Source organism: Cricetulus griseus, chromosome X (genome assembly GCF_003668045.3).
Source record: "Cricetulus griseus strain 17A/GY chromosome X, alternate assembly CriGri-PICRH-1.0, whole genome shotgun sequence".
Taxonomy (NCBI): domain Eukaryota; kingdom Metazoa; phylum Chordata; class Mammalia; order Rodentia; family Cricetidae; genus Cricetulus; species Cricetulus griseus.
In genome coordinates, this window is record NC_048604.1 from 43,095,917 (window position 1) to 43,233,660 (window position 137,744).

Sequence of the window (137,744 nt, forward strand, 5' to 3'; positions counted from 1 at the left end):
AAGAATGTGAAGCTTTCAGAAATAAAGAGCAAGACCAGAAAGCCTCACTGGGGCCAATGCTCCCTTTGTTGAAGATGATGGCACAGATGAAAAACAAACAACAAAAAACCAAAACCTGGGATGGATTCCTAAAGCCTTTGAAATCCCTGGGAAGCCAAAGCTCTTGAAATCTGTCACTGCAGCCATCAAAAGGAGATCATTTGCCAGGCTGGGCTAAGCAGGTACCTGACAAGCTGGAACGTGTTCACTTCTTTCTCAGCAAAAGCTATTAAATGCTGGGTTAATTTTTTCCTGTTTATTTTTTCAAAGGGGTTGAATAATAAAGACTAATTATGAAAAAGCTGGCACTTTGAAGGAAGAAGAAAAATACCTGCTGACAAGCATGAAAACATACAAGTTCACAGATTTTCAATCATTCTCATTGCCTCCTATAAATCACAAAGCATATTTCTTTTCTTATCTCTTGACATGAATGTCTGCCTCTGTATTTCTTTACCATGTTAGCTATCACTCTGACTTCTGTCATCCAGAAACACAAATAGAGTATTTGGTATACATGTTCACTTGCTAAGCAACACACATTACCTTCTTCTTTGCTGCTTTACTTAGCACTCTGTACCTATGAGACTTTAAGAATGTATTTTTACATCAAATGAGAGAAGTAAAAAATTCTTAGCAAGGCAGGGTGATAGTCCTGGCTAGAGCCCACATGAGCAAGTGCTTCTCAATGTTGGTTTTGATAATATCCCATAGTAGCTCCCATTATTTCAAAGTAGCCTTGTGAGATCTTGAGAAAATATATCATAAGTTTTGAAAGTCTTGTAGGAAATTAAGTACATGCTTATAACTTCAGAAAGACTAGGCTTAAGAAAACCAGCACCCATCACTACAAAAACACTTAGTCCTTTATTTAGTATACATATGTTAAGCACCTGTTCTGTAGTAAGTCCACAGGTGAGTGCAGGAAACATAAAATATAGTAGTTGCTCTCTAGAACATCAAAACCCAATAGAAGGAGCTAGGGTATGCAAACAGATGAATTCAGTGTACTGGCAGAAAGCCACACAGAGACAAACAAAAGATATGAGTTAAGAACGAACAGGTATTAGCCAACTAGGTAGTGGTGGGATGGGAATATGCTGTTCTCAGGGGTATTTTTATAGCTCTATTTACATTCATTCTTTAATAATTTCATAAAAGTATATAATGCACTCTAATTACTCCCAGCCCCCTTTCTTATCTCCCAACAGCCCCTGTCAATCACCTACTCACTCTTTCCTATATCCATATCTTTTTATTTTTCTGTGTTTAACTAGAACTATCTGTGTGGCCATGGGTTGGGAACTATCCATGAGAGACTTGTAGGCTCTCCAGAGGCTAACATTGAAGACAGTGCCTGCCTCTACCACAGAAGCCATCAATAGTCAATATTCTACATGTAGAAGAAGGAAACTAGAACCTTATCTCCCACTCTGCATAAAACAACTGCAAATAGAAAACCTGCAACACCAAACTTCTAGGAGAAAAATTAAGGAGTACACACTCAAGATATAGACATTGATAAGGACTTTCTAAATTGGACTATGGTCACTCAGGAAATAAGGCCAACAGTTGACAATTAGGACCTCCTGAAACTCAAAGTCATCTATACAGTGAAGAAATGTCGCTCAATTGAATAGGTAGCCTACAGAATTGGAGAAAATCTTTGCTAGCTATATGTAAAATAGAAGATGCGTATCTAGAGTACACAATGAACTAAAACAAAACAAAAACCTCCAGAAAAAAACCCATTCAAAGAGATGGCTATACCTCTGAACAAAGAGTTCTCAAAATAAGAAATAAAAATGACAATAAATGTTTTAAAACTAGTTCACATTAGAACTACCTTGCCCCTGAAGGAATAGCTATCATTAAGCAATAAAATGACAACAAATGCTGATGAGGATGCTGAGAAAGAGAAGCCCTTTTTACTGTTGATGGGAACACAAATTTATAAGCCTCTATGGAAATTGGGGTGGGGGGGGCAATGTAACTTCCCTGCATATGACACAACTATATCCTAAGGACTCTACATCTTACTGCAGAGATACTTGTTCATCCATGTTTATCACTGCTCTATTCACAATAGCTGTAAAATGGAATCAGCCTAGCTATCTATCAGCTGATGAATTGATAATGAAAACATGATACAGATGTACAATGGAATTCTACTTAGCTGTAAAGAAAGCTAACAGTGTATTTCAAATGGGGAGTATCACAAGTCAAAGCAAAGAAAAGTGAAACAGCCTGGCACGTCCTGGGGAAATGAGGCAATTACATATGGCTAAAGGCTTCAAAACCAAGTGAAACATGGAATAGGTAAATGTGGCAGATTTTTTGGGTAATAGTTCCAGCTTGCCCAGAGATCCTCACACATACATCTCTTTATGACTTTGCCACTCCCACATTTAAAAGAAGTATTATATTTGTATACTAAAGTCTGGGCTTGGCCATTTGATGTCTTCTAGAGAATGTGACCACAGCAATTGCAAGTCATGAATAAAATGCTCCTGCATTGAGATTTATCCTCTTCCTATAAACAAAGAAAGACATAAACATGTACAAATAGTCTTAGTTAAACCAGAACAATGAAACTCACAAAACTAATTTTGTTATTGTTATTGACAGTTGAAGACCACTCTTACTGTACATAGATACACTATATTTTATGGTAGTAGACTGCTAAGTCCTATTTGTTTCAGGAACATCACAAGCCCATGCAAAAATAGCTGAACAGTTTCCCAGTTAAAGTGGCAGGCTCTGGAATCTGATAATCTTTCATTCCAATCCTATTTTGCTTTCTACCTTTAAGCACCAGAAGCAGCATTTACTATAAGCAAAAGATTCAAACACAAGTACTACTTCTCACACTTGATATTCCTTTAAATAATATCTAGTCTAGTGCCCTACTCTATACACATTTTAAGTAGATAAAACCTAGTGCCAATAGGAAGTCACTAATAAAGCTAGGTCAAGGACCTAGGGGTGCCTGACACTGTTTCTTCTCTATCATTATGTTGTTCCCCTAAAGTGAAAGAAGAACTGCTATTCAATTGCTCCAAGACATTGAGCAGCTTAAAGGAATACATTGTTGAAGTGCATACCCTCGACTTAAATATTCCCAGCAGTATTTACTAGTGTCATATCCACCTTCCTCTGACAGAAAACTGAATCCTTAGGCTGTGCTCTGACATTAACTTCCAAAAATGCTTTTCTCTGCTCTCCATTACTAGTGTCTTGCCAAACTGGCTTTTCTACCATGCAGAGTTTCTCCCTGATCTTCCTCCCAATGTTTTCTCCTAATAAAACTCTGAAAAACTTCCTGTACCAAAGCAGTTCGCTGGAGGAATGGCTCTAAAACATCAAGCTAGTTCATCATCATTCAGCCAAAATGTTGTCATCAAACTGCCGTATAAAATTACAGAGATGCCATATCACAGTTCAGTACTTATTAATCAGTCAAAAAGACTGACAGGTCTGTTTAATCTTATAAAATGGTTAGCATATCTGTAACAGCCCTTAAAGAAATCCAAAAGTGGAGCTGGAGAAGTGGTCCAATGCTTAAGAGCACTTGATGCTCTTTCAGATCCAGAGTTCAGTTCCTGGCACCCATGTGGTGGCTCAAAATCATTTATAAATCCAGTTCCACGGAATCCAATGCACTCTTCTGGACTCTACATGGAATCAGACACATACTTGGTTCATTTCTATGCATGTAGGAAAAACATCCACAAACACAGAATATTTTTTTAGAAAGGAGCCCAAAATTCAAGCTAATTTTGTCCTTACTAAGATGAAGGGCAGCGGGACACATTTCATAAAGAATAATGTTTGTTGCTTAGAGGTCAGCCTCTTTACAGGCACCGTGGTAAGGAAGGTGAAAGGAATTAAAAAACCATTTCTGACTATCATACCTCTCACTTTCAACTGGAAAAGCTACAGGAGCCCACCTGCCTGTTTCTCTTGTCACCTGTATCAGAATCATTTGTAGGCAAATTTCTGAGCTACTCCTGTCACTGGTGGTAACAGTCCATCCACCAGTTATATTTTTTCCAATACTGAAGCTTAATTGGTTTCAATATTCCTTCTCACTTTTACCAAACCTCAGAGGAGCCATCGTGAAGAACTTCATTAAGTTAATTGGCAAAAAGGAAAGAGCTATATTGGCTGCAGACAACTTCTCAAGGACAAGTGTTCAACAGTGCCCCAGTTCCTACTCACCACCAGGCTGAAGCTGACCGAGCAAGCAATTCTCATTGGAAAGCCAAGTGGACAGAGCAGGTAGTTCCAAGAATGGGAAAGATAGCCTATCTTTTGTTGCTAGAAGAAGCATAGGTATGATTACTATATGAAAGCTTAGTCCCCACATAGACACTCATTGGAAAATATAGTCAGTCCTAAAGCCAAACTCTCAGTTCAGAGGTTGTAACACAAACACACACACACACACACACACACACACACACACACACACACACACACACACACACACAAATTATACAACCCTAACAGCAATATAAAACAGGAGCATATAAAGGAATCGACTCTAGAGTTTGATGAGTACCAACCCTTTCCTTACTTCTGTTACTCTGCTCCCTCTCTGACTTCTCGGGATCTACATCCTGATTGCCTACTTGGCTCCACTGTACCTGCTATTACTTCATAATATCATGTTCAGTAACTCAAATAGAGCAGTAACTCGGGTATTTCAGAGGTTGAAGACAAATTCTCATCTTTATGTAAATACAGTGGAACTCACTGTGATCACTACATCATCCATTGATCCAGACTATTACTATAGAACTCAACAATGAGCTTAATCATGTTTCCCAAAACACACTCAAATCCATTTATTCAGTGAAATTCTATTCTTTGAAGTAACCATCAATATTGCCTTATCATTTTGTTTATTTACTTCAGACTAGATTTTCGAACTCCCAGATTTGCTCTCCCTAGACTTCATATTTCCCCAATTAAGGAAAATCTTAGTATCTCCAATTTTTTAATGGAATGAAATGATATAATACTGAAAGCTATTTTTTTCCTTCTGAACACTGAAATTCTTCCAACTCTAACTACTCAAATAGCTAAGTGCATATGTGTGCCTGAATATGTGTGTGCTTGACACTGTGTAGGTGTGTCTGGGAATGATAACAACCAAATTAGGGCATCTCATCACTTGGAGTTTTCCTAGCAACATTTTGTGTTTTAAAATTAGGTCTCCATTTAAAACCCCAGCACATCTCTGGTTCTTTTGAGTTGTGAAGTCTCTTCTCATTAGTCAAGTGTTGACTGTTTCTATTTTCTCAGAAAACTCCAGGTTCTTCTGTAACAGTAATAAAACTTGAAATAGGTATCTTTGTCAAGATAAAAGTCCAAAGCGACCTGGGACAGCGTGTGTAATTGTAAACACCTGAGACACATAATGCGATAAATGTCAGAAAGGCCTTAGCAGTCATTTTGAGCTATTTTCTTTCCAGTGTTTGCAGTTGTCAATTGCTTACTCGGGCCAGATGGTAAACCAATTGTCCTCAGTATGAAGACACAGGATCCACACACAATCTGTTAATACAAGTTCACAAAAAAAGAATAGGAGACTTTCAAAGTTGTTTCTGAATGCATATTTATTAATCAAGTGTTTGTTAATAATCAAATCAAATATTATTTTTAAAATAAAGTCACTTTTACTGTAATTTACTCATAAAACACCATATATCTTCAATAATGCAGCCACTCAAACAAATATTTATCCAGTCCCAAACTCTCCATTCCCAGTCCCAGAATCTCCATTCTGAAGCAGTGGGGCTTCTCTTAAATTTTTACAATTTCACTACTAGTTACATATTTTATCCACTTATCCACCACAGAAATTTTTTAAAAATCTATGGTGGAATTGAAACTAGAAAAACAAATTAACTTTATATCCACTTTCATGACTCCTTTGTACTTGTGTCTACATTCCATCCTTACTTATCTCCTAATATTACCCTATCTTGGTTTCCTTCCTAAATGTCATAACTACACTTACACTTGTGTGTGTGTGAGTGTGTGTGTGTGTGTGTGTGTGTGTGTGTGTGTGTGTGTGTACATTACAAGTTAGGATCCCTTAACAGGAACATACCTGAACATAATAAAAGCAATATACAGTAAACCAACAGCCAACATCAAACTAAATGGAGAGAAACTCAACATGATTCCTCTAAAATCAGGAACAAGACAAGGATGGGCATTCTCTCCCTATCTCCTCAATATAGTACTTGAAGTGTTAGCCAGAGCAATAAGACAACAAAAGAGATCAAGGGAATACAAATTGGAAAGGAAGAAGTTAAACTTTCACTGTTTGTAGATGATATGATAGTTTACATAAGTGACCCAGAAAAACTCTACCAGGGAACTCCTACAACTGGCAAACACATTCAGCAAAGTGGCAGGATACATGAAAAACTCAAAAAAATCAGTAGCGCTATTATATACAGACAACAAGAGGGCTGAGAAAGAAATCAGAGAAACATCACCATTTACAATAGCCATAAGAAACATAAAATATGTTGGAGTAACACTAACCAAAAAAATGAAAGACGTATATAGCAAGAACTTTGACTCTCTAAAGAAAGAAATTAAAGAAGATACCAGAAAATGGAAAGAACTCCCATGCTCTTGGATAGATAGGATCAACATAGTAAAAATGGCAATCTTGCCAAAATCAATTTACAGATTCAATGCAATCCCAATCAAAATACAGGCACAATTCTTCACAGACCTTGAAAGGACAATTCTCAACTTTATATGGAAAAACAAACGACCCAGGATAGCCAAAACAACCCTGTACAGTAAAAGAACTGCCGGAGGCAGTTCTTGACTTCAAGCTCTACTATAGAGCTATAGACCTGAAAACAGCTTGGTACTGGAACAAAAATAGACAGGTAGACCAATGGAATCGAATTGAAAACCCTAATACTAACCCACAGACTTATGAACACCTGATTTTTGACAAAGAAGCTAAAGCCATACAATGGAAAAAAGAAAGCATCTTCAACAAAAGGTGCTGACATAACTGGATGCTGGAATGTAGAAGACTGCAGATAGATTCATGTCTATTGCCATGCACAAAACTTAAGTCCAAATGCATCAAAGACATCAACATATATCCAGCCACATTGAACCTTTTAGAAGAAAAAGTGGGAAGTACGCTTGAATAAATTGGGACAGGAGACACCTTCCTGAAGATTACACCTGTAGCACAGACACTGAGATCAACAATTAACAAATGGGACCTCCTGAAACTGAGAAGCTTCTGTAAGGCAAAGGACACAGCGAACAAGACAAAAATGGCAGCCCACAGATTGGGAAAAGATGTTCACCAACCCCACATCTGACAGAGGATTGATCTCCAAAATATACAAAGAACTCAAGAAGCTATTCTCCAAAACACCAAACAATCCAATTAAAAAGTGGGGTGCAGAACTAAATAGAGAATTTTCAACAGAGGAATCTAAAATGGCTGAAAGACACATAAGTGTTCAACATCCTTAGCCATCAGGGAAATGCAAATCAAAACAACTGAGATATCATCTTACTCCAGTCAGAATGGCTAAAATCAAAAACACCAATGATAACTTATGCTGGAGAGTATGCGGAGAAAGGGGAACACTCCTCCACTCCTGGTGGGAATGCCAACTTGTATACCCACTTTAGAAATCAGTATGGCGATTCCTTAGGAAAATGGGAATCAGTCTACCACAAAATCCAACAATTCCACACTTAGGAATATACCCTAAAGAAGCACATTCATACAACAAGGACATTTGTGCTTGTTGTTCATAGCAGCATTATTTGTAATAGCTAGAACCTGGAAACATACTAGATGCCCCTCAACTGAAGAATGGATACAGAAAATGTGATACATTTACACAATGGAGTACTACTCAGCAGAAAAAAAAAAACAACAGAATCTTGAAATTCGCAGGCAAATGGATGGAACTAGAAGAAACCATTCTGAACAAGGTAACCCAGTCACAAAAAGACAAACATGGTATGTACTCACTCATATGTGGATTTTACACATGGAGCGAAGGATTACCATCTTATAATCCACACCACCAGAGAAGCTAGGCAACAAGGAGGACTCTAAAAGAGACATACATGGTTCCCCAGAGAAGGGGAAAGGGACAAGATCTGAGCAAATTGGGAGCATGGGGGGGAGGGAAGAGGGAACTAGGAGAATGAGAAAGGGAGAAGAGGAGGGGTGAGGAGGACATAAGGAAGCAGGAAGGTTGTGTAGGGGGAAGAATAGAGGAGAGCAAAATAAGAGATACTATCAAAGAGGGAGCCAATATAGGTTTAAAGAGAAATCAGGCACTAGGGAAATGTCCAGAGATCTACAAGGATGATACCAACTAACCATTTAAGCAATAGTGGAGATGCTGTCTTAAATTCCCTCCCCTGATAATGAGATTGATGACTAACTTGTATGCCATCCTAGAGTCTTCATCCAGCAGCTGATGGAAGTAGAAGCAGATACCCAGAGCTAAAAACTGAACTGAATTGGAATCCAGTTATAGAGAAGGAGGAGTGATGAGCAAAAGGGTCAAGACCATGCTAGTGAAACCCACAGAAACAGCTGACCTGAACAAGAGGGAGCTCTTGGTCCCCAGACTGATCACTGGAAAACCAGCATGGAAATGATGCAGACCCCATAAATGTGGGTGTCAGTAAGGAGGCCTCGGAAACCTATGGGGCCTCTTATAGTAGATCAGTACTTATCCCTAGCGTAGGAATGGACTTTGGGATTCCATATCACATAGAAAGATACTCCCTGAGCCTAGACACACCGGGGAGGACCTAGGCCCTATCCCAAAGGATATGACAGACTCTGAAGAACCCCCATAGAAGGCCTCACTCTCCCTAGGGAGCAGAAATAGTATTGGATAGGTAGGGTGTTATTGGGGGGAAGGGGAGGAGGGGAGGAATAGGGAATGGGGATTGATTGTAAAACAATATTGTTTATAATTTAAATAAAAAAGTTAGGATCCCCATAACATGTGAGGTTCTTTTTTTAATTTCGCTTTTTTAAAAATTAAAGTTGAATTACATTACATTCCTCTCCCTTTACTCCCTCTAGCCACTCCCACCTACCCTCCCTCAAATCACTTTCATGTTTCCCCTCTCAAGTTTATAGCCTCTTTTTCTTCCTTATTGTTAAATACATGCATGTGCATGTGTATGTATGTAAGTATGTGTATACACAAATATACATAAATACAACCTGATGAGTTCATTTTGTTTTTCTTTTTGAGTTTGGGTCTCTTCAAGTAATATACTTTCCAAGCCCATCCATTTTCCTGCAAATTCTATGAGATCATTTTTCTTTACAGCTGAATAATATTCCATTATATATATGTGGCACATTTTCATTATTCATCCATCTGTTGATGGACATCAATATTAGTTCCACTTCCTCAATACCATAAATATAGCATCAATAAACACAAGTGTGCAGATGTGTCTGGTAGGATATGGAATTCAGTGGTTGGTTTTTGTCAATTTGACACAAACCTAGGTATTTCTGGAAAGAAGGGATCTTAATCGAGAAAACGTCTCTGTAAATTTGTCCAACTTATGTCACCAAAGATGGAGAAATCCAGCTGTGCCCAGCTAGCTCTACTGGTTAGTGTTCATAGTGTAGGAAGGAGAAAAATTATCATCAGTATCAGCCATCTGTAAACCCTGCAACCTAAAGCAGCAAACTTCCTGAAGAATAAATATACTGGTGCAATAGGAGCACAAACATTATGAGAGTGACCAACAATTTTTTATTAGATTTAAGAGCCACTACATGAGATGGAACCCATGCCTGACACTGCAAAGTGGCCAGAGCCTGAGGTCATGGGCCCTCAGGTAAAACTTACTACTATTAGTCTGCTAAAGGAACACAGCAATAAAGTGACTCCTAGTGACATATTGCTATACCCATAGATCAATGGTTCCCTCAACCCTCATCAAAGAAGCTTCTTCTTTTACTATATGGTAATTAACACAGAGGCCTACAAATAGACAATGTGCCAAGAATGAAAGACTACGGAGCACTCAGTCCTAAATGAGATGTCCTTATCAAACCCCTCCTCTCAAAGCTCAGGAACCTATATGGAAGAGGAGGTAGAAGGATTTGAGAGGCAAAAGTGGTAGATGATTCCAAGAAAATAATGTCTCCCAGACACAACAGGACTAATATAATATGAACTCACAGGGCCTGTGATACCTTGCATAAGACCTGCACAGGTTCAAACCAAACAAAATCTCAACATGGAGCAGGGGAAGTGGACACAAAGACCAATCCTTAAACAAAAATCTATTTGCAATTTATGCCTGAAGGAAAAGGGAAAATCAGTTTTCTCCAGCACAGTGATCCTGGGTACATTAACCAGACTCCAGGCCATACCCAGCAATACTTGGCCCACACAAAAGGACTCCATAGTTTTGGGGAGTTTTTTTGTACATTTTTGTTTGGTTTGATATTTTTTTCTCTTTTCTTTTGTTTGGATTTTTGTTTTTTGATTTGTTTTCTTTGAGAGGTATTTTGGTAGATAGGAAGTGGGAAGAAACCTGGGAGGAATTGGGAGAGAGGAAAGAATATGATAAAAACATTGTATCAAAAATTATTTTTAAAAGAGCTTTCTATACTAAAGTCTGTAGGGCATTTTCTTGATTTTTGATTGATATAGGAGGGCCAAAACCACTGTGGGTGGTGCCATCCCTGGTCCTGCCCACCTGATTTGTATAAGAAAGCAGGTTGAGCAAGCCATGGGGAGTAAGCCAGAAAGAAGCACCCCCTACATGACCTCTGCATCAGACCCTGCCTTGTTTTGAGTTCCTATCCTGACTTCCCTGGATGATGGCATGTGACCTGAAAGTTGTAAGATAAAATGGACCTGTTCCTCCCCAAGTTGCTCTTGGTCATGTTTTATCACAGCATTGCAAACTCTAACTGAGATATGGAGTTCTTTGGTTATTTGCCCAGGAATACAATAAATGAGTCATATGGAAGTTATGGTTTTACCATATTTAGGAACCTCCAAGCCAATGTCCATAATGGCTGTATTAATTTGCACTGTTCCCAACATTTATCATCAGATTTCTTGGTGATAACCATTATGAATGAGGTGAGGTGGTATCTCAAAACAGTTTTGATTTTCATTTCCCTAATGACTAGAGATGTTGAACACCTTTACAAATAGTTATTAGCCATTTGTTTTTTTCTTTTGAAAAGTATCTTAACCAAAAAAAAAACAAGAAAAAAAGAATGAGAGAGAGAGAGAGAAAGAAAGAAAGAAAAAAGACAGAAAGAAAAGTGTCTTCATTAGTCTATTTGGTGAGTGGCAGTTTTGTTACCTTGGTGTTTAAGTTTTGTAATTCTTTGTAAATTCTGGACATCTGCTCCATGTGTGAAATATAGCTGGTGAATTATTTTTCCACTGTGTGTGCTGTCTCTATGTTCTGCTGATAGTGTCTTTTGCTGCATGTTGCAGGTTGTTTTAAATTTTATGTAGTCCCATATCTTGATACTTGCATCTAGTTCCTGTGCTATTGAATTCTGTTCAGAAAGTTCTTGCCTACTCTTGAGTCTTGGAGAGTATTCTCCTGTTTTTCTTTAGCAGTTTTAGCATTTCAGGTTTTAAATTGCGGTATTTGATCCATTTCAAATTGATTTTTGTATGAAGTGAAAGATATGAATCTAATTTCATTTTTTTTCTGCACATGGTTATCCAGTTTTCCTAGCACCACTTGTTAAATACTCTATCTTCTTTTTACTGCATGCTTTTACCATCTTTGTCAAAATGAGAGGGCAATAGCTTTGCTGTTGTGTTTCTGGACCCTCTATTCTATCCCACTGGCCTGTGTGAAACCTCTATCTGTGAAAAACATATATAAAGGTCAACTCCTTTCTCTAGAATTGTATCATAATTCCAATAAAAACTATAGTTGGGGCTGAAAAGATGATTCAGTGGTTAAGAATATTTATTGCTCTTGCAGAGGGCCTGGGCTCAATTTCCAAACCCTACATGGTAGTCCACAGCCATCTGTAATTCCACTTTCAGGGTATCTGATATCCTCTTCTGACCTCCTCAGACACCAGACACATGGTACATATACAATACATGTAAGCAAAACATTTGTACACATAAAGTAAAATAAATAAATCTAAAGGAAAAATGCATTGTAGTTTGTTTATTACTACAGAAAGTATACAAAATAAATCAAAAGGTTAAACGAAATTAAAAACAGGAAAGACTACCAAAAATGTCAAATAAGATTATTAAAGAAGTGTACATTCAGGTATTACATATCTAATAATCCAATAATCATTATAAATGATATCTGTTTCAGTAACAGCTCAGAACAAGAGGAGTCCAGAAAGAGACATGGATTTATATGAGCATTTGATATATAGTAAACCTGTTGTTTGAATACTGAAGGAAGTTAGATAAATTATTCAATAAACACTGAAGTAATGGACACACTATTTGAATTTTCAGTCTTTTTCTCACAGTATATGTCAGATAAATTCTACATAGAGTAAAAAGCTAAATAACTTTCAATAAAAAGATTTTATAAAAGAAAAACAAGAGTGTCTAATAATAGAGAACCTTCATCCAAAGAAAACTTTAAAAAAAAGAAACTCTAATGACAAAGTCTTATAAAATGTTCTCCTCAAAGCACAACAGCCATTATTAGAATTTTCATCAGAGCAGCTGTGACTACTTGCAAAGAACTATCAAGATAAGGCCTGTTGTTGTTCTCTCATATAAAAAGAGAGTAGGGATGGTCACTAGAACCTTGCCTGAGATTCCAGTCACTCCTTCAGATACCTCCCTTTCCAGCTGTATGCAACTCTTTCTAGCTATACACAAGAAACTCACAAAACAGACACAAATGAAGGGTAGAATGTTGAAAAGGTGGCAAAATTCATCATTGAGCTAATAAAGTAAGCAAACAACATACCAGATTTACCTATGAAATGTGCAGAACTGTAGAAAATGAGCAGCATTCTTTTGACATCTATAATAAGTAAATGTAAACGTGGAATATTTCTAGCAGACCATTTATCCAAGTCCATTAAAATTCTGAGAAAATATGCACTCACAAGAATTCATACAAGGCAAGATAATCAGTATGGTATACAAATATTTATGTAGATGGATGAGTTTTATAGCATTATGTATAATAACAAGACAAGTGAGGAAAATAACTGTCTAGTAATAGAAAAGAAACAACTAATGTGCATAGTGTGGTGGTTTGAATGAGAATGGCCTCCATAGGGTCATACATTTGCATGTTTAGCCCAGTTGGCAAAGTGGAAAGATTAGGAGTTATATCCTTTTTGGAGGAGGTATGTCATTAGGGGTGGGCTTTGTGGTTTCAAAACCCATACCATCTCCAATTAGATCTCTCTCTCTCTCTCTCTCTCTCTCTCTCTCTCTCCTCTTCTCTCTCTCTCTCTCTCTGTGTGTGTGTGTGTGTGTGTGTGTGTGTGTGTGTGTGTGTGTGTGTGTGTGTGTGTGTGTGAGCATGCATGTAGATCAGGATGCAGTTCTCAGCTACTGCTCCAGTGCCATGCCTGCTGCCATATTCCCCACCGTGATGATAATGGACTACTACCCCTCTGAAACTATAAGCAAGTCCCAAAGGTAAATAATTATTTTTGTAAGAGTATGCCTTGGTCATAGTGTCTCTTCACAGCAATAGAAAAATAACTAAGATGCAGAGCTTTAAAAGAATGTTTGATACACATTCATACAACAAGGACATCTGTTCAATGACATTCATAGCATCATTATTTGTAATAGTCAGAACCTGGAAGGATCCTAGATGCCCCTCAACTGAAGAATGGATAGAGAAAATGTGGTACATTTACACAATAGAATATTACTCGGGGGGGGGGGGCGCGGGGGGAGGGCAATGAAATCTTGAAATTCACAGCCAAATGGATGGAACTAGAAGAAACCATTCTGAGTGAGGTAACTCAGTCACAAAAAGACAAACATGGTATGTACTCACTCATATATGGATTTTACACATAGAACGAAGGATTACCAGCCTACAATCCACACCACCAGAGAAGCTAGGAAACAAGGAGGACTCTAAGAGAGACATGCATAGTTCCCTCAGAGAAGGGGGAAGGGTCAAGATCTCCTGAGTAAATTTGGAGCATGGGGAGAGGGGAGAGGGAGCTAGGAGAATAAGAAAGGGAGAAGTGGATGGGAGAGGAGGACATGAGGGAGCAGGAAAGTTGAGTCAGGGGAAGAATAAAAGAGAGCAAGATAAGATATACCATAATAGAGGGAGCCATTATAGTTTTAAAGAGAAACCAGGCACTAGGGAAATGTCTGGAGATCTACAAAGATAACACCAACTAACAAACTAAGCAACAGAGGAGAGGCTAATGCAAATGCCCTCCCCTGATAATGAGATCGATGACTAACTTATATGCCATCCTATAGCCTTCATCCAGAAGCTGGTGGAAGTATAAACAGACACCCACAGCTAAACACTGAACTGAACTGGAATCCAGTTGCAGAGGAGGAGGAGTAATGAGCAAAGGGGTCCTGACCCACAGAAACACTGACCTGAACGACAGGGAGCTCTTGGTCTCCAGACTCATAGCTGAGAGACCAGCATGGTACTGATGCAGACCCCATGAATGTGGGTGTCAGTGAGGAGACCTCGGAAATCCATGGGGCCTCCTGTAGTAGATCAGTACTATCCCTAGCATAGGTATGGACTTTGGGAGCCCATCCCACATAGAGGGATACTCCCTGAGCCAAGACACATGGGTTTGGGCCTAGGCACTATCCCAAAGGACATGACAGACTCTGAAGACCCCCTATGGAAGGTCTCACCCTCCCTGGGGAGCAAAAAGGGTATGGGATAGGTAGGGTGTTAGTTGGGGAGTGGCAGAAGAGGAGGGGAGGGAAAGGGAAGTGGGATTGACATGTAAAACAATCTTGTTTCCAATTCAAATAAAAAGTGAAAAAAAAACCAAAGCTGAATCAAATTTTAAAAAAGAATGCTTGATAATGTGGAAATCTTCTAAATATACAATTTTAAGTGAAAAGGTAGATTATGAAGTAATATATTTAATATTATCCCAATTAGTATACATGTATGAGTCAGAATATATGTTTGTGCATATGTGCATGTTATGTGTGTGGACAAAAAGGACCGGAAGGAAAGTCCTAAAACACCAAAAACAATTATCTCTGAATATAAGGATCATTAGTGATTCTGATTTTCTCTTTTGTGATTTTCTGTACTTTCCACAGTTTAAAAATGAACATGTGTTCATTTGTATCAGAAAAGTGCAACAAATGTTATTTTAAAAGTTGAGTTCTTTGTATTTGGATTTTTTCTGTCATGATTTTAAAAAGTCTTCACACACCCATACTCAGAGAGAGAAGCCTAAGGGTATGTAAGTCAGCTTTCAAAATAAAGTATTGTTCATCTCATATTTCATTTCTGGCCATAGAGAAAACATATATTCTTCCCTAAATCCTACTACTCCACCTCAGTCTATCTGACGATACCTCTACGCCAAGAAACAACAACTCCCCACAGCATTGTTGGCTGGCCTTCCACTGTCCAACTGCACCTCTTTCTCAGTCTCTCCCATAACATCTTGTCCCAACCATAACACCATAGCAGCACTGATCTTCTGAGTTATACAGTGTTTCCTCTTATTGCGTTAACTTTGTGCTCTCACCCAGGAACATACTTCCAGTACTTTTCCAAGACTTCAAATATCATCTCCTTTAGGTGCTGTGCCCCAAATACTAAGGCTGTGTTGCTTGTTTCTACAGAGCACCAAATTAATCTATAGATACCATTAATAATTCTTTCTTGTTACATTTTATATTTTTGTAATTCATAAAGACATAATAAACATGGCAGTTTTCTTCCAACCCTCCCAAATCCATTCCCACTTCCCTACTCCTCTACCTTTATGTCCATTAATGCTAACCATACTCTTGGATGAGTGGGTAAGAGCCACACCCTTAAAGAAAACTGACTGTCCTTTTCCTAGCAGCTATCAACTGCCATTAACTCCTTAGTTAGGTAAAAGGACCCAAATTCCTTCTCCAAGCAGAATGTTGTTTGGTTTGAGCCTGTGCAGATCTTACATGTTCTATCCCAACTGCTGGGAATTCAAATGTGCAACTTCCCTGTTATGTCCAGCAAACACTATTTCCTATTAGTCATCAACCTTTGGTTCTTCCAGTCTTTCTGCCCCCTTTTCTGAAGTGATCTCTAAGCCTTAGGAGAAGGGGGATGTGATATGATCCTTAGGAAGAAGACAATATGATATAGATGACCTGCTTAGGGCAGAACATTCCACAGTTCCTTACTTTCTGCAGTTTGACCAGTTGTGGGCATCAAACTGTATGTGCAAGTCTTGTGAGACTATACATTTCACAAAGTCTGTTGTTTTACATGCTTTTGTATTATTAGAACATAGAGGAGTATTCGGCATTTCATGGATTCTAAAAGCCTGTTAGCAGGAAAGTTGTGAAATGTGTGCCTGCATCACTCAGAAAGGGAATGTACAAGCCCCATGGCATCCATCTCAGGTAATTAGGTAGCTATTTGCTTCTCTGTTAGTATTTTCTAAAATATCATCCTTATAAATGTAATATTAGGACCAATTAGAGCATTCTGACCAGAGAACTTCTGATACTTCCAAGTGGCCCCTGAAATGAACAAAATGTCTTTTTTTATATGCCCCAATGAAAATTAGAAAATAATAAAGAATTTGGATTGCTTTTTTTAAAAGTATGCAATCTATTGGTCACTCTCTGTTCTTTCTAGGAAAATGAAACAGCAGTGAGGGATGGGTATAGTATTCCCCTTGTGCAAACATGAAGCTTTGCCATTGGAAGATCTCCTGGATGGAGTTTGCCATTATTAAGTGCCTCTGCAACTTCAGTCCATCATGTCTGTATGTAGTCCTTCAGCATCCAAAAACAAATGTTCAATGGGAAAGGACAGAAGTTCAGAAATGAGCTGAAATTAAAAGAAGAAGCTGGTAAACAATTTGATGAGCAAAGCACTTCCTTATAATTATTATAATAAACACTTGTAAAATATACTTAAAGACTTTCCTCATTGCAAAGAAAACAGCATGAAGTTAACACCTGGGTCTCATTAATATGCATGACAACCTGTTTCCAAGATAAACAACAGCATTCATGTAAACCATTTAATATAAAAGCCATCACACAGAGACATAAGCCATCTGATTCCTGCCGAGTTTTTAATTTAAATTTTGTCCATAATTGGGTTGTTTAAGCTGAACATCAAAAAAATTAAACATTCCAGCTTACATTAATTTTAGATGGAACTGTAAGTAACATTCACTTGTTAAGATGTAGAAGCAGCCTACAATTCTGATTAGAGAAAAGCTTATGTCTATAGCTGACATTTAATAAACTTCTTTGGAAGCACAATGTGCTGAACCACAGGGGTTAAAATAGCCAGCCAATCCTTTGCAAGTCAGTCAAACTATGATTAATCAAAGTGTAGTTAAAAATGACAAAATTTGTCTCCAATTCACCACTTAATACATTTTTTTCTTATGTAACAGGCTGCCTCTATCCATCTAGCTCAGCATTGTGTTAGTGAGGCTAATCATAGCAATAATAGATGTTGATTAAACAGCATGCAATTTCTCATCCTTCTCCAGCTCTGTTCCATATCAAACAGAGAAGGGCTTTACCTCTGCAAACTGTCTTTCCAAAGTCCCCAAGTGAGCTGGATTCCAGCCAGGTTCAAGGAATGCTAGACAGTAGAAGAAGAGATGGAAAGTTCCAAAAAGAGAGAAACGAGGACATTGCTACTTCAAGTGGTGTCTCCATTAGGAGCTAAATATTCCTTGTCAGTTCAGTTCCTTATAGACAGGTCTACAAAGGTGCCAGTTTCCCATGTATGTTTTAAGACCTTTTCTGGACTCTGGTAATGAGTCCTTGCCATCCTTGCCACTATTCCTCCAATTCCTGCATATCTGAAGTTGGTAATCTACGCATTGTCTTCCCTTTCCCTGTTAGATTTCTTGATTCCATTATCACCTTTTTTACTAAATATTTTGCATTAAATTCTCACTATTTTTGAGTTAGAAATCCTGACACACAACTGTAATCCCAAGACTCAGAAAGCTGAGGCAGGAGGATTGTGAATTTAAGGCCAACTTGTGCTGCAGAATGAAACTGTCTCAAAAGACAAAAACATCCTTCCGGGCTGGGAATGGGAATGTAACTCAGTGATAGAATACTTACCTAGGATGCAAGGGGGCCTGAATTCAATCCCCAATACCACAAAAATCTCTCGGTGTCCAACCTTTGAAGTGATTTATATTTGTAAACTTTGACTAATACAAATTTTCTGTGTATCATCTCATCAAATCCCCACCTTATAGTTCACTATTATGATCCCCATTTCATAGAGGAGAAAATAAGCATGGAAAAGTTAAGTAATTAGCCCAAATTCGCATGGCAAGTACAGAGTGATGAATGTGATCCCAGTTCTTTTTTTTTTAATAAGGAAAGAACTTTTACTAAAGATTTATTTATTTATCATGTATACAGTGCATACCAGAAGAGGGCACCAGATCTCATAACGGATGGTTGTGAGTCACCATGTGGTTGCTAGGAATTGAACTCAGATCTCTGGAAGTCAGCACTCTTAACCCCTGAGCCATCTCTCCAGCCCATGACCCCAGTTCTTTGTGACTATAGTTGCATGTTGAACCAATAAGCCCAATGAACTAAATCATCTCAAAGGCTTCTTACAGCTTAGATGATTTTTTAAATCATTCATTTGTACACTTACTTATTCAGTAAACACCTACTGAGCACCTACTCTATACTACTCCCTGGATCTTGACTCTGGTGACAAATAAGCAAAGAAACCCCCAAACTTCTCCCCTAATTGATCTCTGATTTGATTGTATAGAGACAAATGGCAGTAAGCCACTAAATAAGTAAGGTATTTAGTATGTTAGATGGTGTAAAGTGCTACAGAGAAAACAAAAGTGCCATGGAAGGATGAGAAGTGTCTATGAGCACATACTTTATATTATAATTTCAATTTTAATAAAACTGGACATCCTATCTGAATTTCACCTTTCATAGACACCGTAGATAAAATTCTAATACAATTGGATGTTTAAAAGTAATTCTATAGACTCAATGAAATTTCTTAAATATTGGGCTGGAGAGATGACTCAGTACTTTAAAAACACTGCTGCTCTTTCAGAGGTCCTGAGTTCAATTCCCAGCACCACATGGTGGCTCACAACCATCTGTAAGGAGATCTGGTGCCCTCTTCTGGCCTGCAGGGATACATGTAGACAGAACACTGTATACATAATAAATATTTTTTTTAAAATTCTTAAATGTTGACTAGAACCTTCTGTAGTAAATATTCTCTTAGCCAGTTCTCCATAAACAACTCATCAGATTAACAAAGTTTTTCCACTCTATGTAGAAAGCCTAATGACTAATTCATGAGGCTCAATGAGCCATTTTTTAATGTGCTGATCCATTTCTCCCAAATTTTATAACTCCCATCCATAGTACTTTCAGCTTGCCAAAGATCAGTTGGATATGCTCAAAAACCTCTTTTGATAAAACAAAACAAAAACAAATAGGAGCTGGAGAGACAAATTGGTGGTTAAAAGTACTTGTGCTTGCAGAAGACCTATGTGCAGTTCTCATCACCCACAACTATTTGTAACTACAGTTCAATGAGATCTGACACCCTCATCTGGCTTCTACAGGCACAAGGAACACATGTGGTACACATACATAAACAGAGACAAAATATCCATACACATAAATAAGAATAAATAACTTTAAAAATACAAAGTAAGTCAAAAGTAAAACCCATTTCAGCCTATTCCAATTGCTATTTCACTGTGTAGTTTAATAAAATCTTATGCAAATAGACTATGTATGTGAAAAGAGTTACTTCTAAAATTTTGTAAGTCTAGTGAAAGTGGAATCATTTTTTAAAATGATGTCCAATTAATTGGAGATAAGACAACTGTAAAAATTAAGAAGAAAATTATTACTTGTTACCTTGCAATTATCTTTAGGATGTCACTGGATTTTAAAGATAGTGCTGTGGAAATCAGAGACAATGCATTACAGATGTGACTTCTACAAAAAAGAAAAGAGGCTATGGAACACTAGTCAAGGGACATCCTCAAAAGAAAAGGTCATGGTAAGTCTTAAATCACAGGATTAATGAATAATTGAACATTTATATATTTATAAAAATATGTTTTAAGTAATACTTTTATATTTCTTTCATTTATGATTCTATGCATGTGTATGTATGTGCCTTTGTAGATGTGGAGACCAGAAGAGAATATTGAATCCAACCACATGAAAAGAATTACAGGTATTCATACATGGTGCCTTAGTCACTATTCTATTGTTGTGAAGAGACATCATGACCAAGACAACTCTTATAAAGAAAAAAAAATTTAAGTGGGGTGGCTTATAGTTCTAGGGGGTTAGTCCCTTATCATCATGGGAGGATGGTCACAGGCATGGCAGGCAGGGGACTGAGAGATTTACAAGATGATTAGCAGGCATCAGACAGGGAGAGACAGGCATGGGCTTTTAAAACTTCAAAGCCCACCCACATTGACATACTTCCTCCAATAAGAACCTATTACAGAATACACCACAAACTTATACAATTCAACGTAAGAAACCTGAGCAGTTACTCAATTAAAAGTTTCACCACCTACTGACTAGCATTCATAGCACTGGAAGGTACTATACATGCTACTGAAGGAGAAATGCAATCATTAGTCTCATCCATCTACAAACCCTGTGAACCACAATAGTGACCTGCGTGCAAGATACACAGTGCTACACTGGCACAAATGTTATAGGAGTAACCAATCACCTTTGTATTAGAGTTGAGGCCTCACTCCATGAGATAAAACCCATACCAGGGGCTGTTAATGACATCAAGAACCTGAGACTGACAGGTCATAGGCACTATGAGAAAACCCTGTCATTCTCACAAGTGTTCCTGCTTGAATGATAAATGACATAGCATCCATCCACAACAAAACTTAAAACGTGTTTAGCAGACAAAGTCCCAGCACTAAGAAGGGGAAGTAGACACAAGATCCTACTCTTAACCAAGAAGCTTGTGTGCAATTGATACCTGCAGAGAAAGGGAAAGTCAGTTTTCTCCAATGGATTACTACTGGTGTATCAACCATACTCCAGAGCAGGCCCCATGACCCAGGAGTAGTTAGCCAGCACAAGACAAACTCCTTGAGTTTTTGTGACCTGTTTGCTTTATTTTGGCTTGGTATGGTATTTTTGCCTTGTTGAGTTTTTGTTTGTTTGTTTTGATTTTCTTTTTGTAATAGAGAAAGAAAAAACATGAAGTTGGGTTATGCAGAGGATCTGGGAGGAATTGGGGAAAGGAAATGAATGTGATCAGAATAGAATGAATGAGAACTTTTTTTTAATTTAAAAAAACAGGTATTTAGCAGATTCTAGGAAGAGTCAAGTCATAGCCATTTCATGCTCCAGGTTAATCTGATAAGACTGTGAGAAGTAGTGTCTAATGAATGAAACCTTTTTAAATTAAAAAAAAACAGTTGTTTAGCAGGTTCTAGGAAGAGTGAAGTCATAGCCATTTCATGGTCCAGGTTAATCTTAAAAGTCTGTGTGAAGTAGTGTCTGAGAAAAACACTGAAAGAGAACTATGATTTCACAGATGGGATTGTTGTGAGCAGCTAGTCAAGAGAAGCAGATGGGGAAACACTTCCAAAGATCAGTGTGGAATGAGGACAACTAAGCAAAAGCTTAAAGACTGAAAGTAATTGTTCAGAGAGTATGAATGCAGTTCATCCAGGGTACAGCTGAACAACTTAGGCACAAACTTCCAGTCTTGATAGTGGTCATAACATGAAAAGTCACCCAAGACACAGAGTCAGTACTTAGTTCTTCAGGCAGGAAGTAAACAGGAAAGCTTCGCAGTTGGGATTTTAATGTCCTTTTAGTATAGTTTCAAAGTAAATAGATGTCATGTCCTTCACTCCTATCTTGTGACAACCAAAGATGGTACTGACATTACACAGGTTATATCTGACCACGAAAGTAGATTTTACCATTTCACTGTTTTATATACTCCTTCATTACTATATCTTTTACATGAATGTCCCTCTTTTTTAAGTTGGTACTTACTTCTGATAATCTGGCACTTTTGAAACAGTAGTAATCAGATGTTCAGTTCCTATCAGATGACTGCCAGAACTCAAGTCTTTATCTCTACCAATTCCTATATCATCTTGGACTAGATACTTAACAGTACATATACATATACATGTAACTTTGAAATGGCACAATACAGTAATGGGGGTGTGCTGTGTAGTCAAATAAATTCACCAGTCTCGGGCCAGTGATATGGCTTAGTGAGTAAAGGTGCTTGGAAACCAGTGATTTACTGATAACCTGAGTTCTGTCCCCAGAATCCACACAATGATAGGAGAGAACTAATGCCTCAAAGCTGTCCTCTGACCTCCACATATGATCCATGACATATATGCACAAATACACACCATACACACTAATAATAATAATAATAATAATAATAATAATAAAATGGTTTCTTCACTTCAGTTTGTAATTGGGGCCAAGAGGTGTTAAAAACCATTTTTGAAGGATTCATAGATGATTCTTGAACTCAGTAGAAGCAGCTACCACAGCCTCAGCAAAGAAACAACCGCTCTGAGCCTACTTATTCATCCGTAAAGTGATACCAACAAAAACACCCAAAACATATGGTGTTCTGGGTACCACACGACAATGTTCTTAGAGCACAGTAAGTTCTTAATAAAAAGTTGTTCATGATATATGTGTACTTATAGATAGTGGTGTCTTTTTTGAGACTAACAAAAATAACCCAATTCTAACACTGTTTCTATGAGTAAATGTTTTTCAGAATTTGTAGAACAGAGAACACTTTTTAAAACAATTTCTGAGACACCTGTCATTCATTTATTCATTCAAGGTTGAAGCTTGAACAAAAAATTCCTTCTATCCTACATGTTTCAGGCACCACAAAGAATATATTTTGCTTGTGTATCTTTGGCAAGCTCACTGTGTCTGTGATTCATTAGTGTCACAGGAGTGACTGAAATATTTTGGTTTCTATCTTAGTTGAAAGAAATATTGTCATCTTTCCAGTGCAAAACATTAAATGCATTCTGATATTTCTTTTCAAAAACTCTGTTCTGACTAGAATTAGCATTTCCATTAGTAACTATCAGAGGTACTCTACTTGGCTGAAACAAATGTATTTATAAACTACATAATTTTATGCTGGGGCTTTAATGCAACTTCATCTTCAAAATCTATTCCAGGACTGCAGCGTACACATGTCTGGGCTGCTGAGGACTCAGCAGGACTATTTTCTCACTCCTACAGATCTTTCCTTCCCACCCATTTCTCTATAATATGGCCAGAGGCATATAAAAATGGAGGTGGAGTAAGACACCCCAATGATAATCTCTACATAAATGCTACATCCAACAATGTCCTCAGAACCACTAATGAATATAGAGGAGAGTATAGTTTCTAGTTTTAGTAAAATAATGAGGAAAGATACATTGAAGAAGAAAGGAAGAACAAGTTACCCATGTCCCTTGTACCTAGAAGTAGAGACAATGAAAAGTAGAACTCAGCACCAGGCCCACCATGATGAAATGCAAACATTGGGAAGAGTCCTTCTGGCTCTGGTATCAGGCCAATGCCCAGAGATAGAGCTTCTGGGCTCATCCAAGAACCAGAAAAGACAGGAAACCTCAGCAAACAGACTTGCGTTTTGGCTACAACAGCCCCTGTGTCATATCTGCTACAACCTACAATCTAAGCTACAAGTTGAGACTCAGTCTTGGCTCCAAGGAATTAGCTTCACCAACTCTCCCTACAACTTGAACAGTACAGTGCAGAGAAAACCTCCATCCATAATAGGGAAAAAGGCTAGAGTGGAGAATTAGCCATAAGAGTTTACATTAGAACTCAGCCCAGGTCTGTAATACTGAGATTATATACAAAGGAGAACCTAATAGTCCCTGCCATCCAGTCACTTCCTGCAGATAGACCCAGTACCAGACAGAGACCCACATATGAACAAAGGACTATAGTACTCCAAGCTTAGGTCATCATCTAGTGGCAAATAGTAGCATTGACAATACTCTTAGACAATAAACAACCAGGTTAGAATGTCTGGAATGACAGGCACAAAATATAGCTCACAAAGACTGGAATAAATGGCTAGTTAGTTCTTCAGTTTTCAAGTGTCATCATATACCAACAAACATCAGAAACATTCAGAAAACCATGGCCTCATGTAAAGAACAAAATAAGGTACCCAGAGACTGGAGATCTTGTGTTGATCATTGTGTTGGACTGACCCCTGATAAAATATGTCAACTAGAATTTGGGGGGGGGGTGTTCAAGACAGGGTTTCTCTGTGTAGTCCTGAGTGTTCCAGAATTCACTCTGTAGACCAGACTGGCCTCAAACTCAGAGTTCACCTGTCTCTGCCTCTCAAGTTCTGGGGTCAAAAGTATGTACCATCACCACTAGAAACATTTTTAGCTGGCTTTTGGAAACCTGTTGCCATGCTGGATTACCTTGCCCAGACTTGATACAGGGTGGAAGAGCTCAGTCCTTCCTCAACTTGATGTGCCATGCTTTGTCCAAGCCCATGGGAGGCCTGCCCCTTTCTGAATGGAGACAGAGGAAGAATGGAAAGGGAGGGGAGTAGATGGGAAAGAGGAGTGAACAGGGGGATAGGAGGGAGAGGAAACAGTGGTCAGTATGTAGAATAAGTAAAAAATGTTAATTAAAATTAAATTTAAAAATTAAAAATAAAGAACTAGAATGATATCTTAGTCAATTAAGTGACTGTCCCACAAGCATGAAGGCCCTAGTTCAGTCCACAGGAAAGTGTAAAAAATGTTGACTCAGATGGTATATACCTCTAATTACAGGGCTTGGGGGATCTAGAAAGGCTGATCTCTAAAGCTCACTGGTTAGCCAATCTAGCTACTCAGCAAGCTCCAGGCCAAAGAGAAACCCTGTCTTAAAAAAGAAAGAAAGAAAGAAAGAAAGAAAGAAAGAAAGAAAGAAAGAAAGAAAGAAAGAAAGAACAAGTTTAGGGGCTGGAAAAATGGCTTAGCAGTTAGGTTAGTTCTTCTCTCAAATCTCATCAGAGAAGCTTCCTTTTGCAATAGATAGTGATTAGCATAGGTACCCATAACTGTTCAAGGTGCAGAGGATAGGAGCCCACAGAATGTCCACCTCTAAATTGAACATATTTACTGAACCTCCTCCACCAAAGGCTCAGAGATCATTTCAGAAGAGAGGGATAGAAATATGGCAAGAGACAGAAGCAGTAAATGTCTATAAGGAAACATTGCCCTCTGGACACAGCAGGGCAGTTGCACATAGGAATTTACAGTGGTTTTGACAGCATGCACAAGAACTGCATAAGCTCAAGCCAGACCATATTCCAACATGAAGAGGGAAAATGGGCATGAAGCCTCAACCCCAGCTGAAAAGCTATGGGTAATTGGTAGCTGCCAGAAGAAGTATCAGTTTTCTTTAAGGGTTCAGTTTCTAGCAGCTCTGACATGCTCCAACGGATGTGCACACACCTAAGAATATACAGACATAACTAATGGAATTCAATGGGGATTTTTAAAAACTAAGACCCACAGTTGGCTGAGTATGGAATGGGGGAATGGATATTGGAGAAGATGGGGGAGGGGTTAAATGTTCAAAATACCATATATGAAATTCTCAAAAAATTAATAAAAATATTTTTAAATTAAATTGTACTATTCTTGCAGCAGAAAGGAATTCAGATGCCAGAACCCATGCAGGGTAACTCGCAGATGACTGTAAGTCCAGTTCCATGGGATCTGATGCCCTCTTCTGGACTCTATGGGTAACTGCAATCACATATAAACATTGCCACACAGAGACACACTGTGAAATAATTAAAAATGAATTTTCAGGGCCTGAAAAGATAGCTCCCCTTTTAAAAGTAATGAACTCTCTTCCATGGGGCCCAGAGTTGAATCCCAGTACCCACATGGCAGCTCCTAACTGTCTGTAACCCCAATTCCAAGCGATCCAACACTATCTTCTATCCTCCATAGGCACCAGGCATGCATGTGGTATGCAGATATGCATGCAGGTAAAACACCCATACACTATTTGGGCATCTCTGTTTCTCTCTGTTTCTCTCTGTGTGTGTTTCTCTCTCTTTGTTTCTCTCTCTCTCTCTCTCTCTCTCTCTCTCTCTCTCTCTCTCTCTCTCTGTCTGTGTGTGTGTGTGTGTGTGTTGTATGTGTATGTGTGTGTGTGTTCCTAAATATATAGATAGAACTTTCTTAGTCCATATAATGTTCCTGCATGTATGTGATAAAGCTAACTTTAAGGCAAAAATAATATGGCACCATTAAGCCCACATATCATACTAGTGAGAGTCATCCATGCCTCTCAGACTATAAATTCTTGCTATTTATCACTTTTCATACATTCCTGGCACTTTTGTGGGTACAGAATTTTGACCAGATGTTCCCATATCTATATCTTGCCTTTCATAATTCCAGCAAGACAGGTTCATTTCTCTCTATCAAGAATATGGGTATAAATATGTAAGGTAAAGGAAAATGTCATTCAGTCAATGGAAAATGCATGTCCTTATGAGTTTCAGATGCCTGTTTCTGAATGACAACTCCATCATTTACTTGCCATATGTTGTACAAAAACACCACCTCTGGAGGGCTTAAATTTTTTCACCTGAGAAATAGGATAATAGCAGTGCCTACCTCAAGGGCTTGTTATAAAGATTAACCTTTAAAAAGGAATGAAAGGAGTGTGAGTGCATAACACATGATACAAAGAAGGTATTGCATAAATATTAGTGTTTAATTTAATTAGTCATAATTTAAGTCATTACCCATGACTTAAAACTTCCTATGTGAAACAAAAATATTTATCAAACCACTCCTTCTGTGTAGTCACTGTAGTATTAGGGACTATACAAGGGATTGTTTTGTTATTTGCATAAGAAATATCTATGAAAAAAGAAAAGCAAAAAACTCCAGGCGTTGGTGGCCCATGCCTTTAATCTCAGCACTCAGCAGGTAGAGGCAGGTGGATCTCTGTGAGTTCAAGACCAGCCTGGTCTACAAGAGCTAGTACCAGGATAGCCTCCAAAGCCACAGAGAAACCCTATCTTGAAAAAAACAACAAAAAAGCAATATCTATGTATTCCTATGGTTTTTTTGTTCTTTGAAACTACACATTGACATTAAAAAGATGAGGATGGGGCTGGAAAGATGACCTAGCAGTTAAGAGCACATACTGCTATTGTAGAGGAACCAAATTCAGTTCCAAGCACCCATATGGTACAGCTCACAACTACCTGTAACCCCCACTGCAGTGGATTCAAAGCCTCTTTTTTTAATTCTCCAGCATTTATGTGCATGTGCACTCACACAAACACACAGAGATACACAATTAAAAAGTACAGTATTTTTTAAGATGGAGATGAATTACAGCTTACCCGTAAAATTTTTCTTTCAACACTTCTCCATTCCTATATAACCTGTCACTCTCTTAGGCCATTTTGAAATCAAAACAACAGGAATCCCATACTGATTGCCCATTTTGTGATTTTAGGACTTTCTCCTACCTAAATAAGATCCTTTCCTTCTCAGAGAATAAAAACTAAATGTATATGGCATGTACAGAACTGATTTGTGGCTGGACTTTGTTCCTTTTTATTAGCTTTCAGTATTCCATCTTCTCCCAATCTATGCTCAATCATCTCAACTTCACACAAAAGATCATCCTTTAAAGATAGACAGTGAGTGAACTGTATCCAAGCATTCATTGTGGTTCTGTTGCCTACAGTAATAGCCACAAATCGCAAATAAACAAATATTTAGGCAGATGTTGACCACTTAATATAGACTCAAAGTTGCCCAAAAATTTACTGCCTGCTTTTGTATATTTAAACAATGTTTAACTAGACAACTGGAGAAGAATGTTTCAGGGAAATCATTAGGGATGACAAAATAAGCCCAAAGGGTCCAGTGATGCCAGGCAAAGAAGAAGGCCTATGCACAATTCATCTATTCCATGCTACTTTTTAGCAAAGCACAGATAATTCATTTAATTATACAAGTTGTGGATGCTTCAAAGACAGAGCTATTTAAAGAAACCACTTAATTGTTGGGCTGGAGAAAGAATTCAGTAGTTTAGAGCATTACTGTTCTTACAGAAGACCTGAGATAAGTTTCTAGAACCCACATCAGACAGCTTACAACTGCCTGTAACTATGACTGAGGAGATCTGACTCTCTTCTTGCTTCTGTAGGTACCAGCACTCACATGCCCATACCTGCACACAGATATGCATATAGACATATAATTAAACAATGAATAATAAGTCTTTAAAAAGAAATATTTTCTCTAATTTTCTACCATATAAGGCCTTGAGGGGATCATTTCATAGGGTAAACCTGATATCTTCTTTCTAAAAAATAATTAAATGATGTTTTAGACTCAATTCATGTTTTTCCATATCTAAATATAAAACTGAAAATCAGATTTGAGGGAAATAAGTAAATTCAAGAACTTGCTATTATCAGGCTATTATTAACCCCAGCACTCAGGATGCAGAGGCAGACAGATTTCTGTGGATGTGAGGTCAGCTTTATTTGCATAGTGTATAATCAGTTGCCACCAACCAGATTTGGTATGGGTTCTAGGAAAATTATAATTCATAGTCTTTATTATATAGTCCATACTCCCACACTTCCTAAGCAAAACCTAGTAAATATGACTTAGTCTTTTCTGTATTCTATAGTGTCTTTACGATTAGTAGAACAGTTTCTATTATGCTGCATCATACATTTTACAAAATTATGATACAGTGTAGTGATGCCAATTATTCTTATTTGAAGTTTCCCAGTGCTTTAGTACTTTTGGAAACATTCTGGATTATTTTGTTGTTTTCTTCCTCGATTACAGAAGTATGAAGTTCCCTTTTCAGTTATCAGCTTGTCTTTTGACAAGTACTTCTAATTTGCTCTTAGCCTTCATTAATTCACAAACATTCACTGAATGGCAATCATGTTTGAGACACCATGTTTGGGAGTAGAGATGAGTTGCAATGAGTTGCAATCTCTGACATCTTGAGGTTCAAAAGGAACTTGCAAAGACAGAGCAAAGAAGCAATTATAACATAGTATGGTGGGCACTGTAATAAAAGTGAATAAAGGAAATAGTAAATGCATATAAGAATCCATATATGCAAATAGTTAATCCATATAAGTAACAGGCAAGTAGAAGACTTTGGGGAAATATCCCTGGGTGATATTATTAACGAGCTAAATTTTGAAGGATGTGATGGAATTACCCAAAATTTAAAGTTAAGGAAGATTTCATAAGCTCTATAGTAGCATACACATATATGGTAAACAATAAAACCATGAGGTAATGTGGTCTTGAATGGTAATGGCAGCTCATATGGAGAAGAATAGAGTAGTTAAAGAGGATATGGGGGGATTATTTAACACAGTGACTCTTTGAATGGTGGGCCACAGAAGGTAGAAATACTAGAAATCAGCTTGTGACACAGAGTGAACAAAGAAATCACTGAACAAGAAACAATGTAAAGAAGGAACAAGTATAAAGGACAAGATGACAATTTTGCCTCTGAAAATGCTAGGTTTAGAGTGAATATTTTCAGCAGGCAATTGATAAAAGGAATCCGGTGCACAAATAAGAGAAAAGTCACACTTGTGATCTGTTTTGGTCTGAAAATCAGGGAAACACATTTATTTAATGTATGCATAAAATAATGAAGATTAGTTCTGACATAGGCTACAATGAGATTCAATGTGAATATGAGCTTTGGTGTCTAATCAGCATCTCAAGCATAACAATTAAATGTGCCTATCAATTTCCATTCATACACCAATACAATTGTCTTCCAGTCTCCTACCTTGGTTAATATGGCAAATGTTACCTGTTTGTTTGTTCAACCAAAAACTCAGAAATTACTTTAAATCCCTCTTTCCCCTCATTTCGCTATCTAACATACTTCGAAATCTTGTCAGTGCTGCCACCAAAATACCCTATACTGATTTACTTCTATCTATTTCTCCCTCCTTAGTCTGAAAACATCACCACAAACCTACAGCACTACAAGAACATCTGCTTGGCCTCACTACTTCTACTCTCAACCAAAAAAGCCAAACTTCATCCCCTCTAAGAAGTCTCACACTTAGTAGTCCCTCTGATTGGAAGCTGATTTCCCCTGAATAATAAATACTCTATGTCACACTGTTGTTTAAGACTCAACTCATATGTCAAATTCTGGGAAAGGCCTTCTCTGATTACCTAAGTAATTTTGGCCCGGCTCATCACACACACTCACTACTCAGTCTGCCACAAAATCCTACCTTCTTTTACTTATTTCATTTGAAACTTCATGAAAATCATCCAACCTTTATTTTTATGAAATCATCCTGCAGGTTGTGTAATTTATTATGAGCTACATATTTCACACACATCCTTACCACATACACTAGAACTAAGCCAGAGATTTTTATCTATTTTGCTTCTCTTTATATTCATATCTTTAGCATCTAATATCTACTCAATAAATATGTGCTCAATATGGAATTGTTCACTCATAGGTCTAAATCTTGATTCTCAATTGCCAACATTTTTATTGTATTGAATCATTTTCTGTGCACATATCATGAAATTACAAAACCATAAAATTGACTTTTTATATAGATCATACATTACTCTAGCTGACATATGTATGGTGAATATACATATACTCATAAGAGTCACTGTAAAATAGATTTTTCAGGAATTAATAATATGCTCTTTGATGTACTAAAAATGTTAATCTATCTGAATAATGATGTAAAAGGAAACTTTGTACTTTCTTATATTTTTCACAATAAATGCCATAATGATCCAGACATGTCACTTAGATTTTCAATAATTTTCCTTTGAAAATTTTACTCCTGTCTAAAGGGATCATCAAAATAGAATTGTCCCTAACTTTGGGGCATCCTGGGACATAACTATTTTAATGATAGACATCCTCTTATTTACAAATTTTAGCCTTTGGCTACTACTATGCAGGTAGGCACAGGGACAGAATTCACAAGGACTCTGCTGTCTCTTGCCTCATATAAATGATCAACAGATCAAATTGCATCCCTGCAAAAAAAATTCTGATCAAACTTCCCTAAATTACCTGCATCGCTTTGTTGTTCCTGGAGATCTCTCCAGGCACACAGGACTCCAGAAACTACTCTCAGATGCTGCCAGGGACTTAGAACACTGATGGATTATGTTTCCCAATCGCTATTGTATTCAGTCAGGAGACAACACATCTGAGGAATTCAAGTCTTCTTGCTGCTGTTTGTATCCATAGTTTTGTCAGTGTGGGCAGGAGATTGGGTTCTGATCTGAGAGGCATTAATGAAGTGAGAACTTTCATTCTCACTTGAGTGACATACTAATACTTTTTTCAGAGGCTTTCCTACTGATAAGTCTATTCTCAGAGCAGTTGTTACCCAATCCTACAAATCCTACAAAATCAACCCTACAAAATTCATCAGAGGTTTAACAATGAAAATCTTACCCAGGGAAGAGAATATCAATTGTTAGACTAAACAAGACAGTCTTTTTATATCAGGGCCAAAGAACTGCCTTTAAAATAAATGAGGCAGAGTGTGTGCATAGGTGAAAGGGGTATGGTTCTTGAGTCCCTATCTGAGTAAATTGATTTCATAGCATATTTACCTCATTGGTTGAAAATTTTCCCTGCCAGAATTACATCCGAATGAACTCTATTCCCTACGTAAGGAAAAATCATCTCTGTGCTTAGAAATGCTCTAGAGTGAGATAAAATTATACACATTGTTTGCTACAGATTCAATGGTCAGAAAAGAGGGAATGGGAATGCTACTCTGCTGACAGTCCTTGTGGAAACAGATGGAAAACACAGCCTTGAATGCTTCATGGAGACAAAACGGAGCCCATCATTAGCCCCACATCCAGAAAGCTCAGTCCTACAAGGAAGTAAGTTCTTCTTAAACCTCTAACATAACCATCTATTTTATAATTCATAGGCATTGCAAACTGTTTCATTAGTTCAGTTTAATTTAGTTTAGTTTAGCTAGACATAAATGAAAGAGATCTAGTGTTATCCATCATGAAATCCTGACAGCGCTGCCTTTAACACAAGTGCTAAATCAGACAATTCCTCACCTCCTCTACTGGATCTAGCCTAAGGAACTCCCATCTTTGGCTTGTATTGCTACTGAAATAGCCTCTTTACTATTGTCTCTGCTGTCACCCTTGCGCTCCCATCTCATTCTTTTCCCAGTACCAAAACCAGCGTGGTCCTATAAAAATAAAAGTTACATCAAGTCATTCTTTTACTTAAACACCCCCCATAAGTTGCTCTCTACCTCACTTTTAGTAAAATTCAAATTCCAATAGGAAGTAGCCAGCCTGAGATTCTAACTTGTTCTGTTTCTAGGACCTAATCACAGATTCCCAAAAGCTTTAGACTTTGAGACCAGTATTCAACTAAAACCTATCTTTAGTTGTGCACTATTCCCACAAAAATCTGTAGCTTCGCTGTTCTCCAGAAATACATAATCCTGTTGTATTCTTCTACCCAGGCTTGACCTTTCCTACAATTGCCACCTGTAAGTAATCATTTTCTACTTTACATTCTCCACCCTGTGTCCTCAAGCATCATGTCCTGTCATAAATGTATTTATCCATTCAAGAAGTATCCATAGATGACCTAATATGTCCCAGGCTTTGGCAATATCGTTAAACTATGCTCATTCTAAGACCTCACAGGTCAGTGAAATAGAAATGAGTGTCTTCAGAGTGGCAGGAGGTGACAGGAGAGAGAGATCTCAAAGATCACAACCATGATCTCTGTGAGGTGACAGCTAGCTAATGTGTTAAAAGGCTTCCCTCACAAGTTAAAACTGTGTATTTTAACAGCAACATTCTAGAAAAAAATGACTGAGTCTTGGCTGGCAGGAGTGATGCTGGTGGCAGCAATTCCGTGTTCTGTATCAAGCTGATTTAATATATTGAAATATAGATTATATAAAACACTTTCAATTTACATCAGAAATGTCACTGTTAATTCTAAGTATACAAATGTTGCCTCCTTCAAGGATGATCTTTATAAAGCAATTTATTTTATGGGCTAGTAAAACAGGGTCAGTACCTGGCTTCAAGGTTATTTATGCTGTCCTCATGCACACTTATTTAAGGAGAAGCAAGTGTGATCCAGGGCTTATCCTAGTCTACATAATGAGCAGCTAGAATATAACATTTTAGATCACTACTGAGATTACTAGAAATTCTGGGAGAAAATAAACATATTCATCTTGCTCAAAGTTGGAAGCTTTGAGTAAATAGTGATGGTTATTCAAAGTTGGGAGTCGATTCTTACATTCCGCCGCCGAAGACTGACCAGGAACTAGGTGAGTGAGCTCCTGCCCGCTCCCGACCCCAGGCCAGAACACCCCACCACCCCCATCCCACCACCCCCTCCTGAGCCTGCCGGCTTGGGCCAGACACGCCCAGAGAGGGAGGAGCCCTCTGCCCCACCAATCTGCTAGCACTCCATTCTTACATTCCGCCGCCGAAGACTGACCTGGAACTAGGTGAGTGAGCTCCTGCCCGCTCCCGACCCCAGACCAGAACACCCCACCACCCCCATCCCACCACCCCCGCCTGAGCCTGCCGGCTTGGGCCAGACACGCCCAGAGAGGGAGGAGCCCCCTGCCCCACCAATCTGCTAGCACCCCATTCTTACATTCCGCCGCCGCAGACTGACCTGGAACTAGGTGAGTGAGCTCCTGCCCGCTCCCGACTCCAGGCCAGAACACCCCACCACCCCCATCCCACCACCCCCTCCTGAGCCTGCCGGCTTGGGCCAGACACGCCCAGAGAGGGAGGAGCCCTCTGCCCCACCAATCTGCTAGCACTCCATTCTTACATTCCGCCGCCGCAGACTGACCTGGAACTAGGTGAGTGAGCTCCTGCCCGCTCCCGACCCCAGACCAGAACACCCCACCACCCCCATCCCACCACCCCCTCCTGAGCCTGCCGGCTTGGGCCAGACACGCCCAGAGAGGGAGGAGCCCTCTGCCCCACCAATCTGCTAGCACTCCATTCTTACATTCCGCCGCCGAAGACTGACCTGGAACTAGGTGAGTGAGCTCCTGCCCGCTCCCGACCCCAGACCAGAACACCCCACCACCCCCATCCCACCACCCCCTCCTGAGCCTGCCGGCTTGGGCCAGACACGCCCAGAGAGGGAGGAGCCCCCTGCCCCACCAATCTGCTAGCACCCCATTCTTACATTCCGCCGCCGCAGACTGACCTGGAACTAGGTGAGTGAGCTCCTGCCCGCTCCCGACCCCAGACCAGAACACCCCACCACCCCCATCCCACCACCCCCTCCTGAGCCTGCCGGCTTGGGCCAGACACGCCCAGAGAGGGAGGAGCCCTCTGCCCCACCAATCTGCTAGCACTCCATTCTTACATTCCGCCGCCGAAGACTGACCTGGAACTAGGTGAGTGAGCTCCTGCCCGCTCCCGACCCCAGACCAGAACACCCCACCACCCCCATCCCACCACCCCCTGCCTGAGCCTGCCGGCTTGGGCCAGACACGCCCAGAGAGGGAGGAGCCCCCTGCCCCACCAATCTGCTAGCACCCCATTCTTACATTCCGCCGCCGCAGACTGACCTGGAACTAGGTGAGTGAGCTCCTGCCCGCTCCCGACTCCAGGCCAGAACACCACACCACCCCCATCCCACCACCCCCTCCTGAGCCTGCCGGCTTGGGCCAGACAAGCCCAGGCAGGGAGGAGCTCCCTGTGCCCCAAATCTGGTAGCACCCCACTCTTCCATTCCGCCGAACGACCAAGAAACTAGGAACTAGCGAGGAGACCACCAGGAGCGTTGAGATCATCTAGAGTTGTGGACATCGAATTCCTAGCCCCCACACACCACTGGGCCACAAGAGGAGATAGAGAGAACCCACCCGCACCCACTAAAAGGATATGGGGAGAAGACAGAATAAGATTTCACTCAACAACACAAAGACCAACATGACACCACCAGAACCTAGGGACTCCACTCCGGCAAGAGCTGAAAAGCCCAACACAGAGCATGAAGATGAGATGGACCTCAAAAATTATCTCAGCAAGTTGATAGAGACCTTTAAAGAGGAAACAAGAAAATCCCTTAAAGAAATAGAAGAGAAAACAAACAAAAAATTAAATGAATTGGAGGAAAAGACAAACCAAAAAATTCAAGAAATAAATAAATCTCTTAAAGAATCCAAAGAAAGCCAAGAAAAAACATCCAAGCAAGTGAACGAAGCTCTTGAAATAGTTCAAAACATGAAAGCTGAAATACACACAATAAAGAAAACACAGAATGAGACCATGTTGGAAATGGAAAGGTTGGATAAACGATCAGGAACTAAAGATGTAAGTGTATCCAACAGGATTCAAGAGATGGAAGAGAGAATCTCAGCCACTGAAGACTCGCTAGAGGATATACATTCATCCACCAAAGAGAACCTCAAGTCCAACAAAACCCTAACACAAAATATCCAGGAAATATGGGACACCGTAAAAAGGCCAAACCTAAGAATAATAGGTGTAGAAGAAGGTGAAGAAATACTGCTCAAAGGTACAGAAAACATATTCAACAAAATCATAGAAGAAAACTTCCCCAACCTACAGAAGGATATGCCTATGAAAGTACAAGAAGCTTACAGGACACCAAACAGACTGGACCACAAAAAGAAGTCGCCCCGACACATAATAATCAAAACACCAAATCTACAGAATAAAGAGAAAATATTAAGAGCAGCAAAGGAAAAAGGCCAAGTAACATATAAAGGCAAACCAATCAGAATCACACCCGACTTCTCAATGGAAACTCTGAAAGCCAGAAGGTCTTGGATAGATACCCTACAAGCACTAAGGGAGCATGGATGTCAACCCAGACTACTGTACCCAGCAAAACTTTCAATCACTATAGATGGAGAAAACAAGATATTCCACGACAAAAACAGATTTAAACAATACATATCAACAAATCCAGCACTACAGAAGGCTCTGGAAGGAAAACTCCAACCCAACGAACATAACTACACTCACAAAAACACTGTCAGTAGTTAATCGAATTTCACCAAACACAAAAAGAAACAGAAGGGCAAAATCCACACGCAATGATACCACCAACAATAAATCCAAAACTAAGAAGAACCAATGAACAATGGACGTTAATATCCCTGAATGTCAATGGTCTTAACTTACCCATAAAAAGATACAGGCTAACAGAATGGATACGAAGACAGAATCCATCCTTCTGCTGTTTACAAGAAACACACCTCAAATTCAAAGACAGGCGATACCTCAGAGTAAAAGGATGGGAAAAGATTTTCCAATCAAATGGGCTCAAGAAACAAGCTGGGGTAGCAATACTAATATCTAACAAATTAGACTTTAAACTGAAAGCAATCAAAAGAGATAAAGAAGGGCATTTCATACTCATCACAGGAAAAGTCCATCAAGACGAAGTCTCAATCCTGAACATCTATGCCCCTAATACAAAAGCATCCACTTTTGTAAAAGAAACATTACTAAAGCTCAAACCACACATAAAACCACACACACTTATAGTAGGAGACTTCAACACCCCCCTTATACCACTGGACAGAACTACTAGACAGAAACTTAACAAAGAAACAAAGGATCTGAAAGAAGTTATGACACAACTGGGTTTAACAGATATCTATAGAACATTCCATCCAAACACAAAAGAATATACCTTCTTCTCAGCGCCACATGGAACCTTCTCAAAAATTGACCACATAGTTGGCAGCAAAGCAAACCTCCACAGGTACAAAAGTATTGAAATAACCCCCTGTATCTTATCAGACCACCATGCATTAAAGCTAGAATTCAACAGCAATACGAATTGCAGAAAACCTACATTTACGTGGAAAATGAATAACTCCCAATTGCACCATTCCTTGGTTGAGGAAGAAATAAAAAAAGAAATCAAAGACTTTCTAGAATTTAATGAGAATGTAGACACAACATACCCGAACTTATGGGACACCCTGAAAGCAGTGCTAAGAGGGAAGTTCATAGCACTAAGTGCTCACATGAAGAAACTGGAGGAAAGTCACATTAGAGAATTGACAGAACAACTGAAAGCTTTAGAGCAAGAGGAAGCAAACTCACCAAGGAGGAGTAGACGCCAGGAAATAATCAACCTGAGAGCCGAAATCAACAAAGTAGAAACTAGGAAAACAGTACAAAGAATCAATGAAACAAAGAGTTGGTTCTTTGAGAAGATCAACAAGATAGACAAGCCTCTAGCCAAACTAACCAAAAGGCAGAGAGAGAGCATGCTAATTAACAAAATCAGAAATGAAAAGGGAGACATAACAACGGACACTGAGGAAATCCAGAGAATCTTTAGGTCATACTTTGAAAACCTGTATTCCACAAAATTGGAAAACCTAAAGGAAATGGACAACTTTCTGGATAAATATCACTTACCAAAATTAAATCAAGATCAGATAGACAGTTTAAATCGAACTATAACCCCTAATGAGATAGAAGCAGTAATCAAAAGCCTCCCAACCAAAAAAAGCCCAGGGCCAGATGGCTTCACTGCAGAATTCTACCAGAAATTCAAACAAGAGCTAATTCCAGTACTCCTCAAACTGTTCCACACAATAGAAGCAGATGGGATATTGCCAAACTCTTTCTATGAGGCTACAATCACTTTGATACCCAAGCCTCACAAAGATATGACTAAGAAAGAGAACTACAGACCGATATCCCTCATGAACATCGATGCTAAAATACTCAACAAAATATTGGCCAACCGAATACAAGAACATATCAGAAAAATCATCCACCATGATCAAGTAGGCTTTATCCCAGGGATGCAAGGATGGTTCAACATACGAAAATCCATCAATGTAATCCACTATATAAACAAACTGAAAAAGAAAAACCACATGATCATCTCACTAGATGCTGAAAAAGCCTTTGACAAAATCCAACATCCCTTCATGATAAAGATCTTGGAGAGAACAGGAATAACAGGAACATATCTAAACATGATCAAGGCAATATATACCAAACCAATAGCCAACATCAAAGTAAATGGAGAGAAACTCAAAGCGTTTCCTCTAAAATCAGGAACAAGACAAGGCTGTCCACTCTCTCCATATCTCTTCAATATTGTACTTGAAGTTCTGGCTATAGCAATAAGACAAGAAAAGGGGATCAAAGGGATACAAATTGGAAAGGATGAAGTAAAACTTTCACTATTTGCAGACGACATGATAGTCTACATTAGTGACCCGAAAAACTCTACCAGGGAACTCCTACGGCTGATAAACACCTTCAGCAAGGTAGCAGGATACAAAATTAACTCAAAAAAATCAGTAGCCCTACTATACACAGATGATAAATCCAATGAGAAAGAAATCAGGGAAACATCACCTTTCACAATATCCACAAGCAACATAAAATACCTGGGGGTAACACTAACCAAAAAAGTGAAAGACCTGTACAATAAGAACTTTGAGACTTTAAAGAAAGAAATTAAAGAAGATACCAGAAAATGGAAAGATCTCCCATGCTCATGGATAGGTAGAATTAACATAGTAAAAATGGCAATCCTGCCAAAAGCAATCTACAGATTCAATGCAATCCCCATCAAAATCCCAACACAGTTTTTCACAGACATTGAAAGAACAATACTCAACTTTATATGGAAAAATAAAAAGCCCAGGATAGCCAAAACAACTCTTTACAATAAAGGATCTTCTGGAGGCATCACCATCCCCGACTTCAAGCTCTACTATAGAGCCATAGTTCTGAAAACAGCTTGGTATTGGCACAAAAATAGACTGATAGACCAATGGAATCGAATTGAAAACCCTGATATCGACCCACGCACCTATGGATACCTTATTTTTGACAAAGGTGCTAAATCTATACAATGGAAAAAAGACAGCATCTTCAACAAATGGTGCTGGTACAATTGGATTCGGACATGCAGAAAATTACAGATAGATCCATACCTGTCACCATGCACAAAACTTAAGTGCAAATGGATCAAAGATCTCAGCATAAATCCAACCACACTGAATCTTCTAGAAGAGAAAGTGGGAACAACCCTTGAACAAATTGGCACAGGAGACCACTTCCTGAACATTACGCCAGAAGCACAGACATTGAGGTCTGCAATTAATAAATGGGACCTACTGAAACTGAGAAGCTTCTGCAAGGCAAAGGAAACAGTCAGTAGGATAAAACGACCACCCACAGAATGGGAAAAGATCTTCACCGATCCCACATCTGACAGAGGACTGATTTCCAAAATATATAAGGAGCTCAAGAAGCTAGCCACCAAAACACCAAACAATGAAATTAAAAAGTGGGGTGCAGAACTAAATAGGGAATTCTCAACAGAGGAATCTGAAATGGCTGAAAGACACTTAAAAAAGTGCTCAAAATCATTGGCCATCAGAGAAATGCAACTCAAAACAACTCTGAGATACCATCTCACGCCTGTCAGAATGGCTAAAATAAAAAACACCAATGACAATCTATGCTGGAGAGGATGTGGAGAAAAAGGAACACTCCTCCATTGCTGGTGGGAGTGCGATCTTGTAAGACCACTCTGGAAATCAGTATGGCGGTTGCTCAGAAAAATGGGAATCAGTGTACCTCAAGATCCAGCCATTCCTCTCTTGGGTATATACCCAAATAGGGCATGTACTTACAACAAGGACATATGTTCAACCATGTTCATAGCAGCATTGTTTGTAATAGCCAGAACCTGGAAACAACCTAGATGCCCCTCTATTGAAGAATGGATTGAGAAAATGTGGTACATTTATACAATGGAGTACTACTCAGCAGAAAAAAGCAATGGAATCTTGAAATTCGCAGGCAAATGGATGGAACTAGAGGAAACCATCCTGAGTGAGGTAACCCAGTCACAAAAAGACAAGCAAGGTATGTACTCACTGATATATGAATTTTAGACATAGAACAAAAGACTACCAGTATATAATGCTCTTCACCAAAGAAACTAGGAAACATGAAGGACTCTAAGGGTTAAATGGTCCCCAGGAATGGAAATGGCATGAACTCCCGAACTAATTGGGGGCATGAGGGGGGGGGGGAAGGAGCTGCTACAATAAGAGCAAGAGAAGAGGAGAAGAGGAGAGGAAATGGAGGGGCAGAAACATTGAGTTGGGGGAAGAATAGAGGAAAGAGAGCAAGATGAGAGAAACGATATCAGAGGGAGCCACTGTAGGCCCGAGAAGGGATCAGGAACCAGGGAGATCTCCAGAGACCTACAAGGATGACACGATCTGACAATCCAGGCAATGGTGGAGAGGATAACCTAAAAACCCTCCCCCTAAAATGAGATTGATGACTTCTCTTTATGCCATCCTAGAGCCCTCACCCAGTGGCTGATGGAAACAGAGACAGACATCCACAGATATACAATGAGCCGAAATCGGGAATTTAGTTGAAGAGAGGGAGGAATGAAGAACGAAGGGGTCTGTACTAGGATGGAGAAACCCACAGGAACTGTTGGCCTGAACAAGGGAGAGCACATCGACCCCAGATGCTGTCCAGGAGGCCTGTACAAGACTGATCCAGACCCCAGAACATAGATGTCAATAAGGAGGCCTCTGCACTCCAGGGAGCCTCTGGTAGTGGATTAGTATTTTTCCCTGGTGCAAAAAGGGACTTTGAGAGCCCATCCCATATGAAGGGTTACACTCTGGCCCTGGACACATGGGGAAGGGCCCAGGATCAGCATAGGAAGACTTGGTGGACTTTGCTGAGCTCCCGTTGAGGGCCCTACCCTGCCTGGGGAGTAGTGGGTGGATGGGGTTGGGGGGATGGGCTGGGGGTGGGGGAGAAAGTTTGGGGGTGAGGGGAGGGAGAGGGAGAAGGGACTTGAAATAAGCTTGTTCCCTAACTAGAACTAATAAAATAAAATAAAATTAAAAAAAAAAAAAAAAAAAAGTTGGGAGTCATTAAACTATACCAAAATATATAGCTATGAAACAATACTTTTAATATTCTTAGGTGTTTGCTCCTCTCCATTCTTCCTGTTACAGAGCCACTAGTCTAGGGGAACATTTGAAATAAACATACTTGGCTCTGAGACAAGAGGACCCATGTTTTGTTTGTAGAATTGTCTCTCAACAAGCACAAACAGCAGATGACCATTTGTCAACATACTTACATTGCAAGCGCAAATTAAGGATTGTAAAACTACTTGATTTGTATACTAAGATTGAAATTTGAGTAAAATCTATTTATGGGTAACAAGAGCCAGAATTTTTAGTATCCAAGAAGAAACCTATAATTAGGAAATAAAAAAGACTAAAAGAAACATTGTGGTGATGGTTTAGAGTCTTTTTGTATAGCAGTTTCTTTCCATCTTGGAGCAAAGCTTGTTAACACAGGATATTTTAAAGGGAAGTGAAACATACCTCCCTGCAGGGAAGATCCTCATTCTCAGGGTGCAAACAACTCAAAGGCTTCAGGAACTCTCTTTTTTGCACATTCTTTTGTTAATTTAAATTAGAAACAATCTTATTTTACATATCAATCCCAGTTCCCTCTCCTTCCCATCCTCCCATGCCCTCCACTGATCCCCCGATTACACCTCATATCCACTCCCCATCCATGACTCAGGTAGGATGAGGCCTTTCATGGGGAATCATCAATGTCTGTCACATCATTTGGGGCAATGCCTACCAGGAGGTCTCTTAAAATGATCAAATGCACCAGAGCCTCCCCTTCCTAGGCATATATAAGCAGTGAGGACTGCTGAAAGATACTCTCAGACCAACAGCACTGTCTAGAAGAGGCAGAGACCCATCTAGTTACCTGGGGGAGGAAAAAAACATCTGTGCTGCTTACAAGAAGCTAAGAGCAACTGAGCTACCTGGAAATGACACCCTCCAACCTGTTGAGCTTCCTGAAAGTTATACAGTGAGCACCAGGAATCCAGCTCTTATTGAGTAATCATGCATGCTGAGGTGGGTTTTTAGTGATGTATCTGTCTTTGAGTCATTTGGGCTCCTGTAAGTAACCACCATTTACACTCCTATAAGTTACCCCAATAACACACATTTGGTTCACAAAGCTGAATTTAGTGGCATCCTTAATTTGGTTGGTTATCAGCTTCCCTGTCTGGGGTGAGTAGACTCTGTTTACATCTCCCTGGGAATAGTGTCACAAAACAGTCTTAGTACTATAATATAGACTTGTGAGATTTTATGCTTCATGTAAACTTGATAGATTTAAAGTTCTGAATGTATCTCAGTCCACATATATATTTTATAGAAATATCCACCAAGTTGAGCAAAGGTTCTGATATAATAATAAGCACATTCAATAGGTGGTTCAGTAAATGAAGGACTGGTTGGTTCTAGTGATATAACAAATAAAATAAACAATGATCTAAGACATGCTAAAGAAAACATCTTTTTTAAAAAGACAATATTGAGGGCCAGAGAGATGGTTCAGAGGTTAAGAGCACTGGCTATTCTTCTAAAGGACTAGTGTTTGGTTCCTAGCACTCACATGGCATCGCAAAACTGGAACTCCTATTTGCAGAGATCCAGTGCCCTCTTCTGGCCTCCACCAGTAATGCATGCATATGGTACACAGACATAGATGGCAAGCAAAACACTAATATATGTGAAATAAAAATAAATACATCTTGAAAAAAAGAAAGGAAATATTGGAGCACATGTTGAAAGGGTACAGGAGATAGCCTAAAAGAAGTTCCAATGGCAACAGCTGGGAGTGAAAAGAAAGACATAAAAATCACCTAAGTGTATAGTCGATATATTTAATAATTACAAGGGGAAATAGATTTACAGTAGCAACAGCACACTGACAAAGTTATCAAAGTTGGCATCACCTATAGCAATATGCAACATCATGAATTCCCTGATCAAATATACCAGGACATATCATGCCTGTATTATATTTTCCAAATAATTCCTAACTTTAACCTACACATGAGAAATTATTAAAACTTCACAGTGAAGAAATATTGTACAGAATCTAACTAGAACTAGAAAAAAGTGTCAAGGTAACAAATTCAGTGAAAGACTGAAGAACAGTCACATATTAGAGAAGTCTAAGAGGACATGACACTTCATGCAACTTGAGACCCTGAATTAGATTTAGATGTGGACTAAAACACACACCTTCTTATCATTTTAATCCCCTCTCTTATGAGTAGACAAATAAGGTGACTAGCTTCTTGAATCATTGCTTAAATTAACCTTGTTACTCCTTGTAACAGCATATCTCTACTAAGGTTAAACAAATAGTCTAAGTCACACAATCAATAAATACTATACATAGGCCTTAGATCTAGACACTCGAGTTCTAATATCTATGATCTCAATTTCTATGCTATGGGGCCTCCTCTTAAGGCTAATGTCAGAGATCTTTCACTCTGGAATACCTAAAACTTGAGAATTATATTGAATATAGGGTTCTGTAATACTGATTTGCTATTTTGAACTTTGTATATATTGCCAAGATTATGCCTTCTGCTGAATCATATTATATACCCAGTTTGGAAATTTGCAAAAATATCACTTGTCTAACAGTTGACATGCTCCTCGTGTGGTCCCATTTTCTAAATATAAGCAGAGCCAGGGGCGTCCATTTAGCTTCCTTGCTACACCACCATTCTTGGGTTTAAATCTTTTTCCTCTGTAATTGTGAGATCAATCAACCAAGTGAACCCACAGGGTTCTCAGAAAGCCAACCCCACCCCTAGATTTAACTATGTGGAACAATGTGGGTGTATCCAAAGCTGTAGGAAGAAACCATTTGGTAACTGATTATATTCAAAAGTCACTGTGGAATGATTTAGAAGGTGTCAGGAAACTGTACTCAGATACCATCAAGAGGGATGGATTTCAGTCATTTATCAGAAACACTCAAATCATTTCTCCTATAAAAAGTTCACTCTTAATGCCTGATCTGATCTTATTGCAGTCTCTATAATTTTGAAGCAGCATAAGCTTCAATTTTAGAAAGTAGCTGCTGTATACTTGCATGAATATATAAAAGGTTTACTTATCAACTTTGGTGATGAACCAAAGCAAAAAGGGATTAACTAATTCACTGGAGGGCAGAATACCAATTCAAAATATTTTCAATAGGCTAAAACCAACAAAAATTCAATTACACAAATACAAGATGAGGGAAGCTTGACTTGACAGTGGCAGTTCATGTGCAAAGAACTCAGGGACTTTAGCTGACCACAAATACACTTGAGTCAATAATGTGCCAAGTCTCTAAAATAAATAATTTTAGAGACTGTAATCTGTATTAACCAAAATAAGCTCTAGACATTCTTTCTGTACACTTGGCCAGTCAATATGCCTCTGGAATACTCTTGTTTAGCTCTTGGCATCACATTTTGAAAAACAATGTCATTCTCAGAATTTCTATGTAGAAGAACTAGCATACTGAGCTATTTGGGATAAGGTTTCCATAATGCCTGTAATTTCCTTGAAGATATTTCAGAAAGAGAAAGTGAATGATAAAGTTAATAATTATTCAATCTAAGTAGTAAAGTATATGAGAATTCATTATTTGAAATCTATTTTCTGGGTGGCCTTGAATATTTCCATAATAAATGGATAACAAATAAAAGGGGGATCCTCATGGAGCCATCTAGTTAGGTGATTTATGTGTTCATGGGACTTGTCCAAAAACTGTGTTTAGATAGCAAACACACATCTTTCACCTACACCATTCACTTGTTAGAATTGGCTTTATTGAGGATTCACAGGGATCTGGAGAACCTAAGTTAAGTTTTTCATGAAGTATTGTCATGATTGAAATGACCAAAGAAATTCCTTACCTCATATTTCAAAATACTCACCAAAAACATACAAAGATGCCGGTGGATATCCAGACCGCCTCATGTAAAGCTATCTCCTGCAGATTATTATGCTGACTAGTTTTGTGTCAACTTGACAGCAGCTAGAAACATTTCAGAAGAGGGAAACTCAATTGAGAAAATGCCACCCACAAGATTGCCCTGTGAAAAAACCTGTGGTGTGTTTTCTTGATTGATAATTGATATGTGGGGGGGTCACTATGGGTGGTGCCACCCTAGACTAGTGGTCCTGTGTGCTACAAGAAAGCAAGCCATGATGAGCAAGCAAGTAAACATCATTCCTCCACAGCCTATGCTTCAGTTCCTGCTTCCAGATTCCTGCTCTGAGTCCTGGCTATGGCTTCCCTCAGTGATGGATTTATAAGCTATAAGGTGAAATAAAACCTTTCCTCCCAAAGTTGCTTATGGTTATAGTGTTTTATCACAACAATGGAAACTCTAAGACAGTTAAACTCTGATCAGTTTTGCCAATACAAACAGGACAAGAAATCAATCCAGAAAGGGTTTCTAACTAACTCTGATCATTCTACCTCGTCCTAAAAGCCAAAAGAATGAGTTTCTGTGATAATTTGCTTCCCTGTTTAACACAGTTGACCCAAATTTCCAGTTTTCCAGCCTGTATCAGTACCTTGAATTCCTTAAATCTCCATATGTTTTATAATCTGATCCAACGAGCTATCAGTGAACCCCTCATTCTCTTCTGCTGTGTCCTCCGATATCCAAGAGTCTATCATCATATTCCTCTGTAACCTCAATATTTTGTTTGGACTCTTTCTTTCCTTTATTTTGCTGCATTGTCAGAGGTTGAGCCCTGGACCTTCTACATGCTAAGCATTTGCTCTTCCACTGGACACCACCACAGTTCTTGTCCAGTTTCTTGTTCTAAAGGAATCCTACATGTTTTCCCTGAAGTTGCTTCTCTGCAGCTTCCTCGTATCCTAACTGTTTCTTTCCCACACAAAATTCACATCATCCCCTCTCCTTTGTTGACTTAAGACCGTTCTTCTTCCTCTTCCATCATAAATCACAGCCCACATAAAGTTCACAACATCAGATTATACCAATTGCCAACCTTTTATATGGCTGTTCTCCACCCCAACTCAAGCTCCAAGTCCCAATTTTTCTACTGCACTGCATAAATCTGTATGTAGAATAAATGCCTTTATACCTTCCTCCTTCGTTACAATTAACTCAAATTATGAATAATTCAATATAAACAGCATAATGGTCCTACTGTAAATATTTCAGCACAAATCTCAAGATAGCTAGGCTGGCTATTTTTCTGACAACTTAATGCAAGCTAGAGTTATCTGAGAAGATGGAACCACAATTTAGAAAATGTCTCTAAAAACTGACCTATAGGCAAACTTTTGAGGCATTTTCTTAATTTGTGATTTGTACAAGAGGGCACAGATCAATGTGGGCAGTGCCACCACTGGGCAGGTGGTCCTGGATGAATAGTCATGGGGTGCAAACAGCTTCTTCACAAAATTTCTCCTTTTCACAACAAAACTTCCCCAAACACCCTCTACAATGGCCTCTCAATTGCTTCACCTCAGTATTTCTCCAACCTACCCAAAACAAGTTCTCTCTCTCTCTCTCTCTCTCTCTCTCTCTCTCTCTCTCTCTCTGTCTGTCTGTGTGTGTGTGTGTGTGTGTGTGTGCGCGCGCGCACACGCGCGCGCAATGTGTCTTTCTCATGGGGGGGGGGGCTCAGAGTATGCAGGCAAAGCACTATAACAACTAATCTATATCCCCACCACCAAAACAAGCTTTTAGCTTCACATTATTGACAACATTCTTAACAAGATTGCCAATGATCTCATTCAAGCCAAATCCAAAGGCTAACTCTTACTTCCCATCTTACTAATCTTCTCAGCAATATTTCAATTCGTGGATTACTCCTTGATTTTGAAACATATCTTCACTTCTTGTTGCATAGTGTCCGGGAGTTTATTCTCCCACCTTCCAATCACCTTTTCTCAGTGTCCCCTACTAGTTTTTGTTGTATTTTTAGAGCTCACGGTGAAGTGCTCCATGACTCAGTTTTGCATGTCTACTGAGAACAATAGAAATAGAAATTTCCAAATAGAAATTTATGATCCTCTCTTGAACTCCATCCTTCATTCCATCTGTCTATATGGGTCTAATAAGCACCCTAAATTTAACATATACCCCCAAACAGAACTCTTGATTTTCTCTTCCACTCTGATCATTGCCCAGTCTTCCCCATTTCAGTAAACTACACAACCTCCAATCTAAATATTCAGGCCAGAACTTCAGGGTACCATCCTGAATTCCTCATTAGTCTTGACACGATGCTTTGATCCATCTGTAAATTCTGTCGACTCTGCCTTCTCTCTCAATCTAACTTCTCACCACCTCCAAAGCACCATCACTTCGTGCCTGAATTATTTCAAGAGTTGCTTAACTGTTCTCCCCACTTCTATTCTTGTCCTCTATTCTCCACAAAACAGTAAGTGGTATTTTCAAAACATAATTCACAGCATTTCATCTTCCAATGGATTCTGATCACAATTGGAAAGAATTCAAAACTTGCACTTACTTTTCCCTTAGTCTGACTGGCACCTTACTTATTGAGGTCTCACTTCCATTTACATGATTATCCTCTTTTGACAGCATCTCTGTTTTCTTACATTGCTTTATCATTCTCTGTTTTCTTTTATTGCTTCAATTACCATGGTAGATCTATCACATCTGTTCATATTCTTTCTTAGTACTTGTTTTTTTCTTTCTGCATCTACATCTAGAATACAAACCCAGAAATACTACTTTACATTGATGATACATAGCATGTAGGTACTCAATAAATACCTACCAAAGACCAGCTATATCCAGGAAAAACTATCAATGGTTGGTATTGATAATTAAAAAGATCATGAAGAGAAGATCCACAATTGCTTTTATCTAAAATTCAAAGATTGAAGCTTTATTCTATGTGGGAGAGTAAGTGCTAATGGAAAGGAAAGGAGAAAACCAAGAAGAGAAAACTTTGAAAAACCCAGAGCCTAAATAAGCTGCCTCATGAGGCAGGGTGTTATTGGGTCTTTTTTCAAAAATGAGACAATGGTTATTGAAATCCTGATATATGCCAAGTTTTGTGCACGTCTGTCACCATAGGTGAGATATACTGCCTAATTTTGTTTAATCTTCACAACTATATGAGCTAGATTTGATTATCAACCCATAGTGTAGATTAGAAAATTCATCTTAGACGTCTAAGTTTGTGCCTTTCACTAGATCATATATATGGTCTGCAAATGCTTCATCAGAGCAATTCCTTTCTAAGGACTGCACAACAACCATTTCCAAAGTGTGGGTCATAGACCCTTGCAATTCTCTACAACTTGTTGAGGACAGTAAGGCATTATTTACCATTTTTTTACTTCTCTTCCCATGAACATACAAGGGGTTTTCCAAAAGACACATAATACATGATAAGCTAGTGCTCCGAAAAATCACAAATATGTAAGCCTACATATTCTTCTGTTATGATTTTCATTTGGAAACTATGAACAGATTTAAATTACAGAAACAAAATCATTTGGGAGGTTCTCAGTAACTTTTAAGAGTATTAAGTACTCCTGAGATAATTTTTTAAAAGTGTCAACCATTCCCAAAAACTATTAGAGCATCTGAAATTCAAAAGCTTCTAAGGTTTCTTCCCATTTAAAATCTGAATGATTTCACATTAGTTAAGTCTTGGAATGAGCCTAGGTGTTGATCAATGGATTAGTAAAGAATATATGAAATAGATTCACACTGAAATATTCAGCCATGGAGAAGAAAGAGGTAAGTTACATTATTTGCAGGAAAGTTGATGTAACTGGAGATCACCAGGTTAAACTAAACAAGTTATACTCAAAAAGCCAAACATTACATGTTTTTTCTTTTTTTAGTTAAATTAGAAACAATCTTATTTTATATATCAATCCCAGTTCCCTCTCCCTCCCATCCTCCCATGTCCCCCATCAACCCCCATCCCATTCCTCTCCTGCTCCATAGAAAGTGTCAGGTCTTCCATGGGGATCAACAAAGTCTGTCACATCATTTGGGTCAGGGTCTAGGCTCTCCCCCCTGTATCTAGTCTGAGAGAGTATCCCTCTATGGAAAATGGGCTCCTAATGTCCATTCATACACTAGGGATAAATACTTTTCCACTGCCAGAGACCCCATGTTCAGGGGGTCCAGTTCTGTCCTATGCTGGTTTCTGAGCTGTCAGTCTGGGGTTCATGAGCTCCCACCTTGTTCAGGTCAGTTTCTGTGGGTTTCCCCAGCATGGTCTTGACCCCTTTACTCATCAATCCTCCCTCTCTACAGCTGGATTCCAGAAATTCGACTCAGTGCTTAGCTGTGGTTCTCTGCTTCTGCTTCCATCAGCTACCTCATGAAGGCTCTAGGATGACATATAAGGGAGTCATCAATCTCATTATAGGGGAAAGGCATTTAGGATAGCCTCTTCACTATTGCATAGAATCTTAGCTGGAGTCATCCTTGTAGATCTCTGGCAATTTCCCTAGTGCCAGATTTCTCTTTAAACCTATAATGGCTCCCTCTATTATGGTATCTCTTATCTCAGTCTCCTCTATTCCTCCCCTGACTCAACCTTCCTGCTCCCTTATATCCTCCTCTCCCCTCCTCTCCTTCCCTCCTCTTTCTCGTAGCCCCCTCTCCCCTATCCCATGCTCCCAATTATCTCAAGATCTTGACCCTTTCCCCTTCTCCAGGGGACCGTGTATGTCTCCCTTAGAGTCTTCCTTGTTTCATAGCTTCTCTGGAGGTGTGGTTTGTAGGCTGGTAATCCTTTGCTCTAGTCTAATATTCATATATCAGTGAGTATATACCATGTTTGTATTTTTTGTGACTGGGTTACCTCACTCAGGATGGTTTCTTCTAGTCCTATCCATTTGCCTGCGAATTTCAAGATACCATTGTTTCTTTCTGCTGAGTAATACTCCATTGTGTAAATGTACTACATTTTCTTTATCCATTCTTTGGTTGAGGGGCATCTAGGTTGTTTCCAGGTTCTGGCTATTACAAATAATGCTGCTACGAACATAGTTGAACATATGTCCTTGTTGTATGAATGTGCATCCTTTTGGTTATATGACTAAGAGTGGAATTGCTGGATCTTGTGGTAGACTGGTTCCCATTTTCCTGAGGAACCGCCATACTGATTTCCAAAGTGGCTATATGATTTTACATGCCACCAGCAGTGGAGGAGTGTTCCCCTTTCTCCACATCCTCTCCAGCATAAACTGTCATTGGTGTTTTTTATTTTAGCCATTCTGACAGGTGCAAGATGGTATCTCAGAGTTGTTTTGATTTGCATTTCTCTGATAGCTAAGGATACGTTACATGTTTTCTATCATGTGTAGAACATAAAAAGGAAAAAGTGGTCTTATGCCACTTCCGCCATGTCCATAGCAGCTAACATGAATCTGTCCCAGCTCCTGCAACTAAAGTTTGTGGACAAGTGTATAAGATCAAGAATTCATATATGATGAAGAGTGATAAAGAAATTGTTGGTACACTTCTAAGATTTGATGTATTTGTCAATATGTATAGGAAGATGTCACAGAGTTTAAAAATTATACCAGAAAGAAGAAGGATTACAAAATTAGATCGGATTTTACTAGATATAACAGTGTTGGTTCCTGGAGGACAAGGGCCTGAAGTATGAATGGATTTCCTTGACTTATGCTGCATTCTGGCTTTTTAAAAACATTTAATATTTAGATTTTATAAAGTGAAGTTTCTGTTAAAGGGAAATACTTTGAAGATATACCCATTTTTCTAAACTAATGGTTATATTAGGGAAAGAAAAGTTTTATTTTTAAAAGACTAAAGAAATAGAGATTTTTGTTAGCTGTGGTTTTATGTATTATGCAAAAATATCTAGTGGAACAAATATAGTTATTTTGATACTTGGTTTCCAAAAGAAAAAGGAAAAAAAAACAAATGAAGAAAGGGGTCTTAACACAGAACAAGAAAGGGATCAGAGAAAGTTGATGAGAACAAGAATAAATGATGGGTGATAAAATATGATCTAAGTGCCTTATATAATATAGGAATTGTCATAATAAAACACATTATTTTATAAAGTTAATCCACACTAATATGAAGAATGAAGAACCCAGAGATTTAATGGGAACTCTTTTGAAAACAGCGTTAATTCAAAACTCTGGTTTATTCAAAGTAGTTGAAGCAATTATTTGCCAAATATCTGTGTGCTCATTTTCAGTGCTTTAATTGCTATAACACTTTTGTCCTTGAATACCCACCATCCTGTATGACCTCAGGTTCATCAGAGCCCACAACTAGGAATGGCGAAGGTGTGTTCATTCTCAGCATGCTCTGTTACTCTACATCTGGGGATTATTTCCTTCAGTGTTCTGTTCTAGATATTCTTTGCTTTGTAAACTCATTACTTAAATCAGAGCTATGGGTTTGTTTTCTTGCTTTTAATTTTTCTTTCTTAGTTAATTAAAGTTAATTAAATAATATATATAATATTCACTGGTCACATTTGTTCCCCTTCTTTCCCCTCCCACTTTTGCATAGCCCTCCCATCCTGTCAACAATTCCTATCATAGTTCAGGATGGTTTGTGTTTTTTTATTTGTCTGTTGTATTATTAACTATGTTTAACCAGAGCCACCTGATCAAGAATGAGTATAGAGTTACCCAATGGAGCACAGGCTACACCACTAAAAGTAATGACTTCTTGTCCACCACCAACCCTCTATTTCCATTATGTCCCATGAACATGACAGAACCCCTTTCCAACCCATGATCGAACATCTACAGGCTTACTCTTGTGCAGCCTCTATTCAGACAACCACAGCCGTTTTAAGTCCATGAACATCATGTCATTCCCTTAAGACAGCATTTCAGGAGCGAGAGAGATTGCTCAGTGGTTAAGAGTACTGGCTGCCCCAGAGGATATCCACACAGAGGGATCAGTCACCCTCTTCTGGATTCCTGTGGTACTGCAAACACATGGTGCTTGGGCACCATGCTGGCAAAACACTCATACATTTTAAAAAGAAAAACAGGGCTAGGCATTGGTGGTGCACTCCTTTAATCCCAGCACTCGGGAGGCAGAAGCAGGCGGATCTCTGTGAGTTTGAGGCCAGCCTGGTCTCCAGAGCGAGTGCCAGGATAGGCTCCAAAGCTACACAGAGAAACCCTGTCTCAAAAAACCAAAAAAAAAAAAAAAAGAAAAGAAAAGAAAAACAGTAAAAGGGGGTGTTTCACAGTTTTCCTAACAATTACCAGTTTATTTCATCACCACACCTTCTGCAATACTCCCTTAATCTTGGAGGGGGGGTGATAGTGGTAGTTTTAACTAAGGTTTGTTTGGCTTTTGTATGGTTTTTTGGGTTTTTTTGATTGATTAATTGGTTGGTTGGTTGGTTGATTGATTGATTGTTGAATCACTGTTTTTTGTGGTAATAATGAAAAATGAATATTGGCAGAAAGTATGTTTAGAGGAGAAAAGTTCTATTAACTGACTATGTATTGCATACTAGGAACAGTAAGTAGTTCAGCCATTGTTTCCTTAGTATCTATTCTTTCATTCACTTCATACAGTGCTTCATATGCATTATCTCCAATTTTCTCAATGATCCTATAATAGATAATATTAAGTCTGTGATATACTGGCTAAAAATGACTGTAATAATTACTTTTATCAATGGCAGTTGAGTGTCCCTTCTTGTGGCCTACATCTTCTCTGGGTTTAATCAAATGACTTGCTTTTGACAAAACAGAAAAATATCAAATATAAGCAAACAGAAATAGATAAGTGCTCATATATTCACCACCAGAGGAATAGGCCTAAATGTTCCACTGGATGATGAATCAAACATACACAGTTATCATCATCATCCCTGCCAATAGCCAGGCATCCACTGGATATATGACTGAGGTTATAGATATCCTCTTGACAAAAGTATATAAGTAAACACAGCCTGCATACATGAACCAGACAATTCCAATCAAGTCAACCCAAATCACCAATCTATAGAATCATAAGCAAATAAATGTGTGTCAGGCATTAAGCTTTGAAGGTCGTATGTTATGCAGCAAACACTTACTAATAGCAGTGCCTATTTCATAAACATTGAGACTGGGTCCAAAAGTAGTTGAGTAAATATTGAAATAATTCTATAACCAATGGATACTAGGAAGAGAACTTTTTAAAAGCTTGATATACATGTTACTTCACTTAATCTTCACATTTTCTCTCTGAAATAAAAACACTACTACCATTCCCATTTCAAATATTAAGAAACTGGTTAACCGATTCACCTATGGTCACAGCATCAATTAGTAGCAAAGCGAGCATTTATAAACAACTGTGACTCATTTCAGAGATTGTGCAATTTTTATCCTTCAAACTCAGGGTTTTGGTTTCTTGGGGGTTCCAGTTAGCTGATTCTTCTCCTCTATAAGGTGAACTTATTGCTCTAACACCATATTAGCAAGCAACATGATTGCATTTTAAAATGCACTTTATAATATACAAACATAAAAATACAAAGAAGACAGAACAGAGAAATGGAACAAGACTTAGAAATGAGAGTTATTTTTTAAAGCCACACTACACTAGAAACTATATAACAAACCACTAGAAAAAGTAGGTCTGGTTTTATAAATAGGAGATAAGGAAATCTCAATAAAGTAACCAAAGTACTAACAGAATCTTAAGACAAGATCTTATGAAAAGGGGTATTTTAAACTGAAAGTAAAGTAGCTCTCAGGTACCTATATGAAGCAAGAATGAAAGTGTTCATTAATGCTAAAAGCACAGCATTGCATGCCCATCACAATCACAGTATGTCTTTCTACTGACTTTACATCATCTTTCTGCTACACAGCATTGGGGTTATTTGGGTTGGAAAAGAGAATGGGGAGGAAGAGAACATTAACACCTATTGAAGATGGCATGGGAAGAGCACTGGACTGCAACTAACTAGTGAAGTGACCTTGGTCATGCTATTTAACCTCTACAGATCTGAATTTCATATCTCTAAGGTCCTTTTGCAGCTCTAAAATTGCAGAATTCTCAGATGATATTAATGCAAAGGTGGTGAATAGCAACGATGTATTTCTGTTGAAGACCAAAATTAAAGCAAATGATAACAATGCCCTTTCATTCATGCAACATGCATTTATTGAACACCTACTATTCATCCCAGGCTTTATTAATGTTCTAGAAATAATAATTCCATGAGGAAACACATTCACAAAAAGAAAATCACAATTCATTATGATAGCCTTACCACATGTAGACGAAGCATAGAATACGTGTAATTAGAGACAAGAATGCTAAATGCATGAGCTCTTAGAATTTGATGCCTTTTGATTCAGTAAGTTTATCTTTATACTAGCTGCATTCCTTAGGAAAACCACTTGGGCTCTCTGAGTTTCAATTTCCTTGTATGTTTTCATAGAGTGAGCTAAGAAAGTTCAATGTGGGCTACCTGTATGTTTGATTCTCAAACCTTCAGGGGCAACATAAAGTCAGGCTTGAACAAATTGGAGAATGTTCAATGGGAATATAGTTGAGGAAGAAAAGCTCAGGAAGAAAAAAATTCAGGACAGTTGGCTCTGCAGATGAATATAGAAATGCAGCAGTAGTTAGGAAAATGAATTATTGAGGTAAATGGGAAAAATATCAGTGAAACAAGTCAGGAAAGTGTAAAGTTATAATGAAGAAGGGTCAACCTTGTCAATGGTGAAGTCACCAAGGATGATGACCACAGTCTAAATGGAAATCACATCAAAGCCTGGAGGGAAAACTCTCCCAAGAGAGTTCCTTGAGCTGCTGATAGATATGGGAGTCAGAGCACAGACCACAGACACTCTGTAAAGTGTTCTATGTTCTACAACCAGCTACAGAGGGCTCTCCTGTCTGCTTCCCGTCTGTAGTTGGAACTTTCTTTGGGCCACCAATCAGCTCCCAAATAAATGACATAGAGATTTTCTAGAAGGTACAGTAAGAAATTAAAAGAATGTTGCTTATGTCTAATTGGAGTGTGACTAGAATGGTGTGAACTGTGAGCAATGGCCAAGGAAGCTGAGGAGGTGAAGCACAATGGAATTTGTTTGTTTGTGTGGTTGGTTTTGTTTTGTTTTGTTTTGTTTTGTTTTGTTTTAGATAGGATTTGACTGGGGAGTCCAAACTGCCTGCAACTTTCTATCTACTTTTATTTTAGGTTTTCCACTTGATCTTTATTTACATATCTAAACCACTATACCCTACTCCAGACTGCCAAAGTCAAGAACTACTGTTTCAAAATCAGCTCTTTCTAAATATTTTTCATTTCTTGAAAATAGATATTTTTCTCATCTAATATATCTTGATTAAGGTTTTCCCTCCCTCTAGTCTTCCCAGAACCTGGTTATTATCTTCTAGAAGTCTGTTCTTTTCTAATGAGAGACAGAAAAGGAGTGGCTCCCAAGGGGAGGGGAAATGGGGAAGGACTTGTAATCTTCTTGCCTCGGCTTCCCGAAGTTGGGATTCACGGGCATGTGTTCTGGTGCCCTGAAAGATTAGTCCTGAATGTCTCTTAGAGGAGGTTCTTCAGTTAACTTTAGAATTGAGATTTAAATTTTTCATTCAGTGATGGTCTTCCTTTCTAAAATAACCACATTTTGGCCTACATAAGACAATATGAAGTTCACTGATTTAGGAATCCTGTAGCAAGAGAGTCATAGTACACAGAGCAACAGTTCCTTTAAGGTGTCACAGTGGGATGGTGTCACTGACCTGCCAAAGACAGCTTCTCAGTCTTCACTTGATGAATCATCTGGTGGTAGCAGCAGCTATGCCTTTGTTTTCACACTCAGTATGATTTGAACAAGATTTGTTTTCTGTCATAGCAAAGCCACTGAAAATACTGGTATGCATTCTCTCTAAATTGTAGAACCCCCTCCTTCACTGGGGCAGTTTTATATGGGCAGGGGCCAATGGTAATTATGTACAGTGTGAAAACAAAACAATTTGCTCTGCATAATCTTCAGGATCTTCTGTAGTGGGAAATTGTCCGAACATATGAAGGCCCATACTGTACTTCCTACCTTGATTAGTTTGTCATTGTTAGAACTATCTATTCATACCATGCTGGTTTAGAGCAGCCCAGTGCCCTAGATAGTGATGCATGGTTCTTCTAGTTTTATTATATTTCTCTCATATATTACATCCCAAGCACAGTTCCCCCCCCCTCCTTTCCTCCCAGTTCCCCTCATCCACTCCTCCTCCTTTTCTGGAGACCAGGCTGGCTTTGAACTCACAGAGATCCACCTGCCTTTGCCTCCCAAGTGCTGGGATTAAAGGTGTGCATTGCCAATGCCCATCCTCATCCTTTTCTATTAAGAAAATGGCAAGCATCCAAGTGATATCAACTTGACACAGCATATCAAGATGCAGTAAGACTAAGTACAAACCCTCATATTAAGGTTGGATAAGGTGACCTAGTGAGAGGAAAAGGGTCCCAAAAGCAGGCAAAATTGTCAGAGACAGCTCTGCTCCAACTGTTAAGAATCCCACAAGAAGACCAAGCTACACAACTGGTAACATATGTGCAGAGGGCCTAGGTCAGTCCCATGGAGGCTCCCTGGCTGGCAGTACAGTCTCTGTGAGCCCCTATGAGTCCAGGTTAGTTGATTCTGTGTTTTTCTTGTGGTGTCCTTGAACCCTCTGGAACCTTCCTCCTCCTCTTCTACAGGGTTGCCTAAGCTCAGTCTAATGTTTGGCTGTGGGTCTGATCTGTTTCCATCACCTTCTCGATGAAGCCTCTCTGACAACGATTAGGCTATGTCCCTGCCTACTAGTACAGCAGAATATCATTAGGAATAATTTTATTGACTTTTTTGCTGGTCATGTTTGGTTCTATCTTAGGTGTCTGGGTTACCCAGCCTCTGGCTCCTGGCTCTCTAGGCAGTGTCCCATCTTGTGGCTTAAGCTGAAACACTCGTTAGTTGCCTAGTTCCGCAATTTCTGTGCCACCTTTACCACAGCACATCTTGTAGGCAGTACCAATTGTAGGCTGAAGGTTTTGAGGCTGGGTTGGTGTCCCAGTCTCTCCACTGGAAGTCCTTCCCAGTTACTGGAGCTGGCCAGTTCAAGCTCCATATCTGCTCTTATTAGCGGTCTTAGCTAGGATCATCCTCATGGATTCCTGAAAGTTTCCATTGCAGTAGGTTTCTTCCTTGCCGCTGAAATACCTCCCAGTTCCCAATGTCGCTCCCAATACTCTCCCTCCATTCCCCGAAACCTAATTCTCCTGTTCCCATCCCCACCCACTTCCAGCCTACCTGAGATATCCATTCTACTTTCCTATCCCAGGGAACGCACGGTTCTTAAGTCCCTAAAGTTCAATGCAAAGCCACAGCATTGTTTCAACTTAGGACTGGACACACACAGAGAAGAGCACAGCAATATGTAGGTCTATCTTTCATCAATGACAGTTAACATTCACTCAACAAAAGAGTCACTTCTTTCTCAATCTGTGTTACCTTCTTTCTGTTTTCTGGACTGTTATACCCCAAGGCATCTAGTCATATATTAGTAAAAGTAAATACAAGCATACCATAAACCTTAGCACAATTAGCACAGCTAACAAATTCTCAGATGATAATTATGCTACTGGTCTGGAAACACACTTTGAGGTCCAATGTTCTGAACTGGTATTTTATATTTATTTGCACCACTGGCTAAATAACTCATCTCCCCAGAAGATATTCAGATCTTATTCTCAGATTGTATTCATTGAAATTAGGTGGGCAGTAAATTGTCCTAGGAGAGATAACATTCCTTAAACCTACTCTCTTCTCAATCAGTCCATCTGCCAACTGAGGCTTGGAGTCGCTCTCCTCTTCAGTTCTTGCCTAAATAGTCATCTAATCATTTCTGACACATACTTCATGCCTTTCCTTCCTTTCCTTGATTTCAACACTCTGGTTCAGAACCATGACTTCAATATCTCTCCCTCTAACCAATACAGTATACAACCACTGGGGTGATATGACTTCCATAGCTTTTCATAATTCAACATTCTGTGCGTCTTTAACATGCTAAATAACCCATAAGCCTTCCCAAAATCATGCTCCAATGGGCCTACATATGGTAATAATCACTGGTCTTCAAACATGTTTGCTCCTTCTCCGATAGCTAACTCCACCTGCTTGCTAATGGCTCTGGAGATGTGACCTCACAAACATCTACACTGGGTAATAGATGAGCTACATGACAAAAATCTATTCCAGAACCCCTCAGACATCCTCAATCAAAACATCCAAGAGCAAAACCGAAGAATCTGTACTGTTATCCAGCTGGGCAAGGTAAATCAGTGCACACCAAAGCTGGAGAACCGCATCCACAGTTTAGTGCTTCAACAGGATCTATTATCACCACATTATATGTAATCTATCACTGTGTTGCAAATCATTTCCAAACTTAGAAGCTTAAATCGACCTACCTTTTACAACACTGTCACCATGGGTCAGAAAGACAAGCTTAGAGGATGTGTGTGTCCTTTGACTCAGGATCCCCTGAATTACTTGAGTTGTTAGTCTAGCCAATAGTCCTCTCAAGATACAACAAGTGCAAGATCTACTACTAACTGAATTCACATGGCCATTAGGAGGATTCAGTTCCTCATAGGCTGTTGAATTAAGGGCTTCAGGTCACCACCCTCATTTCCACACCATGTGGGTCTCTTGCACAGGTCTGTTCACAATATAGTAGCCTACTTCATGCTTCATTAGCACAAACAAGCAAATAGAGTGAGTGTGAAAAGAAGCAGTAAGACAAATCAGTCCCATTATTTTTCACTGTGGTGCCTTTGTTTGACAGCAGAAACTAGGTCCAGCACACATGTAATGGCAGGAATGAGATTTCACAAAGAAGTGACTACCAGAATGTAGGTATCATTAGACTGTGCTTCAGAAGTGGTCTGCCCTACCCATCTATACATCAAATATACACATTAGCCGATATTCTTATTTATCCAGCTACTACAGAATTATCAACGACAGTAATATGGCTGGCAACAAAACAATACATAATTGTACAATTACCCTATCCTGCCTCTCTACTTTACAAAAGTTTCTGATTTCAGTAAAGGAGAAAGTAATTGATCTAGACCCAAAGTGGATATTTGGGACCTTCTGACAAACACGTATTTATCAATTTAGCCAGTTTTCAACTCTGCTGCAGATTAGAATATCTAGGGAGCATTTTCTGAAAAATACTAGTGCCCAGAGTCCCACTATAAACAATATAAATCAGAATTTCTGATGCCAGGGCTATAGAATCAGCATGTTTCTAAAGATCTCTGGGTGATTCAAGCATACAGTTAGGATTGGAAACTCCTGGGCTGGCCCTTTCTTCCACCCCCAGTTAATGCCGAATGCAATGGAGTCAGAACTAGATTGACAACAGGTAGTTTATTAAAGGGATAGTACTCACGCAAGGGCCAGTGACCAGGTTTACACCGGAGCTGGAGTGAGCAGCAGATGTTTGCCCAGCCAGGCGGGAGAGAGAAAAGAGGGCCGCATGTGTTCCTCTCTGCTACTTAAACCCTTGCTACCTCATTCTGAATGGGCATGGTCAGCAGCACCTGTGGCCAGCCCCAAGCAGGCGTGGTCAGCAGTACCTCTAAACAGGATTACTCCCTACACTCAGTTGCGTTTTTTGAAAGCATTTTCATGGAAACGGCTTCTGCATAAGATAGTCTGGAAGCTCTTTGTTCACCTGATTTGGAAATTCCCTGTAAATAAGTAAAAAAATGATAGCAATTCGGAAAATCAACAAGAGAACAAAGTGTCCTGAGAGACAGCACCATGTATGAAACATGTGTAGGCCAGTACAAGAACACAGGAAGTCGCTATGTATTTGGTTATTGCCTATTATAAGACTGGAAATAGAACTTCAGGTAGAAGAAAGAAATAAATGATATGTTTCCTAAGACAGACGTTGAAAGCTGGCAGACCAGATACATTTCAAAAATAAGTGTCCTGTACATATATGTGTGTGATGTGAGTGTAGGCTGTGTATATTGCTCATTACAATCAAAGTTTACCAAAACCTTATTCATAGATACAAATTATTTACACCTGGAAAAAGATGGGAGAATTTAATATGCAACTTTGCTACACTAAACTCTGAATGTCTGCATTTTGTGTCAGTAGTTGTATAACATTACTAAGAACTTAAACTATAAAATGTACTTAAATCATCTTCAAGCCTATTTGTTGCCAATGAAATTAGGGGCAGAGTAAGTTTCTTAATAACACTATGATGCTTATAACAGATAAGATATGGAATTCTTACAACTTTCATAAAAAGCACCCAGGGAATGTTCAATAAGTATATATAATTAACCATTCCTACTAGTAAGTCAGTGTTTCCTATCAGTAAATATTTTAAATCTGGCATAGTGCTTTTTAAAAATTATAATTTGTTGCCAATATTTAAAATAGGAAATTAATATTTAAATGTCCATATATGAGGTTTGACTTTTAAAAACCAGTTTGTCTCTTAAAAACCTCATGGTCACAACTAATTAAAAGTGAATAGTGGCTATCTATCCTTTCTCAGTGTCTCTCCAAAATGAAATAGTTCATTATTTGACACCCATTGGCTTGATTCCCGCTCCCCCTACCAGACACTTGGAAGTGAACTACTAGAAGTGTAAAAAATGTAGACTTTGGGAGGAGGCTGCTTTGTGTCTGAAGGTTGCTTTTGCCTGTCAGCACTTAACAGTGTGAGTAAGGGATATTATTTAATATCTATGTATAACAGTCTCTTTTTCTGAAATTTAGGAGTAGTAATAAAATATATGTTATAGAAACATTAAGAGAATTAAGTGAGTAAGTTAATATATATGAAGGACTTAGCACAGTACTTGGAGAAAGGTAGGCACTCAGTAAATATTAGTTTTTAGTATCTGAGTTGAGAGCAGTATAATATGGCAATTGAAAGCACAAATACAGTAGAAAAACCAAAACCACTTTTTCTCACTTATATGTGGAATCTAAAACAATCAAACTCATAGAAGCAGACTAGAACAGTGGTTGTTGGTCAAGTGGTGCAAAGGTTCAATAGGATAGGAGAAATAAATACTTGTTTGTACTAAAATGTTTTTAGTACAAAAAATGTATTTAAGGGCTGGGTAGAATACTCAGTCAGTAAAGTGCTTGCCACTCCAGCAAGAGGACCTGAGGTCATCTTTCCAGCATCCACATAAAAGGCAGTTCATGGTGAGAGACTTCTCAAGAAATAAGGTGAGGAGCAATTAAGGAAGATAAACAACATTGACACCTGGTCTCCATAGATGCATGTGCAAGCATGGGCACACACACACACACACACACACACACACACACACACACACACACCTACACCTTAAACCAACATGGCTTCCTAAACATGACCTGAAATTGAGCAAGGAAAACACCAATAAACATTCTAATGTGGACAAAAGGCCTCAATCCTAGACAAAGAACTACTGGCAACTAAAGAATGCTAAGAGCAGAAGAAATTGTCTTCCCCAGGGAAGAGAATATCACTTGATTATCCAATACCACATAGTCAGCATGAGCAACGTTAGATTTAGCAGGTTATTTAGAAATTTATATTTAGAAATTTATATGTGCATGTGTGTGTGCATATAATAACAATGAAAAATAGGCCAGAAATCTTGAAAAGAGCAAGGATATGTCAAGTTGACACAAGCTGTCATCATCTAAGAAGAAACCTCAATTGATCAGGATGAAGGCAAAACTGTAGGGCAATTTCTTAATTAGAGATTGATGTGGGAGGGCTCAGCCCAATATAGGTAGTACCACCTTGGCTAGTAGTCCTGGGGTCAATAAGAAATCAGGGTGAGCAGCCCTGAGGAACAAGCCAGTAAGTAGCACTCTTCCATGGCCTCCGCTTCAGTTCCTGTCTCCAGGCTCCTACCCTGCTTGAGTTTCTGCCCTCATTTCCCTCAGTGATATGCTGTTACCTGGAATTGTAAGCAAAATAAACTCTTTCCTCCCCAAGATGCTTTTGGATATGGTAACATCAATAGCAATGCTAAGACATAGGAGTTTGGGGGAGAAAAGGAAGGGGGATATGATGTAATTATATTGTAATCTCAAAAATAAAAGAAACAATTTTTAAAATTAAAGTAATTAGGCTGTTGGATATGTTAATTAGATGTACACAGTCATCTGTACTATGTACATATAGCATAACATCACTGAGTATGTTTGGAATTATATACAATTATGATTCATCAAACCCACCCCAAATAAAAACTAAGTACAGTGGACATACCCTGAAATTGAGGTAAAAAAATCCCAGATTTCAGACAAACTGTCTGTAAAATGAGGATGGCAATGACATTGTAGAAGCTTTGTGAGAGGACTAAATTCGAGAGTGTTTATAATGTGCCTGGCACAGAGTAAACACTTGGTAAAAGTTGTGTCTCACTGCTCCTCCTTTGGACAAGAAGTTGAGGTCAGCACAGCAGCCCCTAGCAAGGACAATGACATCAAGTCAGAGTTTGTGCTAAAGTGTCTAAAAAGAAAATGAACAATAGGAGATTATGAAAAAGTTTCAAAATACGGTTTTGTTTGTTTGAGACAAGATCTAGCTGTGCAGCCCTGGCTGGCCTGGACCTTGCTATGTGGACCAGGCTGGCCTCAAACTTGTAATAATCCTCTGCCCACTTAAATGCTGCGCTCTCAGGCATACACCAAAATACCTGGCTTGGGTGTGATTTCTTTGTTCACTTTTTTGTTTTTTGATACAGGGTTTCTACATGTATCCAAAGCTGGTCTGGAATTCACTATGTAAGTCAGGCTGGCTCCACACTCACAGCAATGCCAGGCCCCAGCTCCTCCTTGGTGCTGGGATTACAGGCATGTACCATAGCATCTGATTCTTTAAAGTGCCTTTGAAAGCTAAAATGAACATTGCAAATTTTCTCTGGAGAGTGGCTTAAGAGCCCACAGAATTTACGAATTCTATCTGCCACATGCAAGTGCTCTGGAAACCCACCCTATAAACCCGAATCTCTTGTAGCCCATCATTATGACCAACATGATATGTTAATTGTGTCCTTCGACATTCAAAATAATTAGAGTACTAAAAATAATGGTTCCATGGATATGATTGCCCCTGAAATTGACAGATGTGACAAGTAATGGATGCAGAAATAACAATGCAGGAGTAGCACTGCTGTTCCACCTCCTCTTGCTTGGCCTCTGACAAGGTAATCAAAACACACAGAGAAGAGTTGCATTTTCAGCAGGGTGGCGACATTCATGCATTAATGGAAATCAAACTTCAACGACCATAGGACTTGGAAAGAACTGAAAAGCTGGAGTCTGTCTTCAGCTTCCCCAATATTGGGATCCTACAAGCCCAAGCAAGAATCACTGATAATTAGTGATAAGAAAGTTGGTCTTGAATTTACCAAGAAAACCTAGGACACAGCAAGATAGTAAAGAGCACAAGGAAGCCAAATTCTTATTTTAATTATCTATGTGCTCTCCCTTCAGGAGGCGCTACCACAGCGTCTCACAAATTATGTAAAAGGAAATTTTTAATCTCAAGAAAACTTGACCATACCTCTGCCCATGCCTGTGAATTCCCTGTTTGTGGATGGGTATTCATAGAATATAAGCCCATTTTACTTTTAGCTTAGGAAAAAACACAATAAGAAAGAACTTTTTGAAATAAGCATGCTATCTAAAACTATATGTAGTTTCAAAGAATTTGTCTGACGGTTTTACTGAAATTTTCCATAGCCATGATCATTCACAACATTGCTATATTTGCAGATGTTGTGGAAAATAGAGACAGCATTGTTGTTGTTGTTGTTGTTGTTGTTTTTCTAGACAGAGTTTCTCTGTGTGACAGCCCTAGCTGTCCAGGAACTCACTGTGTAGACCAGGCTGGCCTTGAACTCACAAAGATCCACCTGCCTCTGCCTCCTGAGTAGTGGCATTAAAGGCATGGGACACCACCACCCGGCCACAGGAAACCTTTTAAGTTACTTATTTACTTAGTTTTATCTTACATGTGTAGGTGTTTGGGTACATGTATTTTTGTACGGCACAAGTGTGCATGGTGCTCACAGAGACCAGAAATGGGCATTGGATCCTCTGGAACTACAATTACAGATATTTGTGAGTCACCATGTAGGTGCTAGGAATCAAATCCAGGTCTTCTAGAAGAACAGATAGGGCTCTTTACTGCTGAACTATCTCCCCAGGCCCCATTGCAAAATGTGAAATCCAAGCTGTTTTGATCTTGTTTCCAAGAATGCCCCCAAAGCCAACTCTTTCTTAATATTCTTTTGGTGCTCATCTCAGCCAATAGAAACTTCCTCATTAAAAGAAGTAAACTAGAACTAAGAGAGTAGACACACCAAAAATGTCAAATGATTCATTCTGAGGTCAAGAGCTAAAGATCTGTGCATCAGCATGACTGCTGTAACTCTAGCTATGATTCACATTTACTAAGGTCTACTCAAATCAGAAAAGGACAAGAGATAAAAAGCAGATCACACAGCCCAGAATTGGGATGGCAATGGGTGTAATTGAGGAGAGAATGCTGATAAACAATGTTAGTGTCTGGTTTCCCCTTCCTAGGGTCCACAAAAGGGAAGGTAGCACTAGATTTCTAAGTCACTGTGTTTCCAACTTGAACATGCATACAGATTGCCGAGGGTCTTATTAAAGTTCAAATTCCTATTAGAGAAATGTTCTGTTAGACCCAAGGTTCTGCATTTCTAAGAAGCTTCCAGATCCTGTGTGAACTGCTTGTCCATACACCTACAGCTCATGCAATAACTGTATAAACTGCAGGTTCAGCAACGTAAGGCCCAAAGCACAAATCTGTCCTACTCCCTGTTATGCAGTCCGTGAACTAAGAGAAACATGTCAGTGCCAAAGATGGGCCACAAGAACCTGCTATGAGCCCCAAGGGCAAGAGGACAGATGAAATCATTAAGAGCAAAAGACTCAACCGTCTCCCAATTTCCTGACAACAGAAAAGCCCTGAATTCCTCAAAGACCTTGTGGAAATAGAGAGAAGGAGATGTGGAAAAGAAAAAGAGCTGTAGGGGGGAAATGCTGACCATGCCCACTTGGGGGCAGACACATGTGACACTGTGACTTTAAATATGCATGTGGCCCTCTCCCACCTGGCTGAACAGGACTAGCTCCTTTGCGTGAGTACTTTCTTAATAAACTATCTGTGGTCAATCTAGTTCTGATTCCATTGCATTCCACTTTAGGGAGCAGGAAGGAGAAATGGGGATAGAGGCCAGCCTCTCTACGGTCTCTTATAAATATACTAATCCTATCAGTTCAGGGTAACACTAATGACCTCATTTTACCTTAATTACTTTCTTAAAAGCCTTATCTCCAAATATAGTCACAATTTAGTTCACAGCATCACCCTTAGTGATGTGGATGAAAACTCATACTTGCTGTTTTCATTATATCCCTGATCCTTTTGAGTATCCAAAGAAAGTGACTAACCTTCAGTCTGATTAGAAAAGAGGGCACAAAGAGATACCTCATCCACTGACATGCCACTGGCCCCCAAACAGAATATCAGAATTATTCTTTTAACTTAAGGCTATCTCATTCCAAGGGCCAAATAATAAATCAATTAAGTTGTAAAGCTACATTTTTGGTTGCTGCAAATATTTTAATAGCATGTATTAATTATAAAATTATAATTTTATAAAATAATGAAGCAATAGACTTTATTATTACATTTTTGTTTATATTAGAGCTCTAGAGAAACAGAACTGATAGAATGAGTATATATTCTAAGGCTGTTTGTTAGATTGTCTTATACCATGAGTCAAGCAGTTCAATAGTGATTGTCTACACGCTGTCCAGAGGCTAAGAAGCAGCAGCTGCCCAGCCCACCAGGCTAGATGATGAAGATCCGAGCCTTGTGGACAAGTCTTCAGTTCACACTGGAATACCAGAATAAGGATTCTGGCAGCTACAGGGTGGATGCATGTGCTCCAGCAAGGATGAGGGTAGGTGAATGAAGTTGCACTGCTTTCTCTTCAGACAGATTTCTATTTGGGGGAGGATCTGCACACACACACACACACACACACACACACACACACACACACACACACACACCAGTTAATCTTACCTAGAAACACCCTCACAGATATGCCCAGAGGCACATTGAGCCCAGATTAAATCAATTTGACAATCAACATTAATCACAGCAGATGGTGATCAGCATTAACCATTGCAACCAGGCAGTGGTGGCCCATGCCTTTAATCCCAGCACTCTGCAGGCAGAAGCAGGTGGATCTCTGTGAGTTAGAGAAGCCAGTCTGGTCTACATAGTGAGTCCCAGGATAGGGCTGTGTGGAGACCCTGAAGACAGGAATACTTGGTATCTTCTATTCCTCCTCCCTCCCTCCTGTTGCTCCTTGTCTTCCCTAACAGTTTCTCCTCATATGCTTTCATGTGTGTTTTACTTTAAGAATAGTATTCCACTGTGTGAGTATGTTTATACATACGCATGCCATCACCATGATCATAGGAACGCAGACATCTGATTTCAATCACCTTGGGAACATACCCAAGAACAGGATTGCTGGATCACGTATGGTGGTTTTACTTTTAGTTTTATGAGGAAGATCCACACTATTGCTAACTCATTAGTGCCAACAGCATATCAATGCTCCTAGTTAAAGATTCTAGGGGGGATTGGGGTGGGGGGAATTGATGTAAAATAAGATGGTTTCTAATTTAAATTTTAAAAATCTAAGAAAGAGGGGCAGTGGTGGCACATGCCTTTAATCCTACAGAGAAACCCTGTCTTGAAAAACAAAAACAAAACAAAACAACAAAAAGGTTCTAAGAGTCCAGCAACAAAAGAATATACCTTCTTCTCAGCGCCACATGGAACCCTCTCCAAAATGGACCACATACTTGGCAGCCTAGCAAACCTCCACAGATACAAAAAAATTGAAATAACTCCCTGTATCTTATCAGACCACCGTGCTTTAAAGTTAGAATTCAATAACAACACAATTGCAGAAATCCTACAACCACATGGAAGCTGAATAATGCACAATTGCACCATTCCTGGGTCAAGAAATTAAAGCCTTCCTAGAATTTAATGAGAATGAAGACAGAACATACCCAAACTTATGGGACACTTTGAAAGCAATGCTAAGAGGAAAGCTCATAGCACTAAGTACCCACATGAAGAAACTGGAGCATAATCACACCAGAGAATTGACAGCACAACTGAAAGATCCAGAACAAAAAGAAGCAAACTCACACAGGAGTAGAAGCCAGGAAACAATCAAACTGAGGGATGGAACCAATAAAACAAAGAGTTGGTTCTTTGAGAAAATCAACAAGATAGACAAACCTCTATCCAAACTAACCGAAAGGCAGAGAGACAGCATGCTAATTAACAAAATCAGAAATGAAAAGGGAGATATAACAACAGACACTGAGGAAATCCAGAGAATCTTCAGGTCATACTTTGAAAACCTGCACCCCACAAAATTCAAAAATCTAAAGGAAATGGACAATTTTCTGGACAGATATCACTTAACAAAACTAAATCAAGAACAGACAAGCAGTTCAAATCGACCTATAAGCCCTAATGAAATAGAAGCAGCCATCAAAACTCTCCCAACCAAAAAAAAAAAAAAAAAAAAAAAAAAAAAAAAAAAAAAAAAAAAAAAGCCCAAGGCCAGATGGCTTCAGTGCAGAATTCTACCAAAAATTTAAACAAGAGCTAATACCAGTACTCCTCAAATTGTTCCACACAATAGAAGCAGAAGGGACATTGCCAAACTCTTTTTCACAAGGCTACAATTACCTTGATAGCCAAGCCAAGCCACACAAAGACAAAACTAAAAAAGAGAACTACAGACTAATATCCCTCATGAACATAGATGCAAAAATACTCAACAAAATACTGGCCAAAAAACATCAAAGCTGGGCGGTGGTGGCTCACACCTTTAATCCCAGCACTCTGCAGGCAGAGGAAGGTGGATCTATGTGAGTTTACGACCAACCTGGCCTATGAGAGCTAGTTCCAGGACAGCCTCCAAAGCCCCAGAGAATCCCTGTCTCAAAAAAAGAAAGGAAGGAAGGAAGGAAGGAAGGAAGAAAGAAAGAAAGAAAGAAAGAAAGAAAGAAAGAAAGAAAGAAAGAAAGACCACCCACCATGAAGTAGGCTTCATCCCAGGGTTGCAAGGATGGTTCAACATATGAAAATCCATCAATGTAACCCACCATATAATCAAACTTTTCCTCCTTTTGGCTGGAAGAGGGAGACTTGTCCCAGCTGGTTTGCATTTATGCTCTGCAGAGGTTCCTGGAGACTTTCTTCCAAATACAAGTCCACAGAACCATTACTTCTCCAGGTATAGGTGGGTTCTTCTGAGTGTAGAATTCCGCAATAGCTGGAACTGCCTATGCTGTGAGGGTAATAATGAGCCATGTGATTTTTATTTTCTGTCCAACACAGCATTGGAAATCGTGCAAATGGGAACAAACTCGTCCTCCCAAGGTTTGCTTTGGCAGTCCATAAAGCTACATTTTAATAGTAGAAGGAGTTCCCTAGGTCTGGAGGGTAAAGCCCATTGTGTCCTGGACCAGGAAGAAAGTACGGTAGCCAACAGCACAGATTACTATATAATCAGGTCTTTCACCACAAAGAAATCATTTCCCATTTATAAAATATGGAAGGAAACAGTAACCCTCCTCTTAGAAACCTTTTTGCAGGTTAAACTAGCTACTGTGCAACAAGAACTTAGCAGATAGTACATAGTAAGTGTTTAATGGGTAGGAGCTATAATACTATCTTTAAAATTGGAAGGATATTTTGAAGTCTACTCTGGATTCAAGTTAGTTGCCATCAATAAAAATGAGAGTTCAGCAAATATGGCATACTTTCACTTTTAGTTCCTATTTTGCTATAGCTACATAGAATCATGGATGTATTATGACATAAAAATAGATGTGAAAGTGTCTAGGGAGACAACGGTGGTTAAGGCGGTATGTAAGCATCAAAACAGAAAGGGAATATACTCAACAAAGACAATGTGTTTGTGTGTACAAAAATAATTTTAAAGAATGCAATGAATGTTAAAGGAAGTTGAAAGAATGGTACCATAACTCATAGGGCCAATATCCTTTAAAGAAGAGAAAGAAGGTACAGGGAGCATTCTCTCCACATGTGCAAACTGTCTAAGAAGCAAGCACTTCTGGTCATGTCAAGCATACCAAGAACATATGCGTTCATAAGGCCAGGAGGAAAACATACTGGAAACCAATGTTAATATTCACTAGAGTCTCCATAATGTTCTCTTGTGAAAAAAAGTGAGAGTCTAGAAAGATACCATACCATGGACAGTGAGGATTTACAACATTCACTTTGAAAAGCATTAACTGAAAGGCAAACTTTGGAAAGTGGGGACAAGACACTAAGGAACAACCAACAAGCAGTGAAAGAAGATCTGAGGAAAAATGGAAGCATTTTCCAGGAAGTCCAATCTAGTGAAATGAGAGGTCAAGATGAGGCTAGTGTGAAGGCCTGGGGTCGCTGGCATGGCAGGGGTAACATGAGGTCACTGAAGATCTTTTTGTGTGAATCCCAATTTCTAAGTATTCTTCGTCAGGACTACATTTCAGCAGTCTCAACCCAGACCTGTTGCTCTGTCTCAAACAGAAGCAGGAACTTTGCCACAAATTATCTACATCCGGGGAAGTAGACAACAAAAAGACCTTTTGTTGCTGATAGTATCCCCCCCTCTACCACTGTTGTCTCCCTAGACAGCTTACCTTCATGCTATGCATCCATCCATGATTCTATGAATCTGTATAAAACATAGGAACTGAAAATGAAAGAAAGCATGTGATATTTGCTGGACTTTTTCTTGGTGGCAACTAACTTGAATCCAGAGTACACTGAAAAATATGTTTCAAATTTTAAAGATAGAATTATAGGTCCTGCCCATTAAGTGCTTACTATGTACAAAGCTATGCAATGCAGGAATAGCTGCTGAGACACTCTCATCCTTCATTCAGAAGCGACAAGGAGAATTATCTTTGGAGACACAAACTGGTGCACAATAAACTAATGGGCAAAATATTTACCAGCCTGTAGGCCCTTTACTCAATATGCAAATGACTTGAATGGGAGAGAGAAAGGAATCAGAAATAGCTGTTCTGTTTATTTATTCCTTGTATTAACCAAGAAGAAAAGATTTTTCAATTGACTAAAAAATAAATTACTTGATAGCTATATTTCTTCTGCTGCAAATACGACCTCCACACTTACATTTCTTATTGTTCTGCCAGTATGAACATGTGTAATTATTCTAGGTCTGGTATTAACTGTTTTATTACTGGACTCATACAGTATTACAAGGACCTATCAAAAATAAAATTCACAGAATAGCAAGAAGTGAAAGAATGTCTCCATGTCCGAGTGAAATTTTGGGAGAAGCAGGCTCTGCCCCTGCTGTGAACATGTGTGTTCACATACTCATATGCCTCAAGAGCTGTACACATCCCTTAGGACTTGAGAAAGGAGAGTAATCATCTCAAACCCCTTCCACTCTGACATGCGTAGGCTGTACTACAGGGATGTAGTCATCACCTTCACACAGTCTGGCAAACTGGCTAGCCTCAGAACTGCCTCACGAGCCACATATGCATCCGTTCCAATGCCAACTATGATTTCCTCCTGAGCACATGGTTCAATACATGCTTCAGCACAGGCAGACATGGACATGAAAGTCATTTTTCAAGAACTACATCTTCAGACATACATATTAATACACACAGCCATGCTATGGAGCTTTCTATTGAGAGGGGGACATCTTGTGGATTATCTCAGAATTGAACATTTTGGAAAAGAATGCCAGTAATAGAAAAAGCTCCAGGAAAGATAGGAGAAACCAGTCTTTATGAAGGACTTCTCATATGCCAGGTACAAGGCTATGAACTTTACATTAATATTTCAACACTATGGGATTAGATAGTAGGAAATGGCAGGGTTCTTCTCCTTGTGTAGCTTAAGTCATTTCACCAAAATTTCACATCTGTTAAGTAGATAGCTGGGATTCAACTTCAGGTTCTATTGAATTAAAGTCAAACTGCACCAAGCATGGAGGTACATACCTATAATACCAGATACTAAGGATGTACGGTTGGGAAGCTTGAAGCTTGAATCCCTTGTCTCAAAAAATAAAAATTTAGATTAGGATGTTGTTCAGTAGTATAGTGTTTGCCTATCAAATCTGAGGACCTGGGATCCATACAGGAAAGAAAAATAATAAAAGCTATCTTGCTTCCCTTATATTATAGTAAGAGCACCAAATGATCTTAGCAGTGGCATGAGAATTTGCACTTCCTAGGTCTTTGGTTAAGAGGCTATGCTCTGGCTTGAGTTTTGTCTTAGTTGAGGTTACTATTGCTATGATGAGATACCATGACCAAAAGCAAGTTTGGGAGGAAAGGATTCGTCTGGCTTACACCTCCACCTGGTAGTCCATCGTCGAAGGAAGTTGGGATAGGGATTCAAACAGGGCAGGGAGCCAGAGGCAGGAGATGATGCAGAGACAATGGAGAAGTGCTGCTTACTGACCACAGCCTACCTTCTTATAAAACCCAGAAGGACCTGCCCAGGGATAACACCACCAACCATGGTTTGAGCCCTCCTGCATTGATTGCTAATTAAGAAAATGCCCTACAGCTTGTCAACAGCCTGATCTTATGGAGGAATTTTCTCAGTTAAGGTTCCCTCCTCTTTGATGACTCTAGTTTGTGTCAAGTTGAAATAAAACTAGCCAGCACAGTTTGATTCCAGATCTTTTCTGAATCCTTGACAGGAAGCGAGTGACCCTGTTGATTCATTTCCCTCTGGTTTTAGGTAGTTTAGTAGGATGGGGACTCAACTGACTGAGCCTGTCTTCAAAAAGTAAAGGCCTTTGATTGCTGTCACTATTCCCAGTAGGTAAGGGCATTCCTGTGACATTTGATATGCAGATCCTCGCATTTTGTATCTCTGGGAAGGGATACCCTCTTAATAGGGATGTTTCTCAGCCCCTCGGGTTATTTACACTTGTGTGCACATGTTTGTGTCAGGGTTCACTCTACTTAGAGTACTTCCTGTCCCAAATCTAATGTGTTAACTTGGGCATAGCCCACCCATGCTGGTAATTAGACTATACACAGTGCTTAACAGAACATCTCAGCATGGCTTGAGAAGAGACATAATGAGATTTCTGGGGACTGCATGCATTCTGCCATGACTTTGCTTATGAACACCCCCCAAACACACCCTTGTGCTATATCTCCTCCATGTGGTCCCACAAGTATGTGTCTAAGATTTATTAGCCTTGAATACATTACAGTGTCCTTATCTATTAAAGGTTGAGACAAGCATCTCCTGTGTCATTTTATAATTACATTGTTCACATTGACACACAGTAAACATTCAATAATTATTACCTTCTCTGATGGCCATATTGAGAGCAGAAAAGGATCTTAACATTCTTGAGTTCTGGTCTCTCAGATGATGAAACAGATTCCTAGAGAATAGAAGGAAATTAAAACAAAGAAACACACAGGTCTGGAGAGCCAGCCCAGCAGTTAAGAATGCTTGTTGCTCTTGCAGAAGACCTGAGTTCATTCCAAGCACCTATATGGAGGCTCACAGCCATCTGTATCTCTAGTTCCAAGGGAGTCTACAGCCTCTTCTTACTTATATAGGCACCACACACATACACACACACACACACACAGAGAGAGAGAGAGAGAGAGAGAGAGAGAGAGAGAGAGAGAGAGTACATATACACACGCAGACAAAACACTCTTGCACATAAAACCAAATTTAAATTCTAAAATAGTAAAACAGTGAGATACAACTGCTTAGTAGTAGAAAGGGAAGAGACACAAATTTTTCCTTCCTACTCTAATATAATTCAAAATACTGGTGTTGGACATGGGGTGTATCCCAGTTGGAAGAATGCTTGCCTGTCACACAAAGAGCCTTTGTATTTGATCTCCAGAGCTGTGCAATGTGGCATATGCCAGTGATTCTAGCACTGGTAGAAAGTGGCAGCAGGATCAGAAGTTAAGTCATCCTCAGGTACATTGTGAGGTCCAGGTCTGCCTGGACTACACAAGACCCTGTCTCAAAAGAATAAAAAATAAAAACCTAAAATGTTGTATAAACAGAACTGTGTAAGCTGAATCCAATATTATATGCTCTAAAAGGGTTAAGCACTGAAGATTATTCTCAGAGTCCTTTGGAAATGTGCTAAGAACATCTCAGCTCCCCTATCTCTGCCCATCCAGACCCCCCCCCCATTCTTGATACTTTAAAGCCCAGCTCAAAACATCACTGATGGGGGATGTCCTTCTGTGTGCTGTGAATATGTTTCTCTTACCACTTGATGAAAAATACTGATTGGCCAATATCCAGGCAGGAAATATAGGTGGAGCTACTAGACTAGAATTCTGGGAAGAGAAAAGGCAAGGAAGCAGTCGCCAGAGAGAGTGATGCCATGTAGCTACTAGGAAGGTAGAATGACTGGGCATTCTACAGTGAGATAAGGCCATATGGAAATACATAGATTAATAGTTATGGGCTAATAATTAAGAGAGAACTAGCCAAATAAGAAGACTGAGCCATCGGCCAAAGCTTTTATAATTAATATAAGTCTCTGTGTGTTTATTTGTGACTAAGGGGCTGCAGGACCAGATGGGACAGAAACCTCTGTCTTCATATCACCCTTAAGAGGTGTCCTCCCCTTTCTCTGAATTTTTGCAGCACTTGTCATCTCCACCATTTCATTTAGCAATCAATTCACCCTTTTATTCTTGCACAATGTTTCATGCTGTGACACTCATCCGCCCAACCAGACTGGATGTTCTTCTCCAAATGCAGAGAGAATTTTCTTTTACCTGTATTACCATGGACTTGAGAATTAGGCTGTCTCTTGGCAAATGGGTATTGTTTCCTAATACATATATATATATATATATATATATATATATATATATATATATATTAAAAAGTGTTCTCTTTGGTCATAATACAAAGGAAGGCATATGTACACAATGCCAAAATATGCACATGACTCATCCAGGATCGCATTCAGAATGGTCCTTCGGTACCAGCACTGAGTTGTAAGTACTATTATAGAAGCACACCCCACACACAAACCCTTACCATCTATCTCCCTTCTGTAAACTCTGCTCATTCAATAATTTTCAACAGAATCAAAATCAAAAGTATCAGGCACTGTTCTGAGTATTTTATACATATGAAGTCATTGGATCCTTACATTAGACAGTGCTATTGTGTCCATTTTACAAATAGGAAAACAAGTTCAGAGTGGTAACTTCTCAAGCAGGAAGTAACAATCAGGACTTAAATCCATGCAATTTAGCCCTAGAACCCACATTGAACCATCCTTCTGCACCATCGCTCCACATTCACCAGGCTCTTCAGAGGTGTGTGTGCCCTTAGTTTCCTTCAATGGAGAAGGGAAATATTCCAGTTATAAAACAAGGTCCAGCAAGATGATGCAGCAGGACTTGCTTCAGGAGCCTGACAACCTGAGTTTGCCTCCTAGGACCTATGCAAAGACTAAAAGCAAACGCTAACTCCACAAAGTTGTTCTCTGCCTGTATATGCCTCTTCCCACCACATACATCATACATACAAAGGAATGGAGGTTTTACAATTTTTTAAAGTTTTTGTTATTTTGTGTGTATGAGTGTTTTGCCTACATGTGGGTATGTGTACCACATGTGTGACTGATGCCTGTGCAGGTCAATAGAGAGCATTTTGTACACTGGAACTGAAGGTACAAATGATTGTGAGCACCTTGTTGTCGGTAGGAACCATATCTGGGTCCTATGCTGAGTAATCTCCCAGCATAGAATAGAATTTAAAATAGAATTTAAAAACCAAAACAAACAAGAAAAGCTACCCAAAAAATATAGTACCACAAATATGCATGTTAGGACAACTGAAAAGAGGGAGGAAGAAGTTCAGTAACAACAGCTGCCACTATGGAGCACTTATTCTATGCTAGTTACAATGTACCTTCTGTGCATTATCTCTTTCAGTCTTTACAACAACCCTTTGGTGTTGATAGTACCATCCCTACTTTCAGCAAATGGAGAACCTGAATGAGTATTAACTGAATTATGCCATTCCCCAAGCTAAGGCTTGAGAACCCTGTGCTGGTCCTGATCCAGTTTTCCATAGGCTTAGAAGATTTGATCTCAGGTTTTCACTTTAAACTGGTCATTGTATTATCAGGCAAATATGTCAAAGAATGATTGACACTCCAGAGAGTCACAAAGATAGGGTGACCAGGCCAAGAACCAGAGACCAGCTAATGGGGAGGGTAGTCACTAAAAATCAGAGATTACAATACATAAGAATTCTTGGACAGATGTAATGATTGTAGTGTGAATGCAAGGCCTCGCCATCAAAGTACTATAAAGAAGTGGTTCTCAAACTCAAGAAAGTTTCAGAACTGCCTGGTGGACATGTCCCAGGTCAGGTTGCTATGTCCCCATGACAGTTTCTGGTGGAGCAAAATAATTTGCTTTTCTAATGAGTCCTCAGGTACTGATGATACTGAAGGTCTTGAGATCACACTTTGAGAATCACTAGTATAGGTGATTCCAGATATGGTGTTAAGCCAGTTACAAGTTTCTTTAGCATTGTGTACTACACCATACCTACTTCAGAGTCTCTACTTTGTACCTACCAGCTCAGTTCTATTCAAGGATGAATCCAAGGGGAAAAGAGGGGGGAGAGAAGGACATGAGATAGCAGGAAGATTTAGTCAGGGGAAGAACTGAGGAGAGCAAGAAAAGAGGTTCTATAATACAGGGAACCATTATAGGTTTAAAGAGAATTCTGGCACTAGGGAAATGTCCAGGGATCCACAAGGATGACCCCAACTAAGAATCTAAGCAATAGTGGAGAGGCTACCATAAATGCCCTTCTCCGATAATGAGATTGATAACTACCTTGTATGTTATCCTAGACCCTTCATCCAGTAGCTGATGGAAACAGAAGCAGACACCCACGGCTAAACAATGAGCTGAACTCTGGAATCCAATTGCAGAGAGGGAGGATTGATGAGAAAAGGGGTCAAGACCAGGCTGGAGAAACCCACAGAAACAGCTGACCTGAACAGACGGATAGCTTGGAAACCAGCATAGGACTGTTCCAGAACCCCCGAACAAGGAGGTCAGTTTGGAGGTCTGGGCAATCTATGGGGCCACTGGTAGTGGATCATTATTTATCCCTAGCACAAAAATGGACTTTGGGAGCCCACTCCACATAGAAGGATACTGTCTCAGCCTAGACACATGGGGGAGGGTCTAGGCCCTGCTCCAAATGATATGACAGAATTTGAAGATTCTCCCATGGAAGGCCTCACCCTCCCTTGGGAGCAGATAGGGGTTGGGATAGGGGATGGGGGCAGGGGAGCGGGGGAGGGAGAGGGAACTGAGATTGGCATGTAAAAGAAGCTTGTTTTAATAAAAAAATTAAAAAAATAAATGATGGAAGAGCTTCCCTCACAAACATGGGAAACTGTAGTAAATTACACTGAAAAGTCAGTTTTCTGTTATAACCTTCTTGTCACATGGAATCTAATCTCCCAACAATTTTATAAGAAGTCTTTCTTAGCTAACATCAGACTCATCCAAGATCTAGGTTAATAACTCTGATTTGCAGTTTGGTAGCCGATATGATGCTACCTGCTCTCTGGCATTCCCACTGCTAATTTCAGTGACATACTCTAACTTCTAGGGAAGTTAAAGCCATTTTAGGCACAAGTATTAATCATTCTACGCTAAATCTTCAAAGCTCTCTCTCTCTCTCTCTCTCTCTCTCTCTCTCTCTCTCTCTCTCTCTCTCTCTCTCTCTCCCTATGACATTGTCTGAGGTATAAACTTGAGGCAAAATGAATGGAACAAGGAGAACATTGGAAAGAGAGAATCTCAGAGTAGCTTGCCTCATAAGGGGAATACAAACTAAAGCAGGGGAATACATACTAAAGCAAGAGAAGGATTCTCAAGACACATGAACAATTAAGGTCAGGTTTCCCAAAGCCATATAAAAGAGGTGTTTGAGCTCCAAAATTAATGATGAATATACATTTTGGCTATGACGTCCCTTCTGTGCTTTAGATCATATATGCCCTGAGCAGAACAAAAGCGAGAAACTGAAAAATGAGTGGCAAACTAGATGGACTCAAATATATTGTGGGGGCTTGAGATGAAACTCGGTGGTAGAGTGATTGTCTAATATGTACAATACTCTAAGCTCAATCCTCAAACTACAATGTTGTGGAAGTAGCATTGACTACCTGAGTGATATCTCAAAGCTTCCATTGCTTCATTCTTAAAATACAGTAGGACAGAGTTATTGTAATCAATAAGTAAGAGGGTACATACATACTCAGATAAACTCAGTGTCAGGCATAGTAAAGATGACTTCATTATTGGTATCTACTACTCCTAATCTTATATCTATGTTTAATTCTCATGCTTTGCAAGTGACATGGACCTTGGCTATGTGATGCTCACCTTATGATTCTTGGTCTCAGTTGTTCAATCTGTAAGCATGGAAGAAAATTATAAATTCCTCTTGTACCTATGGAGGAATGGTTCCAAGATTCCCCTGTAGATGCAAAAATTCAAGGATTCACAAGTTTCTTATATATAATAGCATAATATTTATATCACCTTATCCTTTAAATCACTGCTTATCTATTAAAAATACATAATGTAAGTTTAATGCTACATAAAATATCTTAACTGTATGTTTGTGGAATAATAACAAGAAGGAAAATCTGTTCAGAATCACCACAGACATCTCTTTTTCAGATTTTTTAATTTGAATTATAAACAAGATTGATTTACATGACAATCTCAGTTCCCTTCTCCCTCCCGTCCTCCCCTACCACCCCAACTAAAACCCTACCTATCACCTATCCTTTTTGCTCCCCCTGGATGGTGAGGCCTTCCATAGGGTGTCATCAGAGTCTATTGTATCCCTTGGGATAGGGCCTAGGCCTACCCCCATGTGTCTTGGCTCAGGAAGTATTCCTCTATGTGGAATGGGCTCTCAAAGCCCACACCTATGTTAGGGATAAACACTGAACTACTACAGCAGGTCCCATAGATTTCTGAGGTTTCCTCACTGAAACCCATGTTCCTGGGGTCTGCATCAGTCCCATGCTGGTATCCCAGCTATCAGTCTGGGGAGCAAGAGTTCCCCAATGTTCAGGTCAGCTGTTTCTGCGGGTTTCACCAGCCTGGTCTGGACCCCTGTGCTCTTCACTCGTCCTTCTCTGCATCTGGATTCCAGTTCAGTTCAGTGATTAGTTGTGGGTGTCTGCTTCTACTTCCACCAGCTGCTGGATGAGGGCTATCAGGTAGCATATAAGTCAGTCATCAATCTCATTATCAGGGGAGGGCATTTAAGGTAGCCTGTCCTCTGTTGCTTAGATTATTAGCTGGTGTCATCTTTGTAGATCTCCAGACATTTCCCTAGTGCCTTATTTCTCTGTAAACCCAAAACATCTCCCTCTATTATGGTATCTCCATTCTTGTTATCTTCTATTCTTTGCCTGACTCAACCTTTCTGCTCCCTCATGTCCTCTGCATCCTCCTCTTCTCCCCTTCTCATTCTCCTAGCTCCCTCCCTGCTCTTCCTGTGCTCCCAATTTGCTCAGGGGATCTTGACCCTTTCCCCTTCTCCAGGGGACCCTGTATGTCTCTCTTAGGGTCTTCCTTGTTTACTAGCTTCTCTGGCAATGTAGATTGTAGGCTGGTAATCCTTTACTCTAATTCTAAAATCCACATATGAGTGAGTACATATCATGTTTGTCTTTCTGTGACTGTGTTACCTCACTCAGAATGGTTTCTTCTAGTTCCATCTATTTTCCTGCAAATTTCAAGATTCCATTTTTTCCCCGCTGAGTAGTACTCCATTGTGTAAATGTACCACATTTTCTCTATCCATTCTTCGGTTGAGGGGAATCTAGGTGGCTTCCAGTTTCTGGCTATTACAAATAGTGCTGCTATGAACATCGTTGAACAGATGTCCTTGTTGTATGGATGTGCTTCTTTGGGGTATATGCCTAAGAGTGGAATTGCTGGATCTTGTGGTAGACTGATTCCAATTTTCTTGAGGAGTCACCATACTGATTTCCAAAGTAGCTGTACAAGTTGGCACTCCCACCAGCAGTGGAGAGGTGTTACCCTTTCTCCACATCCTCTCCAGCATGAACTGTCATTGGTGTTTTTGATTTTGGCCACTCTGACAGGAGTAAGATGGTATCTCAGTGTTGTTTTGATTTGCATTTTCCTGATGGCTAAGGATGTTGAACACTTTATGTGTCTTTCAGCCATTTTAGATTCCTCTATTGAGAATTGTCTATTTAGTTCTGTACCCCACTTTTTAATTGAATTGTTTGGTGTTTGGGAGATTAGCTTCTTGAGTTCTTTGTATATATTGGAGATCAGCCCTCTGTCAGATGCACCACAGACATTTTTCCATAAAATATTTTTGACCTACAGTTGGTTGAATCTGCAGATCCACGGCACACAGTTAGTTATAGATGGGTAACTATATGTTTCACCTGCATGTGGTGAGAACAAACCATAGCACTAAATAGTGTTGCTAATTGATTTCTGGTAATCATTATTCCATGACAAACAATTTAATAAATTTGGCAACCCAGCATTAGTCAGTACCATACCTCATTATTTTCATCAATCATCTCAAGATGAAAGATTTCTTGGTTGATTTGAAAGTCATCTTGTGCTCTGTTTCACAGAATTCTTAATTAAAATTTAATTAATCTAGATATGTAGCTTCATTTACTAAAACCTGGGCAACACATGTCATACACTAGCACTGAGTAGAGGAAAAACAGCTATGCAGCAATGCTAAAATGTTGGCATGTGTTGAGGCAGACCACCTAGGCCCTTTTTGAACATGGGTGCAATTGTCGTTAAAAGACAATGGAAGCTACTGCAGGGTTTTCATGTGAGGGAAAGATGGATGCTGTAAAGTGATAGTTGGAGGCATTCTGGTTTCCATAAGGAAGATAGGAGGCAAACATGGAGATAGAGAAATCATTTAGGTGGTTATCATGGATGCCCAGGGTACAAACATTGGTGTTTGAATGTAGACTGACATCATTAATGATAGAAAAAAAGTGAAATATTTGGAAAGTCATCTAAAAGGTAAAATAAACAGTACATGGGGATGGATTTAATATCCATGGAAGAGACTGCAACCAACTAGCACCAATCCAACTAGAGCTACCACTTTTCTTGTTGTAGCAACTGGATAGATTATGAATGAAGTCTTCCCCTAATATAGATGACACTCAAAGGGAAGCACTTTTGGTAGATGTGTTTCACAAGAAAAATGGGAATATGTTGACTTTGAACTGACTGTAGGATTCCAAATAGCAAAATGAATACATACATGGGGATTAAGATCAGAACAAATAAGTCTTAACTGAAGGTACATATTAGAGATTTATTATCTCTCCCAATAATAATTCACTTTGATGATGATCTTGGCCTACCTGTTTCCCTCTTTCAAATGAATCTATTGTATAGTGACAAGCTCTTGCTTGTTCCATCCAGTATTTCTATCTATTTCCAAGTCTTGGCTCTTGCCAAGCTGACGCTGCCCAGTTAACTGAGCCGTGGCTTATTGTATTCTTAGTTGTAATGGTGTGCTCATTATGTGTTTCCAGATCACAGATGTCTCATCACACAGCAAGACAAATTAAGGCACATAGGTCATGTTATTAATGTGTTATATAGAAAATGAGATTCTAAACAGAATTCAAGTAGCAGTGTTGAGTGGGAGGTATTTGCCACATATCTTGAATTTTGGGAGCAGAACTGATCGCTAGCAACCCAAAACCAAGAGAAGAGTACAAGTAGAATCCTAATGACAGTATATCTTGCTGCTAGCATTTGGGCTTCTTCAATAAGGACATGCAGGGAATGAATTGAGATCAGAGATTAGTCATGGAAGCATACTTTGGGCATCAATGAGTCCTAGTCTCAAGAACCTTCTGCTAATCATTCACACTACTGAAATTGTTTTATACTACATTATCATGCGTGCATTTGCATGAATAATCTTGAGACCTGGAATAGTTAGCTTGAACCATAATGTGGGCCTGCTGTAAACACTTGTTTCTTTTTTTCTCAGCTACATCTATTGATCTCATCATACTCTACAATTATTTCCTTTGTATCACATGATATTTAAAAATTTGGTATACATGGGACTTGAAAGATATTTTGATAGTTAAAATCAATTTCTACTCTTATAGAGAACCAGAGTTCTATTACCTACATGGGACTCACAACCATCTGTATCTCCAACTCCAGGGTTTCCAATGCCCTCTCTGGTTTCCTTGGATAACAGGTATGCACAAGTGCACAGACATACATACAGACAAAACACCCATGCACAAAAATTAAATTCAATTAAAACTTAAAAAAATAAAAGTGGTTGTCGGGCATTGGTAGTGCATGTCTTTAATCCCAGCACTCAGGAGGCAGAAGCAGGTGGATCTCAGTGAGTTAAAGGCCAGCCTGGTCTACACAGCGAGTTCCAGGACAGGCTCCAAAACAATACAGAGAAACCCTGTCTAGAAAAACAAAAGAATAAAAAGATAAAAGTGAAAAAATAAAAAGCTACAGGTCCTGCAGCAGACACCCCAGCCTCAGGTGAGTCTGGGCGCTGCTCTGCCCTTCCCAACCTCCCCCATCAACCCCTGCTCGCTTCTGCCTGACCCCCACCCTCCGGACAAGTGTGTGTGGACCTGCCCAGACCGGAAGGCCCACCTTGAGTATGGACACACCTCACCCCTGTCCACTATTCACCCTCTGTCCTACTGAGGGCGCCCAAGACTCAGATGAGTCTGGAGGTTTCTCTGCTCCCCAACATCCCCCACCAACCCCTGCTTGCTTCTGCCTGAGCCCACCTGGGCAAGAGCAGACCTGCCCAGACTGGAAAGGCCCACCCTGAGTCCAGACACACCCCACCCTTGTCCAAGCACCACGCTCTGCCATCCCGCTGCTGTCAAAGGCTGAGCCCTCCACCAGCCACCTGAGAGAGGGAGAGACCCCACCTGCACTCACTGGAAGAAGGGATGGGAAGAAGACTGAGTAAGAACACACTCAACAACAGAAAAATAATATGACACCACCAGAATCTAGGGACTCCACACCAGCAAGATCTGAAAAGCCCAACACAGAGAAAAAAGAAGAGATGGACCTCAAAAAATATCTTAGGAAGATAAGAGAGTCCTTTAAAGAGGAAACAAGAAAATCCCTTAAAGAAATAGAAGCAAAAAATTACATGAGATGGAGGAAAAGACAAACCAAAAAATTCAAGAAGTAAACAAAACTCTTAAAGAATCTAAAGAAAGCCAAGAAAAAACAACCAAACAAGTGAAGGAAGCACTCAAAACAGTTCAAGTCATGAAAGCTGAAATAGAAACAATAAAGAAAACACAGAATGAGACGATGCTGGAAATAGAAAGGCTGGATAAACGATCAGGAACTAAAGATTTGAGTATAACTAACCAATAAAATTCAAGAGATGGAAGAGAGAATCTCAGTTGTTGAAAACTCTCTAGAGGATATATAGTCATCAACCAAAGTAAATCTCAAGCCCAACAAATCCTTAACACAAAATATCCAGGAAATATGGGACACCGTGAAAAGACCAAACCTAAGAATAATAGGTATAGAAGAAGGTGAAGAAACACTGCTCAAAGGTACAGAAAACATATTCAACAAAATCATAGAAGAAAACTTCCCCAACCTACAGAAGGATATGCCTATGAAAGTACAAGAAGCTAACAGGACACCAAACAGACTGGACCACAAAAAGAAGTCCCCCCGACACATAATAATCAAAACACCAAACCTACAGAATAAAGAAAAAATATTAAGAGCAGCAAAGTAAAAAGACCAAGTAGCATATAAAGGCAGACCTGTCAGAATCACACCCAACTTCTCAATGGAAACTTTGAAAGCCAGAATGTCCTGGATAGATATCCTACAAACACTAAGGGAGCATGGATGCCAACCCACACTACTGTACCCAGGAAAACTTTCAATCATTATAGATTGAGAAAACAAGATATCCCATGACAAAACCAGACTTAAACAATACATATTCACAAATCCAGCACTACAGAAAGTTCTAGAAGGAAAACTCCAACACAACGAAGATAACTATGCTCACAAAAATATAGCCAATAGATAATCCAATTTTACCAAACATGAAAAGAAACAGGAGGGCAAAATACACACACAATGACAACATGAACAATAAATCCAAAAAAAACAAGAACCAAAAAGCAGTGGACATTAATATCCCTCAATGTCAATGGTTCTTAACCTGCCCATAAAAAGATACAGGTTAACAAAATGGATACGAAGACAGAATCCATCCTTCTGCTGTATACAAAAAACACACCTCAACTTCAAAGACAGGCGTTACCTCAGAGTAAAAGGGTTGGGAAAAGATGTTCCAATCAAATGGGCCCAAGAAACAAGCTGGTGTAACAATCCTAATATCTAACAAATTAGACTTTAAACTAAAATCAATCAAAAGAGATGAAGAAAAGCATTTCATACTCATCACAGGAAAAGTCCGTCATGATGAAGTCTCAATCCTGAACATCTATGCCCCAAATACAAAGATACCCACATTCGTAAAAGAAACATTACTAAAGCTCAAACCACACATAAAACCACACACACTTATAGTAGGAGACTTCAACACACCATTTTCACCACTAGACAGGACCACCAGACAGAAACTTAACAAAGAAACAAAGGATCTAACAGAAGTTATGACCCAACTGGGTTAAACAGATATCTATAGAACATTCCATCAAAACACAAAAGAATATACCTTCTTCTCAGTGTCACATGGCACCTTCTCTAAAATTTTCCACATATTTGGCAACAAAGCAAACCTCCACAGATACAAAAGAATTGAAATAACACCCTGTACCTTATCATATCACCAAGTTTTCAAGCTAGAATTCAACAGCAACACAAATTGCAGAAAACCTACAAACTCGTGGAAATTGAATAACACACAATTGCACCATTCCTGGGTCGAGGAAGAAATAAAAAAGGAAATTAAAGACGTCTAGAATTTAATTAGAATATAGACACAACATACCCAAACTTATGGGAAACTTTGAAAGCAGTGCTAAGAGGAAAGTTCATAGCACTAAGTGCCCACATGAAGAAACTGGAGAAAAGTCACACTAGAGAATTGACAGAACAACTGAAAGCTTTAGAGCAAAAAGGAGAAAACTCACCACAGAGGAGTAGATGCCAGGAAATAATCAAACTGAAGGCTGAAATCAATAAGGTAGAAACTAGGAAAACATTACAAAGAATCAATGAAGCATAGAGTTGGTTCTTTGAGAAGATTAACAAGATAGACAAACTTCTATCCAAATTAACCAAAAGGCAGAGAGAGAGCATGCTAATTAACAAAATCAGAAACAAAGAGGGGAATATAACAATGGACACTGAGGAAATCCAGAGAATCATCAGGTCATACTTTGAGAATCTGTACTCCACAAAATTCGAAAATCTAAGGAAATGGACAGTTTCCTGGATAGGTATCACTTACCAAAATTAAAACAAGAACAGATAAACAGTTTAAATCAACCTATAACCCCTAATGAAATAGAAACAGTCATCAAAAGCCTTCCAAGCAAAAAAAAAAGCCCGGGGCCAGATGGCTTCACTGTAGGATTCTACCAGAAATTCAAACAAGAGTTAACACCAGTACTCCTCAAATTGTTCTACACAATAGAAGCAGAAAGAACATTGCCAAACTCTTTTTACGGGGCTACAATCATTTTGATACCGAAGCCACACAAAGATACAACTAGAAAAGAGAACTACAGACCAGTATCCCTCATGAACATCAATGCAAAAATACTCAACAAAATATTGGCGAATCGAATCCAAGAACGCATCAGCGAAATCATCCACTATGATCAAGTAGGCTTCATCCCAGCGATGCAAGGATGGTTCAACATATGAAAATCCATCAATGTAATCCACCATATAAACAAACTGAAAAAGAAAAACCACATGATCATCTCACTAGATGCTGAAAAATCCTTTGACAAAATCCAACATCCTTTCAAGATAAAGATCTTGGAGAGAACAGGAATAACAGGAACATAACAAAACATGATAAAAAGCAATATATAACAAGCCAACAGCCAACTTCAAAATAAATAGAGAGAAACTCAAAACAATTCCTCTAAAAACAGGAACAAAACAAGGATGTCCACTCTCTCCATATCTCTTCAATATTGTACTTGAAGTTCTAGCTAGAGCAATAAGACAAGAAAAGGAGATCAAAAGTATACAAATTGGAAAGGAAGAAGTCACACTTTCATTATTTGCAGGTGATATGATAGTCTACATAAGTGACCAGAAAAAAATTCTACCAGGGAACTCCTATAGCTGATAAACACCTTCATCAAAGTATCAGGATATAAAATTAACTCAAAAAAATCAGTAGCCGTACTATATATAGTTGATAAATCCAATGAGAAAGAAATCAGAGAAACATCACCCTTCACAATATCCACAAGCAACATAAAATATCTTGGAGTAACACTAACCAAAAAAGTGAAAGACCTGTACAGTAAGAACATTGAGTCTTTAAAAATAGAAATTAAAGAAGATACTAGAAAATGGAAAGATCTCCCATGCTCTTGGATAGGTAGAATCAACATAGTAAAAACGGCAATCTTGCCAAAAGTAATCTACAGATTCAACACAATCCCCATCAAAATCCCAACACAGTTCTTCACAGACATTGAAAGAACAATACTCAACTTCATATGGAAAAACAAAAAACCCAGGATAGCCAAAACAACGCTATCCTGGATAACGTACAATAAAGGATCTTCTGGAGGCATCACCATCCCTGACTTCAAGCTCTATTATAGAGCCATAGTTCTGAAAACACCTTGGTATTGGCACAAAAATACACAGATAGACCAATGGAATCGAATTGAAAACCCTGATATTAACCCACACACCTATGAACACCTTATTTTTGACAAAGATGCTAAATCTATACAATGGAAGAAAGATAGCATCTTCAACAAATGGTGCTGGCACAACTGGATTCCGACATGGAGAAGATTGCAGATAGATCCATATCTATCACCATGCACAAAACTTAATTCCTAATGAATCAAAGACCTCAACATAAATTCAGCCACACTGAACTTCCTAGAAGAGAAGGTCGGAGGTACCCTCAAACAAATTGGTACAGGAGACTGCTTTTTTAATCTAACACCAATAATACAAACATTGAGATTGACAATTAATAAATGGTACCTCCTGAAACTGAGAAACTTCTGTTAGGCAAAGAGCACAGTCAGTAAGACAAAGCGATTGCCCACAGAATGGGAAAAGATCTTCACCAACTCCACACCTGACAGAGGGCTGATCTCCAAAATATACAATGAACTCAAAAAGCTAGCCACCAAAACACCAAACAATGAAACTGAAAATTGGGGTGCAGAACTAAATAGAGAATTCTGAACAGAGGAATCTGAAATGGCTGAAAGACACTTAAGAAAGGGCTCAAAATCCTTGCCCATCAGAGAAATGCAACTCAAAACAACTCGGAGATACCAGATCACACCTGTCAGAATGGCTAAAATCAAAAACACCAATGACAGTCTATACTGGAGAGGATGTGGAGAAGAAGGAACACACCTCCATTGCGGGTGGGAGTGTGAACTTGTAAGACCACTTTGGAAATCAGTATGGTGGTTGCTCAGGAAAATGTGAATCAGTCTACCTCAAGATCCACCAATTCCTCTCTTGGGCATATACCCAAATAATGCACCTTCATACAGCAAGGACATATGTTCAACCATGTTCATAGCAGCATTGTTTGTCATAGCCAGAACCTGGAAACAACCTAGATGCCCCTCAACTGAAGAACAGATAGAGAAAATGTGGTACATTTATACAATGGAGTACAACTCAGAAGAAAAAAGCAATGGAATCTTGAAATTTGCAGGCAAATGGATGGAACTAGAAGAAACCATCCTGAGTGAGGTAACCTATAGTGGGAAATTACCAATATGGAGCCAAGTAGAAATATAAGGGTATTTAATAGGGAAAAACCTAACTTACAGATCTACCTAGCCAGCCGGTGTGGCAGCAAGCCGAAATGCAGAAGCAAAACCCAGTCACCTGAACTCTCACTCTACATCACCCTGACCACGCCCTAAGCAGGCGTGGCTACAGGTTCCCCTACAGGAACCCAGTCACAAAAAGACAAACATGGTCTGTACTCACTCATATATGAATTTTAGACATAGAGCAAAGGATTACCAGTCTACAATCCTCTTCACCAAAGAAACTAGGAAACATGAAGGACTCTAAGGGAAAAATGCATGGACCCTAGGAATCTGAAGGGGCAGGAACTCCTGAGATAATTGGGAGCATGAGGGTAGGGGAGCAGGAGCTGCCAAAATGAGAGGAGGAGAGGAGGAAATGGAGGAGCAGAAATATTGAGTTGGGGGAAGAATAGAGGAGAGTAGGATGAGAGATACCATATTAGAGGGAGCCATTATAGGTCCGAGGAGAGATCTGGCACTAGGGAGATTTCCAAAGATCTACAAGGATGACATGAACTGACAATCTAGGCAATGGTGTAGAGGATAACCTAAACGTCCTTCCCCTAAAATGGAATTGATGCCTAATTTTTATGCCATGCTAGAGACCTCATCCAGTGGCTGATGGAAGCAGAGGCAGACATCCACAGATATACACTGAACTTAACTCTGGAACTTAGTTGCAGAGAGGGAGGAATGAAGATCAAAGGGGGTGGGTATCAGGCTGGTGAAACCCACAAAAATAGCTGGCCTGTACAAGGGGGAGCACATCGACCCCAGATGCTGTCTGGGAGGCGAGTTCAGGACTGATCCAGACCCCTGAACATGGATGTCAATGAGGAGGCCTCTGCACTCTAGGGGGCCCCTGGTGTTGGATTAGTAATTTTCCCTGGTATAAGAAGGGACTTTGAGAGCCCATCCCATGTGAAGGGATGCACTCTTGGCCTGGACACATGGGGGAGGGCCTAGGCCCATCTCAGGATGATGTGGTGTACTTTGGGGAGCCCGGTTGAGAGCCTTACCCCGGGAGTGGAGGGTGAATGGGGTGGGGGGATCGGTCGGGGGTCGGGGAGGAGAGGTGGGGATGAGGGGAGGGAGAGGGAGAAAGGATTGACATGTGAAACAAGCTTGTTCCTAATTTGAACTAATAAAAAAAATCAAAAAAATTTTGGCTACAGCCCAAATGTGATAGCACAGGCTTGTAATGTTAGAACCCAGGCCCCATTGGGTCTCTAAGAGTTGTTTTCCAAGCCCGGAGTTGGTGGCGCACACCTTTAATCCCAGCACTCGGGAGGCAGAGGCAGGCAGATCTCTGTGAGTTCAAGGCCAGCCTGGTCTCTAGAGCGAGTGCCAGGATAGACTCCAAAGCTACACAGAGAAGCCCTGTCTCAAAAAACCAAAAAAAAGAGTTGTTTTCCAGCATAACCACAGGTACCTCCTGTTTTCCTGACCTCACCCCACTGGGATCAATATCCTGTTGTGAACCCTTTGACCAGGGGTTTTTGTAAGTTTGTATATAAGGCTGCTCCACAATAAAGGTGAGGGACAATCTCTCAGAAAAGGACCAGGAGTCTTGTGGTTCATACAAATCTCCAGGCTTTCGACCAATACTCGGACTTAGTGGCCAAGAGCAGCCACACTGTAATCCCAGCACTTGGGAGGTGAGTTAAAGGTCATCCTCCATTAGGATTTTGTGGCCAGCCTAGGCTATATGAGAACCTGTCTCAATACAAATGATAAATATTTATTTATTTTCTCATTTTTCACAAATTACATGTTGTCATCACCAGTCTGGTGGTTTTGTAGACATATATATCTGATATTTTTGTATTTATTGATTTTTAAATCATTTTTAATTTGATGTTTTGTAAAGGCTAATAATGCCACAGTTTAATTCTAGTGCTTATCTGCCTTCCCTTTGCTGTACCACCAATGGAAATTGTAGTATTTCCAAAGAATGTCATATAAATTTCATTGAAGTGGTACCCATATTAATAACTTTCTCTGTGTCTCTGCCTCTCTCACTCTCTCTCTCTCTCTCTCTCTCTCTCTCTCTCTCTCTCTCTCTCTCACACACACACACACACACACACACACACACACACATTATTCAAGGTATCTTTTCAAGATGGCAAAAACTGGAAAAATAGGTAATATAGTTGAGGTAGAGAGTACATTTCAAATGACTGAATTTGGAGGCCCAATTCTGACATATAATACACACAGGCTATTTGCAAGCTGTGTGGCCTTGCACGTGTTTGTTTACCTCTATGAGTACATTTTGTCATCAAAACTGAGGTAGACATAGCAACAAAACTGTTATGGGTGTTAAAAAATAATAATTTGCAACATATTACCTAACATAAAATAAGGCTTCAGAAAAATGTAGCTCCCATCTCCCTAAGCCTAACAGTGCCATTTTAAAAAGATAATTGTTGTAGCTCAAATTCTGTCTGCATGCTTTCCAGTGGACAGTGTCAATGTTTAAAGTGCTAGGTATGGCAAATTTAGATCAGTTCCAATAATTATACCCAGGCATTGATATCTGGGGTATATTTTAGCTGAATGTGAAGCCAAATAAGAAATTTTCAAATCTGAACATGGACCGGGGAATGCATCAAATTGTCATTGTCTTTGTAGATTTCTCAACTTGTTTCACCAGATCAGATTTTTCCATAGGTTTTTTTAGTTCAGTGACATGAAGTTGAAACTATTGTTTTGGGGATTTTTTTTGCATAAATAACAGAACGGCATGACAATCTGAAATGATAGAAATCTGATCATTTTTGTTTTTGTAAATCTTCAGCATCATTTGAGAACCTTGAATTGCATATGAAAAGGTCAAAATAGTAGTTTTTCCATGGATCGCTCTATGCAATTCCATCTCCCCTATGGGATTCCAGAAAATCTTCTTGAGGTAAACATCAAAAGATTTTACACTCAAAGGAAAATCAAGACCTAGGAGTTAGATTCGATGCTATGTCTAGTAAGTTAAAAAACATCCAGAAGAGATAATTAAAATGTATGAGGATGAATACTTATATTTTTAAAGGGGAATCACTGCCAGAGTTGGAAGGCCAGTCATAATGAAAGTGTGGTAGTACAGACAAGAATTAGGAGGAAAAACTGACCTTGAACAAATGAATAGAAAAAGTGCCACTTTCCTGGCTCAGAATAAAGAGCCAGCGTACATTTTTTATTGACTACTCCTCATTTCACATTCACACCTTGACACCCCAAAATGATGTGTATAGAGATATGGAATAGCAGAACACTACCCCTAACTCCTTGAGATTACCTTACTTCATTTGAGTATGAGTCTCTTGAACTTACCTTATCTTGCACCTAACAGCCACACCTAATTCTGCTGGCCTCCTGTCCTTGCAATAATTTCACTCTCTACTTTTGTCACATAACCAAATATGTAGTAAGTCCCTTGTCTCATCTGTGGCTTCTTCTTCTATATATTCAACCACTTAAACATTGAAAGTGTTAAAAAATATATATTACTGAACATATGCAGACATGTTTTTCTTCTCATTTTCTGAGTAAGTTATAACAACTACTGTACAGCATTTGCATTGTACTTAACAATATATGTGATCTGGAAAAGATTTAAAACAGTGGTTCTTAATATTCCTAATGACGCAACTCTTTATTATATTTTCCTCATGTTGTTGCAATCTCCAACCATAAAATTATTTTTGTTGCTACTTCATAACTGTAATTTTTCTACTGTTATAAGTCATAATGTCCCCCCACCCCCAAAGAGGTTGTGACCCACCAGTTGAGAACCACTAATTTAAACTTTTTAAGATAAAATGCATGGGTTATATGCAAATGTCATATCATTTTACATAAAGGACATGAGTATCACTAGACCTTGATAATCTCAGATCTCCCAGAATGAAACCCCTGTAGATACTGAGGGACAACTGCAGTATATCTCTACTGGGTAGTTCATGGTCAGATCAAATTCATTAAATCCAAACATGAACTTTGAGAGAGGTAGGCTTTTCTCCCTGTGTTGCTTATTTCAAGTACATACCACCCTGCCAGACTAAAAGTTTACTCTGGAAATTCCCACAGTGTCTTCAAATACTATGTATTTCCTCTCTTTCGCCTATAACTTGCAAATGGTCGTTATTAAAGGCTTCTCATCTTTATCTTCCGAGTCTAAATCTCACTCATTTCCTCCCCAACCCTTGCCAAAAAGAATTGTACACTAGAGTTCACTGGGAGGATGTTATTTTAAATGAAGTTGTGAGGCCTCTACCCTAGCCCTCCCTATTCATGCCTACTTGGGACAAGACCAGAAATGAATATTTTTACAAACTTCCCAGGTGCTTGGAAGACTTATTGTCCAAGGACTAACTTTAAGTGATCACTATTTTAATCCATCCTCTCCTCTATAGTCTCTTTACTTAGCAAATTCTATGACCTGAGTTCAGGAACTCATTAACTTCCCCCTACAGGTTTAAAAACCATATCCAGTTTGCCCACTATTGTGTTACCAGTGCTTACCATGTTACTTGATACAATATAAGCTCTCAACATGATTTTGTAGAATGGACAAATTTAACCAGGGCAAGAAGGTAGCAGTAAAGTATTCAGAATGGAATTTTACATGTCATATTGCCATTCAGTTAGTAAGTTTAGCCAAAAATTTGGCCTATCCAATCATAATCTTAGCACATTTTATTCAAGAATCTTAAAATTTCATGTATGTTTGTTAGGGTAATGATAACTGCTTTAACAAAGAAGCCTACTACTTATTGCTCATCTAACAGTCCTGTCTGGGTATTCCTGGTCAACAGGTGACTTTTTATATGGTAATGAAGGGAACCCAGGTTCTTTACATTTTTTGATCTTGTATCTTTGACTCAATTCCAATATGACTATGTAGGTATGAGCAACAGCTTATAAAAATGATATAAATCAGCTGGGCAGTGGTGGCACACGCCTTTAATCCCAACACTTGGGAGGCAGAGGCAGGTGGATCTATGTGAGTTCCAGGACAGCCTGGTCTACAGAGCGAGCTCCAGAACAGGCAGGTCTACACAGAGAAGCCCTGTCTCAAAAAATTAAAAAGATATAAATCACTTAATTTGATATTCCATTGGCAAGTATTAGTTACATTAAATATAAATAGAGCTCAGAATTTACTCCCAGTGACAACTCCCTAGAGATGGGGCATGTTGACTTCCTGGTGATTAATTAAGCCATCTTTGCCATGCCACATAAGCTGGTAAACTGACTCTGCAAACCCATTTAGCTAGCATAATTACCTGAACTTTAGCCTTAGAGACAACTTACACAAGCATTTTTATTTCAGAGATTGGCCACACCATTCATCTGTACCAGAAGGAAAAGAGGGCTGTTTTCTGGCAATATCCCTGAGGAGCTTAGCTAGGAATGGAGCCGAGCACTCAGTGAGCTAGAGATGCCAACTGCCTCTCCCCCTCCTGCTTTGCTCTGTATCAACTTGCTAACAGAATAGGCAAAAACACAATGTATGGTTATTTTTGAATACAGGCTTTTGACCTCAGAGCACCAAATCCCTCCTCTGGTGTATCTAATGTCCAAATAGCAGCTCAGCTAAAACAAAGATATTACATCTGAATGATAGGCCAAGAAAGTTGCAATGGCCTATATCCATCTCCATCAGGACTTTGCCGCCTGAACACACATGCAAAAATTAGTTTGGGTATATTCATGCCAATCTTCCAAACTATCACAGGAAACCTCTGGGAGCACAGACATTTAATCATTTTGGAATGGAATGCCTTTGGGGGACAGCATGTCTTTTGGTCTATTTCTATTCAAAGTCTTAAAGTGCTTCAAGTGCCTGGATAGCCTGATGGATTAGGTACTGAACACTGAGGCTCTTGAGGTCAGTGATTTATAGCAGCTGAAAGCTGTGAAATGTCATTCTGCTGAGAGGGCCATGCAACATTCAGTCGATAGAATTATCAGACACTTGAACACGTATTTCAGCACCAGCTGCTCAGCTCTCTAGAGATGTTCACCATATCCAGCTGTAAGCTCCCAGGAAGGGCTGGCTGTCCTAACCTCAACAGCTGTCAGAGCCAAGGCTAGTCTAGCTATGCTTCTAAGATTACAGGAACTAATACAACCAATGGAGGCCCTACCATGGATCCTATCTCCTCATAATTATGTCCCTTGGGTGAACAATGTTTGAGGAGGGGAGTATAAATAGTTTAGCAACTCAGACTTAAATACTCTGAGACAAATTCTGGACATCAAAGCAAGAAAATCTGTGGCTGGAGAGATGGGGAGTGGTTAAGTGCACTAGCTGTTTTCTCAAAGGACCCAGGTTCAAGTCCCAGTGTCTACATGGCTCACAAGCATATGTAATTCTGGTCCCAGGGGATCCAATGCCCTCTTCTGTCATCCATGGGCACTGTGTATATGTGTATACCCAAAAATATACCCAAACACATAAAATAAAAACGTAGTGAAACTTTGTTTAGGATCTAACTAATAAAGCTTGCCTAAAGATCAGAGTGCAAAGCGAGCCAGACAAGTTAGCCATAGAGGACAGGCAGTTGTGGCACACACTTTTAATCCCAGAACTCAGGAGACAGAAGGAGACAGATCTCTGTTAATTCAAGGCTACTCTGGGCTACACAAAATTGATCCTGTCTAAAAGAGAAACAGCTCACATAAAGGCGATCTCAGCATTTGGGATCTCACACCTTTAATCCCAGCACGAGAGAGAAATATAAGGCAGGAGGAGTCAGGAGCTCAGTGCAGTCTGAGGTTTGGTGGAGACAGATGCAGTTAGAGATGCAATCTAAAGACAGGATCTCCCCTTCAGTCTGAGCATTGGTAGGGGTGAGAACTCTCTAGTGGCTGGCCACTTTGCTTTTCTCATCTTCAGCTTTAACCCCAATATCTGTCTCTGAGATTTTATTATTAAGAACAAGTAGAATTCATGCTACATAAAAACAAATAAACCTTTCTTTAAGAAAAAATGCTAAGTTATATTCTTCCACCTGTCATGACTCAAGTGGATCTAGCAGATTCACAAAAGCTTGACTTCCCAAGGATGGACTGTAACCTGGCATTATGAGCTAAATTAACACTTTATGCCCTAAGTTGCTTTGGTAAGAGTCTGTTAACAGAGTAGTGGGGGAGGAAACTGCGACAGCAGCAGTGGCAATTATCATTCCCTGTGGTCCAGATAATCTGTGGGCTTCAGATACCTACCAAACTTGCTGTCAGCACCACTTCCTGTAATCCAGACCTGATTCTACTTCTATCTGCTGAATCTTCGAAAGCTCACTGGATTGACCTCAAATCTACTTGTGGTTTTGCTGCTTTTCTTTATAGTATAGGAAGATGATGCTCCCAGAACATAGTCCACATATCTGTCAGTGCTAACTGTGATTTTTCCATGCCTTGGTTTAGACTTCATTTTTAACCACCCAGCTCTCTTTGGTGCCACTTGTGATGCCCTTGCTTAGTCCCTAGGATTCTTGGCAAGATTTCCATTATGTGATTGTATTCATTTTCAGCTGATGGGGACAAAAAAGCTGAACCGAACTTACTGAGAGCCCAATGTGTACATCCAAGCCTGCTTGGATAAATAGGAGAGAAAATGAACTCTCCATATCTAGAAATACCCTCTCGACCTTTTCCAAAGCCCAGAGTACCATAGTGAATATCAGGAAAACAACTCCACTAGAACTGACTTGTTTTCTAAATATGTTATTTTAATTACCATTTGAAATTCTCTATACCAGAAGCTCTAGTAACAGTTTTGAATACAGTCTTATTAGTATCGTATGTATTCACATATTTTACATATTGCCTATTATTTTTCTGTATTTTTTCCATTTAGTATTACCTCAAATAAAATTTTCACATGTGACAAGGCAGGGCACATCCTAAACTCAGGATGCTCACATAGGACCACCCAGGCTACTTAGTAAGACTTTGTCTCCAGAAACTCAAATGGGGCTGGCAATATGGCTCAGTGGTTAAAAGCACTTGCTACTCTTCCAAGGAACCAGACCCATTTAGGGCAGCTCACAACCATCTATAACTCCAGCTCCATGGGATCCAACACCCTCTTCTGGACTCCACAAATGGGTGCACATACATACACACACACACACACACACACACACACACACACACACACACACAAAATAAATCTTCAAAAATCTTTAAATATTCACATATTATAAACTTATTTGTGAATTTGAGTGCCCATGGGTTACTTCATGTCATTGATATGCCACACTTTTGTTTATTCACTTCTGTCTCACTGATATTTAGCTATTTCTTGCTTTAAAGAGTTAAGATAGAATTTTTAGCTTTTATACAAATCACTTTGTTTTTAAGTTTATAAATTAATTTGTTCCATTTCATATTATTTCAGAATCTGAGAAATATTCCAGGCTGTGTAGTATAATTTATACCTGCTTATATCTAAGGATATTCTAGGTGGCTTCTGCACTTATACACCAACACAGCCACAAAACCTTTGATCTACAATACAGTCTGCCTACAAAACATGCTACAGCAATGATGGCACAAAGCTTGTGGGAGTAACCACCCAATGTCTGACTTGACTTAAGGCCCATTCCATGAGATGAAGCCCATACAGAACACTGCTTGTGTGGCCAAGAACCAGAGACCCAGGGTAAAACCAAATACCACTGTTCTGAAAAAGCATCAATAAAATAACTCCTAATAATATTCTGTTATACACATTGATCAGTGAATTATTCTGTCTTCCTCAGTTAGGAACAGATGCAGAGACCCACGGGCAGACATACAGACAAAGAGCCCTTGGAACACAGAGGTCTAAATGGGATGTCTCCATCAATCCCTGTCTTCAGAGCTCTGGGAACCCCGCAAAAGAGGACATCGAAAGAGTGTAAGAGTCAGAGAGGGTGGAAGACATGAAGGGAACAAGACCCTCTGAATCAACAAGGCAAGACTCATATGAATTCACAGAAACTGAAGCAGCATTCATAGGGCCTACGGTCAGCACCATATCCTCTGCATGCATATTGTGGCTTTTTATTCTGCTATGTTTTATGGTTATCTCTTAGAAGCCTGTTTGTTTCTAATGAGCGACAGAAAGGGGGTGGATCTTGATGGGAGAAGAGGAACCGGGAGGAGTAGAGGGAGGGGAAACTATATTCATGATATATTGTATGAGAAGCAATTCTATTTTCAACAAAATATACTCTAGACGATTTAAAATACACACATATAACATGGAAGCAATATTGTGCATGGATAGTGGACACAGAAATTAGAGATAAAATATGTTTTAAATGGCATATGTGAAACAATAGCTTTTAAACCATGCGATTTATATTTTGACAAAAAGTAATAATGGCAAGTTCAGATTTCGTCTTTTGGTGGTTTCTGTTACTCCCTCACCAAGGAGATGTCCCACACAACCAAACATACCCCATCATATTCTGTCATTTAAGGCAACAGAATATGGCTATGAGTCTTAACCTGTATTAGTTGCTTTTCCTGTTGATGTGATCCTGACAAAACAACTTAAGAAAGGAACGATTTGTTTGGCTCATAGTTCAAGTCCATTGTGTTTTAGCTGTAGGAGCTTTGAGATTGGTCACATATCATCCACAGTCACAAAACAGAGAGCAATGGTTGCTGGATTACAGCTCACTTTCTCCTTCTTAGTCAATTCAGGACCTCAACCTAGGAAATGGTGCTGCAGACTTTTAGGTAGCCCCTCACAGGTGTGCCCAGAGACGTGTCTCCTAGGTGACTCTCAATATTATCAAGGTGACAAGATTAACCATCACACTAGCTGAGAGACCTTAAACAGGTCACTGAATTTTAGTGTGCCTTGAATTCCTTGTCAATAAAGTACCGTATACATGCTATGGGAAATAAGTTAATACCTTAAAGGACTTATAAAATCCTCCTATATAATAAGTAGCATGGATGTGTCTATTTAAAAAAAAAACTGAGTCTTGAATGAAAGATTTAAAAAAGGAGCAGCTTGGTGGTTTGAATGAGAACGGCCAACTTAGCCTCATATGTTTGAACGCTTAGTCACCAGTTAGTGCAGCTATCTGGGAATGATTAGGAGGTGTGGCCTTGTTGAAGTAAGTGTGGCATTGTTGGAGGACACGTGTCACCTGGAGTGGACTTTAAGAATTCAAAAGCCCATGCCAGGCCCAGTCCTGCCGTGCATTCCTCCCTCCTCCCTCCCACCTGTGGCCAGCAGTTCAGGATGTAAAGCTCCAGTACTATTCTTGCCTATTTGTAGCACCTGGGCTACAACACTTCCACAGAATCGGACAAGGGGCTTGAGGATTTAAATAAAGACAAGACAGCAGGTCTTTCTTGCAGGGAGAATGCCCTTTATTCCAACAAGAGTGGGGGCTTATATACTGGTCAGCAGGCACAGTGGAAAACTACCCAGGTCATAAGTTTAGTTTTCCAGGCCCATCAGGCAATCCTGAATGGGCTAAAACAGGATAACAGGAACTTGCACTCAGGCATTCAAGGAAGGAAGAAAACAGGATGTACTTGCTAGGTAAGCTACTAATTACAAGCTGGTCAGCAGACCCCTATGGGGGAAGGGCCCAACACCTATTGCCACACTTCCCACCATGATAATAATGTGCTAACCCTATGAAATTGCAGGCAAGCCCCAGTGCTTTAAATGCTTTCTTTTATACGAACTCCTTGTCCAGGGTGTCCCTTCACAGCAAGAGAACAATAAATCAGCCAAAAAGAAAACTTATTTAAGTCACAAGTTCATATAAAAAATTAACATATGTGCCAAGCACTTTACACACACACACACACACACACACACACACACACACACACACACACACACCATGTCCTTTTTTATGTATGGGGTGGGTGTTTTGCCTGCATGTACATCTGTGTGCCACATGTATGCAATACCTGTAGAAGCCAGAAGAGGGCAACAGAACCCCAGGAACTAAAGTCACAAAAGCTTGAGAGCCTTCATGTGGGTGCCAGGAATCAAATCTAGAGCCCACGGCAAAAGTTCTTCCTGCTCTTAACTGCTGAACCATCTCTCCAGCCACGCATATCCTTTCTGATACATTGATTAGGCTTAAGACATTTAGATGGTAGGCATATTGACGTATAATTAGTTTGGGGACATCAACTTCAGGATGGAAGACTAATTGTTAGCACACACACACACACACACACACACACACACACACACACACACACACACATATTCTAGAATAAGTTAACTTGTTAGATTTGAAAAAGTCTCCAGCCAGGAGGTCGTGATGTATGGTTTTAATCCCAGCACTTAGAAGGCAGAAGCACGCAAATCTCTGTGAGTCCCAGGCCAGCCTGCTCTACAAAGCAAGTTCCAGGACAACCAGGGCTGTTACACAGAGAAATCCTGTCTGGAAAAATGGGAGAGAGATTTAGTGAGTACAGCTCACTGTCTCACTGTTGTATACAGAAGACATTACTTGGCAGCAGACCAAAAAAAGAAGGAAAGAAAAGAAAGAGAAAGGAAGGAAGGGAGGGAGGGAGGAGGGAGGGAGAGAGAGAGAGAGAGAGAGAGAGAGAGAGAGAGAGAGAGAGAGAGGAAGGAAAGAAAAAAGAAAGAAAGAAAGAAAAGAAAGAAAGAAAGAAAGAAAGAAAGAAAGAAAGAGTCTCAAATGCCTGTACCTCACCCAAAGAATCGTTTTCTCACATAAAGTACTTGGAGTTTCAAACCAAAAGTTCCCTACTTTGCTGAGAGGTTTTTCTTCTTTGCCTCAAAGATTTTTCCCTTCTGAAAATTAGGTCATGTAATTTCTATCTAGGGCTACACCAAAATAAATACCAGATGAATTAAAGATTAAAATATAATGGAATATAATTTTGAGTGTATGAAATATACCACTTATTGTTATATAATCTTGGTGCTGTTAGTCTTATCAAGCATAGCCCAAGCTCAGAAAACTGAGTTGTTAATTATACATTTATAAATTCTGTCAAAAATACCACAAATAAAACTTAAAACTAAAATACAAGCTTGTAAAAAGTATTCACAATGTGATTATAAATGAATAATCTCCTCAATAGATAATCAACTCATAAAAAACAATAAGAAAAGATGAATAGCCCAATAGAAAAATAAGCAAAGGCTATGGATTAGCAGTTACAAAAGAAGAAATGCATATAAGATAGAAAAGCCATGCTTTCCCACAATCATAAGTGAAACTTAAAGCAACAATAAAGCATTGCTTTTCCATATAAAATTACCAAGTATATTTAAATGTCTCATGAGAATATCGAATCAGGTACTCTCAGACCTTACTAGTGGCAATTAATGCTGTTTTTGGAAGACAGTAGTTATAAGAAAAGTAAAATCCTCTGGAGTGTATATGCTCAACCAACCATTAGCATGATATCATGGGGGATTAGTAACAATATGCACAAGGATGTTCTCTTCTGAGCATACATATTTTCAAAAATATGTAAAATTCTCAGTTGCAGTAAATCAATATACATATTGTTGGAAAACATATGCTCAAATGATAGGAAGTTATGTAAGATGAACTGTCAAATAAAAGTCAAGACTAAGAGCTGAAGATATAGTTCATTTAGCAGGGTGCTTACATGCCTATCATGCAAGAGGTACCGAGCCATGAATTCCATCCCCAGCACTTCATAAAACTTAACGTAATGTGGAGGATCAAAAGTTCAAGGTCATCCTCACCTAGCTAGAAATGTCAAGGTGCATCTGGACTACAGGAGCCTGTCTCAGAACCAAGCAAACAAAAAACATTAACAATCAGTTTCTGAGCAGCTCTTTCCAGACTTTTGTTTAAAACTATTCAGTTCTTTTGCATTACTGTTAATTACATATTATAACTAAAAATCTGTATCATCTGTCTGGGTCTGGCCTAACACCCAGCCTCACCATTTCCCACAATTCCTCTTTTCTTGTCACCTTCGCTTTCTTTGAGGTCTCAGAAAAAGTGTCAGCAAACACTTTCTGTAAAAGAACAGAGAAGAAATATTTTAGGTCTTCCAATGGGGCCATATGGTCTTTGTGGGAAGAGCTCCTTACTGCAGCTTCTCAGCTCTGCAGTTCTAGCACCAAAGCAACCAGAGATCATCAGCAACTGAATCAGCGCAGTACCATCAGATAGAATTTCATTTACAAAAACTAGAAATGTTCCAGTCATAGTCTGTCACCCCCATCGTCAATCATCTCTTATCCCCTTCAGTAATATTCTGTCACTTCTGCTTAGAAAAACCTTTCCTCCTCACCCTCTTTTTCCCAATAGCTCCTTCCCTAAGTTGATTTCTTCATCATCTTTAGTATTGCAGGCCAGACAGCTGAGACAGTTAAAGAGATCCCACATCTCCCTGGGCAGAAGGCAGGTGATGTGCACTGTTAGCACTGTTAAAATCACTAGTCGCCTTTCGGGTAAGTTCTTTACGTTTATACTGCAAGCACACTTTTGAAAACCGACTTTCCTGTACATGAGCAAAGACACTGGGGAAAGGGAAATTTAACTGCCTAATGAGCAGCTATTGGACTCTCCCTTTGCTTGCCTGGCAGTCTTAGCCAGCTGGGCCGCCATTATGCCAGCACCAGACCTCTGGAGCACTCCAGGGATGCTCTGGGAAACTATCAGATGATCACAGCTGATTTCCCCAGCTCCTGAACACAATCTCAGCCAAGGCTATTTGAACTATTTGAAGCATTTTTTTTCTACTGCAAGGCTAAGTAAACTTTAGATGACTGCAACATTTTCCATCTCCGCCAGAGTGGAAGCACTGTCCCTGGTGATCTGAAAGAGGGACTATTGTGACTAGTATTAGGAGACAAGGATGTGATTGGTCCAAAACAGGTCTCCAGGGCTGTGATTGATGCTAAATAGCAAGATTGGGATTGGCCTGAATAAATGCCCAATTGGTCCAAACACCCTTCTAGGGCTATGCAGGCATGCTGCTTAGGTTTATACAATAAGTCAATGGGTTAGATGGCTGGGAAACACTCTCTTATGCTGCCATTCCAGGTGTTGCAACATCAGGCCCCACAGTGGCTCCTCTGGAGCAGTTGTTTCTTTTTACTTTTAGTAGTGCAAGCTGAGCTGGCAACATGGTGGAAGCAGCCACAGGGAATAGCAGAGGCAGCAGGGCAGCATAGGCATGAGAACAGAGGTGGTCATAGCTGAGCAGTTATTGGGCCACACTGTAAAAGTAACAAGGCAACCAACTGATTAACAGCTAAAGACAGTACACATACAGTTCCAAAGTATCCAAGGCAGAGAAAGGACAGAGAGCTGAGGCTAAAGACGTAAAGGCTGTGTGAAGAGAAACTAAAGGTTCGGGTTACCAGAAGAGTTTAGAAACATTGAGTCTTCAGACCCAAAGTTCTCAGGTCCCAGCTCTAATGCCAGCTTCTTAGGGGAACCAAAGGTCACCACACCCAGGGTCTGCATGCACTTTGAAGTCTAATTTCCAGTATCCAAGGCCTGCTGTAACACTCGCAGGTTCCACTTGTTATCTCTTCTGTTCACCTACTGCCACTACTTGCTGCTGCCAAATACTAAAGGAAAGGAAAGCTGCCTGTGCCCAGCACTTGAAGTGCTTCTCCTTGCCTATCTGGGATTTCTAAGGAGAGTAATAGAATCTTTCGCCAGATGCATAGTGAAAGTGCTTTGTCAGAAATGTCTTCATTGCATCTAGTTCTAGATTGGTTCACTTTCTTAAACATCCTTGTGGCAAAGTGTGTCTTTGCTTCATAGCATTTAAAAACAATTTGGCACTGCATGTTTAATTTTGTGATAATGGAAAAATCCTCATTCGATTATAAGCTCCATGGAGACTGTTTTGTTTACTATTACACTCCCAAAGCTTACCCAGGGGACAAGAAATCATTGCTCAATATATAGTTGATAAATGAATGAATAAATGATATGCACCAAAGGGCTATCTTTACGCAGTAAGGTTATGAGTGATATGTTGCTGCTTTTCCTCCCTTTGGCTTAAATGTGTTTGTGTGTTATATTCATATTTTTGTAGTGGGAGGAGAAACACACTTTCAAAGCAGCATAAAATCAGTGCATTAGTTGTAGGGAACCTCAAAGTCAGCTCAAGACACCCCGAGACCAAGTTCTCAGCACAAAAGAGATTTCTTTGTCCCAGAGAGACAGAGGGCAGGGATAAGGGACAAAGACAGGAGACAGATGAAGAGGGAGAAAGAAAGGGGAACAGGAGAGAGGGGAGAAAATGGGCAAGGGAGAGGGGGCAGGGATATTTGTCCTGGAGGACAAAGGACTGGCTCTGGATAGAGAGGAGACAAATGTGGCATAGAGGCAAATGTACAAGGGTTTGAACCCCATGTTAGGATGAGGTGTTTAATTGAGCATGTTAATTAGGTGACCCAAAGGGGGCTTTTGATTGCTGGACTTCAATAGCTGGATCTTAGTAGTTAGCCTCAGAAGGAGGAAGTGGCCAAATAAGGGAATAGACTTTGGTGGCTAGCTTTAGGAATGCAATGTAACAGTTTTTAGCAAGACTGAGGGAATTCGGGAGAAGGACACGGCCTGCCAGAGTCATGTTTGCCACGCTGGAGTTCCCTAGAGTCCCTTCACTAGGAAATGTGGATGATGACAGAGTGATAGAAACACTTTGAATAAATGCATAATCAGAAAGGGTGGGGTTACTATTAACAGGTTCCTTGCAAATGGTTCCCAAGCGAAATTTTCAAATTGATCACTGTGTGCAAACAGGTAAAGAGGGAAAGAAGAACACAGCAGGCAAAGTGAGTAAGTTCCATAAACTCGGGGTGGTCTGGTGGGAAGCTACAAGTTTACTATTAAATAAAACACAAATGGAAACAGTGGCCTGGAAGGATCATCTGCTTTGCCCAGGATAGCTATTTCTATCTTCAGAGTCATCCATGTGCCATCCTTCACAATGAAGGCTGAGACAGTGGCTGTAATTCATTTGAGAGAGAAAAATCATTTCCTTAGTAGTATGAGACCCTTCTGTGAGGTAGCTATCCAATATTCTCACATTTTGGATCCCTTTGGTGTGTGTGTGTGTGTGTGTGTGTGTGTGTGTGTGTGTGTGTGTGTGTGTGTGTGTGTGTGTGTTTTCATTGAAGTAAGGAGAAATTATTTTACTTACCCTCATGAAAGAGAAACCAAGTCCCTGGAGCTGAAAGAAGCTGTGCATCTCTCTGGCTCAGCATCTCTGAACTAGGTTTAGCTATAATGTAAATTGCATTGTAGAATTATTGCTATTCCGCTTCCACACACTTCCTCCTGCCCATTCTCTTAACCTTCTCTTCTGAAGATGCTACCAATCAAGCATATCCTTTCCTCAGTGATAAATCAACTCTCCACCTCCTCAATTCAGAGTCCTAGTCAGGCATTACCTACTGATCAGAGTTGTAATAAAAAGATAAAAGCATCTTTCTCTTGCTGATCTCAAGTCTGATGAGTTGAGATGCGTGCATGTCACAGACACACTGACAGTAGGATGGGCACTAAGAAGGAAGGAGCCTGCATGGTATCACCTTATATACTGTTGCAGAACTGTAAGGATGGAGAATGAGCCTCCCTTGTAAAGCAGGTCATCTTAGCTTTGTGCTAGTCTTAGGTTGAGTTTGCCCTTGTCCTCTCTGGTGGTTTTGTGGCTTGTGTTTCCACGTCCAGTCTGTTATAGCTGGGCCATAGAATAGCAGCAGAGTGTATAGTTGGGTCAGCTACCTGGAGAGCTGGGTTACTATGAAAATAAAACACACCTGAGGCTGCTAATTAGCAGGTCTAGGTCCCACAGTTCAGTAACTTTCTCTCATTCTCTGAGAGCCTTTCTCCTACTTACAAGTTAGTCACCTTGGGCGTTCTTTTATTCAAGATGGTGACTTTCCTTTTATATGCCTAGCTGAGACTGTCAAGAACTCATAATTAGACAGCAAGAAACTACTTTCTTTACAGAATTGCCCTGCTGGCTCTCTTCCTCTCACTTCCTTTTTTCTTTTCTTTCAACAAAGTCATGCATTTTCTATAGCAAGTTCTTCTAGTCTTATATATTACTAAAGCTAGATGATTGGGAGGCAGATACCAAGGTCTTCCCATGATGAAGACCCCCACACCCCACGTCTCAATTGTCTCAGTGTAAGTTTCTAAAAATCCATGGAGATCTTCCTTCTATTTCTGTCTTTATCTAGAAGCATAACTTTAAAGAAATGTTTTAATATAGGATCCTTCATGATAGACCAAGCTGGACTTGAACTCATGATTCTCCTGCCTAAACCATACAAGTGCTGGTTTGTTTACAGTCGTGTACCATCTTGCCTAGCTAGAAGTTCTTTTCGGGTGGTTCTCTGGGTCTGAGTGAGATAGTTTATTTCTGTACACCACACTTGGAAACCTGAACTAGGATGATTTCATGAGTTTGAGGTGAGTTCCAGACTAGCTTGGGTTACAGAAAAGAGAAAGGAAGAAAGGAAGGAAAGAAGGAAGGAAGGAAGGAAGGAAGGAAGGAAGGAAGGAAGAAAAGAAGGGTTCTCTGGATCTTTAATCTGTGGAAAGGAACCTTACATGAACCTTGCATAGCATTGTCAGTATTTTCAAAGTCACCCCCATGGGCAGGGATACGATCTGTAAAGTAAGTATTGCTTTGATTGCTTTGGTTTTCAACTCACAAAGGAATTTGTAAGTAACCCTAGGTAGCTGCTTTGGGATAATGTATTATAATTTGGAATATAATCTAGTTCAGCCCAAAGATTTCAGAACACAATCATTGCTAAACAGACTACCACTCTCCTCTGGGTCTCTCTTGCCATGCACAGATCATTTATTTGCCAGGTTCTTTGTAACTCCATGAATTGAGGTCCTGAGTCAGCATTCCATGAAATTTAACAGTCCAAACTTCATCATAACCAAAGGCACTAAGGTCCACTAAGATTTATGTTTAACTAGAAATCTAACTATCAGAAATTCCACTGTGGGTATATAACTAAAGAAAACCAATTCCATGTGTTAAAGAGTGATGTGCATTCAAATGTCTATTGCAGCACTACCTATGGTTACCAAGATATGGAAGCAACCTAGGTGTCCATCAAAGATGGATCATAAGGAAGACACATTATATGTTGTAATGGTTTAGAACCGAAGTGTGTCCCCCTGCCAAAGATCACATGTTAAAGATGTGGTACTCAGACAATGGTGTCTTGGAGAGGCAGTGGGTGGGGCCAGGTTGAAGGAAGGGCATGCTCTTGAAGGTGATGTTAGGATCCCAGCTCCTTCCTTGCTTTTTCTTCCCTTTCTTTGCTTCCTGGGCAACATGTAGTGAGCCTTCATCCCCCAACCCCACTGCCCCCATATGCTTCTGCTGCGCTGTGCTGTCTTCCCACAGACTTAAAGCCCAAGTGACCATGGAATGAAACCATGAGCCAAAATAACTATTTACTACCTTTAAGCATATTTTCTAAGGTATTTTACCATGATGTCATCAAAGATGCTGATACTGGGTGATAAGAAGAATCCTGGAACAAAATTCCATTCATTTTCAATTTTTAAATGATGATATTCCAGGTGTTTCTTTTGTTAACAGTTCCAAGTCCTCAGGATATTCTTTTATTTTTCTGGATGTGACAATATTGTAAATAGGGGTTTAGATCTCCAGTTTATCACATAAGCTCAGGCCAGCTGAAATATACTCAAAGCTCTCAGTACTATAATAAATACTCATAGAAGGATTAATACTGTGACAATATTACTAGCTAAACAAAATGCAATCTTGAAATCGTGTCTTCATTCTGTCCATCAGATGATCCTTAGAACTCATACAACTACTAAGCTATGAGAGAGTGGGCTGTGTTCTCCTGCTGTCCTCCATCTACAGTCTTTCCTCCCCCTCTTCTGACATGTGCTCATAGAGACTAACAGGGCAAGCGTGGGGCTTGCATGGGTCTGCACCAGGTCCTCTTTGCATATATGTTACAGCTATTAGCTTGGTGTTTTGTGGGACTCCTAACAGTGGCTTTTTTGCCTGCTCTTGAGATTCCTTTCCTTCTATTGTGTTGCTTGCCCAGCCTCGATAGAAGGGCTTTTGCCTTATCCTATTGTATCTTGTTTTTCATGTTTGCCTGCTATCTCTTGGAGCCTGGAGGAAATGGAAGGGGAGAGGGGAGGTGGGATTGCTGGGAGGAGTGGAGGGAGGTGAAACTGTGGTTGGGATGTATTATATGAGAAAAGAATCTATTTTCAATAAAAATTATAAAAGAGAAAAAAACACAAATGGAAATCATAAAGCCAAAAGACAATCTTGGCCAACCCCAAAACCAAGCACATAAACTAGGGATTCCAGTGTGTTTCCCTTGACCTCTTCCCCTTTCTCATCATGCTTTTTCAAAGCATGAAAAATGGAAAATACCCAAAAGTGCTCCTCATTTGCTTTCTACGGAATCTCTGATTGTTCACATTTCCAATCAAAACTTGAGTATTCTTGTTTAGCAGGGCTCCATGGAGGCATGTGCTCCCAGCTGAGTGACAGTGACAAACCAAATGAAGTTCCTTGCTAGAGAGAACCAGCAGTAATTAATTTGTTCCTATTTTATAAAGAAGAAATTGCTAAGATGCTTTTCTTAGGAATCATCTGTAGGTTCTCCTCAGTCCCTTCAATGTCAGTTCTTGCTCCTTACCTATCAAAAAAGTGACTCCCCAGCTATGAATGTGCCAAACATTTTGACCAAGTACTTATCTGCACAGCCACAAAACCAATATCATCAGTTAGGGAAAAACAATTTCCTCTGGCAAGTAGAGACAGCCTAATTGCTTAATCTGACATATTATTAATGGTTCAAGCCAACCAAAAGCATAATGGATATTGATAACCAGTGGCAGGTTGGACATTTGATGCATACAGTATTGCTGAAAATTACTTACATCAAGGGTTGCAACTGACCGTTAGACTAAATTGCTCAATCTCCATGGGTTTCATTAAACAGTTCCATCAACTTGATAAAGTGACAAGACAGAAAGTTAGCCCATTAACTATAGCTCTAAAAAAAGGCTAACAGAGTGGAGGACATTTACAGTATTTATATTCTGCATCAATGTGAAAATATAAATCTCCTTAGTAAAATTGTACTTCGGGTGTTGGGGACAGTTTTACCCCTTCTCCACTTAAATGGTCTGGGGAACTGGACCTAAAACTGAGCTGTTACCTGGAAATAAGTATGACTTGGAGAGAGCAGATAGTAACATAAAGCTTGGTGCTTCTGGATGTTCAATGTACAATTCATCACTCACTGGCCTTTTCCTGAGAAAAATCTGAGAGCCTCATCCAAGGCAAGTCTCTTTTCTTCATTCCTTTCCCATTTGCAGAGCTATTGGTAGGAGCTAACATGCAGACAGAAACTGCAATTTTCCCAGATTCCTTTGCTTGGGTGAAGTCCTCAGTCTCATTTGGGCTTTAAAGGGGCATGGGGAAAGCCAGGCAGTGGTGATGCAGACCTTTAATACCAGCGCTTGGGAGAAACAGGCAGGAAGATCTCAGTGAGTTTGGGGCCAGGCTGGTCTACAAAGCAAGTTCCAGGACAGCAAGGACTATTACACAAAGGAACCCTGTTTGACAAACAAAAACAAAAAAGGGGGTGCATGGGACATGGAGAATCCAGGAATCACTTCTAAGTAACCAAAGGGAAATTATTTATAGCACACTGAGAGTTCCAGTCTACACCCTCCTCTCCCAGATCTTACTCCTTCCATATGATTAGTAACAGAAGAGAGCCCAATCTTGAAGATTAATTTAGACTCAAGACTTAAAGTGAAAAAATGACTCTATGGAACATAGAGAATAATAAGGACTAAGAACCAAAGCAGAAAGACTACTAGCAACAAAAGGAAGCCTTTGGATCTGGGAGTATCAGTGCATTCCTATAATGCCAATTTGGAGGCTGAGGCAGGAAGATCAGTAAGTCAAGGACAGCCTGATTTACACAATAAGTTCCAGGCCATCCTCTATAGGATAACATTGTCAATAAATAAATACATAAAGTAAGCATGTTCTTTTCTGGTATTGGGGAGGTCAAGGAATTATTTCTCAGTATTGTTCTCAAAGCCAGGAATGACTGCTGCTACAATAGTACAAGAGAGAACTGTTATAAACTTGAACCAAAACAGTTGTGAAAGCAGTGCAGATTGACAATTGGCTATGAAGAATATTAATGAAGCAGAATCAATAGGACTTAACCAATGATGAGAAAAGGAGCACCAGGTGAGAAATCTAGGATAGGGATGCCAACACACAATTCTTCAAATAAAAGTAAATGAGTTAATAAGTGTAAAGCAGTGTGAATAGTGCATAGCATGGCTGCTTGCTATGAACATTATTGCCTTCCTAATGAAAGTAGAGGAAGAAAATCCCAGGATGGGACAGGAAAATTCTGCATTTGACCAAAAACATGCTTTAAACATTTATTTATATTTTATGTGTATGAACATTTGCCTGTATGTATGTATGTATGTATGTATGTATGTATGTATGTATGTATGTGACCAGCACATGCATCCCCAGTGCCTGGGGAGGCCAGAAGAAAGTGCCAGATGAGCTGGAAGTGACATTATTGGTGGTTGTGAGTCACCATGTGGGTACTAGCAAATGAACCTGCATCCTCCACAAGAGCAGCAAGAGCTGTTAACTGCTGAGCCAACTCTTCAGCCCAGATTTTGTGAGTTTTAAATCTCCATTATGTGCCCTTCCAGACACACAGGTAGCTAGCTCTAGACAAGGATGTTGCTGGCATAATCTCAGTAACTAACATTCATATATCACTGTACTTTGAACAAAGATCTGTCTCATGTCTTTCCCTTTTCCTTTTTCTTTTCCTCAAGAGCCCCAAAAGGAAGGCAGGGGTGGGGTGCAGGCTCATTACAGTGTGCTCAGTGCTTTCTCCATTTCCAGCTCCCATTCTTTGGGAGCAAGAATCATGTCCTTTTTTTACCCCTAGCCTGCCCCCAAAGAACCTACCTCTCAGCAGGAACTTATAGGTAGTCACTTGCATACAACAGCAAAACTCATGGGGTATAATTTGGCTCAGTGGATAAAGGGCTTGATAGGCAAGTATGAGGACTTTAGATCAGAGCCCCAGTACCGATGGAAAAAGCAGAACTTTGTGGCATGTGCCTTTATCTCCAACACTGGGGGACACAGAGGAGGATCCCAGGGACTTGTTGAGCAGTTGGTCAAGCTAATACTGTAAGCTCCAGGTTGAGTCAAATAAATAATAAATAAATAAATAAATAAATAAATAAATAAATAGATGCAATTGAGGAAGGTTTCCTGATGTCAACCTCTGGCCTCTACAAACACATGCTCAGATGTCCACACATGAATATATACAAGTACACACACACACACACACACACAAGCACACATGTGTACTACTGACTCAAAACCAAACCACCAGGAACTGAAGGCCAATTTACCACTTTGTTATCTTGAGAAGCCAGTTCACCTGTAAGTCTTAAAATATCCCATCTGTAAAGCAGAAGCAATATCAGTACTTTCCTGAGAGAGTGTCCAGAGAATCAAAAGAGGTAATACATGGAATGAGTTTGGCACAGGATCTGTCCAGTGTCCAAGAAAGAAGAGTTACGCCTAGTATTATTTGAATGTTTGAAGCACAATTAACAGAAAGAAACTTATAGTAAGGAAAGCAAGAATTAATGTACAAAAAGATGATTAGAACAGTACCTGCACAAAATGAGAACTGTGCAGCATAGACCCAGTTCCAGGAAAGGAACAAAGCACTCTGAAGGTGAAGAGGAAAAGGTATGAGGGAAGAATGTCCCAAAATAGATTCAAAAACCCATCACTTGGCCTGGAAACCTGAAAACTCCGAAGTCAACTCCTCTGAATATTGTTTTCCAATTTGAAAATGTGAGCTCTGTTACATTAGGATCAAAATACCCTGGCATGAGCTGTGAACATCTGGGTTCTTGCTATAAATTCCTGCCTGTGACTGAAGCATAATGAAGTTGGGACTTTCTGTGTGCATTTTTTTAACCTGTGTAATAAAACTAGAGCTCTAGAAAAAAGAAGTGCAACTGTCCCTATTAGAGTCTATTTAAGTCTATTTGAAGCCAGAAACAGTAAGCACTTGCCAGTCAAAGCTAAATGGCTTCCAAGGCATCCAGCTGAGCATGGAGGAGAAGGCATACAGATTCAGTAAAAATGAGAACAAATATGTAATGGCCAATTGTCTCCTCCAAACCCTGGGATACATACAACCACTTTCTGTGGTACTCTGAAGAGACCCCACAACCCACCTTCGGGAGTGGCAGCTACGTTTGGCACATGAAGGACAGAAGCAAGGTAAACGTTCGTTCCCCTGGCTCAGTGGCTGCTCTTGGTGCCTGCCAGATGGAGCTGCTGATCACCTGGTGTCCTCCTGGCTCATAAAGGAACTTGTAGAAAAACATCAGAGATCTGAATATGATCACAAACCTATTTCTGACCATAAAGGACTGGTATGTGGCTCTTCTTCTCAGGACATTTCAGGCACAAATGTGGTTAGATGTTGAAATTTAAAAGCAGAACGTGCTGAGACATGGCCTGGCCCCGGGAGGGGGGCATAGAAAACGGTGAACACTTCAATTTGAAATATCACTGACTCTGCACACACACTACCAACTTGCATTTGGGGAGGGGTTTGAGTATGTGGGCCACCCAAGACCAGTAGTCCAATGTGAAGGACTGTTGTACCAACTCACAAAATAGTTTGTTCAACAAGATGCTGTCCAGGTTTTTCCATCATCTTACTGGGATTTATAAACATTGAAAGTGGCCTTTTCCAAAAATTTTGTGGTGTCAAAACTTTCCTCAGACCAGCATTACTAATTGGCTACTCTCATGCATGAATTATATATGATTCCATACTAGTACTTATCTTTTTATTATTCTCTAAGTCTGATAAGATATTATCCTATGCTCCTTATAGAAAACTCCAGAACTTGCAGGGCTATTAGGTATTAGAAATAATCCTTGGGAAACCTAAGTTCAAATCTTGTCCTTACACATATGCGTTCTGTGGTGATAACTCAGTTATATGACACCTCTGGATCCCAGGAGGCCCTTGGATAGGAGAGACGATTTTATGAGGACTATAACATGCTGCTAGAACTGAGCAGTGTGAACTTGAGGTGTTAAGAAGCTACAAGAGCTTTCCGCGCTGCCCCGGGACGGGTCCATGCAGCATTGTTCTTGATTCCCATCGTAACTAAAAGGCAAACTTACACAATGTCCGGAGCCCCTGATGTCCTGCAGATGAAGGAGGAGAATGTCCTCAAATTCCTTGCTGCAGGAACCAACTTAGGTGGCACCAACCTTGACTTTCAGATGGAGCAGTAACCAACCTTGACTTTCAGATGGAGCAGTACATCTACAAAAGGCAAAGTGATGGTATCTACATCATATATCTGAAGAGGACGTGGGAGAAGCTGTTACTGGCAGCCCAGGCCATCGTTGCCATTGAAAACCCCGCTGATGTTAGTGTCATCTCTTCCAGGAACACTGTGCAGCGAGCTGGGCTGAAGTTTGCTGCTGCCACCGGAGCCACTCCAATTGCTGGCCCTTTCACTCCTGGCACCTTCACCAACCAAATCCAAGCAGCCTTCCAGGAGCCACGGCTTCTAGTGGTCACTGAGCCCAGGGCTGACCACCAGCCCCTCACAGAGGCATCTTACGTCAACCTGCCCACCACTGCTCCGTGTAACACAGACTCTCCTCTGTGCTACGTGGACATTGCCACCCCATGCAACAACAAGGGAGCTCACTCGGTGGGTCTGATGTGGTGGATGCTGGCCCGGGAAGTACTCCGCATGCGTGGCACTATCTTCCGTGAGCACCGATGGGAGGTAAGGCCTGACCTTTACTTCTATAGAGACCCAGAGGAGACTGAGAAGGAGGAGCAGGCTGCTGCCGAGAAGGCTGTAACCAAGAAGGAATTTCAGGGTGAATAACCGGTGCCAGCGCTCGCGTTCACTGCTGCTCAGCCAGAGGTGGCTGACTGGTCTGAGGGTGTGCAGGTGCCCTCCGTACCCATCCAGCAGTTTCCTACTGAAGACTGGAGTGGCCAGCCAGCCATTGAGGCCAGATCCCACAGCGCAGGCCACTGAGTGGGTTGGAGCCACCACTGAGTGGTCCTGAGCTGCCTCTGCAGACACCCGAGTAAAGGGGAAAATGGTGGAAGGAAAATAAAGTTCCTACAAGCTGTAAAGGACAAAATTATTTGTATATCAAAACAATCTCATAAATAGTATAAAGGGGAAATTTATCATACTTTCTTAAAGATAAGGCATAGAATTTCACTACAAAACTGTGCTGATTTAAAGTTGCACACTGGGAAAGCACCAATTCCTACCAAGTGTTCATTAACCTGTACTATGGTTCCCATCTGCCTTCTGTTCAAATAAAAACAATAAAAGCATACTGTTACTCAAACCTTATAATTGAAAGACTCCTGTTTGACAAATCATGGATAAACTGCCAGCAGTTGGGTATCACATCTACCTGACTTTGAGCATGACCTTCATACTTTTGATAATATGGGTAAATATGTTTTCCCTTCATGGCCTGGTCCCTGCTCACCTCACCAGCATCATCTCTGCTGCTTTGTCAAACCCTAAGGCTCAGTACTGACTGTGTGTGCCTGCTGGGTGTAGTAGAGCACACCTCTAATCTGAACATCTCACAAGATAAGGTGTGTTCAGGGTACTATGGGTATAAACTAATGTCAACGATTGGGAATTCAATGCCAGCCTAGGCTGCATACTGAGTCTGTCTCAAAGAAACAAAACAAAAATCAGAAAAGAAAATAGTGTGCAGCCATCTTTTGTGCCACTGAGTGACTGCAGAACTCTAGATAAGAAATACTCTGTTTCTGGCTCCAGTTTTCTTTGATTATTGGAACATGTCCTGAGAACAAGAGAGGACAATGGATGAAGGTGAGGAGAGGGGAAGAGGTGAGGGGAAGAGAGAGGGGACCAGAGAGGAGCAAAAATGGAATGCACTGAGTATCAGCTCCTCCAAAAAAATAAAACAGTATGTCTACTTCAAGCCTTACCATTGCATGGCTTTATTTGAAATAGGATGATTTTAGAGATAATGGATGACCTTGCTGCCCAGTCTAATGACCTAAGGTTGATCCCTGAGAATGACATTGTGGGAAATGAGAGCTGTCTTATTCTCAAAAGTTGTCCTCTGACCTCCACCTGCACACCATAGCTTACATAAGACACACACACACACACACACACACACACACACAGCCTTCCTGGATTAGAATGGGCATTAAACCCAATGACAAGCATCCTTATAAGAGAATGAAAAGAAGACAGTATGTGCCGGGCATTGGTGGCACACACCTTTAATCCCAGCACTCAGGAGACAGAGGCAGGCAGATCTCTGTGAGTTCAAGGCCAGCCTGGTCTCCAGAGCGAGTGACAGGATAGGCTCCAAAGCTACACAGAGAAACCCTGTATTGAAAAAAAAAAAAAAGAAGAAGACAGTATTACAGAAGAGACACAGAGGGCAGCCTAATAACAATGGAGGCAAACTAGAATGGACCTGTCACAGCCATGGAACACCTGGGCCACCAAATGCTAGAAGGAACAAGAACATATTCTCCAGATACTCCTGAGAAACACTACTAACACATATAGTGGGAAATTACCAATATGGAGTCAGGTAGAAATATAAGGGTATTTAATAGGGAAAAGCCTTACTTACAGAACGACCTAGCCAGCCGGCGTGGCAGCAGTTTGTACAGCTAGAAGCAAAGTGAAACCGAAAGCACAAACAAAGTCACACTACGTCACTCTGACCACGCCCTCACAAGCGTGGTCAGGCACACCTGTAGCCAGCCCCTAAGTAGGCGTGGCTACAGCTTCCCCTACACTTATATTTCAGACTTTGGCTCTCCAAATGTGTTATAATTTCCTGTGTCTCGGGACACTCATACTGATATTTTATTCTAGCAGTCTGTAGAAGTAAACATATCCAGAGAAGGTCTCACTGAGTAGTTTCATTTTAAACTGAAGCTTGAATCATGCGAAGTTTTCAGCCATGGGAAGACCAGATTGGAGGGAATACTCAAGGACCAGCTTGTTTAAATTTCCTGGGGCAGAGATAGCTTGATAGTTCACAGAACAGGAATAGATGCAGGATACCTTGGGGGGATAAGGGGACAAAGAAAGGTTTATGAGAAGGAAGATTGTACAGGGCTGATTGGTCACAGTAAAGAATGTAAGGAATCCAGCATTTGTTTTACATATGATGGAATGGTTTAAGGTTTTACACTACATTTATTGTAAAATCCTAACTTCTGACTATGCAAAAAAAATACCAACAAAGATTTGTATAACTCTACCCCTATCCTTTTCACTAACATTAATGTACCCTCACTACTATTTTCATTAAGTGAGGCTGCTCCCTTCTTCAGAGTTTGTATCCTCTGTGTCCTCTACCCTGGAATGATCTTCCATATCTTTGACTTTGTGACTCTTTCAAACCATTTTTGAGTGTCAGCTCACACATCTCCTTTACTTGCCTGACTTTAACATCCTATCTTTTATTGTTAGCATATATTCATTGTACAAAATAATGGGTTTCATTATGACATTTCATGTATGCATTCATTTGCTTTGATCATAGTCCCATCTTGGCCCTTCCTTTCACTGCTGTGCCTCATGACTAGTCTCATTCATCTTCAAAATTGCTGGGGTATATAATAAAAGAGTAAAGGCTGGGAAGATGGCTCACTGTGGTCAGTTCTTAGTACCCATGTTAGGTGGCGGACAACCAACTATAACTCCAGCTACAGAGGGTCAAATGGTTTCTTATAGATTCTGCAGACATGCATATTCCCATACAAAACACACATATAAAATCATAATTTAGGGCTGGAGAGATGGCTCAGCGGTTAAAAGCACTGACTGTTCTTCCAGAGGTCCTGAGTTCAATTCCCGGCAACCACATGGTGGCTCACAACAGTCTTGAATGAGATCGGGTGCCCTCTGCTGGCCTGCAGGCAGAAGACTGTATACATAATAAATAAAATATTTTTTAAAAAGCATAATTTAAATAAATGAATAAGTAAGATGAGGGGGATGGGAAGTGATGGGAAATTCAGCAGTTATGTTTGGAGAGTGGTATTGTGACATGCATGTGCTACATGCACATATGAGCGTATGTGTGCACACATACAGAGACCAAAGGTCTTCCTCATTCACTCTGTGCATTATTGTCTTGAGACAGGGACTCCCACTCTTTTGGCTAGAGTGACAGAGCAGATCCACTACACCTAATACTGGTCTTATAAGGACATGCATCGCTACCCAGCATTTTATGTGGGTGCTGGGGATTCAATCTCTGGTATTCATTGAGCCATCTCTCTACCTGCCCCCTAGAAGTTATTATCTTTTTAAAATATTATTTTCACTACTAAGTTACTGTGTCCCAACAATGTAAGATAAAAAATGATTCACTCGTCAATGTATATTAATTAATTACCTATTAGCAGACAGGCACTGATGGGATCTCTCGGGAAACAAAATAGACAAAGTTCTTGTCCTCTTGGAGGCTGCAGTCTATCTAATGAAGTTCAGTTGTGGCACTGAGAAGGTAATGAAGGATGCATGAGGCAGTGCAGGGAAACAAATCTAGCTGCATTTGTGGCGGGCTTTGAAAAGAAAAGAAGTCAATAAAACACAGAATAGTATGCACTAGAAATACTTTTTTCCAGGACCTAGGATGTAGATCTGCAGTAAAGGGCCTGGAATGCCCTGCATGTCCAAGGCTCTGGGTTCAGTCTGCAGCACTGTGGAAAGCAGGTGTGGTGGCGTGTGCATGCAATGCCTTGGGAAGTGGAGGCAGTAGGCGAAGCACTTCAAAGTTGTCCTTAGCTCCATAAGTGACTTTAGGGACAGCCTTGGATACAGGAAATTCCATCTCAAAAAGAAGCCCTGGAGCTGGAGAGATGGCTCCACAGTTAAGAGTACTTGCTACATTTGCAGACGACTTTGGGGCAGCTCATAACTCCACTTCTAAAGGATCTGGTGCCCTCCAGTGCTTTCCTCTGGTCCCTGCTGGTGTCAGCCATGCACACAATGCACTTATATACATGGGGGAAAAATTCATACACACAATAAAAGTAAATAAATCTTTCACTCCCCTCACAAAAGTAAACATCTTAATGAAAACCATTACTATATATAACTAATATATGCTGAAAATAAATAAAATTAAAAAGAAGAAAAATAAATCACTTCTTCCATTAAGCATTCTGGGTTTTCCACAATCTTGGATTAGCTCCTCATGAAGATTTCCCTAATCTTTATCACAGCACCTCATGTTGGTCCTATTGGAATACACCCTGTACTGTATTCGTTCATCTTTTTCCCACCTTTTAAATACACCATACCGAAGTCCATGGTATGATGCATAGCAGAAAACAGGTACTGTATACATTTAGTAAATAAACTTATTTAATGTAGTCACCTCTAAATTTTCATTGAGTATTGATTCCAGGGCTTCTTGCGAATACCAAAATATTTTAATTCTAAAGCTCTCTATACAGAATGGCATAGTATTCATTTGTAACCTTTGTGTCTTTTTTCACAGACTTAAAATCATCACTATATTAACTAGAATACCTAATTAATTATTAAAACTATGTAAATAATTGTTATACTGCATTGTATAGAAGATTATGACAACAAAATATCTATACAGGTTCAGTATACATACAATTGTTTTCCAAATATTATGATCCCAAGTTTGCTGGAATTTTTAATTTAGGATGTACAAATAAGGAGGTGCACTGGGCAGTGGTGGCACAAGCCTTTAATCTCATCACTCGGGAGGCAGAGGCTGACAGATCTCTGAGTTTGAGGCCAGCCTGGTCTACAGAACAAGTTCCAGGACAGCCAGAACTACTCAGAGAAACCCTGTCTTGAAAAAACAAGGAGGATGGACTATATTGTTGATAGTTGTCATATTTATAATTGAGCAAATTTACTAATTATATAAAACAGGTCCTTTATAAGGATAGTATTTATCTACCATCCTGTGGAAATTTCTTTGCTTTAATCTGCTGAAACTCTGATCTGGTCTTGTATTGATGTAAATTTTTCCTTTCTAGATTGACATAAGATCATCTATTTAAGCCATAAAAAACATTTGTGCAAATACTGGAAAATTACATTGCCTCATTGTGACAGTTTAGTCTGATGAGATATTGCACAGTGTCATGAAGTAAAAGTTGGAGATTATAAATATACTGTCAGAGATATTAATAAGGAACCAGATATCTATTCAGGCTGCTATCACACTTTATCAGCAGCCAGAAGCGTGGCACGTCTTTAGATAATTGTCACAACAGTCATATTGCACAGGCACAGCTGAGAATATGTCCTAGAAATGAGACTTTTTATCATTTCATTTATTGTTATTGTGGGAGGGCAGTGTCCCTGTGTGTGTGGAGTTGAGTTCTCCCCCTCCACAGTGGGTTCCTCGGAACTAATTCAGATCATTTGGCTGTATGGAAAGCAGTTTCACCCGATGAGCCATCTCACCAGCCTGGAATTAAGTTTTAATAGATTCAGAATTTACATTATCTAAAAATGGACAACCAAATTGAACATGAAATAAATCAAAATGTCACATGCAGCCAAATACCACCATCTAGAGAGCAGTGACTGGTGCTGTCTCTTTAAAAAACATCTATCCACATCCCAAAAAACTACAACTATACAATTTCTCCAGCTATACAGTGATAGCTTACATCTTTGTTATAAGTGACTGAAATTATGTGGCCGGTTTTAGATCTTCACCTACATTACAAGTTACTGCATATGAATGCCTATAAGTTGGCAAGCACTTACTTGTGAGTTACCAGTCAGAAGGATATATGCAAACATGGTAGGCTGATCCTAGTAGATTTCCTGTCCTGAAAGGATTCAGTTCAATTAGGCAGCACAGTGACTGTGGCTCCCCCTCCTTCTCTAGCCAGTATTTCTCTAGCATCTCCTTCCCTAATGAATGACCATCATTTTCCTCATCATACAATCAGCAAAGCAACTGTCTAGTTATCCCCTAGGATCACACAGCAATTATACCAAAACCTGAAAGCCCAGCATCTGATATGCAAAATGTGATTAAAATAAACAATCCTGGAGAGTCTACGACCCAAACCTTCATATCCCTCACCCCAAATTCCACAGTGACTCATCTCAAATATCCTCCACCCTCCACACAACATTCCCACAACTGGTCAAAGGGCAGTGGGTGGTTTCTCCAGCTCCTTGCTTTTGTCTTATCCCATAACGAAAATTCCATGAACCCACAGAGAACGTGGCATTATTTGCATTTGTAGTTTTCCACATTATTTTTTCTGAAAATCTACATGTCAACGTGTGTGGTCCAAACAAAGAGGCATTATGTAAAGGCATTATGTACACAGAGACATACATAGCACTTGCTTTCTTGGAAATTTGGGAAGCTGAGGCAGGAAGACTGCAGTAAATCCCAGGCCAGACAAAGCAACAGTGTAAGTCTCTATCTCAGATATATCCAATATAGTGGCTGGAGAGATGTCTCAGCAATTAAGAGCACTTGCTGCTCTTGCAAAGGACCCAGATTGAATTCCCAGGACCCATTTGGCAGCTCATAACCATCCAAGTACAGGGGATTCAATGCCCTCTTCTGGCTTCTTTGGGCACTGCATGCACTGACAAACATGCAGGCAAAACACCTGTACACAAACAAGCCCTCTCCTGCCCTGCTATACCATGGCTGAGCAAGGTATCTCTCCTTAGTGAATGGACTCCAAAAAGCTAGTTCATGTACTAGGAATAGATCCTGGTTCCACTGCCAGTGACCCATAGACTGCCCAAGTCACCCAACTGTCACCCACATTCAGAGGGCCTAGTCCAGTCCCATGCAGGTTCCCCAGCTGTCAGTCTGGGGTCCATGAGCTCCCACTGATTCATGTCAGCTGTTTCTGTGGGTTTCCCCAAATTAATCTTGACACCTTTGCTCTTCCCTCTCTTCAACTGGACTCCAGGAGTTCAGCCCAGAACCTGTAGCTTTTTAAATGTTATTGTTTTATTTCTCCCTTCTTTAATATCTTTTTTTCTTTCTCATAGGCCTATTTCTAGGTTTTTTTTAAGATTTTATTTATTTATTATATATACAGTCTTCTGGCTGCATGCCAGCAGAGGGCACCAGATCTCATTCAAGGTGGTTGTGAACCACGATGTGGTTGCTGGGAACTGAACTCAGGACCTCTGGAAGAACAGTCAGTGCTCTTAACCTCTGAGCCATCTCTCCAGCCCTATTTCTAGTTTTATCTAACAAAAAATTCTTGGCCAAGATTTTACACATTTAGTAATGAGAATGATATCTCAAGATAATAGTTTTCAAGTCTGGTAAATATAAAGATAACCCATTATTTTTAAATATGAAAATCTGAAGTTATTTTAATATTTTATTTTTATTTTATGTGTATGTGTGCTTTGCCTACATGGATAACTATATACTATGAGCATGCCTGGTATTTATGGAGACTGAGAGAGGATGTTCTATCTCTGAGATAGAACATGTGGGTGAGAATCGAACCTGAGTCCTCTGGAAGAGTAGCCAGTGCTCTTAACCACTTAGCAATCTCTCCAGCCCCCTGAATCTTTTTAAATGTCATGGTCATGAAAGATTTCAGATTAAAGAAGGGTCAGACAGGCATAACAACTGTGTACATGTGAGAATTTTCAAATAATAAATAAAATATCACTAAACGTCAATAAAAAGAGACAAAACAAAGGGGCTGGAGTCATAACTTAACCCTTTGAACACATGCAGACTGTGTGAGTCTCTGGAGCCCTGTGTGCATCGTCAACATGCACCGGCGTGGGGGACAGTGCCAGATGCTAGACCACACCTTGATTTCTATCTCTAAAGGGAGGCCTTAGAGACACAATTTAGAAATTGGAGTAAAGTCTGTAGATTAGAAAAGAGTAGTGGTAATGTTCTAGTTTGCATAATTGTACTGTGGTTTTATAAGCCTATGTCCTTGTTTATGAAAATACATACTAAATTAAGGATAAAGGAGAACTTATTCTCAAACAGATAAAATATACACATTTATAATTAGAGATAATTATAAAGTAAATGTGATGAATATTAAAATGAGGAGAATCTGTGCAAAGTTTACCATGGGAATTGTTTTCACTACCTTTGCAGGTGTTTTGTAAATCTAAAATTATTCACAATTTACGTTCAAAATGTCTATGCTCATCCCTCTTTGTTCTTCTAGTCTGTTTGTCTCACCTATTTTAAAAAGCACCAAATAAGATTTAAAGCAAAAAAGTAACTTCATTGTGATTTCAAAAATAAATCTGGCAAGATTCTTCAAAGGCTACTACCCCAAACATCTTAAGGACCAATGCCATAAAGGGAAAAGTGACATCTCCACACAAGCTGCCTTGTTGGCTGCCTACCCATTTGAAAGCAACACTGCCTATTCTGAGATATCCGTAAAACATGCGAACCTCCATCAAAAGTCATTGCCAGGTCAGGTGCTGTGGCACACACTCACCTCCCAACACTCGGGCAGGCGAGTCTCTGTGAGTTCGAGTACAGTTTGGTCTACAAAGCGAGTTCCAGGAAGACCCGGACTGTTACACAAAGAAACCCTGTCTCAGAAAGAAAAAAATAAATCATTTCTGCAGGATGCCGTTTGGCCACATAAGGGTGTGCTAGTTACGTTTTTTTTTTCTCTCTCTCTCTAACTTAATGAATTTCCAGAGCCCTGGAGGAAGGTGCGTGGGAGTTGGGCCTTACTGAGAGATCTACTTTCAGGTTTCTCATCAGCTTCCTGATGGAACAGAAAGAAAAAGACTTAGCAAAGTACTGGGTGGTGGTGGCCCACGCATTTAATCCCAGCACTTGGGAGGCAGACAGAGGCAAGCGGATCTCTGAGTTTCAGGCCTTTCTGGTCTACAAAGTAAGTGCCAGGACTACACAGAGAAACTCTGGCTAGAAAAAATATAAATAACAAACAAACAAAACTTAGAAAAAATCCAGCTTCAGTGTGAGCAGCATGCATTGGCAGCCCCCCTTACCCTATCAGTGAAATGCATTAAACTCCCCCATGCTTCTTGTTCTTGTGGCTCTCCGTCCCCTTCCCCCAACACCTTGGCCCAAAACAGGGATTCCCACTTATGTCCGTGATAATCACAGCAGCCGAATATGGAAGCGCAGTGAAGCTGAAGCGGTGGCTCAGCGGTTAAGCGTACTGACTGCCCTTCCAGAGGACCTGGGTTCAAGTCCCAACAGTCACAGGGCATCTCCCAACTCTCTATAACACCAGGCCCGAGGGATCCGATGCACACTTTTGACCTCCTGGAGCACCAGGCACACTTTTGACCTCCTGGAGCACCAGGCACAAGAGTGGTGCACAGGCCAAACACAAAACATTTGCATAATAAATAAAGAAAGAATAGGTGAAAAAAATTCAAGCCCATGGCAGTGCAAGAAGCTGATAGTGGTGACAATCACGCTGGCAGAATGTCACCTCCCTCAAGGGAAATTTGAATACCTTACCAAAATGCTGAAGGAGGATATAGGAACCTTCACTTCTCTCCTGAAGTCACACACACCACAAATGCCTAATGGGAGCCTGGTTTCCCCCAGTGTGGCAAAGAAACAGAGCAAGTAGGAGATGCAAGGGGTGTGTATTTCAGAGTTAAACACTAAAGTTTACAAAGGTACTCACTAAAAGGTACCAGCTGAGAAGGAGATGGAAGAAAAAAGATCATACACCTCAGGGGGCTTGGCAAGCCACCGGGGTTATCACAGCCTAAGAAAAAAGTGAAATAAAGTGGGGGATGTTCATGCACATCTATAATCCAGTACTTCAAAGGCTGGCTGATCCAAACTCAAGGACCACCCGTGCTACATAGTGAATTCAAGGCCAGTAGGGAATATACAGGGGGAAACCTGTCTCAAAAGAAAGTAAAACGTTAACACAATTGTAAAGCAAGTTGCTTTGGTAAGTGCCTTTCCTCCATCTCTCCAAAGCATACTCCTCCTTGTTTTAAAGCAGAAAGGAAAGATGGGTTAGGACACATGGAATAATTGGTACTACCAGAAGGTCAAAATCTATAAAGAAAAATTTAATCAGAATAATACAATTAAAATAGCAGGATGAGAGATACAATATCAGAGGGAGCCACTATAGGCCCTAGAAGGGATCTGGAACCAGGGAGATCTCCAGAGACCTACAAGGATGACACGATCTGACAATCCAGGCAACGGTGGAGAGGATAACCTAAAAGCCCTTCCCCTAAAATGAGATTGATGACTTCTCTTTATGCCATCCTAGAGCCCTCATTCAGTGGCTGATGGAAGCAGAGACAGACATCCACAGATATACAATGAGCCGAAATCGGGAATTTAGTTGAAGAGAGGGAGGAATGAAGAACGAAGGGGTCTGTACCAGGTTGGAGAAACCCACAGAAACAGTTGGCCTGAACAAGGGAGAGCACATCGACCCCAGATGCTGTCGGGAGGCCAGTACAAGACTGATCCAGACCCCTGAACATGGATGTCAATAAGGAGGCCTCTGCACTCCAGGGAGCCTCTGGTGGTGGATTAGCATTTTTCCCTGGTGTAAGAAGGGACTTTGAGAGCCCATCCCATATGAAGGGATGCACTCTGGCCCTGGACACATGGGGAAGGGCCCAGGCCCAGCACAGGAAGATTTGGTGGACTTTGCAGAGCCCCCGTTGAGGGCCCTACCCTGCCTGGGGAGTGGTGGGTGGATGGGGTGGGGGGTAGACTGGGGGTGGGGGAGGAGGGTTGGGGGTGAGGGGAGGGAGAGGGAGAAGGGACTTGAAATAAGCTTGTTCCCTAACTAGAACTAATAAAATAATAAAAAAAATCAGACAAAAAAAATAATAAAATTAAAATATCTGGTACCCACCATTTCTTTTAAGGGCAACTGACTACCAATGTAATTACAAAAACACTAATTACTATTTCTGTGAGTCACATGGAGTGGTAATCACCAGTAGCTGAGGGTGGAGTTACAGACTCCTGGAGGGTAAGGAATGTGTGTCTTTCATCAAGGAGCCTGTACCAACTGTCATTTGTCTACCTGATATTACACATCTCTACTGTGTGTTTTGAATGAGGAAATTCATAATTAATTATAAATTGAGTTAGTCTAAAGGATTTTTAAAATAACATGCCACTTCAAACCAACAAACATCAATCACACACTCGACTCTGTAATTCAAAATTATTAGTTAATCCCAATTAAAAATCACATTCCTTAAAGCCTAAGCCTGGCCCAGGATGATGTGGTAGACTTTGGGGAGCCCCCTTTGAGGGCCTTACCCTGCCTGGGGAGTGGAGGGGGGATGGCTAGGGGCAGGTGGGATGTTGGGGGGAGAGGAAGGAGAGGGAGAAGGGATTGACATCTGAAGCAAGCTTGTTCCTAGCTTGAACTAATAAAATAAAAATAATCACATTCCTTAAAATATGGACAAACAGCAACAAATACTACACAAAGAAATCTTTGTGAATAAACTTTCTTCTACATGAATATTTGATTTATCATACAGATTGTCCTTTAATTAACATGAAAGACATAGGTCTGTAAGAAATACACTATAGACATTGGTTCATGCAGAAAATCGGTGTGATGTTACAAACAGAAACATCTACATATTGCCAAAATGATCACAATATTATTTATAGCTAAGCAAGGTTGTGCAGTTCCTGTCTACCAGGACGTCAGCTTGGTTTTCAAGACTAAACCCCAGGGTTCCACTCCCTGTGACACCTTTCTCTTTAGAGACATACTCCTGTATTCCAATAGATCCTTCCAGTATTGCTCTCTGCCCAGCCCCCTGCTGTGCTACTACAGACAACAACCATGTCCAGATTCACCACTCTCTTTTGCAAAAGATCATGACTGTATTTGACCCTTTAACTCTGTATTTGATAACTTAACATCCCTTGGTACATGTCTGTATATTCATATTCTTCCTCCTTTCATTGTAGCCTTGCAGCTGATTCTCCAGTGGAAGTTAAAGCACTTTGTACATCTTAGAACCAAGGCAGACGCTTGAAACCTGGTTGTCCAGTAGAGGGCGCTCCTGATCAGTGCAGGGTGAGTCTGGCAGCTAACTTCCCCAAAATTCAAGCTGGCTGGCTCTCAGCTGGCCAGAACACTACCCCCTACTTCTCAAGAAAGCATGCCTTTTGTCTAGGCCAGCACAAGTAACGGGATATAACACGTGGAGGTACATGTCCAGCTACAGGTGTCCTCCCAACAAGATATATATTCAGTTCATAATCTAAGATGCAAAAATGAGATGCCAAAAATGCCTCCACAATAGAAATTCTTTTTCCAATTATAGAAATACCTGATGTGAGCCCTATGCTATGTGCTTTACCATTGCTTTAAAGTAGTGAAGTAGTAGCCATTACTTTCATCTCTTCACAGATAAGGAGCCTGAGGTTCAAAGACACTAATAAAAGTTTCCTATTCCCATGGGAAATATTCAAAATCTATTTTAGTTGATTCAGAGCCCTACACCTCTCTACCGTGGTGTACTGCTTTTTGTATAGAAATGCCAACAGCCATTCTCTGAGGATAAGGATAGGAAATGTGGGCTGGCAGGCTAGCTTACTGGGTGGAAAGCCTAGCCACCTTCCATCCCAAAAACCCACATAGTAGAAGGAATTATGCATGTATACATATATACATACATATGTATATATGTATCTAACAACAATAAATGGGAAAGCAGCTATAAATTTGAAAGAGAAAAGAGGGGTAAACAGGAGGGTTTCAACACAGGAAAGAGCCATTATATTATGATGTCAAAAAATAAAAGGCCCGTTGGTGGCCCATGCCTTTAATCCCAGCACTCTGGAGGCAAAGGCAGGTGGATTTCTGTGAGTTCGAGACCAGCCTGGTCTCGAACTAGTTCCAGGACAGCCTCCAAAGCCACAGAGAAACCCTGTCTCGAAAAACCAAAAACAATAAATAAATAAATAAATAAATAAATAAATAAATAAATAAAGTCCCTGTCTCTGCCGGGTGGGCGGTGGTGGTGCACACCTTTAATCCCAGCACTCGGGAGGCAGAAGCAGGCAGATCTTTGTGAGTTTGAGACCAGCCTGGTCTACAACAGCTAGTTCCAGGACAGCCTCCAAATCCACAAAGAAACCTTGTTTCAAAAAAACAAAACAAAACAAAAGGCCTTGTCTCAACAAAAGGACCAAGAAATATGGCCAAATAGGTTACAACAACATGGGTTGGTTACTGGATGGCTCTTATACTTAAAAAGTTTGTTTATTTGTTACCTAAAATTGTATTTCTTTAGGCATGTGTGTATGAGAGTGTGACTGTGTGTGTATGTGTTGTGCTGTCTATGTGGTATATATGTGTGTGTGCTGTGTGTGTGTGTGTGTGTGTGTGTGTGTGTGTGTGTGTGTGTGTGTGTGTGTGTGTGTGTGTGCTGTGTATGTGGTGTGTGTGTGTGGTGTATATGTGGTATATGTGTGTGTGCTGTTTATGTGGTGTGTATGTGCGCTCAAGCATTTGTGCTCAAGCGTGTGTGTGAGCATGCATGTGTATGGGTGGATGAGGTCAGAAGAGGATGCCTGATGTCCTGCTCTTCCTGTCTCTGCCTCATTCCCTTGAGATACTAACCTCTCAATGAACCTGAAGCTTGCCATTTTAGCTAGACTGGCTGGCCAATGAGCTCACGGGATCTGCCTGTCTCCACCCTACATTATTAGGGTTACAGGAACATATGACCATGCTAAAGTTTTGTGTGGTTGCTAGGAATTCAAACTCACATACTCATGCATGCACAGCAAGCACTGTTATCCACTGAACTATCCCCTCAATTCTTGAAATTGTAGGCTGAATACAGTATTTGTTCATATATCATTGGGTCTCTCAACCTTAATCTGAGAAGCTTTTATTTGCAATGGATGATAATTAACACAGAGACTCACAACTGGCCAAGCTGCAGAGAATAAGAGACTGTAGAATGCTCAACCGTAAGGGGATATATATATATATATATATATATATATATATATTCATTGCCCCTACCTAAGGCTCGGATATCATTGCAGAAGATGGGGCAGAAAGAGTGTATGGTCCAGAGGCAGAGACTAACTATAAGGAAACGTCTTTGCCAAATATCAGGGTAACTGTACATATAAACTAACAGTGGTTATGACAGAATGCCCAAAGCTTCGCAAGCCCAGGTTAGACCAAATCCAAGCAAACTGAAGGGAGTTGGGCACACAATTCCACCCCTAATCATGGAGCAGTTGATGGCTGATGGGAAGGGATGGGTTCATTTTCTCTGAGACCGTGGCCCCTGGGAGGTCAACCATACTCCAATGAAACACCACACATTCAATCATATTTGGAGCAGCACACGTTGGTCCTGAGGGATTTTTTTAAGAACACAGAGTTGGGTGAATAGGGAAGGATATTGGATCTGGAAGTAGTAGGGATGAATATGGTGAAGACAGTTTGTTCAAAACTCTCAAAGAATTAGTAAAATAAGTATATATTACTTTTTCCAAGAAAGTCTTTGTGGCATGAACCTGTAACTCCAGCACTGAAGTAAGATCATGAGCTAGCTAGTGAAATCCTGTCAACTAAACTAAAATAGCCTTTCATAATTGTCTTTCTAATAAACCAGAGGAAACAGAAGAATTCCTCCCACCCAGTTCACTAAATGAGCCTGAGCAGCCTATAAATACAGCCTGAAAAGTATGCTTAGACCAATCACCATAGTTTTCTTTTAGATCCATCACAGCCTTGCCTGTAAGCACTAATCCCAGTCATCAAGGCTTATTTTGGACCAATTATAGCCTTATTATTACACTAATTACAACCATATAAAGTTTGTGTTTAAATCAATTACAGTCTTGTGCTTTGTTTTGTTGTTTTCTGGGACAGGGTTTCTCTGTTTAGCCTTGGCTGCTCTGGAACACACTTTGTAGATCAAGCTGTCCTGGAACTCAGAGATCCACCTACCTCTGCCTCCCAAGTGCTAACATTAAAGGCATGTGCCACCACACCCAGTTACAGTCCTGTTTCTTACTGTCTATCACAGCAGTCACTCTATTAGTCAACCAAAGCAAGTGCTTCTCCCCAGCCAAGGTGGAAATACTTGCAGGGTCATGTAGAATTCACTGAGACTTATGATGGCCAGAAGTCTGGTACGAATAGTCTTGGCTAAATATGCATGCATACTTGTCTCCAGGCATCCATGGAGTACTCAAGACAGCTGTTGATAGCATAAGGGTAGTCAGGCTGGCTGTTTTGACTAACAGTCCTTTTGTTCAGACAGCAAGAGAAAGCCTAACAGCTAATAATTAGGGAGCCAAATTGCCTTATTCCCACATCTTTATTTGCTTATGGGAAAATTGACACCAAGATTGCTCACAAATATCAATGTAAAGAACAATCTTTAATATTAGTAGTGAAAACCTTTACAGTTGCTTGGGGGCAGGTGAGATGGCTTAGTGAGTAAAGCCACTTGATGCCAAGCTTGGCAACCTGAGTTCCATCCCTAGGACTCACATGGTGGAAGGAGAGAATCAGTTCCTGCAAGTCGGCCTCTGACTACATGTGTGCCTTGGCGCTCTCTCTCTCTCTCTCTCTCTCTCTCTCTCTCTCTCACACACACACACACACACACACACACACACACACACACACACACACACACGACACACAAGAGTGAATCAGAAAGGTTTACAATCAAATTATTGCACTTCTCAAAAGCCTGGATCCTTCTTTTCCTGACAATAAGAGCCACTGAGATGTCTCCAAGCTCAGACTCAGCTTTCTCTCCCTCCCTCCCTCCCTTCCTCCCTCCTTCCCTCTCTCTCTCTCTCTCTCTCTCTCTCTCTCTCTCTCTCTCTCTCTCTCTTTCTGTGTGTGTGTGTCTCCCATGTGTGTGCATGAGCACATGTACACATATATGAGCACATGCACAACTTCAATTTTATTGTATTTTAAATTTGTTTTTTGATTTATTCTTCTCTCATACAATACATCCAGACCACCCACACACAGAGACACATCCCCTCGACTTTTTAAGGAAGCAAAGTGTCATATTTTTACCTTTGTGAGAGTAGCTGTCCTGGCTCTATTGCCTTCATATACAAGTCATCTACTTAGCCTCCAAGGGTAGCTAATTGTGCTGCTATATAATTTCATGTCTGCGATGTCTCAATCACATTCACAGTCAATTCTCTTTTTTATTTTTTTATTTTGCATACCAATCCCAGTTTCCCTTCCTTCTCCCCCATTTTCCCCCCACCCCACCGCCCATCTGCTCCTCAGAGAGGGAAAAGCCTCCCATAGGAAGTCAAGAAGTCTGTCCTACACACTGTCATATCTTTTGGAGCAGGGTCTAGGCCCTGCTCCAAATGATATGACAGACTTCGAAGATTCTCCATGGAGGGCCTCATCCTCCTGGAGAGCAGAAAGGGGTTGGGATAGAAGGTAGGGGGAGGGGAGGAGGGAAGGAAGAGGGAACTGGGATTGACATTAAAAGAAGCTTGTTTCTAATTTAAAATTGGTCTAATTACAATTATAAAAATAAAATTAAAAAAGAAGAAAAAAGAAGTCTGTCCTATCACTATGTTGAGGCAGGACCAAGGCCCTCCCTCCACCCCCCTGTGTCTGGGCTGAGCAAGGTATCTCTCCACCGGAAATGAGCTCCAAAAAGCCAGTTCATGCACTAGGGACAGATGCTGATCCCACTGCCAGGGCCTCACAAACTGCCCAAGCCACCCACTGTCATCTGCATTCAGGGGGCCTGGTTCAGTCCTATGCTGCTTCCCCAGCTGCACAGTCAATTCCTTATGGAGAGAAGGAAAGCCACTGAGAAGAACCTTCCATGTCCCTAAGCAGTGCCCCCATGAAAACATTTTGCAAGTCTTACAAACCCACTCCTGCAAACAACCTAGCAAAATAAAAAATCTTGAGTGAAGGCTTTCGCCAGCCCAACCAAGATCAGGGCTGGTTTTGCAGATGGTAGAACTGTTGGTCCCCACCCCACTTCTGAGTGGAGCCTGATACAAGGTTTACACAGAAAACCTTGCCTGTGAATGCATATTTCAGGGGCTCCTTGCCTGTGGTTATTAATGAAAAAGAGCTTCAGTGAGGCTGCATGCCATGCCCACTGCTTCTGCTTGGGAGGCTGTCCTAAAAAGCTCAGCTTTAAGGCATCCTGAGACACTAGACAAAAGTAAAACTGGCACTGCAAACTGTGATGACATGTATGTGAGTTAGTACAGGGGGCAATTAAAAGGTAATGCTCATGATATCTCCCCTTCCACATTAGCATGTCTATTGGTATGGTTATTATCCAGGTGTTGTTTAGGCACTTATATTATAAGGTATTATTGGGTGCTGCTTCCCGGTCATTTGTCGGAGACACAATCTTGAAGCAGACTTATTTCTGCTTTAGGGCCACAACCTGTGGCCTTGTTGGTACCTGGGGGCTGTGGTGCAATAGAACCATCCCCATCTGAGTGGCCTGTGCTCCCATCCAGAGCCAGGATGTCATCTGTGCCTGAGCTGCTGCAAAGGTCCATGTCTGGGTCCATGATTCTGCTGCAGCTGGAGTCTGTGTTCATGTTTGTGTTCATGAGAACTGTGCATGATGGAATCTGAGGACCATGTTGAGCCAGCCCTGCCCTTCACTGGCCAAGAGATAGCTAGCTAGTCCTGTCCCTGGCTGGATGCTACAGCAAGAGAGCTGGCCCCCCAGCACTCAGAAGAGATGGCTCCAGCCCTCACCACAGGTCAGGGTGAGCTGACCCTGATGGCATTGGCATATGGCAGCTGGTGCCACCCCTCACCTGAAGGGGGTGGCCCCGGTGGCCTGGACTGACCAGCTCAACTATCACCCAGGCCCACAGTCAAGCCTGAGGTTGGCCTACACTAACATCTACCCCATCTAGGACCTGCTGGAGCTTGTGAAGGGACTGGTCTTGTGAAAGGATAACCACAGGATATCTGGGAAGAGTTTCAGTGAGGATCCAGTGACGGTGGTGTACCAGAAACCAGAGGCCTTGAATCAGACCAGTGACTCACTGCAATGAACAAATGCAAGAAAAGCTGACTGGTGCAATGGAAGCAGTATTTATCCCTAGTTCACGAATGGGTTTTTGAAGCCTATTCCCTATGGAGAGATACACTCTCAGCCTAGACACACAGGGGAGGGCCTAGGTCCTGCCCCAAATGATGTGACAGACTTTGATGGTTCCCCCATGGGAGGCCTTACTCTCCCTGGGGAGTGGATGGGGGATGGGATGAGGGGGTAGGTGGGAAACATGGGACGATGGGAGGGAGAGGGAACTGGGATTGGTATGTAAAATAAGATTTTTTAAGACTGTTTTGTATTTAAATAAAAAATTATAAAAAAAGAAAAGCTGATTGGACAAAAGAGCATACTATGTGACACACTGCAGCTCCCAATGCCACCAGGAAGAATGAAGAAGTGCTGGAGAGTCAGGAAAGATGGGGGAGCAAAGGGGATTTGCTTTGTTGGTGGTGGTTTGGTTCTATTGTTTTTGTTTTGTTTTGTTTTTCTTTTTGTTTTATTTGCTTGGTTGTTTTATATTTGTTTGGGGGTTTTCTTGTTTGTTTTTTGTTGTTGTTGTTTTGTTTTTTTTTTTTCCAGAAAGGGTTTCTCTGTGTAGGCTGTACTGGAACTCTCTTTATAGAGCAGGCTGGTCTTGAACTCACAGAGATCAGTCTTCCTCTGCCTCCTGAGTGCTGGGATTAAAGGGATGCACCACCACTGCTCGGCTTGTTTTGAGTTTTTTTTTTTTTAATTTTTCACTTGTGAGGCTGTTGCAGTTGGGGAGAGGAGGACATGGAGGGACAGGAAGGTGAGTGGAGCTGAGGTGCATGAAATTTCCAAAGATTCAATAAAGAAATGATGCTAAAAAAGAGAGAGAGACTTCTCTTTGCAGAAGACAGAGACCATTACAGAAAATCAAAACTGGTCAAATAAGGAGAGTAACTGATTGTGGAACACCCAGCCTTAGTTAATACATCTACAGCACAACTCCAGCACACGAGGCCCAAGGAACATCTGAGAGGAGGGACTGAAATGACTGTGCCAGAGGACCAGTAACCTTTGGTGGCAGCACAGACTTGGCTGCAGTGGGACCACGGTCCCAGACATGGTCCTTTGCAGCAGCCGGGTCTGGATGTCACCACTGCCCCAGGTGGTAATGTCGACCACTCAGATCAGCATGGTCCCAGTGGCAGCATGGCTCTTGGACACTAATGTGGCCCCAGATCTCGGGCATCCATGTGGCCTTTAATGGTAACAGGAACCTGGGAATCAACACAGACCCTGGCTGCATTAGGGTCACGGACCCAGACATCGCTCTCAGCTGCAGCTTTAGCTCAGACATCACCACGGCATCGGGTAGCAGCGCAGGCCACTCAGATCCGAATGGTCCCGGATGCAGCATGTCCCTCAGCCACAAATGTGGTTTCAGGTGGCTGACCTGACCCGGGGCATCCACAAGACCCTCAGTTGCAACATGGACCATGGACTTCAACACAGACCCTGGCTGCCATGGGACCACGGACCCAGACATGGTCCTCCGTAGAAGCCTCGGTCCTGATGTCACCATCACCCCAGATGGCAGCACAGCCCTCAGCACAGCCGGCAGGGCCCTAGCGGCAGCTCAGCCCTCAGAGACCAACACCTGGGCTCCAGGTGGCGGCCCAGACTCCAAGCCTCCGAATGGCTTAACACTGTGTATGTCACCATGGCCCCAGGTGGCAGCACAGGCCACCCAGTTCAGCATGGCCTCAGCAGTACCATGGCCCATGGACAGTGAAGTTAGTTGGTTTTCTCTTTTTACTATAGGTTCTGAGGATGAAATTCAGGTCACCAGGCTTGCAAGGCGAGTGCTCTTCCCTGATGAGCCATCTGCTAGCCCTTTTGAAGGGGGTGTGATCTGTTCACATTCTATTAATTAATTGATTAATTAATTAAATAGTTATTTGCGTATATAAGAGTGGGTGCATGCATGAAAGTCAGAGGATAACTTTTGGTAATTGGTTCTTTCCTTCTACCTTGTTGAGGGAGGATCTCTCTTGTTTCTGCCAGGATAGCTGACCCATGAAATTCTAGGCTATTATCCTAGGCCTGCCTGCTATCTTGTGATAGGAGTAGTTGGATTACAGGTGTGTGCCATTGCATCCAGCTACACATTTGGTTCTGGGGCTTGAACTCAGGTAGTCAGATTTGGAAGGCAAGTTCTTTTACCTGTTGAGACATTTCCCGGGCTCCTCTTTACATTTTTTGCATTTGTTATTTTCTATTTTTTAAACTAATGTCATCTTAGTAGATTTTTTTTCAGTTAGGGTCTCTCTGTACAGCTCAGGCTGCTCTCAGATTCATGATCCTATTGATGATCCTATTGTGTCCACGCCCAGGTTATGGGACACACACACACATACACAATTATTATTATCATTGTTATTATTATTATTATTATTATTTAAAAATAATCCTTTATCAATATTGTTTCTGCTATTGCTAGTTTTATTTTTGCTATGTAGAGCACATGCTGGATTTGAATTTGTTACAATCCTCCTACCCATCTCACAAGTGGTGTGATTATAGGCTTGTACCGTTACAGCGGATGCTATTTGGTTTTTAGTTTGGTTTGGGGCTTATTATTATTATTTTATTTTATGTTCATTAATGTTTTGCCTGTGTGGATGTCTAGTCACCACATGAGTGTCTGGTGCCTGCATAGGCCAGAAGACAGTACTGGATCCAGGAACTGGAAATGCAGAGTGTTGTGAGCCACCACATAAGTGCCAGAAATTGAAGCTCTGATCTGATCAAAGAGCAGCCAATGCTCTTAGCCTCTATCTCTCCAGCCCTTGGTTTGTTTTTATTTTAGTATTTAAAATGTGCTTTTCAATTTACATACCAACCCCAGTTCCTCCTCCCTTTCCTTCTCCTGCCCACCCCATTCCCATGCACTCCTCATAAGGGGGTATCAGTAGTTTGGGATTCTTTAATGTTTGGTTTGGTTCATCAGTACATCCCATCACTGCTAATGAGAATGTGAAATGTTACAGATGCTATGCAAAAAAGTCTAGCAATTTCCCAAGTAAACAGAATGATTAGATAAGCCATAACTTGTATATTATGCAAATTGATTGTGAAGAAGTATTCAAACAAAGCTTCTGCATAAATGTTCATTTAAATGCCATTTAAAATCACTGAAAGGTGAAAACAAATCAAATATCCTTCAGTTAATACGTAGATAAGCAAAATGTAGCTTATCTGTATAATGGAATTTATTCAGTCACTGGAAGGAAGGATTTACTGATAAATACTAAACATGAACACATGTTAAATGAAAGATGCCACTTAGAGAATCACAGGCACCGAGAATCACTAATTGCATGATTACATTTACAGTCTGCTCCAACTTATTCTCAGGGGATATGTTCTAAAATATCTCTTCTAAAACAGTGAATGCCTGAAATTTCATATAGTACCAAACCATATATATAATAATTTATATATATATATAATATTTTCTAAATACATACATGAACCTATGATATATACACATATCCTAATAGGTTAATAATAGTAAAATAATTATGGCAATATGTAAGCAAAAGTTATGTGAATATGGTTTCTCTCTTTCTAAATTTATTAATGTAGGTTCATGTTTATGATTTCATCACAATTGAAGCCTCACTTTGAATATCTTTTCTCCTTAAATTATTTTAATATTTATTTAATTTATTTATTATTATGTATTGTGTATGATGTGCTTAAAGGGGCACCCGAAGCCATAGCACATGGGTGGAAGTCAGAGAACCAATTTTTGGAGTCAGTTCTTTCCTTCTACCTTGGGACATCAGTCTAGAACTCAGGTCATCAGGCCTGAGCAATATGTCCTTTTCACCAAGTGAGCCGCTGCCTTGCCCATCCTTCATCAAATTCTTTAACTCTGAATATGAAGACAGGTCAGAATACAGCCCTGACTTCATCAACTGCTTCTCTGGTATTCCATTAATACTTGTCATTGGAAATCTAGTTCTGAGTCTAAGTACCCATCCTTTTTCGTATGTCATGCACTTTCCACAAACAAACTTAATGCCAATTCATTCCACTTGTCACGAACTTCAGCTGTAACATTCACAGCTGGAGTGATGACGACAAAACTAGTATGAACTACTGTTTTCTTCTCCACAAGTTCATAGAAAAGGAATTTTTAGCCTCTGACTCAGCAACCTCAGCACACAAACTTTTTCTTAGTTCAGGATTCTTCACCATGGGGAGAGAGAAATGGTACTGTGGTTTAGAGCAGAGCCAGAGTACTTCCAGGGTGCCTAGGTTGGATTCCCATCACTCACATGGTAGCTCTGCTAGGATATAACTCCATCCTTGGGGATCTGATGCCATATTAAGATCTCAGTGGGTACCAGGCATGTAAGTCATATACCGACATACATACAGGCAAAACACACATATGCATAAAATAAAATTAAGATTAAAAATTTTTCACCTTTTGTATTTAAAAATAATTGGGACATATTTATGTTCAGTGGACTTTTGAAAACTATTGCCTGGAGAGCCCACCCTCAGTATTAAATATCTAAAACCTTGGCTAAGAATTTTCATGTAGCTAAAACTAGAAATAAGGCCATCAGAAGAAAACAAAAACAGAGATCTTAAAGTGAGGGAAAGGATAATAAAATGCATTTGATATGAACATGGAGTTGATAATTGGAGGAAAGAAGGGAGTGAGCAGTTCTTTCCTTCCACCTTGGGACCAGCAGATCAAAGCGACGGGTTTGGGACAGGGGTATAAAGAAGAGAGTGGGGGGGGAACAAAAGCAAAAAGCACATATGAAAATTCCAAAATAAAAACCAGTATCTTGCATGTTAATGAAAATAATTTTAAAGTGGAAGAAATCTCATAGGAAGGACGATAGTGGCCTGGCACCAACCTTTAATCTCTGATCTACAGAGAGAGTTCCAGGACAGCCAGGGCTACAAAGAGAAGCCCTGCGGGGGTAAGGCTGGGGAAAGAGTAGAAGTCTCTTGGAGAGCTGGGCAGTTTAGCCTGTGCCTATAATTTCAGCACCTAGAGCAACCTATGGGTTTGAGGCAGGAGGATTGTGTGGGTTCCTGAACAGGCGGCTGATAGCCTGCGTTACAGAGTGAGATCGTTTCTTAAGAACAAAAATATTCATTTGTCATTTGAAACGGAATTTTTTAGCTAAAAGACTAATTTTAGGGTTCCTTTTTAGCCTATGATAACTGCCAATATCACTCCCTTTGTTCGAAGGGACCATTATTTAGTATAGTAAGAGTTACTTCAACATAAGCACTGAGTTATGGGGAAAAAAACATTTTTTTTTTTTTTTGGTTTTTCGAGACAAGGATCTCTGTGGCTTTGGAGCCTATCCTAGAACTAGCTCTTGTAGACCAGGCTGGCCTCGAACTCACAGAGATCCACCTGCCTCTGCCTCCGGAGTGCTGGGATTAAAGGCATGCGCCACCAACGCCTGGCTGAAAAACAAAACATTCTAATAAAAAGGGGGGAAATAATAGGGTGGGCCCTGAATGCATCGTGTCCATCTGTCGTCCCCCTACCCCTGTCCTGTGTCTGTTCACTGGCTTTTTTCCCTGCAGTTTCAGTTTGCACAGGAACGAGGAGAGAAATTAATAGCGTGAGCCCCAATGCATCGTGGTCTGTCTGTCGTCCTTACCAACCCACCCCGCGTCTGTTTCACTGGCTTTAGTAACGTGGGCCCCAATGCATCATGTCCGTCCATTGTCCCCACCAACCCACCCCGGGTCTGTTTCAGTGGCTTTTTTCCTATGGCTTTTGCACGGGGGGGGGGGGGAATTAGTAGCGTGGGCCCTGCCTGAATGCATTGTATCCCCCACCCCGTGTCTGTTTCACTGGCTTTTTTCCTGCAGTTTCAGTTTGCACAGGAACGAGGGGAGAAATTAATAGCGTGAGCCCCAATGCATCGTGGTCTGTCTGTCGTCCTTACCAACCCACCCCGCGTCTGTTTCACTGGCTTTAGTTACTTTTGGCCATCTCCACCAGGCACACATTCTGTTGGAATTCCTAAAAACAATTCATGAATCACATTTCTGTGCTACTCACAGTATTGTGAGGACGCTTCGCTCTGTTGCTGGATATCCTGGGATGTAAATTATCCTCTGGTAGAACAGGTGCCTGTAAGTGACCTGCCTACCGAATGCGCAGTAACTCCAGCACTAGATAGGTGGATCTACAGGAGACCTGGTTCTACATTGTGGGTTCCGGGCCAGTGTGGGCCAGAGAGTGAGATCCTGCCTCAAAGAAAGGTTTTGTTGTTGTTTTGTTTTGTTTCATATACTATCCTTCTTTCGAAAGGATCTAACGTTAGTAAAGACGGACGGAACCCACTGTAATGTAAAGGAGGAAAACAAAGCTATTTCAATTTCCATATAAACCTGGATGTTAATCAATCGGAGTGGGGAGCAGCACCCTCGGGACTAAGCTACTTACTAGTGGAGGCTGTACTGTTCTCAGCCAGCGTCTACACCACTCTTTGAAACAGAGGCAGCAGCGGGTTTGAAAAAGAATCTAGATGTAGAGAGCTTTCTCTGAGTCGAGCTCAAGTTCGTGGACTCAAAAATAAAACAACAACAACAACAACAAAGGCAAGCCTCTTTTTAAATAAATAAATTAAATAAATAAATAAATAAATAAACCCAGAGGCAGAGTGTGTAAAGAAATACTTAAAGCTCCCCCCATTGGTTTCTAGCACTTGCCACATTTGGGAGCAAGGTTACTGACTTCTTATGGCTGCTTTGGAGAAGCCTGCTCCTCAGGTACAGACGGTTCACTGAACAATTTCAGGGTCTTAGCGTCAAAAGCCAGAAGAGTTGCCTGCCTTTCTCACCACCACATCTTTTTCCTCTCTCTCCCTTTTTCTGGGATCATTTGCCTGTTTTCTCCCTCCACAGGTCTCCTAAGGAGAAAAT

The 137,744-nt window shown here is 40.3% G+C and overlaps 1 long non-coding RNA gene and 2 pseudogenes across 2 annotated transcripts; 2 read left to right on the top strand and 1 right to left on the bottom strand.

The window, feature by feature from the left end:
• Positions 1–14,983: 14,983 nt before the first annotated feature.
• Positions 14,984–114,398, bottom strand: LOC113837569. Of its 2 annotated transcripts, none has more exons than XR_004771398.1 (6): positions 114,361–114,398; positions 100,520–100,594; positions 77,924–78,017; positions 72,806–72,885; positions 68,579–68,763; positions 14,984–17,094 (listed from the first exon to the last, which is right to left on the bottom strand). It is a non-coding gene; the product is annotated as an uncharacterized LOC113837569 (long non-coding RNA). The 2 variants fall into 2 exon arrangements; XR_004771399.1 differs by lacking the exon at positions 114,361–114,398 and adding an exon at positions 103,747–109,847.
• LOC100755017 lies at positions 50,681–50,946 on the top strand (annotated as a pseudogene).
• LOC100755302 lies at positions 111,871–112,794 on the top strand (annotated as a pseudogene).
• Positions 114,399–137,744: the final 23,346 nt, after the last annotated feature.